Source organism: Durio zibethinus, chromosome 13 (genome assembly GCF_047325235.1).
Source record: "Durio zibethinus cultivar Kanyao isolate XHJ-2024 chromosome 13, ASM4732523v1, whole genome shotgun sequence".
NCBI lineage: Eukaryota > Viridiplantae > Streptophyta > Magnoliopsida > Malvales > Malvaceae > Durio > Durio zibethinus.
This window is the reverse complement of record NC_143174.1, coordinates 20,164,755-20,297,822: the sequence shown is the minus strand read 5'-3', so window position 1 is coordinate 20,297,822 and position 133,068 is coordinate 20,164,755. Positions and strand designations below refer to the sequence as shown.

Sequence of the window (133,068 nt, the reverse complement as noted above, 5' to 3'; positions counted from 1 at the left end):
ACGTGAAATTAATCTCCCTGGTCAAAAAGATTGTACACGTGGTTGGTGGCACAGTGAGTTGGTGGTGATAGGCTTTGTCATGTGACTGACACCCAACCTACCAGATGCGTACGCGTGGCGTCGGATATGGATTATTGCCTCGGCTTTTGATCTCTCGAGATATCCACGATCTCGACTTTGCTTATTTACTGTTCCATGTTTTTCATTTTTCCCATTTTTATTGAGTGGGTGCTCAGGTGCTGCGAATTAAAATTTTTTGTTTTATTATTTTTATTCATTAATTTTTTTAAAAAAAATTATTTAATTAAAAAATGATAAAAAAATTAAAAAATAAAATAAGAATAATACATGAATACATAAATTAATCCCTTATTCTTATAAAATATATTTTATAAAAATATTTTTTTATTTTATTTTTTGCAAGTGAAACTCATTTAATATCTAATTTTTAAAAAAATCAATATATATATATATGAGATTAACTTATAATAATATAAAAATTTTATAATTTTTTAATTTTTTAATCATTAATTTTATTCAATTCAAAAAATAAAAAATAAAAATAAAATTTTATTTTATTTCTTAAATTTATTAAAATTAATATTTAAAAATTTGTAAAAAAATATAAAATGTTTTTATAACTTAATTCCTCTCTTAAATATAAAATTAAATAAATAATAAAATAAATATTTTATATATACAATAAGGTGGCTCGGATTTGATTTAATATTTATTTTTTAATAAAAAATACTTATATAACATCAAAATGAATAAAAACTTATTAGACAATAATTATTTTGTTATCCGTATTAAAAATTTTTTAAAAAAATCAAATCAAACACGTGTAGCTTGGACTTAATTGGGTCTCACGTTAAAAAAAAATCTTTAAAATTTATGAATTAAAATTTTGAAAAAAAAGAAAGTGATAAAAAAGGCAAAAAAAACCTTATTATAAAATAGATCTCAATTTAAAAAACTTTGATATACTTTCAGTCTTTCATTAGCTTTCGAAAATCTGACAGTTTCATGAAAAAGAAATACTTAATATCATATTTCAATTTAACTGATATTTAATCAAAATCAAATTAAATTAAATTAAATTTATTTTTTGCTGGCTTGATTAATTCCAAAACTTAATTATTTTCGGGTGAATCGAGGATTGTTGAAAAAGGGTGAGAGTTTCGAGTTTAGGAAAATGGATTTAGTGTTTGAAATAGGGTAAGAAGGAAGTGTAAGAGGCGTTCGGGGAAAATGTGCTCTTTTAATTTATGGTTGTAACGAGTAAAAATTAAATTTTAAGTTTTAAAGGTGAGGTGTATTTAATAATGGATTATATAAAGTGTTTTTAGGTTTAAATAGAAATGCCTTAATTTTAAATTGAGTTAATATTATAAATGATTTATAAATTATAATAAAATATTTAATATGTTATATAAAATTTAAAAATTTTAATATTATATTTAAATTATAAATTTATTAATTAATATTGTTAGGAAAATGGGGTCCAGTCCCATGTAAGTGGTTTTGGACCAAGTAAAGGCCATGGGCCTTGATCTTTTATTTTACACAGAGCCCTAGCTACTTAATAAAAAAGAGGTGGGGTTGTTTAAGGTGTGTGTCGAAAACCAAGCAGAGAAAGAAGAAAAGCCAGGAAAAGCAGAGAGAGAAAAAGGAGAAGGGAGAGTTGGTTGAACGGAAGTCGATCCGTGGTCCGATTGAGTTGGAACCTTGTCAGGAGGTTTATGATTCAGAGTTTGACATTCTGAACGGTGAAGATCGGGTTTGAAGCTCTCTAGGAACAAATCCAGGGTGTATTTGTTGAGTCACTTATTTGGTGAGATTTCTCCAATTGTTTCTCTAGTTGTTGATTAGCTCTAGTTTTAGCTAGAGAAGAACTTTGTATAACTATTATTTGATAGTGAAGATTTTTCTGGCGGCCCGTGGTTTTTTCCCTCTACACTGGAGGGTTTTCCACGTAAATCTTGGTGTGCTTTATTTTTCTGCGCATTTGATTATTGATTGTTGTCTATTGCTTCTGTATTGTTGTGATTATTGCTTCAGGCGCAACAAGTGGTATCAGAGTCAGCCCTAAACCGTTCGATCCACGCCAAGCACCTCGAGGGAGGTAGGCAGGGTGGCCGGCCTCCGTGACGCGAGGTTGGGTGCGGGAGAATGTCACGGACCTAAGGGGGAGTCCTGAATCCCACATCGAACATAATAGGAGGGTCACTGGGGTATATAAGGGTTCACACCATCTCCGCCTTGTGAGGCGCCTTTTGTAGGACAAAACCGTGAGGCCAGGGGGGCCAGAGCGGACAATACCTCACAAGGGTGTGAACCGTGGCAGGAAGGCTGATCTGGGACGCCGGAAGGGTGAATGCCCGGGTCCTGGAGCCGCGCGGGTTCGGAGCTTGAGTCTCGACCCGTGACAAGTGGTATCAGAGCGAGGGTTATTTTGAGACATCGATACAGAAGCAACCCAGGATAGAAGTAAATTCTGTTTGAGATCATGGAGGGTGATACAGGTTCCATGATAAAATTGACAGCATCGAATTATTCAATTTGGAAGCCTATGATGGAGGATCATCTATACTGTAAAGATTTGTATGAGCCAGTATTGGGTGATTCGGCTAAACCAGCAGATATGAAAGATGAAAGCTGGAAGAAGCTAGGTAGAAAGACGCTGGCTACAATCAGAAAATGAGTTGATATCAGCGTGTTCCATCATGTAGCGCAAGAGTCAGATGCTCACATTATTTGGAAAAAATTGGCAGCATTGTATGAGAGAAAAACAGGTATGAATAAAGTTATGCTTGTTAAAAAGATTGCAACTTTACAGTACAGGGATGGACGATCTGTTACAGAGCACTTGAGTGATTTTCAAGATATATTTAATCGGATGACTACTATGGAACTTAAGATGGATGATGAAATGAAGGCATTATTTCTTTTGGGTTCATTGCCAGACAGCTGGAATACTCTAGTTGTGACTGTTCTTAATTCAGCTCCTGATTATAAGGTGACATTGGAGATGGTAAAGGACAGTATGCTTAATGAAGAAGCGAGGCGAAAAGATGTAGACCCTAGGAATCAAGCTCTGGTTACAGAGAACAGGGGTAGAAACATCGACAGAGGTCAGGACTAAAAAGGTCGTGGTAAGTCTAAACATAGATCCAAGTCTAGAGGTAAAGTGAAGTGTTTCCATTGTGGTAAGGCGGGTCATATAAAACGAAACTGTAGAATCTTAAAGCAAGAGCGAAAAGATGAAAAAGGCAAGAGTTCAGATGATGGCAATGTTGCAGCAGTGAATTCAGATAGTGATTCAGTTACTTTGATTTGTACACATGGTGATTGCAATCATGTTAGTGATCCCGGTATTGAGTGGATAGTTGACACAGGAGCGGCATATCATTGTGTTCCTAAGAGAGAGTTGTTTACAACTTACAAAGCAGGAGACTTTGGTTGTACCAAGATGGGAAACAAGAGTGTGTCGCAGATTGTTGGGATTGGTGATATTGTTGTACAAACTAGTACAGGCTGCATGTTGACTTTGAGGGATGTCAGACACATTCCAGATATGAGAATGAACTTGCTTGCTATTAATGTCCTTGATAAGGAGGGATATGAAAGCCGACAAAAGAATGGACAGTGGAAGCTTCTCAAAGGATCTATGGTAGTTGCAAGGGGAAAACTATGCTGCACAATGTATAAGACATGGATGCAATTGAACGGTAACCAGATAAATACCGTTGAAAATGATGCTTCAGCAAACTTGTGGCACAGGAGGCTGGCACACATGAGTGAAAAAGGGTTACAGGTTTTGGCAAGGCACTCTCTCATTCCCTTGACCAAAGGTATGTCTCTCGATTCATGTGATTATTGTTTGTTTGGTAAGCATCATAGAGTTTCTTTTCGTAAAAGTTCTCAGAGAAAAGAAAATAGATTGGAATTAATTTATTCTGACGTATGTGGTCCCATTGAGGTTGAGTCATTAGGTGGTAGCAGATATTTTGTTACTTTTATTGATGATGCTTCACGTAAGACTTGGGTGTATATGTTGAAATATAAAAGTCAGGTACTGCAGTATTTTTAAAAATTTCATGCCATGGTTGAAAGGATGACAGGGTTACCCTTGAAGTGTATTCAAACTGATAATGGTGGGGAATACACATCTAAAAGCTTTGAAGAGTATTGCTCAAAGCATGGGATCAGGCATGAGAGGACAGAACCTGGAACACCTCAGCATAATGGTATAGCTGAAAGAATGAATCGCACCATTGTGGAAAAAGTCAGATGTATGTTGAAGATGGTAAAATTACCAAAGCCATTCTGGGGTGAAGCAGTCAACACAGCTTGTTATTTACTTAACAGGTCACCATCAGTTCCTTTGGGCTTTGACATTCCGGAAAGAGTGTGGACAGGAAAAGATGCTTCATACTCTCACTTGAAAATTTTTGGGTGTAAAGCATTCATGCATGTGCCGAAAGAGCAGAGATCAAAGCTTGACAGTAAAGCTACACAGTGTGTGTTTGTAGGATATGGTGATGAAGAATTTGGCTACAGGGTATGGGATCCAGTAAAGAGAAAGACAGTCAGAAGCAGAGATGTGGTTTTTCATGAAAAAAAAAACCATAGCAGATCTTGAGAAAAATGAGAAGACTACACGAGTTACTGTTGAGTGTGATGTTTCAACACCGACAGGGATTTCACAGGAAAGAGCCACAGATGGTGAAAATGAGCCAGAAACAGAACTTGGGGATATGGATGAGCCAGCTACAGTTGGTGATGAGCCAGATGCTATTAGTTTTGAGCAGGGGGAGCAATCCTCTCTACCTGAGAGTGTTGAGCAGGGGGAGCTACCTTCGGCATCAAGTGATGTAGAGTTTCAGCCCAGGAGATCTACTAGAGAGCGCAGGCCATCTACCAGGTATTCAAGTTCAGATTTTATTTTAGTTACCAGTGAAGGGGAGCCAGAAAGTTTTCAAGATGTGCAGGCTACTTCGGATAGAGAGCACTGGTTAAAAGCAATGAAAGAAGAGATGGAGTCATTGCGAAAGAATGGTACTTATGATCTTGTTAAACTTCCAACAGGAAAGAGGCCATTAAAGAATAAATGGGTGTTCAAGTTGAAAAAGGATGGTGACAAACTAGTGAGGTACAAAGCTCGATTAGTAGTAAAAGGTTTTTCTCAGAAACCAGGCATCGATTTTGATGAGATTTTTGCTCCAGTTGTAAAAATGAGTTCTATTCGAGTGGTACTGGGATTGACAGCTAGTTTGAATCTTGAACTTGAGCAACTTGATGTTAAAACTGCATTTTTGCATGGTGATTTGCAGGAGGACATTTATATGAATCAGCCTGAGGGTTTTGAAGTGAAAGGGAAAGAGCACTTAGTTTGCAAATTGAAAAAAAGCTTGTATGGCTTGAAACAAGCTCCACGACAGTGGTACAAGAAGTTTGATTCTTTTATGGTGAGTCATAGCTATAAAAGAACAGCAGCGGATTCTTGTGTGTATGTTAAACAATTCCCTAATGGTAACTTCATTATCCTATTATTATATGTTGATGATATGTTGATTGTAGGACAAGATGCTAGTATGGTTTGCAGGTTGAAAGAACAATTGTTTAAGTCTTTTGATATGAAAGATTTAGGTCCAGCAAAGCAGATTCTTGGTATGGACATTATCCGGGATAGGAGAGCTGGAAAGCTGTGGTTGTCACAGGAAAAGTATGTTGAACGAGTGCTTGGTAGATTCAACATGCAACATGCTAAATCAGTTAGCAGTTCACTTGCCAACCATTTTCACCTAAGTAAGAAATCTTGTCCAGTGTCTAAGGAAGAGCAACTAGCTATGTCTAGTATTCCTTATTCTTCTGCAGTCGGTTCTTTAATGTATCTTATGGTTTGTACAAGGCCTGACATTGCTCATGCAGTTGGTGTAGTGAGCAGATTTCTTTCTAATCCAGGAAAGGTTCACTGGGAAGCAGTGAAATGGATTTTTAGATATTTGAGGGGTACCTCAAAAATGTGCTTGACTTATGGAGTTTCACAACCAGTTCTAGAAGGGTTTACTGATGCTGACATGGCAGTCGATCTTGATGGTAGGAAATCTACTTCAGGGTATTTGTTTACTTTTACAGGAGGAGCTGTATCTTGGCAGTCTAAGTTGCAGAAGTGTGTTGCTTTGTCAACTACAGAGGCTGAGTATATTGCAGCAACTGAAGCATGTAAAGAAATGCTTTGGATGAAACGTTTTCTTCTTGAATTAGGGTTGAATCAGAAAGAGTATGTGGTATTTTGTGATAGCCAGAGTGCTTTAGATTTGAGTAAGAATACCATGTACCATGCTAGAACAAAGCACATTGATGTTAGATATCATTGGTTACGTTCAGTGATTGAAGAACAGCAGATGCTATTGAAGAAAGTCCATACTGATAAAAATGTAGCAGATATGTTGACTAAGATACTTCCCAGGGAAAAGCTTGAGCTTTGCAGTAACTTGGCCGGAATGAGTTCCCTGGCCAAGGTAAGTTCCAAATGAAATTGCTATGGTGATGAATCTCCTTCTAATGGGACTGGAGGGGGAGATTGTTAGGAAAATGGGGTCCAGTCCCATGTAAGTGGTTTTGGACCAAGTAAAGGCCATGGGCCTTGATCTTTTATTTTACACAGAGCCCTAGCTACTTAATAAAAAAGAGGTGGGGTTGTTTAAGGTGTGTGTCGAAAACCAAGCAGAGAAAGAAGAAAAGCCAGGAAAAGCAGAGAGAGAAAAAGGAGAAGGGAGAGTTGGTTGAACGGAAGTCGATCCGTGGTCCGATTGAGTTGGAACCTTGTCAGGAGGTTTATGATTCAGAGTTTGACATTCTGAACGGTGAAGATCGGGTTTGAAGCTCTCTAGGAACAAATCCAGGGTGTATTTGTTGAGTCACTTATTTGGTGAGATTTCTCCAATTGTTTCTCTAGTTGTTGATTAGCTCTAGTTTTAGCTAGAGAAGAACTTTGTATAACTATTATTTGATAGTGAAGATTTTTCTGGCGGCCCGTGGTTTTTTCCCTCTACACTGGAGGGTTTTCCACGTAAATCTTGGTGTGCTTTATTTTTCTGCGCATTTGATTATTGATTGTTGTCTATTGCTTCTGTATTGTTGTGATTATTGCTTCAGGCGCAACAAATATAATATTTATTTATAATGTAAAAAATTTTAAATTATTATACATAACGTACAAATTTAAAATTTTTTACATTATAAATAAATATTATATTAATTAATAAATTTATAATTTAAATATTATAATAAAAAATTTTAAATTTAAATGATCGTATTAAACATTTTATTAATAGTTTATAATATTAATCCTTTCGAAATTGGTGAAATTGCTCTAAGAAAACTCGAAATTCATTGGTTTTGATTTAGGTTAAAGCCGTTGGGCTTGCTGTATGCAGAAGATGAAGGCTAATCATTCAACTGAAACGGGCCTGTGTATTCTCTTTGGGTGTATTTATAAAAGAAACTGCAATCATTGGTCCACTTATATGGATATGCTTGGATATAGTGAATGGTACAAAATGAACAATATGTGATTCCAAAGTTTGATCATCACTGGTGATCATGAAGTCTAATGGCATGTGGAGAAGGCAAAACTTTATCTTTAATTAACTTGCAGAACCAAGAGGTTAACAACAATGAGAAAAAGGAGCAAAGTTTTAAATCATATTGCAAATGTTTAGCCTTTTCAAACATCAAAATGCTATGAGCCTGCAAATAATTATCCGCGGGCCCTTCTAAATTTAGTCGCCATGGTCAGTTCGTTGAAACCGCTATTAGAATCGAGTTTCGACTTTAGCACTCGGGGCCTTCCGTTACTAATCCATGGTTGGATTAAGTTCAAATCGAAGAAAGAAAGCCGAGTTCTAACAGACCAGACCAGAGGTTGCTGTAGCAGACCCAAATCCAGCTTAAGGTTTTTTCTTTTTTAACTTCTCTGGTGGGAAAGACAATCTCGGGATTTCGGGGCACTTACGTCATCACACAAAAGGGTGAAACTATCCATGACACTAGTTTTCGTAGATGAAGAACAGGTGGTTCAGGTGTGACAATACACATTATAAAAATTCAATGATGTTTCGCCTGCTAAGTGCTAACATTCATTCTTTTTTTTTTTTTTTTTTTTTTGGGCTATCGACCTTTGTAACTCTAGCAACCTCATGAGGATTTAATGGATAGTCTGTCTCTGCTATACGGGGTCCAATGGGTTTCAGGCTGAATCTCAAGGGTGTTTTCCCAGTTCCCTCTCATTTTCTTGCCAATTCACCTTCCAGGCTCCCTCCTTCTGGTAAGTACAATGGGTTTCAAACCCACCTTTTGCTTCTTTCTCTTCCAAAAAGAAAGTTCAATTAGTTACTAGAATTTCTGACTCGGTTAGATTGTGGTGATAGTAAAAGTGTCAGTTAACCACCAGTTGAATTTGTATTGCTGTATTATTTTAATGTTAATTGAAGCTGAGATGGAGGTTATCATCCGTGTAGGAGTGCCAAAATGATGTCTTGTCCTAAAATTAACGTCAAATATGAAAGTTGGTTACTTTCTGTTAAATTATAAGACATTATGCAGTCCATGCAATGGATTTCCAAATCCACATCCCTGGTCTTATCTTATATTTAAGTTGCCTGTCTTTGATATGTTATCATTTTTTTATTTTTTTTGGTTTTATTCACTTACATTGATTTTACCTTAACACAGTTAGAGGGAGGGAGGCTTCTTTTAACTCAGCTAGGCTGTCTTTCCCGTCTGTAAATTCTGATGAAGGTGTGTTTCTATTAAAAGATCCTGTAAAAGCATCCGCTTCATCTGCAGCTTCGCAAACATTATAAACTGGTTGCTTAGAAATTGAAGAAATGAAGGTGTGATTATATCAAATTGCTGCTACTAAGCTGCATAATTCCTAATTGTGTATATCATAAATTTCCACTCTCAAGTGTCTTGTACTATTCTGGATTTTTTTCTTCCAGGTAAACATTGACAAAGGATCACAGTCACACAGTTGTTCACATAGTATGATTGGTAAAACTTATGAACCAATTGGAGGGAACAAATCTTAACAGGCATGTAAGGCATCACGTTATAGTTTGTTAATGGAAAATCTCAACATTTCAGAGGAGACATTTATTGATTTAGATATTTTAAGATTGGAGAGGGAAATTCTACTACAACTAGGAAGGCTTGGAGCTCTAAAATTATTCAATATCTGTCCGTCTAGGACTTGTAAAGCTCCGAATATTTCGGACGTATCTAATGTTCCTGATAATACTAGAGAGTGCAATATGAATGGTTTGGTGGATCGATAATTTGCTCTAGAAAAAAGAAACAATGGCAAAAGGGAAGAGAAAGGGCAGTAGAAAGCCCCGCTATAATTTCTACTCAATTGCTGCCTTCAAACACCCTGCATGGACGCTTTCAAAAATCCAAAGTTTCTTCGGCAAAAAGAATGTCGAACTCTAGAAGAAGAAGATTGATAATTGCTAGAAATGAAGCAGAAATGTTAAAGGGAGTTAAGGTTGTCTTAAAAGTTTAGTATATGGTATGCATATTCTTTTGTCACACGCATCTTAAGGCAATCTTTGACTGCTCTATACTTTCCTAAGCAGGTGATCTCAAACTTGGAGAGGATTATTAGAACAACTTTTGAAGAGGAAACTGGGGGAGTTGCGAGCTTGAGTTGCTGGGCAAAAACAGCCGGAGTTAATGAGAAGGTGCTGCAACAGCATTTGCGTTTTGGTTGGTACTGCAGAGATGAGCTACTAAGGAGTACACGCTCAGATTTGTCGATAAGATGATACCGGAATTTATCCCAGATTTGTCCATAAGGAGCCCCAAAAAAACCTGTGATGACACAGCACATGAAGGAAGACATTCGCGATCTTTTGAATGGTTTGGAAACAAGAGAGAGGCAAGTGATGGTTCTCCGTTATGGGCTCAAGGCCCCCCCCCCCCCCCCCCCCCCGAGTCTCTTGATGAGATTGGAAGGCTTTTTCATGTAAGCAAAGAGTAGATAAGAAGGATAGAGATGAAAGCAATGACAAAATTGAGGGAAAAAGAAATGTGCAGAAATTAAGCCATTATTTGGATTCGTGGTTGAAATAGCTCTCACGTTTGCTGGTTTTGCTGTCAGAGCCTGGGAATACAACTTTCATTTTCCAAAACTATGATAGATGAGTTGCTGGCGAAAGGAATCACCATCTTGAAGAGGTTGGCAACAGCAAAAGAAATAAAAATTGTAGATTCACCTCTACAAAAGTTTGAAACCAACATGATGCTTCTTTGAGGAAACTTGGTCATTGTCACGAGGTCATGGGTATTAAAATTAGATTGACAATTATATATTTCTATTGTTTCAAATATGTATAAAATATAAAAATTATTATATCATAATTTATATTCACAAGTTAAATATAAATTTTTTTTTATTTTTATTAAATTTATATATAATTTTTATCAATTTTAAATCATATTATTTTAAGATTGTTTCATATATTTTTTGGCAGCACGTTGTATATAAAATTATCATATCTATCTTAAACTAATAATTTTCACCTGCAAATGATTACTTTTGTCTTAATTTGATTGATTTTAGTATTTTTTTAATCATTCTTACGTCATCTTTTGTTATATCGCATAGCAACTCTGCCAGAACTGGGCATAAAAAAATTAATATTCGTGGTAACCATCAAACTCAGGCAAATTAAAAATGATATAAGGAATGAATATTTCTTGTGATCTTCTGTTTGTCTCAATTTTGGACAGTGTTTTTCCAAATGAACTATCAAACCCTACAATTTGACAAAACCTGTTGTCATTTTTCCGGTCGCTTGCAATTGTGTGGTTTATACTGTTTTCCGCTTCCCCCGGATCCTCCAATCCATGTTTGAAACATGGAATCTCTCAGCTCCCCGAATCCTTGTATTTGTCCAGAAGGATGAAGGGTAAATTCGTCATTTGGATTTCATCCAATGTCAATATTCCGAATTGAGTGGGCCCTAGTTCAATCTCCTCAGTCCCTTAAGAATATTTTCGTTTTCTTGCCTTCCTATTTTTCTACTTTTTTTTTTTTTTTTAAAGATTGTAAAATCTTTGTGTAATAAATTAAGGTCCAAAATACTATATATTATTTAGGGTGATAACTTTTTTGATTAGAACGAATTCAATTTAATTTTATTTAGATACTGTATAAAATTATAATTTTTTTAAATTTTGATTTAATTTAAATTTTTATATGATTTGATTTGATTTGAATTAAATTTTATTAGTTCAGTTTGATATAATTCATTAATTTTTTTATTTTATATTATTTTAATATAATTTTTAATATATTTAAATATAAAATAATTATTTTTATTTTATAAAAATTAATAAAATATATAATTCAATTTGATTTTTTTTTGTTTTTTTATTGTTTAATCTAAAATCTGATTTAAATTTAATTTATATATTTAATATCTAAATTTAATTTGAATTGAATCAAATCGAATATGATTTTAAATTAATTTTTAACTTTTTAAATTTCTTTCTCATTTTTAATATTATTATTTAAGAATTCTTGATTCAAGATTCATAATTTGTCAACAAATATTGCTTGTTTTTCCATATTCATTATAAATTCTATCCGAATAGATTTTGATCATCAATTTAGCTATATTAGAATAATTTGTAAATTATAGTGAATTATTAATATAATATTTAAATTTAAAAAATTTTAATGTGATATTAAAATTATAAATTTATTAATTAATATATTACTCACTTGGCTAATTTCATATAATAATACGTTAGATATAAATAATTTTTTAAATATCATATTAATTAATAAATTTATATTTTAAGTATAATATTAAAAATTATTAAAATTCATATATTGTATTAAAAATTTTATTATAATTTAAGGATCATTCAATATATTAACACAAAAAAATTTTCAAATGCTAAAATTTGAATTTTAAATTTATTAAATATTATATTTTAAAAATAATTATATAAATGAATTAAATTAAATCTTAAATTTAATCTGATATATAAATAAACAAACAATGGTTTTACACAAATAATCCAAAATAGGATTAAAATCCTAATCATACATAAACAGAAAAAATTTCTTCCTAAACAACAGTACCACTTTTAACAAATGGCAAATGATAAATACTTAATTTCTTTTAGTTTGCAGTTGCATAAATTTGGCAAAGCTAAATATTTAAAAAGATTAATATTATTAATGATTTTTAAATTATAATAAAATATTTAATATAATGAATTTTAAATTTTTTAATACAATATGATTGGTATAATATTTTAAAATTAATCATATTAAAAATAAATATTATATTAATTAATAAATTTATAATTTAAATTTAAATATATATTAAAAATTTTTAATATGATTTAAAAATCATCAATGAATCACCCTATGTCAACTACCAGAAGTCTTCTCGGTGGGCCAGCCCTTCGTGCGAAGCATTCACTTGGCTTGAATTTACTCCACGTGTCTTAGCCTTCTTGCTAAGAAAACTGCTTCGTAGTCCGCTTTGCATTCACAAAACCATCTTGTGGGAAAAAAACAAAGAAAAAAAGATCCAAAACCTTCCACAAGCCTCGGTTAAAATCAACGCCGTCGTTTTAAATAACCTTTGCCAGGAGGTTGCTGAAACGCTCTCTAACTAAGGTTTGAAGAGCATTAACTTCCACAAAAATCTACAACATTCAATCTTACCAAAATCCGATTACATGTCATGTTAGACTGGCTTTAAAACTGAAAAAATCCATCCAACCAATCAAGATTCGAAAAGCAACCAAGCTCAGATAAGCTTTACTATACTTTATCTTTTCCTAATCTTCTTCACCCAAATAAAGAGCTCTCTCTCTCTCCTTGTACTTCCCTTCTTCTTCTCCCCCTCTGTGAAAAGAGCACATTCTCTCTCTATAAAATACTTCTTTTTTTGGTTGCAGAGAATTGGAGAGAAAATCAATTTCTAAGGTTTTCAAAATTATAATAAATTTCTCAAAATTTCATACAAAATAATTGTAAAATTTGCTTCTATTATTGTTTGTTTTTTCATGGTGCTTTCAACAGTTGTTGTTTCCGTATGTTTCCGAATCAACAAATTTACTCCAAAGCCGAATCTTAACCCTCCATTCTAATGACTTTCACCAGCAGTGAATGGCTCTATTTCACTCTCGCGTTCTCCATTTCTTCACCTTCCTCCTCTACACCACTCTCATCTCTCTTTCCTCTTCGACCTTCGAATCGGATTTTTTTATAATTGATTCGGATTCGGAAGCTCTTTTGTTCCATCAAGACTACTCTCCTCCCGCACCTCCTCCTCCGCCTCCTCACGCCCCTTCAGTATCTTGCACTGACGATCTCGGAGGGGTAGGTTCTCTGGATTCCACGTGTAAGATTTTGGCCGATTTGAACCTCACTCGTGACGTGTACATAGAGGGAAAGGGTAATTTCTACATCCTGCCCGGAGTTAGATTCCATTGCCCCTCTTTGGGCTGTTCTGTAACCCTAAACATCAGCGGAAACTTTTCCTTAGGCGAAAATTCGACTATAGCTACTGGTACTTTCGAGCTCGCGGCTCATAACGCTAGTTTTCTAGATGGCTCGGCCGTCAACACTACGGGATGGGCTGGAGACCCACCGCCACAGACGAGTGGGACACCTCAGGGAGTAGAAGGAGCGGGCGGCGGTCATGGGGGCCGCGGCGCTTGTTGCTTGGTGGAGGATGGTAAGCTGCCGGAGGATGTCTGGGGCGGAGATGCTTATTCGTGGTCATCATTGCATGACCCGTGTAGTTATGGGAGTAAAGGAGGGACAACGAGTAAGGAGGTGGATTACGGAGGTGGAGGTGGTGGCCGGGTAAAATTGGAGATTAAAGGGTTGCTGGAGGTGAATGGGAGCTTGTTGGCTGATGGGGGTGATGGAGGGAGTAAAGGAGGTGGTGGATCCGGTGGTAGCATCTATATTAAAGCTCATAAAATGTAAAGTTTCTCTCTTGTTAACTTTGTTTCTTAGGGTTCTTTTATGTTGCTTTGGTTTATTTAGTTTCCAAAGTTGGATGGTTAGTTCGTGTTGTTTCTGTGATAAGTGAAAAACATAAATGTAGGGAATAAAAAGAAGAAATGGTTACCAAGTAGCAGAAAATTTGATACTTAAGTGGCTGTTTAGTGACCCTGCTAAGGATAATTTTGAGAGTAAATAATTGTTGATCCTAACAATTACTTGTTTGAAAGCATTGAATTTTCTTTCTGGTAGACTCTTAGTTGTAGAGAAGACTAGAAAAGAGCAGAATAGTTTGTAAATGAGAGATGTTCTAAGCATAAGACTATGGAATAGTAATGATGAAAGTTCAATTAGGCTGGCAATGGCATTGGCCGATAATGAATTGAACTCATTTGATGAAAACTCTATTATTTCCCCTATAACGCATAGTTACTAGAGTGCAGGATATTGATGAAATACACCCTCAAGTCCACTTTATTTGTTTTTCAACACAGTTTTGCGTTAGTGGACATACTACATGCTAGTTATGCAACTTAGGTTAAGTCAATGTGGAGAGCTTGAAGATTTCTCCATTTGTGGTTAGCATTTTTCTTATGCAATCATTAAGTTGATGCCTGGGGCATCCGTTGTTGAATGTCTGGGTGCTAGGTAATTTACTTAGTTTTAAACTCCATTTGTTAGTTGTAGGAATGGGATTTAGGTCTCGTTATTATTTATGCTCCATTTAGGGCATGCCTGATGTATTTTATCTTAGTTTTGTATAAAGAAAGACTTGGAACATGGTGATGTTAGGTGATGAATCCTATATTATGTATGCTTAGCACTGGTCTGTTCTTATGCTTTATTTGCCTGCAATTCTGGAAATAATTTTCTTTGTCTTTCATTTGAATTACCTGACTCTCATAGATTAAAACTATGGGTTAAATGTCATTATATTACCTGGGTATAATTAGGGAATGGGGTTTAGGTCTTGTTATTATTTATGCTCCATTTAAGGCATGCTTGATGTATTTTTATCTTATTTTGTTTTAAAAAAACCCGGTACATGGTGATGTTAGCTGATGAATCCCATATTATGTATGCTTTGCACTGATCTGTTCTCATATATAAATAAGGGTTTTAATGTCATAGTGTCTGTTCTGTGAAGAGCAGGACTGGAAGTGGCAGGATAAGTGCTTGTGGAGGTAATGGTTTTGCTGGTGGGGGTGGTGGAAGAGTTGCAGTTGATGTTTTCAGCAGGCATGTTGAACCAAAAATTTATGTGCATGGTATGGTGTTTCTCTATTTTTTTTGCCATTTTTCTATCATAGGAAGAACCTCAGTATTTATTAAGATTAAGAAATTAAAGCTTGCTTTTTATTTAACATTTTTAAATCAGTTTTTTATTATTAGAGCATTTTGAATTATAGTGATGCCTTTTGATGGTGAAATAAATGAATAACTTTCATAATGAATGAACTATTGATGGATGAAAAGCTTGGAAAATTACTAATCTTTGAGAGCTTTCTGATTTTATCATTTAATATTTTTTGTATTTGTTGTTTGTTTTCTTGTCCCATTTAGTACATTTATGGTGACTGCTTGGTAATCAATTGATAATTTTCTTGCAGGAGGAATTAGTCGTGGCTGCCAAGAAAATGCTGGTGCTGCTGGAACCCTTTATGATGCTGTGCCTCGAAGTCTTACCGTTAACAATCATAATTTGTCATCAGATACAGAAACCCTTCTTCTAGAGTTTCCTTACCCGCCACTTTGGACTAATGTCTATATTCAAAATTGTGCCAGGGCCACTGTTCCATTGCTTTGGAGTCGTGTCCAGGTTTGAGAATTTTGTCTTTATTAAAAAATGTTGATATCTTCCAAAACTCATGATTATTACCTGGTTTTAGTTCTTATTGGTTTGGGTGCTTCAAAATGGCTTTTCCAGTTTTTATTTTCCTTTTTATCCATCTAAGCTAATAGTAAGTTTACTTATCTTTAATATTTGGGGTTGTCTCTTTAAGGGTTTTTTTTTTTTTTTTTTTTTTTTTTTTTGGAGTTGCTACCCTCTTCTAGCTCCTCTTTCTGCGTTGCATATTTTATGGTTATGCTTGTAAAATTTCAGTAGAAAAATTTAGGTTTGACATGAGGAATCTAATTCTAGTTTTTTGTTCCTTATATAGGTGCAAGGACAGATAAGTCTTCTACGTGGGGTGGTGTTGAGCTTTGGGCTAGCACATTATGCATCTTCAGAGTTTGAACTATTGGCAGAAGAACTGTTAATGAGTGATTCTATAATCAAGGTGACTGATACATTTTCTTATGAACTTGAATGATGAAGTCTCATTTTTTTTTTTTTTTGGTATCATTATGTGAGGCAATATTCTCCATATTTGCTTATCAGTTTTGGTCTAAAGTCTTATTGTTGTCATATGGCTAAGTTGTTAAGTAGTTTACACGACAGAGTACCCTTCTTGAAGTAGTTTATTTTTTTAATTGAAGTTTTATCTATCTGTTGTATGATTTTACCCATGTATTTCCACTTCATTTGACACATTTTCATTTTGTTAACATGTCTTTGTAAGTTCTGAAATATCCTTTTTGAAGCTGCCTGATGATTTCTACTGAGGGTATTATATATCAGCGGTCTCAGCTGCTTTCTATTTATTTCTGCTTCAGTTGACCATGTCTATCCCATATTTCTTTTTGCCTATTTATAATATGCTTATAGCACTTTATGATCTCTCTGTTTGACACACACCAGGTCTACGGGGCTTTACGTATGACTGTGAAAATATTCTTGATGTGGAATTCCAAAATGCTAATAGATGGTGGTGAAGACGCAGCTGTTGCAACTTCATGGCTTGAGGCTAGTAATTTAGTTGTTCTCAAGGTGTTTAATCCACTGCAGCTTTGCCATTTTGGTTGCATTTTCTTAGAATGTAATTATTCTTGACAACTCCCTCCTCCTTCTCTCTTTTCCATACCCAGGAATCATCAGTCATACATTCGAATGCAAATCTGGGAGTACATGGACAAGGTTTATTGAATTTATCAGGACCAGGAGATAAGATTCAAGCGCAACGTCTGGTCTTATCACTATTTTACAGTATTCATGTAAGTGATCATTTTCTTGTGATAGTTGATTTGTTGTTCTCAGTTCAAAGTTTATAAATTTTGTTGGCTGGTGAATTTCTGATTTTATATGGTTAAAATAAAAGTAAATTAAGTTTTCTGAGAACATTTTTATTAGGAGGCTAAGGTGTATGACTGGTTGAACTTTAATGGTTGAGTGACAGTTTTGGATAATAAAGATGCTTCTTTAGTTCTCTAGTGGTTACTCATTAAGTTTTACTGCTCTTTCTAAACTTGCATTTTCATTTGTGATCCATACGCTTGTCTTCAGTTGTAGTAAGGACAATGATTTCTTTGTAGTTTCACTGTGATTTATAATGCTAAGCATAGTATAAATTTTTTTTATGGAAGCCATTTACTGGTGGACTGTTTTTCTTTTCGTTGGAGGATAAAGCAATGTAAATTTCTTGTAATTCATAGTTCTTTTATTGATTTTCTTTGCTGCCATATTCATGTACATGCTGGTGGATTAGACTTCTCTCGCCACCATCTAATGATTTAATCATCATAAAAGGTAAACAGAAGGGTGTCACTTATATGTACATGGCCACATGTATGGTATAAATACTCGTGCATGCCATTCACCAGTTGTCATGAATCCTTGCTGCAGGAATTGTATACTGTGTGCTGGAGATTTGTATTGGTTGTACTGTATGACTAATGAATTAAGTATATCTGTTTTGTGTGAAGATTGGACCTGGATCTGTTTTACGTGGTCCCCTAGAGAATGCATCATCTGATGCTGTGTAAGTTTTGATTTTCAGTTGTATCGCCCTTGTATTAAAATTCTATCACCCTTGTATTGAGGGTTTGTACTTTCTTATAATATATCTCACTGTTCCTCTTATTGTGTTTGGCAGGACACCAAAGCTTTATTGTAATCTCCAAGATTGTCCCATTGAACTACTTCATCCACCTGAAGATTGCAATGTGAATTCGTCTTTGTCTTTTACACTCCAGGTGTTTATTCAATATAGTTGTGCAGTAACAAACTTAGTAAGATGCTTGATTCTGCTTATTTAACTGTTTCATTAGTTTGGTTTGTAGATTTGCCGAGTTGAGGATGTCACTGTTGAAGGTCTTATTAAGGGATCTGTTGTTCATTTCCATCGAGCAAGAACGGTATCTGTACAGTCTTCTGGAATAATCAGTGCATGTGGGATGGGTATGTTTCTACATTGTGGTTTAGGTTCTATTTTCTTCAATTACTATCTATCTACACGTCCGTGCGTGCAACAGCACATGTACACAAACATATCTGTGCACACAAATCATCTCCACCATAAAGATAGTCTTGTATACCTTTTTATAATCTCTTGTAAACTCTTTAAAAGTCATATCTGGATGAACTTGTTTTTGTTCTTATACAGGATGCATAGGTGGTGTGGGTAGAGGAAATTTTTTAGACAATGGTATTGGCAGTGGTGGTGGCCATGGTGGTAAAGGGGGGCTTGGATGTTATAATGGTAGTTGTGTTGACGGTGGTATTTCATATGGGAATTCAGAGTTGCCCTGCGAACTTGGTAGTGGAAGTGGAAACGAGAGCTCAGCTGATTCAACTGCAGGTGGTGGTGTTATAGGTAAGGTTTTTGGGTCATTTTTTCCATGGGCATATATTTTACAGCTCTTTTTCACATTTTAGTTTCTGAAGATTGTGATAGGTAAGTCTTAGCAAGGGTAGTTTGAGTGCCATTTTATACTATGGTGTCTGTTTCCTCTGAAATGGCTATAGGATTAGGTGATATTTTATTGATCATGCTGGGCAGCTAGAACTTTAGTTCAATTGATTGGTTGATTTGCAGTTACTGAAATATATCTCTTTCATCTTGTCCTAGGATTGAAGTATCATGATTGTTTTAACTTATAATCTACCTTGGAAATGTTGAAAAGGTTTAATTTTGTTATATCTGAAAAAGGGGAAAGGAAGGAAAAAGTTTTAATTTAATGGTTGAGCTACAAAATAGTTTGCTGTTATGAATCTCAACCATAAGAATAAAAAAATTTTAATCCTTCCCCCTTTCTTTCTTCCCTACCAAACATAGCTTTAGGAACAGCAACTGCTTGTATTTAAGTTTGATCCTTAAATTTTCATGAGATGTTGTGTCTGAACAGTGATGGGTTCTGTGGAGCATCCGTTGTCAAGTTTGTCTGTTGAGGGTGCTGTGAGGGCTGATGGAGAAAGTTTTGAAGAAACTCTCTGGCAACAAGAGTATTCTGTTTCTAATGATTCAAGCATAGCTCCTGGGGGTGGCTCTGGTGGTACTGTACTTCTCTTTCTGCACACATTGACTCTTGGCGAATCTGCTGTTCTTTCTAGTGTTGGAGGATATGGTAGTCCCAAAGGGGGTGGTGGTGGAGGTGGAAGGATTCATTTTCATTGGTCAGACATTCCCACTGGAGATGTGTACCAGCCAATTGCTAGTGTGAATGGAAGCATCTGTGCTAGGTTTGTTTCCAATGTAATTTCTTTTTCTGAATGTTAGGTTTCTGATGATCCTAGACATTTGATAACATTGCTAGGTCCATGCTATGTTGGCAATCAATACTTGGGGTGGTGAATGTCCACCAAATGATATGATAACTGCTAACAAGCTTTTCAACCTACAATCTGTCACATTCTCTGACTACTATGAAGTTTCTTCCTTTTTGTTTGTTTGAGGGCATTAGTGAATTTAGAAATTAATCTCATAAGAAAAGAATATAGAAATTAATCAGAAGCATGCCCATTTTTAACTATGAAGTGTCCAGTCCCAAATATTATTACATGGGGAATGTTTTATGGATATGTTAGAAATACAATGGTTTTATTTGGAGTAACTGTTATGCTGCAAGTTTTATTATTTCATGAAGTGATTGGTATTCTTTGCTTTTTGTTATTTGAGAATATTCTAGATTGAAGCCTTAAACTGCAAATATGGTTTTCTAAGATTTGCTTTTGACTATATTTGGGTTATGGACTTAAATTGTTATGCTATAATGCTTAGATGTCATCTCAGTAATACGAATCAAATGGTGAAGCTTGTTAAGATTTTTAATTTACCTTGGCACTTTGGTTTCATTAATGATTAGTTGCTCCTTTATTATATTGTTGCTTTGAAGCACCTGCCTGGAACTATATCTTGATGAAATTAGTAAAAAAATGTATACAACAGGTTATCTGTTACAACCAGTACAGTCACTGCTTGCCAAAAGGGCTTCTTACTTTGCTGTTCTGTTTGACTAGGAACTGTGTCATTATGACTGGTAAAGCTTGTTTATGGAGTTTATTCTTGATATCATGGTGATGTTTTGATTATTTTTACAGGGGAGGATTAGGTAGAGATGAGAGTGGTGGTGGAGAAAATGGAACTGTGACTGGTAAAGCTTGTCCAAAGGGGCTGTATGGGACATTTTGTGTAGTAAGTTAGTAATTTTGTTGCATTTTGAAAATTTTCAGATTCTTTTTGTTTAATGTGGAATTTGGTAGTCGGGGCTGTTCTTTTTTATGAAGCACTTGGAACTTTAAAATTATTAAATAACCAATTAACATGAATTCTTCATTGAAATGCTTATTTAAGTTTAAGAGGAAAATTTTCTACCTAAGCCAATAATGTGGCTGAATTTACAGGGCAATTTAATATGAATGAATTTTCTGGAGGAAGTTTATTATGTTCTGATAGTTGTGTAATTAACATAATGTTATCCTCCAAATTGGTTGGAGCAAGTCTATCTTTTCATCTCATTCTACTAGTTTGTAAAAATCTTTTTTCTTCTTTTGAACTGATACAAATTGATTAATAGTTTCAGCTGTTCTAGTTTGTTAACTAATTTTGTGTCTCCAGGAATGTCCTCTTGGTACTTACAAGAATGTTAGTGGATCTGATAGTTCTCTCTGTCATCCTTGCCCTGCTTCAGAGCTTCCCCATCGTGCCATTTATATTGCTGTTCGAGGTACATTTGAATGTTGTCAGTGTTGAGTAGATTATATTTTATATGAGATTCAAATGGCATACTACTCTTATACTGCAGTTTTTGGATTTTTTGTCCTGAAGGGTATTTTTTTTTTCTGATTTCATGTCCTGTTTAACATAAATTAATTTCAAATGTTTTCTTCATTATGGTAAATTGATATTCAAAGCCTCCTTTCTTCACAGGTGGCATTGCTGAAACCCCTTGTCCTTATGAGTGCATTTCAGACAGATTTCACATGCCACACTGTTATACAGCCCTTGAGGAGTTAATTTACACATTTGGGGGACCGTGGTTATTTTGTCTTCTACTTATGGGTCTTCTCATCCTCTTAGCACTAGTGCTTAGTGTTGCGAGAATGAAATTCGTTGGGGTTGATGAATTACCGGGCCCAGCTCCCACTCGGCATGGCTCTCAGATAGACCATTCTTTCCCATTCCTGGAGTCATTAAATGAGGTTGTATACAATTTTTATATGTGGATTTTTTTTATAATTTCATAAAAGTCCTGGCCTTCTATGTTGATATTTGTATTCTTTATGATGTAATTTCTCCATGCTAGGCTATAAATTCCTTTCCTCTTTTGCTCATTATACCGCCCGGATGACTTCAATTGTGCCTTTTTGTCCTTTTCAGGTATTGGAAACAAACAGAGTTGAGGAGTCACAGAGTCATGTGCACAGAATGTATTTCACGGGTGCTAATACTTTCAGTGAACCTTGGCATCTGCGCCACACTCCTCCAGAAGAAATAAAAGAGATAGTGTGAGTACATTGCTTTCTTTTCTGTTGAAGTGCTTCTCATACAGCACTATGTAATCTCCAATTGTGCTGCAGACTGGATTTTATTAATATTTGATCATTATTGTTACATATGGATTTATGTCCTTGACCTGGCAGATACGAGGGTGCATACAACACATTTGTGGATGAGATTAATGCAATAGCTGCTTACCAATGGTGGGAAGGTGCAATTTACACCATTCTCTCTATTCTTGTGTATCCCCTTGCTTGGTCATGGCAGCAATGGCGCCGAAGAATGAGATTGCAACGATTACGTGAGTTTGTGCGATCAGAATATGACCATGCTTGCTTACGTTCTTGCCGTTCACGGGCTCTCTATGAGGGGCTTAAGGTTTCTATTTACTTCTATTCTTGGTTTAGTTGACTAGTATGGCTTCATTTTACTTGGTTTACATCTTGTAGCTGTTATTTTGGGGCCAATCTTGTAGATATTGTTCCTAACTAATCTTATGTACCATCTTGAAGTTCTCATCAACCCTGGAGATTTTTAACTTTTCTTTTCAGCTTGTTTTATACACATGTTCAAGAAATTACTAGGTTTTGTTTCTATTGAAAAAACTAAGAGTAAAACTGAATGAGAAAAAAAAAAAAAACTAAGAGCGAAACTGAGAGTATATTGAAAAACTTCTTTGTAGAATTATACAAGCACCGCCTTAGATTTATATACAGCTAACTAAAGGCTAAGCTAGGAAACTAAATCTTCCTAAAACTGATCCTTATAATTGAGGGATTGTCTATCCAAAATTTTGTCCTTAATTCTAGGGATACAAATACGTACTTCTAGGGATGCAAATATATACAGATTACAACAAACTGTAAATAAGTGTTTTCCCACACTCGCCCTCACGTTGGTGAATAGGTGTTTTCCATTCCTAGCTTGGAAATAATTTCCTGAAATGTTGCACTGTTGAGACTTTTAGTCACCACATTTGCAAGTTGACTCTTGGTTGATACATACGGTGCACAACCTACTGTCTAGTCTCTCTTTTATGAAGTGCCAATCTACTTTAATATGTTTTGTTCTATCATGTTGCATAGGTTTGTGCACAATGCTTATTGCAGACTTGTTATCACTATAGAGTCTCATTGGTTCATCCCACTTGATCTTCAAGTCTTTCAGGATAATCTTTAACCATAGTAGTTCACTAATTCCTTGAGCCATTGCTCTAAACTTTGCTTTAGCACTTGATCTTGTCAGCACCACCTAGGAAAGTGCAATAGCCTGAGGTGGATCTTCTATTAGTTGTTGTGCTTGCATAATCAGCACTTGTATTTGCCTTTAGAACCAGCACCGAATATCTTTTGAACAAGATACCTCTTTCAGGATTGGCTTTCAAATAGTGTAATACATGGTAGACAGCCTGTAGGTACACTTCTTAAGATTATGCATAAATTGACTTATCACACTCACAACATATGCTATAACTAGTCTAGTATGTAAGGCATAAACGAGTCTTTTAACTAATCTCTGGTACATCTTTTTATCTACGGAAGCCTCTTCATTAGCTTCTCCAAGTTTATGATTAGGATCAATAGGAGTATTTGCAGGTTTACATGCAAGCTTCTCGATTTCCTTCAATAGATCCATCACATATTTCTGTTGTGAGATGAAAATACCGTACCATGAGTGAGCTACTTCAACTCCTAGGAAGTACTACAATCTCCATAGCTCTTTTATCTCAAATTCTCTAGCCAAACACTATATTAGAGATTCTCTCTCTTTTTCATCGTCTCCGATTACAATTATATCATCAACATACACTAATAGAACTATGACTTTCTGTGAATTCGAGTGCCTGATAAATAGTATGTGATCCCCTTGACTTTGCTTATATCCCATTGCTAGCGTCACTTTGGCAAATCTCCCAAACCAAGCCTTAGGAGATTGTTTAAGGTCGTGTAAAGCCTTTTTCAACTTGCATATTTTGTTTGCTTCTAGATGATCTCTAAATCCTTGTGGAACCTTCATATATATTTCATTTTCCAAATCACCATGTAGAAAAGCATTCTTTATATCAAATAGTTGAAGTTGCTAATTGTAATTTGTTGCCTAGCATAACATAATACTAACTATATTCATCTTGGCAACTGGAGCAAAAGTTTCCTGATAATCCACTCCATAAGTTTGAGTGTAGTCCTTAGCCACCAACTTGGCCTTATAACTTTCAACATTTCCATCCGCCTTGTATTTTACAGTGAAAATCTATTGACGCCCAATTGGATTTTTTCTTTTAGGCAACTCTACTAGTTCTCATATCTTATTTTTCTCTAAGGCCTCCATTTCTATTTTCATGGTCTGCCTCCATTTCTCATTGGATAATGCCTTGAATAATGTAGTTGGAATAGAGATAGTGTTTAGGCTCACAAGGAAATTTTTGTGGGATGGTGATAATTTTTCAAATGACGCAAAATTAGAGATTGGGTATAGTGGATGTTTAGTACATTATCTGGTTCCTTTCCTAATTGCAATAGGTAGATCATAATTAGTAGTTTTGGTTTTAGGAGATTTATGCTCATTTTGAAAAATAAAGTCAGAGATTGTAGTCACCTCATTTCTAAAGTTAGGATCAAGTTCTTGGACTTGCACTGGTTCAGGAGTTGGAACTTTTCTTCTTGAGCACACCTGTAATTCCTTCATAGAATCAAGAACAGAATTATTCTGAGTTATAGCTTCTGTGTTTAGAATGTATTCAGACTCAAATTCAGTGTTTGACTTTGACTTAAAAGAAACAGGTTTAGACTTAGAAGAATTAATGAGTGCAAATGTTGAGGAGGAGGACAAGTCAAGCAAAAAGAAGTCTTTATCCTTATCTTTATGAATGAATTCTCCTCTTGAAGATAAGGTTGAGTAAAAAATGGTTTACTGTCTTCAAAAGTGACATCTACAGAGAGAGAATTTGTTGGTAGGAGGATGATAGCACTTATACTTTTTCTGAGTTGATGAATAGCGCACAAAAATACATTTAACTTCTCTTGGATCCAACTTTCGCCTATTATGATTGTGAACATGAACAAATGATATAAAAACAATTATCCTAGGGGTGAGGTTGTTTGTGGTATTAAAGTTGGGATAAAATTATGAGAATAGTTCCATAGGAGTTTAAAATCCCAAAACCCTTGAAGGTAACCTATTTATAATGTGTTGCAGTGAGAATAGCTTCCTCCAAGTAGGGTTTGGGTACATTTGCTTGAAAAAGTAAGGCTCGGGTTGTGGCTGGTAAATGGCTGTTTTTCTTCTCTGCCACTTTATTCTGCTGTGGAGTGTTAACATAAGATGATTCATGGATAATCCCCTCTTTTTGGAAATAGATAGATAGACTTTGGTTGAAATAGTCTCTTACATAATTAGACCTAAATCTCTTGATTTTTACTCCAAATTGATTTTGGATTATGTTTTGGAAGCTTAAAAACATACTATTCACATCTGATTTGGATTTAAGTAAAAAAATCCAAGAAACCTTGGTACAATTATCTATGAATGAAACAATCCACCTTACACCAAAACTAATAGGAATTGTAGAAGGACATCATATGTTACTATGAATCACGTTAAAAGGAGTAGAACTTATTTTGTTGCTAACTGGAAAAGATGCGTCTATGCTTTGCAAATTCACAAACTTCACAATAAAAATTTTTGACATTTAATCTTTTGAACAAAGAAGGAAACATGTTTTTCAAAGTTTCGAAAGAAGGATGTTCAAATGAAAATGATAAAGCCATATTTTGTCTTTATTGGGAGATTTTTCAAAAAGAAATGACAAAGGTAAACTATTCTTGATATTACTTTTGTTGTTTGATTCCTCAAGTTGGTATAATCTATCCTTTTCTTTAGCAAGTCCAATCCTCTTTCCCGAACTCTGGTTCTAAAATTCACAATAGGAGGGATAAAAGGTCATTTTGCATTTCATGTATCTAGTAAGTTTTTGTATAAATGTCATATTAGTAGACGATCGAGAAACATGAACATTTTTAATAACAAACAAGCGATTAATTTGAACATCTCTTAATCTTTCCTTTATAGTAAGTGAACCATCTACAATAACAATTTTTTTATTATTAGGATGCAGGGTACACGTACTAAACTTCTTTGACGAATGTGTTATGTGGTTTGTGTTACCTAAGTCAATGACTCAAGAATTTGTAATAGACTTAACCAAGACATTTAATCCCTAAGAACCAAGGACTTTACCTAAACTAGAGACCTTGCCCAAGGAACATACACTAGTAGGCTTTTCAAGGGGTTTCAATAAGCTTCTTAGTTTCTCAATCTTCTCTCTGTCTGGCTCTTTTTGTTCCCAAGACTTCTTAATACTTTGGTGGTTTTACTAGTTGACACTTTCTCAAATCGGGTGGTAGTGATAACAAATTTTGTTATCTTTGACATTGTTATCTTTCTTTGGACTGAAACAAGTCTGAACAATTAAGATGTAACTAGAAATGAGTCTTAGCAATGAAGGCTAAAGAATGGAAAAATAAAATGGCTGTGAAGGCCTTAATAGGGTTTGGCAATGAAGCCCTAAAATAGAAGTTGGCAATGAAGGCTGAAAATTTTGCTTTTCAAGAAGAGTAAAACTGAATTGGAAAAAAAAAAAAAAACAGTAAGAGTAAATTTGAGAGTATATTGAAAAACTTTTCTGGAGAATTATACAAGCACCGCTTTAGGTTTATATACAGCTAACTAGAGGGTAAACTAGGAAACTAAATCTTCCTAAAACTGATTTTTATAATTGAAGGATTGTCTATCCTAATTTTTTTTCCTTAATTCTAGGAATACAAATACTTATTTCTAGGGATGCAAATATATACAGATTCCAACCAATTGTAACTAAGTGTTTTCCCACAGTTTCTAAAGTAAAAAGAAACCAAATTAATGGACTGATTAAATGGCTCCTTTAAGACATGGTTAGATGGATGCTACATTTTTGGAGGAGAAAATGGTTACATCATGAGTTGAGCTAGTGCCATATCTGGCAATATAGTTGCTTTTCAGTCAAAAAGGCTAACACTGGAACACAGGAAAAAAGGTCCTACAGTTTAAAGTTAAACTTTTTTGAATTTACACATTAATCGATATTTATTGCTTTGAACAATTTTTTAATCTTGATACAATTGCTGTTAAAGCATAATTCTTGGACATAGCTTCAAACATTATATTCTGGTATTTGGTCACTGTAGGTATCTGCAACTTCTGATTTAATGCTTGCTTATGTGGACTTCTTCCTTGGTGGAGATGAAAAGAGAACAGACCTTCCTCCTTGCCTCCCTCAAAGGTTTCCTATGGCCATAATTTTTGGAGGTGATGGAAGTTATATGGCTCCATTTTCCCTTCAAAATGATAACATTCTTATCAGTCTTATGAGTCAGGTCAGTTCTCATGTTTTAACCATGTAATTGGTGAAAGCACAGGTTCATCTTTGAAATTTTTGTTATAACAAAGTTTTGTTAATTGTTATAACTCTTACAGTTAGTGCCCCCTACTACTTGGTATCGACTGGTGGCTGGTTTGAATGCACAATTACGCTTGGTTCGTCATGGACGGCTGAGAGTAACATTACGATCCGTCTTACGATGGTTTCAGACACATGCTAATCCTGCTTTGAGAATCCATGGTGTATGCATTGATCTTGCCTGGTTTCAGGCTGCACCTGGGGGTTATCGCCAGTATGGACTTTTGGTGTATTCTGTTCATGAGGAAAGTGAACCCATATCCTTGGGAAATACTGATGGAGGAGTCAGAACTGAGCTACTTTCACGGTAATGTGTGTTTTGTGCACTGTTATTTGTCTGAACTTGTACATTTAGTTCAATGTGGTTGGTACCAAGAGCATGTTGGCATATCTTGAGCAGGTATTGGGTGAATAAACAGAAATATATCCCTGCACAGGAATAGCACCTGAGGGGAATATTACACAGAAGCCCAAGGAACTAAAGTTAAAAGAGTAATTGTGCTTGCATTGTCTAATGGAAAGAAATTCAAATTGTTGAATTTGAGAAATCATATATATATGCATGTGTGTGTGTGTGTGTGTGTGTGTGTGTGCATATGATGGAATCATTTGATGCCTAATTATATGGAATTTAACTTGGTCATTTTCATGTTTGATTCAGTGTGAAGACAATGTATGTGCAAAATGAGTCTGCTTATCTAAGAGAAGATGCGCTTTTAACCCAAGGTCACCGAAGTGGTGAAGGTTTTGCAAGGCGGAAGAGGAGTTACAGAGGGCTTATAGATACTAACAGCTTACAAATGCTTGAAGAGAAGAGAGATATGTTTTGCCTTCTCTCTTTCATAGTCCACAATACCAAACCTGTTGGTCATCAGGTAACTTGCATGAATTTAAGGAGTTGAATATTTTTTTACTTGTAAATTATATACAAATTTAAATGTTTCACTTAACACATTGTATTTTATTGCAGGATCTTGTTGGCTTAGTCATGTCAATGCTACTTTTAGGAGATTTTAGCTTAGTTTTGCTTACATTCCTCCAGTTGTATTCAATATCATTGGTGGATGTCTTTCTGGTTTTGTTTATTTTACCTCTTGGCATTCTTCTTCCATTTCCTGCTGGCATAAATGCTTTATTCAGTCATGGACCAAGGCGCTCTGCAGGTCTTGCACGTTTCTATGCTCTGTGGAACATAACATCCTTAATTAATGTCGTAAGTTCCTGTAATTTTTAATCTCTATTTCACTTGATAAACATGCCTTTTGTTGTGGTCTTCTTTTTGTACAATTCCTATGACAAGGAACAGCTGGTAATGGATTTCTGTGTTCTCTGGTTTTGATAATTTCAGATCTCAACAGTTAAGACCTATTTTCATTTAAATTGTCCTTGGTAGGATAGAGAGTTAGGAGAGGAAGGAGCTTGTGAAAAGTAAAGATGTGAATGGAATTTTCCTAGTTAAAAACAAAATGTTTGTAGGCCAGAAAAAAGAGGGTGTGGTCAAGGGAGAAGTATCAGAAAGTATAGACCAAGATTAAATTGGGAAACCTTAACTAGTAAAACATTAAATTGTGAAGTAAACAACTTACAGAAGGGTTCATAATGGTGAATCTAAATAGGCATTATCCCCACTCCCCCTTAGGTGCTGGAATTTTTTTCCTCCTATCTGCATTTCTCACTCCCTCCTGTCTGGAGTATTTGATGGCAAAGCAAATTATTTGTTTTCTCTTTCAATTTCTTATCTTTTTACTCTAATATCATTTGTATTCTTAGTTGCTTCAAGTAGGACAAAGCAGTAGCCTATTTTTTCTTCAAGCATGGTAATCATCATCTCATCTTTCACCAGGGTGTTGCATTTCTTTGTGGGTATGTCCACTATAACAGTCAGTCGACATCAAGTCAAAGGATCCCAAACTTTCAGCCATGGAATATTAACATGTAAGTTGATGTTTTAGGGGCAAAGTAAATTTTACTGTGACACCATTCTCGTTTAACATGTGTGTTTATCTCCTTGGTGTGGTTTTGGATGCAGGGATGAAAGTGAATGGTGGATTTTTCCAGCTGGACTGGTTTTGTGTAAACTTTTCCAATCACAACTCATAAATTGGCATGTTGCGAATCTAGAGATCCAAGACCGCTCATTGTATAGTAATGATTTTGAGCTATTTTGGCAGTCATGACCATCATTTCAAAGGGATATACTTACACGTTAACAAGGTTCTTCTGTTCAGTTTTTTAATGCTCTATTTTTGTATGTAGTTTGAGAGTAACAAGTGAGTTCTTGACACAGAAGTAGAAATAGAAACAAAAGGAGAAAAAAAAATCAAAAGAACAATATTAGAGTGAGAAAGGCATTCGTTCTTGGTAAGTTCTCAAGTTTTTTCTTGTAATTTTGGTAGTACCAATGTAAATAAAGAATTGAGCATACTAATGTTTTAGTGAGTTCATTTGTATATTTATTTCGATCTAAAGGTGTATTGTAGGGATCCACCTTTTGAAGCTTCACAATTGACAAGCATCCATTTGGAGTTGACTGGCTAACATGTTTTAAAGATTTAAAATGGTTATTGAGGTTGAAGTCTCTCCTGATCTTAAATTTAATTTTCTTAGTGGAAGGACAGGCTTCAACTTTAAATGAGCTGTACTGTTCGGTTTGTCTCAGGAAGATACGTCTTACTGCAAATTTTCAACTAGGCAAACCGCTCCCTGGGAATTCCTGCCAAGGTTTAAATGTCTTGCCATCCAGTTTAACACTAACATTCCAGATGGTAGTCCTCTTCCCTTTGTTAAAATTACGCAATTACATCTAGTATTTTGTTTTTGTTGGAATGATACCAGAATCAAAACTATGTAAGCAAACTATTTAAAAATTAGTGGGATAGAGACAATAAGATAGCTCCTAACTTGAGTTGTAACAGATGACCATCGGTAGTATTGTTATCCACCTCAATATAAGCAATTACTTTCAAGAAAAATAAAAATTGAAGCAGTCGCAACTGAAATCTTCTTCATGGAACAGTACAGGTACTTTGATCATTTGAATTATAGGATCTTTTAGAGCAGATTCCAACAGTTCGCTACCCTTTTCGTACTCTTTAGCATGTAACTTGAGAAGTCCATCAAGATTACTTTTGTGTAAGATGGAATTCCTTACAATAAACTATAAAAGAAATTAATTTTATTCTCTGAAATAACAAACAAATAATATATTAATCAAATGCAGTTAATCTTGCAAAGCACAAAAAAAAAAAAGGTGTAACAGGCCCAACTACCCAACCCAAGACATCTAAACGGTTTGGTTTAAAAGCCCAGTCGCCAAAACAGAATGACTTCCCTATAATATTGAGGAAAACAGAGATTCAAACTGAGACCGATCAGATCGTCGAATTCTATAAGTCCTGTAATTGTTATAGATTCCGAATAAAAAGTCTACATATTTCAGAAGGCTGGTTTTACGGTGGAATTTGTTTCAATGGGAAATCAAAGCGAGCCCCTTTACTTAAAACACATTTTGACGAACATTTGGCGGGCTCGAAGGGCTTTGCTTCATCTAGTAAATTAAACTTTTTTTTTTTTTTTTTTTTACAAAAAAGCTTGTAATTCGTTAAAAAAAAAAAGAACTAGATAACCCAACCATCTGATTTTGGTGTACCTGATTCGAGAGCTTGAGGCGGCGAACTTTCATCTTACCTACAATGCTTCATTCGAACGAGTTCAATTTATTCATTCTAATCTATCTTTTAATCTTCATTGTTAGCAGCTCAATTTTCAGTTATGGCAAAATGTAAGTAACCTAAAAGAAGATGGATTTTTGTGTCAATTACTTCTTGTCATTGTTCCATTGCGAATCAAAGAAAGTTGCCACTTTGCAGTTTTGCAGGCTTGACGACAGCGTTTTGAAAGTTGGGAAGGAGCTAGAGGAAACTTTGCTGTTTCGAATGGGTTCTCGAGTTTACCAACTACAAGCGCTCAAATCGTTAACTTGGTACAAAGTGAAGATATCGTATCCAGCTTCTGTATGTAATTTCTTTTCCATGGTTTGCCTCTTTGTGGCATTTTTATTTTCAAAAACTGATTTTTGCTTTTTATTGGATGATTCCTGCAAGTTTTTCTTCGCAATTGAAGATGGGGAATTCAGATTCTGGGTTAAACAGGAATAGAAGAGTGTTGAATACAGAAAATTTGATATTCAAAACTGATAGTCTTGACACGATTAATGATCAGGTTTTGATTATGCTACTGAAATTTTTTTATTCAATAATTCCATGTGTGAAAATATATACAGTACTAAAGAAGCTCATTTTTGCTCAGGGTGGGCTGCACGTTTTGGTGACTGTGGAGCCTCAAGATTTTGTTGCAATGACCAACACAAATTATGGAGAGTTCATCATCTTTAATATTTGTAAACCAACTATTTCTTTGCTCATCCCTTTTGCTCCTTTTCCTTCTTCTAATGCAATCTGTTCTGATTTTTGCTTGTTTGCCAATCCTCTTTGTTTCCCATCTCTTTCGATACTCATTTCTGTACCCCTTTGATTTATCCTTTTCATGAGAATAGCATTTTCATACTATACCTAGTTTTCACAATAGCTCAGGTCTTTTAGGTTTTTTTTTTTTTTTTTCAGTATGACTGATAAAATTATTCATTTTTCAGTTTGCGATGAACTACTGTTGGGCATCCCTTACAAAGCTTGGTGGATTGTAGTCTTTGCCTTGTTTAGTGTTGGCATTGATTTATCCTCGCTATCTTCCATCATATCTGCTAGTTAGTCAGAATGTTGCCAAGCAGTCTTGAGACTTGTGTTTAAGATACGGAATAATTGTATCATTGTGGAGCATCTGTTGATTGTTATGTATGGAGAGGTGTTGGCGTAACAAAATTTTCAGAAATGTAACTGTAGCAAATTTTGGGAATGTCAAACATTTGCCTTAATTCTTGTTCATGTTTATGTTTTCACAAATGCGATACTCAAAATGCGGCAAATGCATCTACATGTTTTACTATGTTTTTGTTTGTTGTATGTTATAATTGTACATTTCTTTCTTCTCAGGCCATAATATCAAATGATATATTCAGATTGAACCTGATCCCTAGCTAATTGAAAACAAACGTGTACCCCAAACCAAATGAGAATATACGTGTAGAAGAAACAGGGAAAAGACTAAACTACAAAAGGCTTTAATTATTTTTTGTCCAATTTTTCTTTCGGTCCAAGAAGGTCTGGATTTCTGTCCCAAATATCATTGAAGAGGGCCTCTAATCTAATCCGAAAAAACCCTGACGCAGAAGCTGGCCCCAAGTCCCAGCCCAGATCAGATGATAGCCTGTTCCCCAATAAGAAAAGAACGAATCGCTGATCTACGTGCCTAACACCAGCAGTCCTTAGTTCTGCATTTTCACCGTTAGCAATTTTAACATGCACCAGTAGCCAAGCTCACTTTGGAGATTTTGGAGGATGGAAACTAAAAAACTAGAAACTAGCACCCTTGTTTTGCCTCAATACAACTCAACTTTGAACTACACCTGTTGCTTAAGACAAACAGAAACTTATTAACAAAGAAACGAAATTTTTAGCTACGAAGAGAACCCGCCAAAGCAACTTGTACAGATTACAAAGCCCAAAAACACAAGATCTACGATGCATGAATGCAAATTTGATAAAAAACAGCAAACCAAGATAACATCACCAACTTAAAAGAACCAAAAGACTTTAACCCAAACCAAGCCCATAGACTAAACACTTCAATTCAAGATCCTTAGCCTTGACCTTGAGCAACCTCCTGAGAGCCTTGTGCTGCACATATTGTCCATACTCCGTGGCCTTCTCCGTCATATCCCTAGCCGTGCTTGCAAGCTTAGGCATTGCATAATCCAGCTGATCCGCTTCTGGTGGATGCTTCCCTTGCACGTAATTATATATCCACGATAAAGCCGTGATCGCCGCCTCGCCACAGCTACCCGAAACAAGAACCCGGTAATCACCAGGAAGATGACTATCCCAGCTGGGACTAGAATTGGACTGAACAGAACCATAAGTGGCGTGGCCATGATTAGGGCAATTAATGTCCCTGTCGAGATTAACCCTGACAGGAAAAGCAGCGTTGCAGCCAGTGTGGTTGCAGTCAAAAACTTAGCCGCCTGGCGAGAAGATGGAGCTGACTCATATAACTTCTGAGTCATCAGTTTGTTTTGATCATTCGACATCATGAACGGCTCTGATCATACAACGAAAAAGATCAAACAAAAAATGGCAACAGAGAGTAAGAAAATAAAGAATGTTGGGGAGATGAAAAGAGGCCGGTGTGGGTGGCATTATAAGGAGGTGGGGAGAAGGGATACGTGGCGGGAGGTAAAGGTGTGATGTCCCCGTGATGTGTGTAGAGGCAGGTGAGGGTATCTACTAAACAGGGCGTAAGGTAGGCATGGTTGGGTCTGGCGCGTGTTTGGTTTGCATGGGTGCAATTTGATGAGGATGTGATGCGTGCTCCAGAATCGGTTGGGCCTGTTTAGTAACGGATCCTTCCTTTCAGTTCATAATTCATAAAGGCATTTCGAGGCATTCTGTAAACGGTGGTGACCGGAGCTACACGGTAGAAAGCATAGAGTGAATGGAATGAGTTGATGTGAATGGAATGAGTTGAGACTGAGTATGACTCCATACCATTCATTTTTTATCCAAAATCAATTATTCGGAATAAACTTTTATACGATTGTTTTTCTATAATTTCTTACGTTTGCGTTATTGATAAAACATTAATTTTTAATTTTAATACTCAGAATTTAAATAATTTTAAATATAAAAAAAATATTTTTTTTATAATTAGTCAGTGGGTTAAATTCTTTAACACTATTTAAACATAATCCTTTTAACGTTCAGGTTGGGCAAGATTCTTTATCATTAGGGATATTAATGGATAAAGTATGAGTGTAAAGCATTTTTTGTTGTTATCCTTAAAATTTTATATTATATTTATTCTTGTATTCACATTCAACAAGTATGTTAAATTTATCCCCATAAATATTTAATAAGTATGAGTAATTTTTATACTCATAATTTTTTAAAAAATAAAAATAAAAATTATTTTTTAACTTTCTATAAAATTTTTATCTTATATATTTAGATAATTTTTATAAATATATTTGATATATATTTTTAGTAAAAATTTATTAATTTTAATTAATTTAAAATAATAATTTATATTATTTAATAAAAAAATTATTTATTAAATATATAGAAATATATAAAATACGGGTACGAGAAGAATGTTACATTACCTGTCTCTATTTTTACATCTAATAAAAATTTAAATTTATATCCATCATTTTTTCTATATATATAATATAATATCTATCTCTAATTTTTCATTCTCATTTAAATAAAAAAAATCAAAATTTTCATTAAATATAGATAAAATTAACATTCTATTTGCCATGAATTTTAAAAGGAATGCTAGGGGCAGCAGGCATTTCAATATTCACCTTTCAGCTCTAGAAATAAAGGCACCCACTTCGTCTTATATTTTAAGTTTAAAAGCGGTTACATGCTTGAGATATTTCAAGTTTCAAATTTTTTTTACATCAACATTAATTTTAGAGGATTATTTTGATCCAAAAATTTTATAGGGACTACAATGTTTCAAGCTATGTTGATTTTTTTTTTTTTCGAAATATTCTATCATCAGTTTTTCAATAATGCTTTTTAATTTATTTTTTTTCATAATCAAACTTATTTCAAACATTTTTTAAAATCTTACTGATTACATACAAAATTGAGTATATTACTATCACTTCTTTTCCTTCAATTATTTTTAATTGATAATTTTTTTTTGTTCGATATAACATTTAATGTTAATCAATCACTAAGTAATTAAGCAAGAACTATCCAAGTCCAAATTTGAAAAGAAAAAAAAAAGTACCGACTAAGATGCACTTCAAAAAAAAATTAATTAATTAATCAAGTATAGAAAAGTAATCTTAAAAAAAAAAAAAATGAATCAAGTACAGAAAAGTAATCATGAAAATATATATAGAAAATAAATTTTCTTATGGCATATGAAAATGAAAATAAAAATTATCTTATGTGATCGCTTAGAGTGTTCAATGTAGATAATAAAATATTCAATAATATTAGAATTCTATTGAATTGTAGTGTAACAAATCATACAAAATATTCTTTTTACCAATAAGCAAAAATAAATAAATAAATAAAAATTTTAATGAATCCTCCAAATCTCTATTTTACTATAATATTACATTCAAAATATTTCCTAAATAGGCGCTATTAAATTTGGAGAATTATAAATAGAAATGCTAAATTTACCCTCAAAAAAATTCTTTGAAAGAGATAAAAAAAACTTTTTGAAGTTTTCTCCAATTTGAAAAATTAATCTTATTTCTAACAATTGTCATAAATATCTATATCTATATCTATGTATATATACATACATACATATATATATATAAAGGAGAATCGAGTTTAAATAAAATATATATAAATCATAATAAACATAAGTAAAAAATTGAAAAAACAATATTTCCTTATCTTGTGTCTAACTCAACAAAAAAGAATGAATAGAAAAAAAAATTACTGCTAATGGAAAAAAAATGAGACTTTTATTATTATTATTATTATTATTATTATTTTATTATTTTGTTTTTCACCATCAAGGGCTTTCCCTTTTTTGTTATTTGAATATTTGATTTTGAAGTTTTAAAAGCTTGCAAGAGAAGCTACCAAGTTTTGTCTTTCTTCATGGTCAATTATTTATTTTTTTACACCTAAAGTTCAGACAACTTTTAACAATGGGTAATTGATTTTGGACTTAAAAATGAAAGGTTAAATATAAAATTGGTCCTTGCATTTTATATTTTTTGTTATGTAGGCATTTAAAGAATTAGATTTATGACATTGGTATCGAATTTTAATTCTATAAATCATTTTACCGTAAAACTTAATTCTGTTAAAAAAAAGTTGATGCGTCTTAAACGGCCAATTAAAGAACATTGGTTGTCATTAAAATTTCACATCATGGAACTGAATTTTCACGTCAGATATTAATTTCAAAACAAAATAAAATTTTAACCCTTTTATTTTTTATAACTTAACAAAAAATAATAGTTTCGATGGAGAAATTGCTTTCTTTTCCTATAACTTTAAGAGGAAAAAATAGTCAATAGAAACAAAAAAAGATTATAATGGTGGTATTTAGGGTTTGAAATCGTATGAATTTTTTTTTTTTATATTTAGGGAAGTTGCTTCAATCTTTCTTCTTTTTTCTATGCATCATCTTCAAATGGCAAAGAGTAAATCCACCTCAAGTTCAAAATTAACAAACCATTCAAGAAATTTTCTTTGTTATTATGGATTAAGGCTGTAATTTGTATCTCCGCCACTCCATGGAATAAAGGGAAGAAATTTTGTGGTTGCCTAAAATATTAAGATGTATGCCACAATATTGGACATTGAATTGGGTTTTGAGTTTGAATTAAATAACAAAATTGAGGATTTAATTGAATTTTGATTTAGGGTAAACTTAGAAAAGTGGCTACTTAATTCATTTTTATTTTGATTTTTTAGTCTTAATTATTAACCTGATCAATAATTGTTGAACAAATGGGTATTGAATTATATGAAAATATAAGTTTTGAGTTCATGTTGAATAACAAAATTGAGGATTGATTCAAGGTTAAATTAGAAAGTTTGGTACTGTATTATTATTTGATTTCGATTTATTAATATTATCATAAGCTATAATATTACATTTGTTGAAATAATGGGTACTGAATTCGTTAGTAATATAGGGTTATATTAAATTGTGGTAAATAATTTTTGGTTTTATGTTTAACCATAATTAGAGATTTAATTTTGGCTACTGATTCATGATATTTATGGCTATTGATTTATGATCTTTTAGACTTGATCAGGTTTATAGATAGAAGACATATATACTATAGTGATTTGATATAAAAAGTACTAAATATATATAGTGTAAGCATAGAACATGAGTTATCATATTAATAAATGCATATATATTGCCAAAATGGTAAGAACAAAAGTTATCATATTGATATAAGGCATATATACTACTTAATTGTTGATTACATTCAAAATGGCAACAAAAGCTATCATATTCTTAATTTACATCCAAAATGTCAACAAAAAGCTATCATTTTCTTGATTATATCCAAAAGGCAAAAAGAAAACAAGTGATTAAACAATGTATCAAAATGTAATAGCCATAATGTTGATCACAACCACATTATAACAACAAAATGGAAGTTATGTATAATAAAAAATTATCAATTTCTAATTGCATTATGTTAGGGATTCAAAGCCTCCAAATTTGGGTTTTTCTTAACTTGTTTTCTATGATAGTTTGGACTAATTTTTTTTTTTTACAACTACTTTCATGAGTGATCAATATGTCATCAATATTCGATCTTCTCATTTTTTTACCTAACAAATTAGCTTTCAAATCCTATTATCTAATGTAAAATTTATTGCACCATTAGATATTTACATAATAGGTTTAAGATAAATAAAATATTATGATATCCATGTATAATTACATTCTTGAAAAATCCAATAGGTTCATAGTTATCTTCTTCCATGGTTGAGTTTGTATTTTTTGGTTCATGAATAGTAGTAGCAAAGACTGATTGTTTTACTTTACTGTTTTAAGGTTTGTCTTAGGGATGCTAATTAACTTTTGGCTTTTAAAACCAAGCTATAAATTCATTACATAATTAATTCAAGATCTTACAAATATTAATAAAATTAAAAACAAACTAATAACATTTTAAAACACATACATTTAATATTTACAATCCGATCTTTTTATAGTATAAATTCTTAATCCTTATATTTTTTTTTCCTTTTGTTTTAAGTACACCAGCCTTAGTAACAAATTTTCTTTGAGCTTATGCTGGTGTATGTTTAATTTTTGTTACTGGTTGTTTAGGAAGTTATGCTTCTATAGAGAATGTTACTTTTACAAGAATTGGTGTCTCTACAAGTGCTGGTGTTTTTATAAGGGCTATTGTTTCTACATGTATTGATTTTCTACCATTGAATCCTTTAAACCTCTACCCTTAGATCTTCTTAGTGTAGTTATGAATGTTATAAGAGCTGATATTTCTACAAGTGTTGGTGCTTGTGTAAAGGCTATTACTTATACAAAAATTGATGTTTCTACAAGTGTTTGTATAGGGATTGGCGTTTGTGATATTGATGTTGCTAGTTTTCTACCATTTGAACCCTTTAAACCTTTTAAACCTCTAACCCTTAATCCTCTTGATGTAGTTGTACAATTTTAATTAGAACTCAAAAAAAAAAAAGTGATAATGTTATCCTTATCAATTGTTTAATTTAGAAATACATTAGATACATATTTTTTACTTGAAACTTAAATCCAAAATCAACATTAACTTTTTCTTAAGTATCTCTTACAAATCAACATTTGTAAGGGATAAAGCTTCAGGAGGTGATTGTTGAGCAAATCCATGAAAATGAAAAGCTTGATTAGAACTCATCTAAAAAAGAAAACAAGTAATGATATTATAGCCATCAATATCAAGTTGAAAAATAAATAATTAATGTATTGTATGTTACTAACATTTTCATTGTTTTTGTTTAAACATTTTCTAGAATTGTATCCCAAGTGAAAACATTTTTGACACCTCATTTTCTTCTTTTTTTGATTTGATTCTATTTTTTTTAGGCCAACTAGGCATTTTTCAAGAAAGAAGAGGATCAACAGTACCTATTTTTATTTCAACCCAAAATTTATCACTTGGTACTGGTAACAATACATAACTATACAATTTTTCATTCGTCTTTTTCTTGTAGGCATTTATGATATAGTTTTTAATTTTCTCATTCCTAAATAATATCACATGTATTGCATGTGGGCATAAAATACCAGTAAGATCCTAAAACCTAAATGTACATTTTCATCTTTTGATATTAATAACAAATGTATCCCTATTACATAAAACTTTAAACCCTTCTTCACCATTCCATTTAACATGGTAGTATGCATTCAATTCTTTATTTTCTTGAATCTTTATACAAATTTTTGGACAAAACAAAGTATTCTATGAAGCAATTTTTTTTTTTTTTTTGTTATTGACTATTTTATTCATAACATAGTGCCTAATTTTCTTAAATATAGAAATGATGAGAATATAGTGCCCAATTTTCTTAAATATAGAAATGATGGGCATATGCCTAGCTCATATAATAGAAGCATTAAAGGGCTCAGTAAAATTATTATCTATCATATCATAATGATATCTAATAGAAAAAAAGCTCTAGATCAGTATATAAAGTTTTTGTTCAGCATGTTTATCGGAGCTAATATCTTTAAAACACCAAGTTTTGTTGCATGGTTCTTGAAATTTGCCTTAGTTTTTAACTTATAGCATGATCAAAACAGTAAATGCAAGTTATTGCCTCGATTTTTCATCTTTCAATTTACAAAGTAATGTTTGTCATAAAACCTATGCTCAATCTTTGATAACAATACACTTATCACATTAATCAAACCTGTATAAAAAGAAATATAAAATAAAAATTTAAAAATAGTAGAAGTTGACTTAATAAAACTCATTAAGTTTAGTTTATATACATTTTACATGTCACTTAAATAATGAATACATCCCCATCTTGAAACTCAAAATCAATTTAAAGATTTTCAAGAAATTATCTCCAGGTGTTCTTGTTTTTCACTTTAACCATAGCTTATGCAATATGATATATTTGGTCATTTATATCTCGATCAACTGTTGTAAGAAGCTCACGCTTGAAAGGTCATTTTATAAAATAACCATCCAAATGAATAATAGGCCTATAAAACTCCTTAAACTCATTCTTCATGACACTAAACCAAACAATAAATCTTTTAAATTTTAGCGTTTCAGTTAGAATAAGCCTTTCCATCATAAAATCCACATGACTTTTATAATTTGTCATTCTTAAAGCATGTACATAATTATACAACCTACTAAACTCATACTTTACTCTACCATTGATCTTTTCAAAGCTCAATTTTTAGGTCTACTACAAACAATCATATTGATATAAACTTTTAGTTCATCTTTAGCAAGCTTTTACACCTTAAGCAACTTAACTTTGGAATGATTCTCAACTTACTAAGAAAATGTTGCCTTACAAATTTATAATTAGCTTTTGAGTTTAAAAATGGAACATTCATGCTCACTTACCAATATTTTAACCTTGAACAAACCATCACTATTATTCTTTACAGTATATATTAAAAATGAGTAACCCTTTACCTTACACGCAACTCTGACCCTATCTTTCATTTCTAAGCAATTTAAAATCAAATCTTTTTACCATCACATACTTGTCTAAAGCTTTTTTAAACTACTTACTATTACTAAATATCATATCAAGTTCAAATCTAGGCACTTGATCTAAATAATTAAAGAAAACTTACTTTTTTTTTGCATGCTATATTGCCTTCCATATTATTGTCATAACTATCAATGTCGAATGATTTTAACTAATCAATCTTATTTCCACTACAATAACCTCATCTGTTTTTTTCTGTAACTTTAGCTTTTATTTTTTTCTCTTGTAGCCCTTTTCTTTTCTTTACTTCATTTACTAGATCTTTAAAATCTATCTCAACTGAGACATCATTAGCCCTAAAACTTTTTTTTCGTCTAAATTCATTATATTTTTGCCTTATTTCCCTTATCTCATCATCATCATTTTCAAACACCTATTTATCCTTCACAAACTCTTCATCATCATCATTATCTAATTCATCTTCACTGAACATATCATTTTTTAAGATACCTTCATTGGCCCTATCATTTTCTTTCACCTTTCTGAACCTTGTCATTTTTTAATTCATCCTCTTTAGACATATTGTCATCATTTCTTGCACCAATTGTTGGATCATAATCTATTAGTACATTATTTACAACACTACTAGGTGACCCATCTACATTTGATACACCAACTTTCTCATTCATTTCAACATTACTACTATCACCTATCCCAACATCTGACACATTTGGCACATTAGAACTTAATTTATAATTTCAGGTATGAAAATCTCAAACTCCACATAAATTTATAATTATCTTACATTGGTGATATGGTTTATCATAATAATAAATGATGTATTATCACAATGATAAATGATGTATTATCACAAACTACCCTAAGATTAGTCTCTAACTCATGCCCAAGTTTGAAAAATGAAAAGCATTTTACAGTAACATACCTAACTTCTTCAACCATATTAGTTAACATCTCATAAGATAAATAATTAGAATCAATAGATCATTCAAGCACATCTTTGCTCACATAGGCTACACTACTATTTTTTACAAAATTTCCATTCAAATGCATAAATAATGTATATTGCACCCAAGCAATTGTCCTATTCGAAAAAAAATAATAAAATGAGTATATTTTATTATCTTCATTAGTATTATTGTTGTATTAGTGCGAGCAAGTATACCGTAAATAGGTCTCAAAAGCAAACAAAAATAAAAGTAACATTAAACCCAAAGAAATAAAACAAAAGTAAGATAATGACTCTAAACATTGAAATCTATTTTTTAATCTAAAAAATAGTATCATAGAACCTACCTCAATACAAACAGTATTAAAATACAACATTCAACCAACCAAAGATCATAAAAAATTAATATCAAACCGAACCCAAATACATTTTATATTATATGGACAAACCCAAAATCTACCTTTTTTGAAATTTTAAGCCAAATGTCTCAATTTCTAGAACAATATCTCACTTTGTGAACCGATTCTAATGTCCCACTTTCAAACCTTAAACCTAAACTATCACTAATCTAAACCCTAAATCAATTAGCCTAATCTCAATTTTCAAATACAAAACCCTTAATCTAATCACACTTTCTAAATCGATTACCCTACACCTGTAATTTTAAACTCTAAATACCATACCTTAATCTTATAGTTTGGAACGATTACAAAGATTCAATTTCAAAACCTAATCCCTTTTTATTTTTCTCAAGTAATTTTTTGGTTTTTAAAACAACAATTTTTTTTTCTTTTTCAACGAAAAGTAACTTCTCAAAATTGTTGTTTTATGTCGGGTAAAAAAATAAAGGGTTAATTTTTTTTATTTGAAATTAATATTTGACGTAAAAATTCAATTACATGACATGAGGTTTTAATGACAACCGACAATTTTTAATTCGTTATTTAAGACATGTCAACTTTTTTTCCAATAGAGTTAAGCTTTAGTGTAAAATAATTTACTAAATTAAAATTTAGATACTAATATAATAGTTTTAGTTTTTTTAATTACTAATATGATAAAAAGTATAAACTTTAGAGATTAATTTTATATTCAAATAATGAGATGAGATCATATCTCGAGTGCTTAAGGTGAGGATTGGGTGAGTGCCTCTTGCATTTTCCCACTTCTAATAGATCATCGCCATGGGCCCAAGCATAAGCATCTATTCTATATGGCTAGATCCAGATCTCCAATTGACTTAGCCCATGACTTAAAACACAGAACAGAAGCCCGTATCCATGACATGAACTTTGAAGTAGCCTTACATGAAAAGTGTGTTACTCTAGCCTCTTCTCTCAGAAGAGAGACGCTCCCCACCCCAGATCTCAAAAAGGAAAATTTTGAAAAGCGTTCCACGTGGCAAACTCTACTAATTCGACCGTTGTCAGTGGGGTTCCTCTGTATGTCCCTCCATAACCCCTCTTTTCTTTTTGCCTTCTTTCGTGTTCTCCATCAAATAATAACACTTATCAGCCTATTCCTACCCCAAAAACCTTTGGTCTCTTTTTTTTTTCTACTCTCTCAAAACATGGCGATTGCTGAGACCCACCCCCAACAACAAGAGAAGGTAAAATTTTTTTCCATTTTGTTTTCACTGTTTTTCTTGGGAAAACAGTAGCATTTTTTTTTCTTTTTCATCCTTCAAGAACCAAACAAAGCCCAGTTTTCAGTTTATTTTTCTTTTATAGAGGGCAGAAAGTTTTTAGAAGGGTTTTCTCCATATACAAAGTTTCAATTCCCAAATAGGGTTGATTTCTAGGGTTCTAATGGCAGATTTGGGAATTTTGACAATTTTGTGTCTGGTTGCGTACTCTTTGATATCTAGGATTAGCGGATTTTGAAAAATTGGAACATTAATAATTTGGGTATTTTGTGTTGAGACAGTGTCGGGGATTTTGTTTTACGTATTTTGATTTTGTTGATATCCATTTTGACAGGTTTCTTCAGATGCTTCAGCAGCTGAGAAGAAAAGATGGACGCTTAGCCATTTTGACATTGGGAAGCCGCTTGGACGAGGAAAGTTTGGTCACGTTTATTTGGCTAGAGAGAAAAGGGTCCGTTTCTTTCATTCTTGTTTTATTGTTCATTTTGTTCGCTAAGAACTATGAGGAAAATTGAAGAAAATGAGATATTCTTATAACATCATTATCTGCAATTATAGTACTAGGCTGATCCTTATGATGTACTTTTGAAACAGAGCAATCATATCGTGGCACTCAAAGTGCTTTTTAAAAGCCAACTACAACAGTCTCAAGTTGAACATCAGCTACGCCGTGAAGTGGAAATACAAAGTCACTTGCGCCATCCCCATATATTGAGGCTTTATGGTTATTTCTATGATCAGGTATAGGCCTATATTTTATGCTTTGATTTATGTAGCTAATTGAAAATGTGCTGAATGAGTTAACATGTGTTTTTCTGAATACAACTTCTACAGAAACGTGTTTATCTGATTCTGGAGTATGCAGCCAAGGGTGAACTCTACAAGGAACTGCAAAAATCTAAATACTTCAGCGAAAGACGTGCAGCTACTGTGAGTTTTAATTTTCCCAATTGATTCTTGTGATAGTTTGTAGCAGGATTAAAGAATTTATATAACATGTAGCAATACAAAAGAAAAAAGAACTAATTGGATGTTTGGTTTGTATGCTTATGTTGTTTGTTGCAGTATGTTGCATCTTTAGCTCGGGCACTAATTTATTGTCATGGAAAGCACGTAATACATAGAGACATCAAACCTGAGAACCTGTTAATTGGTGCACTGGTAATTCCTAATCTATGGCTGTACTTGTTATTTGGTTTATTCTACGAACGTTTTATAGTGCTTATCTTGTCAATTGGGATTCCTTGTCAGGGTGAACTTAAGATTGCAGATTTTGGGTGGTCAGTGCACACATTTAATCGCAGGCGGACTATGTGTGGTACACTTGATTATCTCCCTCCTGAAATGGGTATGTAGTAAACCATTAGAACCAGGGGATTGCCTGTAGTGCTCATCAGTTGTTATTTTCTTACTGTTTTAGCTTGTTCTAGATTCAAACTATATCCATTTGTGCCAAAAGATGTAACTTTATATGTGTCGGAAACAGTGTATATCTATATAACAAGTAAGTTTCACCTTATTTTTTATGTTCTCTGCAGTTGAAAGTGTAGAGCATGATGCTAGTGTAGATATCTGGAGCCTTGGTGTCTTGTGCTATGAGTTTCTTTACGGGGTCCCTCCTTTTGAGGCCAAGGAACACTCTGACACTTATAGAAGGTAACTATTAGCACATTACCAAGAAAACATGATCAAAACTTTTGATACTATACAATTTTGAGTTATGACACTGCATTTTAGCAAGGTTCAAGTTCTGTTTTCAAATGATGCGCCATACTGCTGTTTGTTTGTCTTTTTAATGCCTGGTATCATAAGTTTTCCACTTTACCCCTTTCACAGGATTGTGCAAGTGGATCTGAAGTTCCCTCCTAAACCAATAGTTTCATCTGCAGCTAAGGACCTCATTAGTCAGGTATGTTTTGTTGCTTTTATAACTTTCAATATACATATAACAACAACATTCTATCACGCCATATCCTGAACATTATTTAATTTTACTTAACAGATGCTTGTCAAGGATTCTTCCCAGCGCCTACCGCTCCATAAGCTTCTTGAGCATCCATGGATTGTTCAGAATGCTGATCCATCTGGCATCTATAGAACTTAAGATACATCTGTTCCTTGATATTCTTTTTGTGAGGATGATTGTGCAAAGATGGTTTCCATGGATTGTTCAGAATGCTGATCCATCTGGCATCTATAGAACTTAAGATACATCTGTTCCTTGATATTCTTTTTGTGAGGATGATTGTGCAAAGATGGTTTCAAATTGAAAGTCCTGGTTCTTGACTCTGAATCCTTACTTTGCTATGTCTTCAAGCTTTGTAGGAATAACAACAATTTGTTCGTTAAAATCCATTGTAATTCATTTGTATGTTAAATTACTATGATTTGTTGTCTTGGCATGTGTAACATCCGCAACTGCATTTATTTGAAAAGATAATGCAAAGGATTTGCCCATCTTTTCAGGTTTGGCTATGAAGGTTAAGATCTGTCTTTGGTTGGTTAACTCACTCTGGGTTCTATTTTGGTTTGACTTGGTCTCCAAGATGGCATATGATTCTGGATCCCAAGGTTCACAATAAAGAATATGGCGATTAGGTGTTTGTTTAGGTAGTAGAAACCAGAAACCATCTTGTTGCTCCTCAGTAGTCTTGCGTTTGGAAAACGAGCGCGGACGTACAGCTGACAGGGATATCAGCAGTACAGCTGACAGGGATATCAGCAGTTTTCCTGTTTCTTGTGTTTCTTTTGGTCCCAATTACCGGATTCAGAAATACCAGAAATAGGTTGAATACATTTTCATAACACTTGGATCAATGATACCCGTTGTTATTTTCTCTCACAACCAGTGTTGGATCTACGTTTTATTTTATTTTATTTTATTTTATTTTTTAAATCTACACTTATAAAATGTAAGTACAGCTGATACATATATCCATTTTGTTGACCTAACAAAAAAATTTTGAAGATGTTCCAAAAAAATTTTTCCTCCAAAATTTTTTTTATTTTTGGATTTTTTAGTGTCCATAAACATTGATACTTCAAAGGGTGGATCCACCTCTGCTCATAGCATAGAAAACATACAAAGGAAGACGAGAGACAATGCAACCTGATCAGTACTTTCGACTTCCATGGCAATATGGATTAGTTGATCATACATTTCCAACTGAAAGACCCTTGTGAGCAACTAATAGTTTCTCAATGTTAAAGCACCACCACCAAAATTTCTAACTATAAGCAATTCATAAAACAGCAGAGTAAGTACTCGATTTCAACAGCTGAAACCCACATTCATGCTAACCGAATGATTAGAGATGGTAGAGTGCTAAATATGAATGGTGGTACATAGACTGTCTATGAAAGATGGTAGTGAACATGACACTATCTGATGCAGCTTTCATACCATACAAGGACTGTCGTCAGTCATTGACTTTCTGCCATTACAATTTTCGCCATCCTACAAGCCTGTTGCAGGTTTTTTCTCTTTCTTGGCTTCAGCAATATCTCTGGGGTTCAAGAAGCTTGGCTGGTTAGTTGAAGAGAGCAGCCTCGCCCACATCCTGTCAGTAATGACAACCTTGTTTTGTTTCTCAATGATACGCTGCATATTAAAATTCCAACAGAAAAATATCAACTGTAAGCCTTTCTGCAAAACCATGAGAAAAATATATTTTGCTGAAAGAAATTCAGTCAGGAGAAGTAATGCAGGGGCTAGAAACATACTGGAAGACGAAATACAGCTTTTTCTCTAATAATCACAGTTTTTGGGCTAAATTCAAACAACAAAAACCACATGACTAAACCTATTTATATATATATATATATATATATGCTATTTCAATACAACCTACCACAGTTGTTTCTTTCCCTTTCTTTTACTTAACTTTTGTTTGCTGGTTCCTGTCTCAAATATTGCCAGAATAACAAACATAAAGTGGAGTGACCACTGATTCATGATTTCTAATAGACATTTGGACAACAATCTATAACATTAAACAATGTTCACTAACAGAGAAGTTATTAAGGTGCAGACCAACATACCTTATATGGAATGTAAGCATGTCTGCCATTGACAGGACCAACAGTGAAGCCCGAATACCCTGCCATTGCTCCATGAACTGCACTATGTGCAAGTAGGGTGCAGTAGACATTATCAGAAGCAATGCTAGGAATAGCCCGGATCATGTATGTAGGATCTGCAAATCAAATATTTTGCACATTATTAAAAGGTTGAAGTCTGTAGGAATAAAGTAAAAATAAAGTGATGAGACATTAACCTATATATTTAAGATTAATAGGAATCTTCTTCTTTGCAAAATGTTCCTGCATAAAGTGACAAGAGACAGTCAAGATATTAGTCTAGATATCACACAAACATCCAATCATTAGCCACGTATCAAACAAAAGCAGAGATTAGTCAATTGAAGGTAGTACCTTTATCCTGTGAGAGATCCACAGCCCAACATCTTGAAGAAGCTTGTTTCCTGAAGCATCTTGCTGGTCCATGCACTGCAAGCTCTCTGAAAGAAGATCCTGTCCTGCACCTTCAGCTACCACAATAACCATATGTCCATTTTCTTTGAGTCGTTTTTCAATATATTCATAAAGTCCACCACTTCCTTCAAGATAGAATGGTGACTCTGGAATCAAGCAACAATCAACATCACGGCTGGCAAGAGTAGCATACATTGCAATGAAACCTGCATCAGCAGTTCAATATGATACATAAGGGAAGGATCAAAAACATCAATTCAACAAAATGGAACTAGGGACAGCTGGCAGTATTGACTATATAATTGTCTGGATTCCCATGTATTATGATTATACCAACTAAGCATACCACTATAGCGTCCCATTAGCTTTACAAGTCCAATGCCATTCTCAATACTTTCAGCCTCAACATGTGCCGCATTAATGGCACGTTGAGACTCTTCAACCGCAGTATCAAAACCAAATGATTTGTCAATAACCTGTACCAAAACCAGCAACCCCACACAATGCATATCACACATTAATATGACTTTCAAGTGGTGACAAGGAAAAAGTTTGTAGATAACTACAAATATGAAGATGAGAAGTACCGGAATGTCATTGTCAATGGTCTTGGGAATTCCAGCAACTGCTACTTTGAGGCCACGTTGTCTAATTTCCTGCCCAGAGCAAAATCAGTTAAGCTAAAAATAAGTACAATGATTAGTTGCACTGTTTAGTATTCAGATAAATGCTAAGAACGGTATTAAAAGATTTCTGACAATACATTATGGATGCATCTTTGACTAAAGCCTTGCTTAAATTGATTGACCTCTATGAAACATTTTTCTTATTTGACATTTATGGAGAATACCAAATGCTAATACCTCAAAAATCACAGCTGCTCCTCGATGTGTCCCATCACCTCCGATTATATAAACCTGAACCAATAAAGGAGAAATTAGAACTGACAGAAAGTAGTTATGTGAAATATTAGATGTATATAGTCAAATAAAACTGAGAGGAGGCTCACACAAAAACCTCTACCCTTGCACCTTAACACACCTGATTGATTCCATGATCCTGAATGCTGTCAACAATCTTTGAGGTATCATGACCCCCTCTTGATGTCCCAAGGATTGTACCACCACGTTTATGGATATCATTTACAACATTAGGTGTTAAGGTGACAGTGTTCTTGGCATAAAAACCCCTGTAGCCTCCCTAAAGATGTATCAAGAATAAGTTGCTGGCGAGATTACCAAATGATGACATTCCGCATACTGATTATAAACCAAGTTGTTATGCATTAAAATGCCTAATCATTGTAACAAAATTACTTACATCTATTCCAAGAATTTTTCTGACACCATACATGTGACATAGGCCACAAACAATTTCCCTGATCACTGTGTTGAGCCCGGGGCATAGACCACCACATGTTACAATGCATGCGTGCACTTCATCTGATTCAAAATACACCTGAGAAGCATAACATGTGCCAGTCAGCAAACTGTCAATAGCTAATCATTTTGCAACTTCAACCCTAAAGCATAGGGGCAATATGAGAATTGTACCCTTTGGCGAGGTCCTGCACGTCGAAAATGCACCCCTCTTGGACTGTCCTTATGAACAACAATCTACAATAAAACTAGCATATTATTTAACCATACCGATTAAGACATATAGGTAAGAACTAATAACTGTAGTAATTGCAACATATGAAACAAACAATTTTTCGTTCTACAGGTTTTAAAGCATTCTCTCGTGACAATATTCAGACTTCAGCTTCAAGGAAGTGCATGCTTTAAAAAAAACAGAGTATGAAATTGAAACAAAAAATTCTGTTTATATTATAGAAGGAAAGATCACCACATTGAACTTCAAATGAATATACAAAATTCAAGCAATAAAACAAGGATTCACCTTCTGAGTGACGGTATCATCCACATTAACAAAATATTGCCTGCGAATCAAAATGTCACGCAAATAAATCACCATATTCAAACAAGACCGAGATAGAGAAACCACAATCTAAAACCGATGAATTACCCGATGAAAATTTCAGGTTATAGTTTACTTACTTGACAACTGAATAAGCTGGATTATCTTGTAATGGATTGGGATAGCTCTGCCACATAAATAAACACCCATAAAACAAAATGCAAAATATGGAAAAAAAAAAAAAAAAAAAAAGAGAGAGTGAATACGAAGGTATAAAAGGAAGGAAATCAGAAACTTGAAAAAAAATTCAGAATCTTTAGCTAGTGTTTGGTTTTAAAAAGCAAATGCATTTTTCATTTTAATTTTCTTAGAAAATGAAAAACAGTAGCCAAAACATGTTTGATACTTAAAAATGAAAACAATTTTTGGACAATAAAAATAAAAATAGGTTAAAAAAAACAAAAAAAAAATTGTTTTTAATTATGAAAGCAAAAAATGTTCATTACTTTTTCTTTTTGCAAGTCAAGATGTTGATCCATATTTAAATATTTTTGAAAGTTATCAATTAATAAATATATATTATATTCATAATTAGATATAATTAATAATTTTTTATTTTTTATTTTGTATTTTTAAAAATCAAAATTTGTTTTCGTTCACAATATATTTTTTAGAAAAATAAAAAATAAAAAAAAAACTCGAACCAAAACAGAGAGCCTAAGTTCTCAAAACCAGAAAGAGCAATGAAATATAAAATTACTGTCACTAAACAAAAATCTCAGTAATGTTCATCTCATCGTTCTTGATCTAACGAAATTGGATCAGTTCCAAATACAAAAATGAATAAAAAATAAATAAAAAGAAAAGAAGCGAAGAGAGAGTACAGGGAGATCAGGGAGGTAATCAGTTAAGTGAGGAACATCTTCGAGAACGTAACCGGCAGTGCCGGGAACTAACTTCATCTGTGTATCATTTTCCATCGCTTGCTCTCTCTAGGAAAACGGGAATGTTCGACGTTCTATATTCGGTGAATAGCAAGAGGAAAAAAAAAAAAAACTATATGGGAAATGTTGTTTCTCTTTTTCAGAAGAAACAGGTGCAGATTTGGCGCGGGTGCCGATGCCAATGTATAGGAAGGTTGTCTTTGGAGAGAATTTTGGATTAATGAAACCCAAGAGGACTTAAGATCGACCACGTCAAAGTTGAAGCGGCGTCGTTTGAACTTTGATCCCTGGTTCTGTTGAGCAAAAACAGGTGGCGCCGCAAACATTGTATTTCCCGCAAACTATTACCCTTCCACGGTTTTTTTTTTTTTTAAATATTCATGTCCAGTATACATGAATTATTTGATATAAAGATATTAAATTTTTTAATTTTATAAGTGAGGTTAAAATAATGATATATATTTTTAATTTTTTAAATAAATATTAAAAAATATATGTCATCATTTTAATTTTATTTATAAAATTAAAAAGTTTTATTATGAGTATATTTAATATTTTTTATATTAATATACCATAAATTGTTTTATAAAGAAATCATAAATTGCTACATCATCAAGTAAAAAAATTAAAATCCAAAAAAATAAATATTCTTGAATTTTAATTATTTAATTATTTAAAATAAATTAATGAAATAGTATCATGTAATGTTAATGCATTTATAATATATAATATTTATTTATTAATAGTGTATTAAATATAATTTTTTTATTTTTTAAATATATCTTAAAAATATATATATAATCTTGTTAATTTCACTTGTAAAATTTAAAAATTTTATTAATAATAAATAAAATAATTTCTTTTTCTCCATAGGTCGGACTTAAGCTTATAAATTAGATCCTATATTTTTTACTGATTTCGATGGTATTGCGTACTTTTTTTTTTTTTGAAGGAAAGATAGTACTAATTCAATAATGATAGTTAGATGCAATCGACGGTGAATGATGGAGGAACAGACCCCTACCCATCTCTCCTCTGAAACCACGTTAAGTGCATGCTTAGCCAAATAATCAGTCACACTATTTGCTTCTCTCTTTACGTGCCCGATTGTGAAGGACTTGAATCTTCTTCCTGCACTTCTCACATCAGAAGGATTTTCCCAGTATAAGACAAGTCTTTCGCTCCCGCCTTGCATCCGTTAATCACTCGACGAGCATCCCATTCAAGGCAGACATTTTCCAATCCCAACGTCTCGCAAATTCCACTGCCTTATCTGCTGCTAGAGCTTAAAAAATGATAGGATCATAAACTCGGTCCACCTTGTTAGCAGTGGCCCCTAATACCACCCCCTTATCATCCCTAGCTACAACTCCAATACCACCTGTGTTTGTTTCTTTTTTTAGCGCGCCATCAAAGTTGAGCTTGGCCTGACCCAATGGAGATGGCTTCCACTTTATAGTTGGTACGGTTATCATCAACCCTGCTTTTTGGTTTGCTAGTCTATACTTCTGTAAATACCTCCTGGCAAAATGTCCCACTGGAGCTGGTGTTCCGTGGCACTCATCTTTAACTACTTAGTTCCTGTGCTCCCATAATGCCCAACATAATACCAAACCTCGTTCGAGATTGTCTGTGTCTAGTTGTGCAACTGCATCTGTCAACCAATCCTTCTCAGATGTGTGATCCATCCATCTGGTGCCACGTCATGTGAGGACCAAACATCCTTAATGCTTTCACAATCCCACAAAGCGTGAACGATGGTCTCTTCGTGCTGTCCACACCTTGGACAAACCCCATTGATATCGATTCCTCTTTTCCTCAACTGGGCATACACAGGCAGAAAGCCCTTATTTGATCTCCATCAAAACACCTTGATTTTGTTTGGGATTTTAATCCAAAAGCTCCTATCTCGGTTCATTTGAGCCATATCCCTGTCATCCCCGCTTGTTCTCCTTTGCTCATTGACTAACCAGTGATATGTACTCCTCACTGAGAAAATGCCATTTGATTCAAGGCTCCAGTAAATAGTGTCCGCATGGCTTTGATGGCTAAGCGGCAACCCCATAATTTCATCTTGTATCTCCTCTGTGAACAGGGTCATTAATTTCTTTGTATCCCATTCCCGTGGTTGAGTTCGCATGAGCTCTGCCATCTTTGCATATTCATTGATGTCAACTTGTGTGTTCTCTCGAAGTGGAGCATTCTATTGTGCGGTAGCCAGTAGTCCTTCCATACCCGTATGCTGTCCCCGTTTCCCACCCTTCAGCATCATCCTGCACGAAGCACTTCTTGTTCCGACCACAGGCTTCTCCAAGTCAACGATAGGTTTCGGCACAATGGGACTTCCATGGGATTTCCGTTCAAGAAATATTTTCTACTCAGTACTCTATATACAAGAGAGTTTGTGTTCTTTAATAGCCTCCAACATTGTTAAGCTAGGAGGGCCTTATTAAACATATTGAAGTTCCTGAAGCCTAGTCCCCCTGCCCTCTTACTCACGCACATTCCTTCCTATTTTAGCCAATGTAAGCCCTTACTGTCCTACTTTGAATTCCATCAAAAATTACTTATCATTCTGTTTGAATCCTGGCATACAACCTTTGGCAGAAAAAAGACACTTACGGCATATGCGGGTATCATTTGGAAGACTGCTTTAATGAATATTTCCTTACCTCCCAATGATAAGATACGGCTACTCCATTGTCCAATTTTTCCACAAACTCAATTATGTTCCTAAACTCTTTTCTTTTATTTCTGCCCATCATAGTAGGCAGACCAAGGTATTTATCCGGGTCTAAAGTTTCTTGGACCTCGAGCATCTGTATTACTCCATCTTTGCATTCCTCCCGAATATTTTTGCTGAGGAAAAAGAGCGACTTCTCCAGATTCACCTGTTGACCCGAACCATGTTCATATCTCTATAGCAAGTGGCTCACTGTTCCACATTCAATCTGGTTTGCTTTTAAGAATAGCAGACTGTCATATGCAAAAAAGAAGTGAGTGATCTAGATCCATTCCTGCTTGCACTTATCCCACTTACCAGTCCCTCTCTCTGGAACTTTGTAAGAAGAGCTGAGAAGCCCTCAGTACACAACAAGAACAGGTGACAATGGGTCTCCTTGTCGTAACCCTCGTTCAGGATAAAATCTGTCTGTTACATCACCATTAAGCACCATGGAGTAAGAAACAAAAGAAATACATTTCATTAAGATGGACACCCACTTATAGTGGAACCCCAATTTAATCATCATTGCCTCCAGGAACGGTCATTCAATCCAATCGTAAGCCTTGCTCATATCTAATTTTAGTGCTACGTATCCATCCTTTCTACTCTGCCATCTCTTAAGAGTATGAATCATGTCATAAGCAATCAAGACATTATCAGTTATCAGCCTACCAGGCACAAAGACGCTCTGGTTTTCACGAGCATAGTAAGGTAACACGAGTTTGAAGTGGTTCACTAGGACTTTAGCTATGAGCTTATACACCACGTTGCAAAGGCTTATGGGCCCAAAATTGGTTATTTTCCTAGGTTGCCTAATTTTCGGGATAAAGACTATATTAGTATCATTTACATCCTCAAGAAACGAGCTGCCATTTAAAACAGATAAACAGAAAATTTTAACATTATCCCCAACTACATTCTAGTATTTTTAAAAGAAAAGTGAAGGCATACAGTCGGATCTCGGCGCTTTAGTGGGATGTACGCAAGCAAATGCCTCGTGAATTTCCTCTTTCTTAAATTTTGTCAAAAGCTGGTTATTCATTTCGAGTGTAACCTTAGTCTCCACCCCCTCCAATATCTCGTCAAAAGAACCTGGTCTTGAAGTGGAGAATAAATTGGAAGTATTGGACTGTACCCTAACCCTGTTGATTGCATTAAAATTTTAATTTTTTATGCTTATTTTTAGTATAATTTAATTCATATTTTAGCTTATTCTTTAAGATTTTTGACAAAATAGCTCATAAATACGTACTTTTCTTATGTGTAGGTAAAAATAGAGAAGATGAGAAATTTTGATTAATTTAAAAACATTTTTGAGAATTTTTTGTATAAATTATAAAAACAACCTTAAACTAGTGTCATTAAATTAAATTGCTTTTGAGGGAGTTTTATTGAACCTTTCTTTCATGAATTTTTTTAGCATTATTTCTAACATTTTTTTAATGATTTTATTGTTAAATTTGCTCATGAAATTCTTGAATTTTTAGTAGTAAAAAAATGAAAACATACATGCATGCAAGAGGCTTAACAAGTAAATGATGGTGCATTAGTGGCCTAGAATGCAATCTTTATTTGCATGAGAATTGGGCATCACATTTTGGCATTTAAAGGAAAACTTCAAGAGGTAATGACATGGCACATTAGAGAGCTTTCATTGATCATAACTTGAACTTTTTGAAAGTGGCAAAACGCATGAAGAAGGCTTGCAATTAAGGAAGAGCAAAGAAGCCTACAGACAACCATGCACCAAGTGCAGAAGCAAGGAGGAAAGAATTCTTTAGAAGCTCACCTCATTGTAGATATTTTAGAGATTTTTTTTTTGGCTCCATTCATCATTTATCTACCTATAAATAAGAGTAAAGCTAGTCATTTTAGAGAGATTTTTTAGCTTAGGATTTTATTTTTTTCTTTTTGTACTTTTCTTTATTACATTTTATTTTCTTAGGGACCAAATACCCCTTGATCTTCATATTTTTCTATTAATTTTGATTGCACTTTTACATTTTCTCAAGTATTTTTAGTGTTCTTTACGATTTTAACAATGAGATTTGCAAATTTTATTGATTTCTAGCTTAAATCTACTAATTTTTTATTTATCTCAAATCTATTTTTGAATCTGCTAGTTTTGATCTACTTGTAATTTTTTTATGATATCTCATTCAAACCTTACTTTTTTTTATTTAATTTTTTTCGTTGTTTTCTAATTCAATTAGCTACAACATATTAAAAATTTAACCTCAAACTCGCACCATAACATTCCAAATCAAGCCTAGAAGATTCATACGAATGCAGATCAGATGTGATCAATTAAGTTTAGCATGAAATTGCTCTCTCCTTGACAAATTGTTTGCCTTCTTTTTACTATAAATCCTTAGTTTTACTTTTTAATTCAATTTATTTCTTTACATTTCATTACTCTTTATTTAATTTTCTTATATGATGTTCTATTTTTCCAGAATTGTGTGTTGTTTAAATTTTTAGTTCAATAAGCTAGAATTTCTTGTTTTTGATGTAATTTCTTTATTGAATCATACAGTAAACTTGTTAATTTAGCTTACATTAGCTCAGTTTTAATTGATTCTCTCTAAAAAATTTTAGGTCTAAATTTTTTTTTTCATTTGAATCGGTAAATACTACTATAAACTTAGTTTCAATTCTGACTTTTTCTTATTAATTCTTGCACTTTCTTTTCAATATTGTTCTTCAAATTAGTTTCTCACATTGTTCTTTTAATGTTTTCTTAATTTTCAGTTCAAATTCCATTGGATTTATGCAATTTAAGTCCAGATTTTTAGTTTAAAGTTTGGTTTTCATATTTACAACTACTTTCAATTTTTCAACCTTTAACTTGCATTTTATAATTTTCTTCTATTACTTGCATTTAATTTTTATTGTTATTTCAAAGCATTAATTGTTTTTCTCTTTTATTTCAAGTTTGATTTCATGAAAATTGTTAACATTTAGAATTATATTTCATTCTTGAAGTCATAATTTTTTTATTGTAACCTCATATTTTCGATTTTACAAAATTTGTAAGTTTAATTACATTTTTCATTTTCATCGCTTTATTTTTACTTCAAATTTGATTTTAATTTGATGTAGTTACTGTATTTTTATTTTTATTTTTTATTTTTAAGGAAACAGAGTACAAAGGGAAGAGGGGAGGCTAGGGTCGAACTCCAATATCTTCTTAACGCTTTCTTGGCCTATAGGCCAAGAAGCTGAAAACTACTGTATTTCACATTTTATAGCTCTGTCCACTCCCTTCCCACATTTTAAATTCCAACGCTTGGATGTAATTATTTCTTCTTCCGCTGGAAGCTTTTGCATGAAAGAAAGATGTGTTTTTGTCGGCCATGCGCAGCCAGTCACCTTGGATCTTTGAGCCCAGTACATCTCATCTTTTTCTATAGCCTTATTCAACTCTGCCCCATTCATATCCATCCTCTTTAGTACACAATAGGTGAGGTCCATGGTGTCTAGCCTCTCATATTCACGTTCCAAGCCGTCCATCCATTGTTTTGAATTGCCACATGTTGACAGACCCACTTCCTCAATGCTTTGCTCACATGTTGGATTCTCATCACAAGTCCCGCATGATTCTATTCATGCCATGCATTGCCAACCACGTCCCCTGTCTCCCTTTCCTTAGCCCATACGGTTTCAAAATAAACTTTTGGCCTTTTCTTTCTGCATCTTTGCAAGCTTTTACACCCGTTTGTGTCCACACAAATTTGATTGTGATCTGAGATAACCGAGACCATATTGGTCACCGCGTATCTGGGAAATAACTCCAATCATTTTGAGTTTCCAACTGCCCTATCGAGCCTCTCTCTGGTCAGTGAATCAGCATCTGTCCCTCGTTCCCATGTATACCAAATCCTCTAATCCTGCTCCTTCTAAAGCCTACCAAAATGTCTCCATCCGCATTTTCGATCTCGTATTGCCTCCCTTCTTTTCATTCTCGTTAAAATCCCCCAAGCAAAGCCAAGGTCTATCCGACTGGTTAGCGGTGCTTTCTAACATCCTCTATGAATCGTGTCTTTCATTTGTCCTTTGTTCTCCATAAAAACCAGTCACTCTCTAATCACCTCCTCCCTATTCTGAAACTTTCATATCAATGTGATATTTGAAGAAACTTATCAGCTTAAGATCAACCCTGTCCTTCCACATCATTCCTAAACCTCCACTATGACCAGTAGCATCCATTCCAAAAACAGCTTTCATGCTTCGTCTGATTCTATCTGACTTCTGTGTCTTTACTAGAGCTTCGCTAAGAAAGTAACTTTGGGATCTTCTTTCTTCACGAAAGTGTGAAGAGCTCGAACTATCCGTGGGTTCCCAAGCCCACGGCAGTTCCAAGCCAAGAGTTTCATTGATCTTGGTGGGGCTGGACACCAACCTCCATCATTTGATATTCATTTTAGTAGCTCTCGACCTCCATCAACCTATATTTCTTCCTTTGTGAATCCACCTCCATCAGATCATCAACTTTCGCTTCGCCATGTCCCCTCTTCACACCTATTTTAAAGCCAAAGTTTGGTCCTTCCCGCGTTGATCGTTGGCCAACTTTTTGCGTTTTGTCTTCGAGCCATGAATTCTAATATCTTCGATACCAGCCTCTATTGCCTTCATCCCTCCTTCATTTTGCGTTGTTTCAGACTAGTTTCCTTCATGAGAGTTTAATATTCCTCTTCCCTGGTCAACAGTCCCCAGTCCCCACTTCTTTAGTTTTCATTTGTATCTCATCCAACTGTAATGTGCCTTTGTCAATACTACCCTTAGATTCCACATGTATGGGCCTATGTATCCCTGTGTCTTTTGACTGTAGGCTGTTGGACGTTTGCAGCTCATTTTGGCCCTCTTCGAGATTTTGGTTCACGTTTGAGCCTTCACCCGTAAAAGCCACTTGATTTTGCTTTGCATGGCTTCCGTGTCTAATATCCCTAATATCCCATTCTCAGATTCATATTCAAACAAAGAAAACAGTCCCATAATATCCTCTTGATTTTCAACGACCCCATCCGTTACGGAGCTTACCAATTTTGCACCACCATCCCCACCAAACGAAAACTTTCCCTACTTATTTTCCATCTCTATTCTGGTTTGGCTCGTCGCCGAAAAAGATGTGCCTCTTCCACTGTTCAACCTTCTCTTTAATGGTGATATGTGTAACCAGTCGCCATACTGCATATTTGTTTTACCATCCTTGTCCGTTTTGTACTCTTTCTCACATTCTGTGTTAAGGTGGCCAATTATGCCACAGTTGTAGCAGAAGTTGGGTAGCCGTTCATACCCCATTCTACCAATAATGTCTTGTCCTTCTTTCCCCTTAACTATTATTGCCCTCCGTAATGGCTTCTGGATATCTATGAAGACTCGAAATCTCACAAATCTAGACCAGCCCCTTCCCTCTAAACTTTCATCTACTTCATGAAGTTTACCTATTTTTCCACCCAGACAAACTACCATTTCTTGGTTTTGCATGCCTAGAGGAAGACCATAGATTCGTGCCTAAAAAGTTGCTGTGTGGAACTTGTACTTGCCTGGGCGTAAGTTCACATTATACTCCTCCATCAATAAAAGATTTTTATCTAACGACCAAGGGGCCCTGCCCAACACCTTTTTTTTTATCAGCTTCGAAGGCAAACTTGAAGAGAAAGATGTTATCCTCCAGGGCCATGATCTCAACCTCCTTCGTAGTCTTCCATATGACTTTCAGTGTGCTCATCATGGCTTCTTTGTTCAATGTTCTTGTTGTTAGTACCTTTCCGATCATCCATCTTTTTCCTTCCTCCCTTGCACCGTCCAAGGTCCTCTCCTCTGGCTGAACAAAATCTAATTCTTCTTCTATAAAGGAAAGATGCTTCCATAGATTGTCCAAGTCATCCGCTATTCAACAATTCTTCTCTTTGTTACTACTCTGGAGAAAGACCCAACACAACTTCTACGACCCCAAAACGAAAAGACTGCCCTAACTACAAACTGCCCAGAAGATTTTGTGGAGAAACAAAACCCTGGGAAGAACTACTAGAATACACCTAAGACTTCAACTTCTCCCATGCCGTGGAGACTTTTTTTTTTATTAATTTATTAATTTTTATTAATTTCTAATATACTTTTAATTTTAAATCTGGACATTATGAGTTTAAATTTCTTTGAATTTGTAATCTTTTAAAATTGTTATTAATTTACATATCATTTGAGTTAATAATCAATTGCATTAGTTTATTTATTTTTAATTGACCATTCCTACAATGTCATATTACAATTATGTTAAATTTAAATTTTATTTACAGAAAAAGTTAGTTGATGTCTAATGACGTTGATTAAAGTGATTTAATAAGAAGAATATATATTGAATATATGTTTTTTGAATTTAGTGAAAATAAAACATAAGATGCAAAATTTTTAAATAGTTTTTTAACTATCTTTACACAGTATTTACAATCATCCTTTAATCAAATTTAGACTTAATACTTTTAAATATGATATAATAAATAAAACGAAAATAATACTAAAAATGATATGAAAGTAATATAGTATAAAATTTTGGCAGAATTATATATGCATTTGATAAAAATTAAAAAATATATTTTCTACGTGTTCATATAAATTTGATATGAAATTTTTTATATTTTATATGTATTTAATACGAAACAGATATAATATAAAAACATGAATTATTGATTTAATTGGATATTTATTTATTTATTTCTTGCATATACTAATGATGTTGCCATATATGATTTGCTAAAAGGATTAGCATTTATTATTTAATAATTGAATTAGTATGCGACACATTGCAAATATAAAATTTTAATTTTATAAATATAATTAATATAATAATACATACGTCAAAGTATATTATATATGTGTATTGTAATTAGTAAAAATTAAATTGTTACTAACATTAAAATGCGCATTACTGAATAATTTCATCCAATTTAACAGTTCATCAACAGACACAATAGTATACGCTTCATGAACGACTCTGATGACAAGTTGAAAATAGAAAGCTATCCTTATACCACATGTTAGAAGCAGATGTACGTGGCGCCGACGAGACGTCTCACGACCGATTAAAAGAAGTTAGGACTCGGCAGCCTGGCAATCAAATCACGCCTCTCCCTCCCGTTGCTTTAATCGTCTTCCACCATTAGTCTATCCTCCTTCATCAAAGCTATGAAAAATAAAAGAAAAGAAAGGAAAAAAACCCTCTCTTTTGTTCCTGGAAGCTACAGAGCTGAGAATGGGAATTCCATCAGAAATGAGGGATGTTTGGGTACAGAGAAGAAGAAATTCTTTCCTAATCCCTTCTCCTGCTGAAAACGAGAAAAAATTGAGGGCTGAGCGATTCTTTCAAGGTTTTTTATTTTTTTTAATCTTTCAGTTCCCTAATTTTGCAGCTGGAAAAAAATGGGGGATTTCAGATATATCAAATTTGAAAAATTTTGATAATTTTAAGCTAATTTTCTTTCAGTGATCAAGCTGACATCCCATAAAATTTTGTTGTATTTTTTTTCCTAGTTGTCAAAGTTTCCTTCTACTAGACAGAGTTTTCTGTGTTATTGTATGATTTAATTTTTCGTCAAACGCAATTATTAATATCTAATACAAAGCTTTAGTTTTTGTTTAATCCGCAGAAGGAGTTCGTGCTGGTCTCAAGGCTGCTGCCATTGCCGCTGTAGTTAGTGCTGTGCCTACAGTACGTTAGCATTGACCTTACTCATCGATTTTATTCTTTGAATAAATGAAACTTAGTGATCCAAATTTATAAGTCATTTTGAATCCGCAGAAGGAATTTCTGTTTTCCTCCAAAAATATAAGTAATGGAATTGTCCTGAATTCAAGTGTCTATTTGGTCGATGCTTCTTTTTTCCTATAATTCCTACAATTGAATTATGGGGTCTAGAGTTATTTGCTTGAACAAATTTTATTTATAATCTCTGCGATTGAATAACGGATTTTTTTCTTTGGTTCCTGATGTAGACAATTGGAAGGAGCCATATTGAACATTGTCTTAAATATTGTCTTGTGTATGTGATTTATTTTGTGATGATCTCGTTGTTGAATATGTTTATGTTTAATGTCCAACAGTCGAGTTATATGCTTAAACAAATTTTATTGTATACTGAGGTAATAGTTACAAATTGCAAAGTTTAGGACCATATAGTTGATGCTGCTTCATCATTTTCCCTTTACTGAATAAGCAATCCAACTGTTGTTTAAAATTTTGAATTCTTTGACATTTTATTGTTTGAATTATATAGATTGCAGGTTATTTGGTGTTACAAATAGTTATGGCATAAGTACTCATTTACATAGATTAAATTGTACTACTATTACTTTTTAGTATCTGGTTTCAGTGCATTTCTTATTAAAAGATCAAAACACAATTAACTGAGTACCTTCAAAGTGGTGGAGAATATATTGGTGTTATGAAAACTATTGTTACAGTTTCATGATCTCCATTAGTAGAGGTCTGTGCTCAGTTCTTTTCCAAGGATGGATAACTTGATAATTGCTTTCTAATTGTATTCTAAATTGCCCCCACCCTTCCTTTTTCAATTGATTGCAGTTCGTAAGATCCCTTGGGCAAGGGCAAACCTCAACCATACTGCTCAAGCTCTTATCATCAGTGGAGGTATTCTCAAATCTTTGTTGTATGATTTATTAGTCTTAACCATCATATTCTCACAAGTTCTAACTTGTGAATTCATGATTTCTGTATGGCATCATATTAGTGGGTGGATCCAGTAACAACACAGAAATAGGAAGGAAATGAGAGTGACTTTATTATATAATAGATCGTACTAGTTTTGTCACGTCATAATATGGTTATCTTATTGGTTAACATCATCAATTGCCGCTTACTTCATTATTGTTGATAAAACTGTGTTGGAAAGTGCTAGGAGAAATTCTTGAGCCTAGTTCGATAAAACTATTTGAATGCCAGACCTGAAACTAGTTTAATGTTGTTTGACAAAGCTATGATATATGTTATAGTTTAATGCTATTGTATGGCACATAATGCAACTTTTTCTGAGTTTTATCTTCAATTGGCTGATTTCTCTTCTAGAATTTAAGCAGTTTAAATGTCTTTAGATGATATTTTCTCCTTCTATTTATTGGCATAGGTTATATCTCACTCATGTGTCTTTTATCATGGAATTGTGTGACTTCCATCATGTAGTTTTGGTTTGATTTACATTGTTTAAATACATGTTTTTATAGATCGGATATAGTGGAATGTATTAATATAGCAACCATGGGCAAGACGTACAGCCATATATATATATATATATATCTTATATCACTCAAGAAAAATAGCAATTTCCTTGTACAAAAGAACCACAAAGTTCAAATGATCGGGTCTTTATCCAAAACTTTAAAAAGACAGTCAAAATGTGCCATAGGTTCTGTCATAACGGTTTTGTGTTCGTCCGACGAATTTGGAAACAAAATAAAAAATAATGGAGTTGCCACCAATCTTTTTTTAGTTAGGTGCGATCGGTCACCTATTAAAATATATCTTTTTAATGAAATCTTAAAATTTATTAAAAGGATAATTTTAGGGTTTACGTAATAATCTGGGTTTGGAAGACGGTTAATGTGGGGAAGAATTAGCACATTTACAATGTCCATTTAAAATGGTACCAATTAATTATGTGTTATCCATTGATTTCAATAAAAACAGTCTTATTTTCGGTGTTTGAAAAATAATTTTTTAAATAATTTCTTTGATTTTTCATTTATTAGAAATTATTTTTATAATGTATTTTTTAATGCTTAAATTTTATTCAAGAAAAATAAATTAGAACGCCTTTTATCAAAATAATTTTTAAAATATTATAGTACGTTGGTAACATTAAAAGAACATCTTCTCACATAGAGATTTTTTAGACATTGCTTCTTGAATTACTTTAGAATCTCATCATTGGAGGCTCAAATTTACTTTTTGTAAAAAAGCTATGTCGTGCATGTAATGTAAAATGTTATCATATTGATGCACATATTTTATTCTCTTTTTAAAAATTTTATTAATTTTTATTTTTAATTTAAATTTTTGAAGAAAAAAGAAAATTTTATTATATTGAAGTTTTTCTATAAATATTTCAATACATTGGTAATATTTTAAAAAAAATTTTTTATCTAGAGATTCGTAAAGCATCACTATTCGAAATACTTTTAGAATTTTATCATTGGATAAATTTTTTTTTCCTTATTTATATTACTATTTTTTAATAATAAATTTTTAAATTTTTTTATTTTTATAAAAAAATTTTTTTTATTGTATTGGAAATCTTTTTATAAATACTCCAATGCACTGGTAGTATTTAAAAAAAATATTTTTACCTAGAGATTTCGTAAGCATCACTACTCGGAGTACTTTCGAATTTCAATGTTAGATAATTTTTTTTCTTACATTTTTATTATTTTTATTTAATTAAATTTTTTTACCAATTATTTTATAAAGTTTATTCAAAATTATCAAAAAATTTTCTTATATATTTTATTATTTATTTTTATAAAACAACACAAATTTATTTTGGTAAATGTAAACATTTTAACATGTATAAATATTAAGAATAATAATTAACATGCATAAATATTAAGAATAATAATTAAAATAACAAAAATAATATATAAAAAATTTAAAAAAAAAATTAAAAAAATTTTTTTTTTACTTGAACCAAACTAGTCAATGGTTCAGTCAACAAACAGTGCAGTCCAACGTCAATGGTTCGGTCTGGTTAGGGCTATTTGGTTCAACGGTTCGGGATAGTTTGGTTCGATCTGGGTTAGTTCATCTGGACCTGTCAGAGGGTGAAAGAGAAGCGAGTTTTTGGATTGGGTGCGTAGATCTCGGGTCGAGTCACTGGTTGATGCGCGGATCTTCAAGGCTTAAAACGACATCGTTTTGGGCGTTTATTGAAACAACGTCGTTTTAGCTATTGACAACTTATATAAAAGCTCAAAAAAAAAAATTTTCAGCCATTTTATCCTTTCTCATAAAAAAAATCATTTTTTTTCTTCAACCAAAACGCAGGTGGTTGACTGGTTGCCGTTGTCACTGGTTGCCGTTGTCACTGGTTGTCAACCCTTGTCATCGGTGATCGAAAAAGTCAAAATCACTTAAAATGTTCTTCTCAACCCTTTAAATACAGATCCAGCTTTCGTTTCACCTGAAAGTATCCCAAATGGCGCAGATCTAGCCTAGAAGTTTTGATCAAAATTTTTTTTATGTTTGTGTTCTTTTTTTTTTAATTTTTTTTTGTATTGGTGCTGGGTTCCCCTACCATGGGGGTTGTGTTTTTAGATTTTTTACTTTTATTTATTTTTATGTATGGTATCTTTTTTGACAGAAAGCTTTTTTTTAAAAAAAATTTTTTGGTAGTTTTTTTTTCAATCCTTATTTTCTTTTCTTGCAGGTAACAAGCTTTATTTATAGAGTTTTTTGAAATTCAAATCTCATATTTTTTGAGATTTAAATATCATATTTTCAACCTAAAATTCATGTTGTTAAGTTAGGCAGTGTGTCAGACGGCTGCCGATGGTGGCGACGGTTGGCATTTTTAGACTTTGGTGATTGTGCATTTAATGCACTAGATCTTATCAAACTGAATCGGATAAACAAAGAAGAAGAAGAAAAAAAATAAAAATAAAATAATGATAATAAAAAAAATAATGTTTACAATTGTCTTCTTTTTGTTTTTTTCTGAGAATCAGGAATAAGACAAAGACAAACAAGCAATCATTTTGTTCTGAAAGAAGAAACATTGAGCACACAATTTTTTTTAAGGTTCTAGAAGTTTAACAACATTTTTGAAAATTTAAAAGGCTCATTTGAGTAGAGGCTTAACAAATTTAAAAATTTTTTTAAAAAAAATTCATCTAAATAGAGGCTCAATAACTTTTGAAAATTTTTAAAAAAACTCTTCTAAGCAGAGGTTCAACAACTTTAAAAATCTTATCTTGGAAAAGCTTCTCTCAGCAGAAGTTCAACAATTTAAAAAATCTCATCTTGAAAAAGCTCTTTTAAATAAAGGCTCAACAACTTAAAAAATCTCATTTTAGAAAAGTTCCTCTAAGCAGAGGCTTGATAACTTTAAAATTTATCATTCTAAAAAAGCTCATCTCAGTAGATGTTCAACAACTTTAAAATTCATCATATTAGAAAAGCTCCTCTAAGCAGAGATTCAACAATTTTAAAAATCATCATCTTCGAAAAGCTCCTTTAAGTAGAAGTTCAACAACTTTAAAGAAATTTTCATCTTGAAAAAGCTTTTCTCAGTAGAGGGTCAACAACTTTAAAATTTTTTTTATAAAAAGCTCCTTTAAACAGAGGTTCAACAACTTTAAAAATCTCATCTTGAAAAAGTTCCTCTCAACAGAGACTAAACAACTTTAAAATCTCATCTTGAAAAAATTTCTCTCAGCAAAAGCTCAATAACTTTAAAAATATTATATTGAAAAAGTTTCTCTAAGCAGAGGCTCAATAATTTTAAAAATCTCATTTTGAAAAAGCTTTTTTCAACAGAGGTTCAATAACTTTAAAAATTTCATCTTAAAAAAATTTCTTTGAGCAGAGATTTAACAACTTTAAAATTTATCTTGAAAAAAGCTCCTCTCAACAGATGTTCAACAACTTTAAAATTTATCTATTCTTGAAACCAAGTCCTCATCTGTGAACAAGTAAATTTTTCTCTTTTGAAATTTTTTGTTTGATTATTATCTTTATCCAAATATCAAAATTTTGTTTTTCATTAGGAAATAGAAAGTCTCTGTCTTTATTATAACTGCTCATGGATGCTTATACTGAATGATCTAAATACAATGCATGTAATGCAATCAAAATTATTCATTATAGTAAAAAAGTTTTCAAAATCTCTCGCTTTTTGCTTTTTTTATCAGAATTCTCAACAATTATCATATGACCAATCTGTTCTTAACATTTGACCATTGTGTTCTTTCTTAACAATATTTTTCTTCTTCAAAAGTCTGCAACATCAATGTTTTATCATGCTTTTCTCATTTTTTTTCATCTGTCTTTGTCAACTTTTTAAAAAAGTAATGTTGAGATCTTTCGTGTTTGTTTTTCTTTTCATCATTTTAAGTTCAAGACAAATAAAATGTAATGATACATTTCTTCTATTTGTACGGTAAACAAAAATATCAAATGTGAATAAAGGAATGGATAGGGTTATTTTCAAAGGAAAGATAACATATTTCATTAGACTGATAATAAGTGTATGGCAAAGTGTTTGAGTTGAAACAAAAATGCCCCAAATAATGCTCATAAGATAATCACGAACAAAAATTATCATATTTTTTTTTAAAAACTAAATCAGATGATTTTTTTTATCCTTCAGAGTTTGTCAAATTACGCTTGTTCCAATGTTGTAAGTACATCTAAGCCACATTTTTAGGTTTTCAGCTTAAATGAGTCATTATTTTTTATTATTTTGATTATTTTTTTAAGTAAAATATTTCTTTACAGTATCTGACTTTATTGGAGTAGGTAAATCATTTTCATTCATTTCTACCAAAATTAATGTCCCACTGAAAAAGGCCTTTTTCACCACATACGGGCTCTTCTAATTTGGTGTTCATTTTTCTCGATTGTCATATTGATTTGGAAAGATCTTTTTTAACACTAAGTCTCCTTCCTTAAAGTGATATGACAGATTTTCTTGTCATGTGCTCTCATCATCCTCTTTTGATATAATTGACAATGACAAAGTGTTGTAAGTCTTTTTTCTTCAATGAGATTCAATTGCTCGTAGCGATTTCGAACTAATTCTGCTTCCTCTAACTCTACCTTCATTAGGACTCTCAGCGAGAGAATTTTCATTTCGATTGGTAGCACAATTTTCATTTCATATACCAAAGAGAATGGGGTAGCCTTAGTAGATGTTTGGACTGATGTTCTATAAGCATGCAAAGCAAAAGATAATTTTTCATGTCAATCTTTATAAGTATTAGTCATTTTTTTCAAGATTCTTTTGATATTTTTATTTGCAACCTCCACTGTCCTATTCATCTTTAGACGATATGGTGCTGAATTACGATGATGAATCTTGAATTGAATGCACACTTCATTCATCATTTTGCTGTTCAAGTTTTTGGCATTATCGAAAATAATTATCTCTGAAAGCTCATATCTGCATATTATATTTTTTGTATGAACTTGCATACCACAAATCGGATCACACTAGCATATGATGCAGTTTCTACCCATTTCGTAAAGTAATCAATCATCACAAATATGAATCTATACCCATTTGAAGCTTTTAGAGTGATGAAACTGATGATATCCACTCCCCACAAAGAGAATGGCCATAGAGGAGCCAGAACGTGTAATGTTGATGGTGGAACGTGAATCTTGTCAGCATAGATTGACACTTATGACATTTTCTGACATGATTAATATAGTTACTCTCCATTGTCAACCAATAATAGTTAGCTCTCATGATTTGTCTAGCCATTAAATGATCATTTGTATGTCCCACAAATTCCATCATGCACTTCTTCAATAATCCTCTTTGCTTCAGTTGCACTTACACATCTTAAGAGCACTTAATCTTAACCCCTTTTATAAAGGATATCTTCATCCATGAAGAAACTTATAGCCAATCTTTTGATAGTCTTTTTATCATTTTCTGTTGCATGTTCTGGGTATTGCTGGCTTTTAATGTATTGCATAATGTCATGATACCATAGCTTTCCATCAACTTCTTCTTCAACGTTTAAGCAATGTGCTGGTACATTTTTTACATCCAGCTTTATGGGTTGGATCTCAATATTCGTATTTATTTTAATCATTGCAGCTAGAGTAAGCAATTTGGTTCTCCTCTCTAGGCAAATGCTTAAACTGAACTTCTTCGAATTGTTTAATAAACTCAGAGATGTATTTATGATACCGTATCAACTTGGAACCTTTCATTTTCCATTCTCCTCGCAATTGATAAATGACTAAAGCTGAATCTCCAAACACATCCAACATTTTGATCTTCTTTTCAATTGCTGCTTGTAGACCCATAACACAAGCCTCATATTCAGTCACATTATTTGTGCAATTGAAATTCAACCTAGCTGTGATTGGATAATAATGTTCATTGGGAGATATTAAAATTGCCTCAATACTATAACCCAAAGCATTAACAGTTTCATCAAAATACATCTTTAAAGACTTTTCAACAGGCTTATTTTCCTTAATGGCCATCACATCTTCATAAAAAAATTTAATTTCATTGGCTTATAATCTTCGACTGCACGATCAGTAAGGAATTCGGTTATTGTACTCTTTTTAATAGCCTTTTGAGTTACATAAACAATTTTATATTCTGAAAGCATACTTGTCACTATGCTATCCTTCCTGTCAATGAGGGCTTCTCAAAGATGTACTTAATGGGATCCAATTTTGTTATGAGCCAAGTAGTGTGATAAAGCATGTATTGTCTAAGCTTTCGAGCTGTCAGGTCAATGCACAACATATCTTCTCTAATGGTGAATACTTTGACTCCTAATCAGTAAATTTTTTGCTTAAGTAGTAAATTGCTCGTTTTTTTTTTGTCAGCTTCATTTCTTTGCCTTAACACACATCTCATTGAATTTTTATGCATTATTAAGTACAAAATCAAAGGTTTCTCTAGGATTAACGGCACCAATAGGTGGATTTGACAAGTATTTTTTAATCTTATCAAAAGTTTCTTGGCATTCATCATTTCATTCTTTTGAATCATGTTTTCTACGAAGTTTGAAAATAAAATCGCACTTGTAAGTGAATTGAGAGATAAAATAAGCAATATAGTTCAATCTCTCTATGAAACTTTGTACTTTTTTTGGGGTACGAGAAGGATATAAGTTCTGAATGGCTTGTATCTTATTTAGATCCACTTCGATTCCTTTTTCACTGACCACAAAGCCTAATAGTTTTTCTAATTTGGCACCGAATGTACATTTAACAGGATTCAACTTCAGTTGAAATGTTTTCAACCTGTTAAACACTTTTTGAGATTGATTACATGATCTTCTCATTCACGAGATTTTGTGATCATATCATTCATATATACTTTTATTTTTTTTGTATCATATCATGAAAAATAGTCACAATTGCTTTTTGATAAGTGGCACCAACATTTTTTAACCCAAAAGGTATGATTTTGTAACAGAATGCCTCTCACATGGTCACAAATATAGTTTTTTTCATGTCATCTCGAGCTATCTTGATCTGATTATAGCTTGAAAAATCATCCATAAAAAAAATATGGAATTCCTAGTTGTATTATCCATTAGGGTATCGATATAGGACAAAGAAAAATTATCCTTAGGATTTGCTCTATTCAGATTTCGATAGTCGACACATATTCTCACTTTTTTATTTTTTTTGAAAATTGGCATTATGTTGGCTATATATTCAAGATATTTTACCACCTCTAAAAATCCTGCATCAAATTATTTTTTCACTTTTTTCTTAATTTTCAGTAGCATCTTCGGCTTCATGCGCCTTAACTTTTGTTATACTGACTTGCATTCTGGTTTTAAAAGTAACTTGTGTTTTATAATATTAGTGCTGAGTCCTGACATATCCTGGTAAGATCATGCGAATACATCCACATATTCTCGGAGCCACTCTTCTAACTTTTGTCTTTCAGTTGGTAAAAGGGATGTACCAACTTTGACTTTTTTCTATTTTCATCATCCTTTAAATTCACTAATTCGATAATTTTTTGGTAGAGCTTTATTAGCTTATCTTCATATTTTATTAATTTTAGCAAATCAAGAGGCAATGTGTAATTATCCAAATCTTTTTTATTATCAAGTTCATCAACATGAATAAAGTTTTCGAAATTAAATTCGAGATTATTGCCATGATTATCTTTGTGTTTATTATTTGGGACCCTGCAAAGGGTAAAATGAAGAGAATATTGGTATACAAAAATGGAATGGCAAGAAAATGATGGAAAGAGAAAATGAAAAGCAAAATGAAGATGATAACAATAGAAGAAATACAGATACATCTTTTAAGTCTTTTATTAAAATGATGAAGATAAAAACACCACAAAAGATCACCCAATACTCATAAAAGCAATTAGGGATTTAAAGTTTCATAATACATTACTTTTCAGAAGTTTTAAAGACAACGGGCAGTTCTATGACTCTCTAGTTATTTATTTGAAGGATAAGGGAGCACAAACAGCTTTTCATATCAACTTTTATTTTTTTCATCATCCACAATTTGAATGGCCAGTTTTGAAAATTTTTTCACGAATCATACACTTAGGGCTTCATGCAAATCTGGGTAAATATATTCTCCCGAACAAAAAGAATCATAGAGGTATGGAATGACCATAAGCTCTAACTCCAGCTCGTATCCCTCAAGATTAGTTATTTGCTTATCTTTTTTCTCATTCATCATTTTCATTCTATCCCCTTTTGTTGGCTTATATCCCAAGCCAAATTTGTCTTTTTTGTCGTATACTGTTGGTGGCTCTATGATTCTTTGCAAGTTCTTTCCTAGTCCAGTTTCAAGTTGTCATCCCATCTTGGTAAGTTGTTTGACAATAATTTTAGTTATCGTAGACAAGTGTGATGAATACAATTTAGATATTTCAGTCACATATGTTGCATTGGTAATCTCGAAAGACTTATAAAAGTATTCTAGTACTTCATCTATTGATTTCACATAAGGAGTATTTATCGGTTGAGTTACCAATAAATCTTCTTTTCGTGCCACACATATTAGCTTTCCTTCAACAATGAATTTGACTTTCTGATGTAATGAGGATGGAATAGCACCTGCCATATGGATTCATGGCATACCCAATAAACAACTGTATGAAGGAGAGATGTCCATAACTTGAAATTTCAAATTAAAAGTGCATTGGCTAATTTGCAATGGGATTTTTATGTCTCCCAACATCTTTCTTTGGATTCCATCAAAGGCTCTCACTATCATATGACTAGACTTTATATAAGATCCATCAACAAGGAGTTTCGTCATAGTAGTCACATGTATAATATTGATGGATGAGTCATTATCAATCAAAACTTTAGTCATTATATGATTTTTACATTTAACAGAAATGTGGAGGTCTTTGGTACTTCTTTGACCTTCAGGAGGAATTTTTCATCACTAAAAGAAATATAGTTTGAAATTGTTAGATTGCCAACAAGTTTCACATATTCAACAGAAACATTGTGAGACATATGCTTGATTTAGCACCTTCAGCAGAGCATTACGGTGCGACTCTGAACTGAGCAATAATGACAATAGCAAAATTCTAGCTGGCATCTTGTTCAAATTGTTTTACCATATTATACTCGTTATGTTTTATTAGTTTTAAAAATTTACATGTTTTGCTTTTAGAGATCGGCTTCTGACATTCTTTATCTGAGACTGCAACAGGATTATTCTGACTTTTTTTTCTCTCATCTTTGCTTTCTTTTTCCTGGCTTTCTCTAAAGCTTCTGGAGTATAACCTCTTCTACTTCGAGTCATACCTCTTACGTCCATTATGTTTGCAGTATCTGGATTGACTACGACATCAAAATCATGCTTTCACGGTACTATTTTATCATCTGATATGGAAAATGATCAGGAACTTTAATTGTCACTATTGGTCGAGAGATGGATTTTTCTAGCTTTGATGTTAGGTTTTCATCATAATAGATAGTTATCGATTTACGCATAAATCTATCAATGGTAGACACTTCAGCTTTCATCAACTATTCTCTCTCTTCGTGAAACTCTATTCGACCTATATCCATTAACTTTTACACCTCTTGACGAAATTAGTGACAACTCTCGATAAAATGCTCCAAAGCACCTCTGTGATAATTGCAGCTCTCAGTTGAATTAATCGCTTCAAAGTAATTCTGAGGTTCTATTGACTTCAACATGTCGATTTTGACTAATGTTTCAAACACTTTAGTCATAGAGTTTTAACCTTTTCTATCCCTATTTTCACATAGCTTGCTTATCCATCAATCAAAGCATTTATCGATAGCCTAATGTGATTTGGTAGAGGGTTTTCATTAACATTTGGAGCTTCTCATTGGTTGGTTTCAAAATTTAACACCATTTTATTGATTAATGCTTGCACTTTACGCTTTAGGGCAATATAGTTTTCAGTAAAATGGCCTGAATTTTCATAATAATAATCACAATGTGCATTAGGGTCATACCATTTGGGATACGGAGGTTTCAAAGGCTCAACAATAATAGGGGCTAGTAAATGTTTCTCAATAAGTTGAGGGTACAAATTCGTATGTCATGAGAATAGGGTCAAAATTAATTTTTTCTTGAGGTGTTCTTGGGGCTCTTGGATCACTATTTGGACTAAGCCTCTATTCTAATTTGGCAGGTGTAGTAGGACGGTTGTAAAAATAGGTGGGTGTTCGACAAGATGACTGAAACTGAGGTGGATAAGCTGGTTGTGGTAATGGTTGGTATGACTGATACGGATGAGGAGTGAATGTAATATTATTTATGGGAGGGCAATGGGTTTGGTAGACTGGTGTATGGTAGGGCGTGAAACCTCTGAACTACTGCCCTATATAGTTCATCGCTTGAGTTTCATTTTTTTTTAAAGAATTCTACCTCTCGTTGCGCTGTTTTTTTCTCCTGCGTCAAGCTTGCCATTCTTTATAGCATTTTCAATAATCTCACCCGATATCACCATATCTGTAAAGTTCTTGGTTGCATTGTCTATCAGTCTTTCATAATATGATGCTTTTAGGGTATTCACAAATAAGACAGTTGTCTCTTTCTCGATAAGAGGAGATTGGACTTGTGCAGTCATATTTCTCCATCTTTGTGCATACTCTTTGAAGTCTTCAGTTGTTTTTTTTTTCATACTCTATAAAGATAGACTATCTGAAGCTAGATCCCTGACATGCTGATATTGTGTAAAATATTTTTGTGATTTCTTGTTAGGAATGAATACGAGTCCTATCTAGTTGAATATACCATCTGGCTGTAGATCTTATAAAATTATCTTGAAATACGTGCATTAACTTTTCATCACGAGCATGTGTTGTCATCTTACGACAATACATAGTGATATGAGTCATTAGGCATTTTGTGCCATCATATTTTTTAAATTTAAAGACCTTAAATTTAGGTGAAATGATCACATCTGGGATCAAGCAAAGGTTGCTACATCCGTGGAGTCATAAAAATTCATTCTTTCTACGGCCCTAAGCCTTTCTTTTAATAACTTCATCTTCTCTTGGGCATTAGTGTCTTCTACTTTCTTGAGTGTCTTTATCCCTGACTTTCTCTTTCTGTAGGATAATCCAAATCAGGAACCAGGATTGGTTCGAGTGGTTTTTCTATTATAACAGGATTAGAAAAATTTTAGAACTGTTCTGGAACAAGTGCTGATGTCATTCTTGGATAAAGATTGGAATATCCACCAGGAGTAAGAATTTGCATTTTGGTTCCTTGAGAAGGTTAGGTTGGCTGTAGCTCAAATCTTGAGGGTTATATAGGATCCGTCATGTCTGGCGATTATTCTTGGAGATTAGGATTTCCTTTCACTATTTTTTTTTGTCAAGTTTTTTGAGCATATCCATTATTGTACTAAGATCTCCCCTTAGTTCTTCTTGAACTTTTTTGATTCTTTCAAATTAACTGACCTGTGCTTGTTCCATATTTCTTGTTTGAGTCCTAGTGTTGTAGGAATGACGAGTGGGTTGAGTCAAAATTTTTGAAGGGTGAGTTATTCTTCAACCTTTATTACCACAAAAGTTTTTTAGAAAAATTAGAATGTCATGTGTCAAAAAATTTATTTTTTGTTATTTTTTTGACAGAAAACAAAATGGTGTAGGTGATGCATGAATCCAAGTATGAAATATTTACTCTTTGACAAATTTCAACACTAAAAAGTTTTATTGATTCCATAAAACTTTGATTAAATAAGATTTATCATCTTAAAATTATATCCATAGAAGCGTTTGACTTGTTCATAATGGTATTTTACCTTGTCTAAAAAGTTTACTAGGCACTGTCCATATTCTTTTATGGGATTAACTTCTTGTCTTAATGCTTTTACTTTTTTAACCATCTCCCATGCTTTTTTTACTGCCTTACAAACTTGATTGGTTACATGCTCTATGTACTGTTGCCTCCTTAAATTTTTTGTTTTTCATATCATGCATCTCCTTTTGAATCATATGTGAAGATCCAATCTTTTTCTTTTTTCTGTCACTCATCTATTATTGCTGAAATATGGTTCTTATGGTCTTGCAGTTGTAGCTCCAACCCTTGAATCATCCGGTGAAGTGATTTTTTTTCATTTAGTACTTCTAGGTATTTTTTTCTTTCTTTTGCAAGCATGGCTTTCAACCTTTCTTTTTTTTTTTTTGGCATTCCACCAATCTTGCTGAGGTTGTATAATATAATCCCTTCAAATTTTGACTTTCTTGAGAAATTTTGGTAGTTTTCTCTTGCTTTTCTTGAGTTTTATCCTTCCATTGGTTCATTTCCTTTCGGAGCTTATCCATTTCATGTTGCCAATTAAGGTAAGACTTGGTGATTTTTTCGATTTTGAATTAAATTTGTAATCTCTTATTTTCTTGGTGCAGATATTTCAAATCATTGTTGGTCACATATCGTTCTTTTATGATCTTTGTCAATCTGCTCCCTTGTATTTTTGCTTCATATTTCAATTGTCCCACCTTTTCGTGAAGTCTTAAATTTTTTTTTATTTTTTTTTTCAGCTTCTAATTCTTTTTTGATAAATTTAACTTCTGATAATTGCACTTTTGTTGAAAGATTTACTGATTGGTGTGAGTTATCATCAAGTGGAAGTATTATCTTTAGCTTGTTTTGCTTTCCAAATATGATAATCAATGGTAACTTTGTTAATAAGAGGCCCTAATCTCATTCTTCGTGTTTTCTTTCATACTTGTATCAATTGTTTCGAGGTTATTGATAGATTTGGCTCATCGTAAAGGAATTCTACTTGGACAGGCCATGAGTAGCAGGAACAAATTGCTTTGCACCAAATTGCCTAAGCCCAATCAACGGAGCGTAACTCATAATACCTTATAACCCTAACAACGGTATCCACGGCTCGTTTCCTTCATGAGACATCCAAGGCGTCATCTATTCAATTTCATCCTTGGTAAGCCTTCGTAAGAAAAGGACCTACTCTTATTTAATCTTCAATGTTGGCTTTCGACTTTTGCAGAACTCTTTAATTGGTGTTTTATTTTAAAGATACGGCTTTGAGAAAGTACTCTTCTCGCACTTGAAATGACTTATAACCCACACATATAATAGCAATGTACATCTTATGAACTGTGATTTTTCATTTTGTCGATAAAAATTCAATGACATGATGGTTTCAACTAGGACTACTGGAGTGGGATTAATTGTTTGGGTTTCAATTTGCTAAAAAAAGTCTATCACAGTTATTTCAATGTACCCTAAAGTCTTCAAAAATATTATCATACCATACAATGCTAAAACAAACGCATCCATACCTTGATCATCATTTAAATGTCCCTGAATGAAGTTTTAAAGAAAGTTCCAACGGATGCCGAAATGTTCACCTTTAAGCTTGCGAATGGATCAATGGTTTCCATTTTAACTCCCATAAGTTTGATCAACTTTTTGCGATAACCTGATTTCGACTTTTGAGTAAACACTTTATCTGGACACTGTAGTTCTGTTCCAAGCAAAATCGAATACTCTTTAATAGTTGGCACCAAATCTTCTTGATTAAAAGTGAAGCATTTATAGGATGGATCTCAAAACTGTATAACTGTCCTGATCGGTTATTCATCGATCACTACTGGAATAAGGGATGCAATCTGTCTATACTTCTTACAAAAGCTTTTTTTTCTTTTTTCATTTAACTGATCTTAGATGATGGTTAAGTCTTCTAAATCATTTTATGTGAGATCCAAATGCACCTTCTCGGGTAACTCAAACACATGATCGGTAGGCAAACAATCTTCACTCTTTTGGTGGGTTTCTTTTGACCAAACATGTACATTATGCGGTTTACATGAGACACTGACTGAAGATGAGCAAATTTATAGTTCTATGGGATCCATGAAAACTTCTTGGGAGAAATATGTCCTCGAGCAAATATCTCGATACAGAATTGTATGATATGATTAATGCAAAAAAAAAAAAATGAAACAAAATTGAGTTAGTGTGAGGATGTGGTTTGAGAAAAAAAAAATATTTTTAGTTTTGAGATTATTTTTGTTTTGTTTTATATTACAAAACTTTTATTCTTAGATATTTCTTACAAAAAGGTGGACGAGGCTTTACCTAAAGCTGATTTTTTAAGTTTATTACATGCTGGATTTGGATTGACACGTGTCTAAAAGTTTTCAAATTATTCTCAACTGTCATCCACGCTGGACTAGTGAGGGACATCGATCCTTACTCATTACAAGCTACTAACGGAAAGGGTTTAATTTGAGTGAAAGTATTTCGCTTATTATTATGGAGATTATCACCTTACGAGGGCATAGGTATTTTACTTCCTCCTATAAGAGACAGAGCTCGAGTATAGAACTCATGCATAAGATGCATTGTGTCATTGTGTGTGCAAATATATCCTAATTTATTGAAAGTAAAATATACAAAAAAATAAAGCATAAGAGGCATAGTAAAATAAATGTGAGGGAAATTTTTTTCTTTTTGCTTTTTATTTGTTTTTTCTTTTACTTTTTTTTGTTAAAAGTGAAATAAAAATCTAAAAAACTGATTAAGGCTGTTTAAATCAAAATTTGAGAATAACACATAGTTAATTTTGACCTGACTCTTGAAAACAAATGGCTTCCCTAGTGGAGTCGTCAAACTGTCGTAACGATTTTGTGTCCACCCGACGAATTTAAAAATAAAATAAAAAATAACAGAGTCGTCACCAATCTTTTTTTGGTTAGATGCGATTGATCACCTATTAAAATATATCATTTTAATGAAATCTTAAAATTAATTAAAATTCTTTAAATGGATAATTTTAGGGTCTACGTAACAATCTGGGTTCAGGAGATGATTACGTGTGGGGAAGGATTAGCACAATACAACGCTCGTTTAAAACGGTACCAATTAACTATGTGTTATCCATTGATTCAATAAAAATAATCTTATTTTCGGTATTTAAAAAATAATTTTTTAAATAATTTCTCTGATTTTTCATTTATTAGAAATTATTTTTTTAATGTATTTTTTAGTGCTCAAATTTTATTCGAGAAAAATAAATTAGAACCTTTTTATCAAAATAACTCTTAAAATATTTTATTACGTTGATAACATTAGAAGAATTTTTTTTTCACCTAGAGATTTTTTAAATATCGTTTCTCAGAATATCTTAAAATCTCATCATTGGAGGCTTAAATTTACTTTTTGTAAAAAAGTTATGTCGTGCATGCAATGCAAATTGTTACCATATTGATGCACATATTTTATTCTCTTTTTTAAAAAAATTATTGATTATTTTATTAATTTTTATTTTTAATTTAAATTTTTGAAGAAAAAAAGAATTTTCATTATATTAAAATTTTTTTATAAATATTTCAACACACTGGTAATATTTAAAAAAAGATTTTTTACCTAGAGATTTCATAGGCATCATTACTCGGAGTATCTTTAAATCTCATTGTCGGATAAAATTTTTCTTTTCTTACATTTTTATTATTTTTGTATTATTTTTATTTAATTAAATTTTTTTACCAATTATTTTATAAAATTTATTCAAAATTATCAAAAATTTTTATTATTTATTTTTATAAAATAACAAAATTTTATTCTAGTAAATGTAAATATTTTAATATGCATAAATATTAATAATTAACATGCATAAATATTAAGAATAATAATTAAAATAACAAAAATAATACATAAAAAATTCTAAAAAATTTTTTTTTTACCTAAATTGGATAGGTCAACGGTCCGATCAATGAACAGTTCGGTCCGGTGTCAGCGATTCGATCTGGTTAGGGTAATTTGGTTAAGCGGTTTGGGATAGTTCGATTTGGCCTGGGTCAGTTCATATGGATCGATCGGAGGGTGAAGGAGAAGTAGGTCTTCAAGTCGGGTGTGCGGACCTCGAGTCGGGTCACAGGTTGAAGCTCGGATCCTCAGGGCTCAAAACGATGTCATTTTGGACGTTTATTGAAACGCGATCGTTTTGGCTATTGGCAGCTTATATAAAAGCCCAAAATTTTTTTTCAGCCATTCTCTCATCTCTCACATAAAAAACTTTTTTTTTTCTTCAGCCAAAACGTAAGTGGCCAATCGGTTGTCGCCATCGCTGTCGTCACCGATCATTGGTCGTCGTTGTCGGTGACTGAGAAAAGCCAAAATCACCTATAATGTTCTCTGTAACCCCCTAAACATAGATCCAACCTCTGTTTCATCTAAAAGTATCCCAAACGACGCAGATCTAGCCTGAAAGTTTAGGTTAATTTTTTTTTTGTGTTTGTGTTGTTTTTGTTTTTTATTTTTTTTTTTGTATTGGCGCTGAGTTCTCTTACCTTAGGGATCGTGTTTCTGGATTTTTTTCTTTTTTTTTTTAATTTTTTTGCAGGGTATCTTTTTTTATAGAAAGTTTTTTTTTTGAAATTTTTTTTTTGTAAATTTTTCTACCCCTCTTCCCTTTTCTTGCAGATAACAAGCTTTATTTATAGAGCTTTTTGGGATTCAAATCTTATATTTTCTGGGATTTGAATCCCATATTTTCAACCCAAAATTCAAATTGTCAAGTTAGGTAATGTGCCAGGCGACTGCCGGTAGTGGTGGCGGCTGGCATTTTGGACTTTGGTGATTATGCATTTAATGCACTAGATCTTGTCAAACTGAACCAGATAAGGAAAGAAGAAGAAGGAAAAAGAAAGAAAGAAAGAAAGAAAGAAAAATAAAAAAATAATAATGATAATAAAAAAATGGTGTTTACAGGTCCCTATACTCATCGAATTTTAGGAATTTAGTCCTTGTAGTATTTTTTTTTTTAAGGATTTTAATCTAATTGTTAACAGTGTTAAATTTTATCCATTAAATGGTTGATATGGCTACTGATGTGGCATTTTCTTTGGTTTTTAACATTGTTAATGCTAACGTATATTACAAATTCTAGTCACGTGGACTATAAAAAATCTATGTCTACCATTTCTTGAACTAAACAATATCTCATCATCATTAAAAAAACTATAAAAAAAATGAAAAACTATAAAAAAAAGATTGAAAACTTGAGTTGAAGAAATTCTTTATGCTAATAAGAATCCTAACCCTAATCAGAATTCCACTTTGACGATTCAGAATCCAAATCTTTAACCCTAATATGAATCCCACATAGATGATTCAACATTCCTTACTTGCTGCTTGTTGGTTTCTCTATTACTTTCCGGCACTTATTCGCACTTCTTCATGTTTTCAAACAAGAACAGGTTAGACGATTCAACATTTCTCACTTGATTTCCTCATATTCTTCACTTCATTGCATTTTAAGTACACTTTCGTTTATTTTTTTCTTCTTGAAATTTTTACAAAACTGAAAAGGGATTTTTTTGAAAATCCTAAACCTTTATTTGTACATTGAATGCACTGGGTTGACAAGTTAGGGGTATACTCTTAATAAATGTGTTTGCTAAATATTTAAACTTTTAGTTAGCAATAGTGGATTGTAGTGGTGTGGTCTTGTTGTTGTCTGTTATGTTTTGTCTGGTTCTATGGCCTATTTGTCTGTTGTATGGGCCATTGAATATAATTATTGCATAGTTAAATTAATATTAGGGCATAATTATGGAATTTGCTTGCAATGTACCAGCAACATTGGTTTCTATATAATTTCATTATGTATGTGTACCATTTGTTGCACACTAGTTGTTTGGTTAACTATAGACATTTATTTATTTTATTTTGATGTTAGGGTTTAAGGTTAGAATGACTTGGGAACCATGTTAAGCATGGTACCACCATAGGGGACAATTCAAAAGAAGCGTAATTCAATTAGATATGTGAATGGGTCAATGATTGAATTTAATGAGGATTCTGATCATATTTGTTATTGGACAATATTAGGAGCTGTGAAGAGTTTAGGTTATGATTTAGGGCATAAGGTGAAAATTTACTTTATGGAGTCTAGTAAAATATTAAAAACAGGCTTGAAGTTATTAGCAGAAAATGATCACAATATGGTAGATTTGGCTGCTCAATTAAAGATGGGTAGGCTTATAGATATTTTTGTAGAACACTTGGATTTCAAACTTGATAATGACATAACAAATGCTCTGATTTGAAACCAATTCCAAATGATGATGATGATGAGGTTGTTGTGATTGGCAGTAATGAACCTAATATACAAGTAAGGCCTCCTACACTTATATTAGTTGATTTTCATAGAGGTTTAAGAAGGGAGAAGTCAGATAAGGAAGGGGATGAAGTTAATGATGCTAATGATGATAATGAAGTTACTATTGAAGGTGTAGGGTCTGTTGAGGGATGTAATGCAAGGGAAGTCAATGTGAATCAAGTTAATGACGTTAATTAAGTTACTGTTGAGGGTTTAGTGTCTGTTAAGGGATTTAATGCAAGTGAAGTGAATGTGAATGAAGTTAATGATGCTAATAATGTTAATGTTGAAGGTTTAGGGTCTATTGAGGGATTTAATATAGGTGAAATCAATGAGAATTATGGCAATGTTAATGATGATTTTGTAGCTGATGATGAAAACTAGGCAGAATGTTAAAGTTTACGTTGAAAAGAAAATTGGTTTTTGTGATAGCAAATCAGATGGTGAATTAAATGTTGAATCAAATGAATCAAATGGTGGTAAAGTTGTTAGAGGTAAAGTTGAATCTGTAATGCCAAACATTGATGTTGATGGGTACATGAGTGATTACTTTGATTAATCAAACTTTGGCAGTTACAGTAACACCAGTGATGGGTCTGATAAAGACAATTCCCTGAGAATGTATTTTAGTAACACTTATTATAATCCCAAGGTGCATTTTGAAGATTTTGTGCTTGGGTTTAGATTTGAGAATTTAAATTTATTTAAGAAAGTACTTTGTGATTTTTCTATAAGAAAAGAGTTTGAATTCAAGTACAAAAAAAATGATAAAATCATAGTTAGAGTTGCATGTAATGCCTAAGGCTGTAATTGGACTGTGCTTTACTCATGATGCAATATTAATAGGACATATATTGTGAAAACATATATGTCTGAGCATTCATGCCTACCCACTTCAAAGAATAAAAGGGTGATAGTCTCAATTATTGCTAGAAGGTTTGGTGAACAAATTAATATAATGCCTTTGATGAAGCCTAGGCATTTGAGGGCACTGGTTAGGAAGGAATTAGGGTTTATTGTGTCGTATGATATCTGTAAAGTAGCTAAGGGAGTTGTTCTTAAAAAAATGGAGGAAAAGTACAAAGAAGAATTTATGTCTTTAAATGATTATACTGAGGAACTGAATTCAATCAACCCAGAGAACATCATTTTTTTAACATTTAAGAATTCAACTCTTGATTCTATGCCTTTATTTGACAAAATATATGTATATTTTGGGGCTTTGAAGAAAGGATTTATTGAGAGATGCAGGTACATGATTGATCTTGATGGTTATTTCTTTAAAAAATTAGTTAAGGGTTAGCTACTTATGGCTATAGGGAGGGATGAGAATAATCAAATGTTCCCAATTGCATGGGCAATGGTGAAAAAAGAGAATATTGAGACTTGGACATGGTTTATATAAAAACTTTGTGATGATTTAGGTATCAAAGATGGACTTAGATAGTCTGTGATCAGTGATATGTAAAGGGTAATTTTTCTAATTGCCTTTTTATTTACTTTTTCATACTTGTTTATTTAATTGGTATAATTGTTCTGTTCTAATACATTACCTTTTTTTTTCAATATTTAGGTTGATAAGATCTATTAGGAATATATTGCCAGAGCAAAGAATGTGTTCTAGGTATATTTATGCTAAGTGAGGGAACAGTCATAGAGGAAAAGACTTGAAATTATAGTTTTGGATATTTGTCAGGTCTCCCAACGAACTTGAGTTGAAAAAACAATTAGAAATCATGGCAGGTATTGAGGGAGGGTTTAGGGCAAAGGAAGAGTCACTGGAAAAATGGCCAATACATGATTGGTGCCAAGCTTTTTTTAATGACATCATTAAATGTGATGTCATTGATAACAATATGTGTGAAACTTTTAATGGTGTCTTTTTAAAAGCAAGGTGCAAGCCTATCATTAGCATGCTAGAGGATATTAGGGTTTATGTAATGAAGAGACTGGTGCCAAAAAAGGAATGCTGCTAATGAATGGAAGACTAACTATGGCCCTATAATTGTAGAAAATGTTGAGCAGTTTAGGCAACTATCTAGAAAATGGAAGATTAAATGGAATGGCATTGGTGGGCCTGAAGTATATTGTGAGAATGTTGAAACACAAGAGAGAGAGAGTTTCATTATTTTGTTACAATACCATTCATGTTCTTGTAAGAGATGGGACATAAGTGGAGTTTCATGTTAGCATGTAATGAGTGCAATAATGTATAAGGGATTAGATCCACTTAAAGTTCATGGTTGAACAAGGAAAAATATTTATGTGCTTACAAGCACATGTTGAATCTGTTATAGGTAAGCAATATTAGCCCAAAAGTGTTCATGGACCAAATTTATCTTTTTTAGTAAAAAAAATGCCAAGTAGACCAGCAAAGAAAAGAAGAAAAGAACCCATTGAAAGTAAGAATGGGACCAAACTATTAAGGCAAGAAAGGAAGATGACGTGAATATTGTTATGGAGAAGCCTACAAGCTAGGATATCAAAGGACATCATAATTTATAAGAAAATTTTTTCATACTTGTTTTGTTCTTAAATGAATGAAAATCATATTATACTAATTGTTTTAAGTATGTGTAGGCTACTGATAATAAAAATGTAAGATCAAAGTCAACCATTACAAGTGACAACATATCCTTCACTGTTTTTGTTGAAGAAAATGTAAGTGTATGCATTTTCTAATTTTGTTGCTATTGTTTGAGTTCTGATATTGATGTTCTGAGTTTTGATGTCGCTATTGTTTGAGAACAATTTTTTTTTTAAAGTTCTGATATCATTGACTGTCTTGTTAACCATATAAGCCATTTGTGAGAGTTCACAAGTAAGGAAAAGGAAAAGAAAATCCTACTTACCTAGCATAGGGATTTGTTTATACCAAAACCCAAATAATAGGATTTCGATATTCAATGTAAGTTATTACTTATTTTATTTACTTTATACAGTTTAAGGTGTTGAGACTAATACTATGGATTTCATAAACATAACTTGGAAGACTTGATGCACTGATTATATAAAGGGGTGGCATTGTGTCTAGTCAATACATCATTCGAAAAAAATTACTGGTAAATAGCCATTGATTGATCCTTACATAACCATTTTTTGTGCTATATATTGAGTCTCACTTTTTATTTTAAATTTTTTGTTATATGGCACAAAGGAGCAAGAAGGTCTTGCAAAAACATATGTCAACAAGAGGGAAAGAACAAGAAAGTCTGCACCAACTTCAAAGAAAGATTGACCATAAGGACTCTTTGCAACCAAATTTAGGACTTTTTAGGTTATAGGTCCTATAGTTTTAGTATTTGAAATGCAACAAAGGTTTAGCAATTTTTTGTACCAGGCTTGATACTAATGTAGTTATCTGGTTTTATAGCTATAAGTTTTATAGTAGCCAAACATTCTGGTCATTTTGTACTACCAGATTGATGATTTTTTGGGTTACAGTTCCTATAATTACATATTGAGTTTTGAAAAAATGTTTAGCAATATTTTGTAGCAGGCTTGATACCAATATACTTGTTCGATTTTATAGCTACATGTTTGCTGTAAATGCAAACACCAATGTAAATGTCTAGTCATTTTTTGTTATAAATGCGAATAACTAAACTTAATAATTCATGTCATCGTGTTGTGCTTTGTGTTTGACACAATTTCAGATATAATACAAATAATCTTGACACTAACATGAGATGAATATTTAAATGACTTGAATAACGTAAATACGAATATAATACGTTTATTATATGTGTTACACGCGACATAACATGATTAGTATATTTAAAATTAATTTATACTTAAATAACATTATACGACACAATACGATTAACATGATTGTATACGAATAACATGATTAGACATGATTAATCCATTTATTTAAATAAAAAAATCATTTAAATTAGTATTTAAATAAAAAATTATTTAAAAATTAAATATTTATAATATATTTAAACATTAAAATGAACGATAAATACAATTATTAATTTATTTTTAAGTAAATTAAAATAATTTAAAAAAATTTTATGTTATGAATAATATTGTGTTTTAAGTATGTCATTACTGTTTGACACGAACACAACATAAATAATGTCATCTCTTAACCGTGTCTACATAATTAAGATATGAAACATAATTACACTGAACTCATATATGATTTTTTTTCATGTCGTTTTCATGTTGTGTTTAAAATTACTAAATCTATAAATAACAATGTCTTGTTGAAAACATTGTGGTTCATGATTTTAAATGGAAATAAAAATATATACATTCATGGTTGCAATCATTTTCTGTTTGGTGGTATCAATTAGTCATATCTTTTTTTGTGTTATTCTTAATAGGTATTTTATGAAAGAAACTGAAATGCAAGTATGTGTACTATAATAACTAAACATAATTTTATATTATATATACACTTTAATGACAGGAAAATTTTACATATCATCAAACAATATATATCATTCATACATGCATAATTACTCATGGCAGAGCCAACATATTATTCCTAAGCATGTCATCCTTACCCACTTCAAATACAAAACATAATAATATTAACAAACTAGACATCAAACCCATTTTGTAGAACCTTTTTTACTTTGTTTTCATTTTTGCATCTAACATTACATTCAATCTTACTTGTAACATATCATTATCAGTTTTTAGTATAGCAACTTCATCAAATAAATTATCACTATTAAACATTATTATTTTGCATTCATCATCACTTTTTAACTTAGCATTTATTCTTCCTAATGCTCTATTTTTTGATTGCATTAAAATTTTAGTTTTTTAATGCTCATTTTTAGTATAATTTTATATTTATTTTGGCTTGTTCCTTAGGATTTTTAGCAAAATTACTCATAAATGCACATTTATCTTATGTGTAAGTACAAATAGAGAAAATGAGAAAGTTTGGACAATCCGGACACATTTTGGAGGATTTATGATGGTAAATGCTAGTAAAGGTCACAACGAGTGTAATTATGCTTCATTGCCTATTAAGGGAGTTCTTTTTACCCTTTTCTTTTATAACTTCTTGAGCTTAAATGAACTTTATGGAACCATATTTCAAGTCCTAATTCTTATAATTTTCATTTAGAATTATCTTTCTTATCTCAATTATGCATTAGTAGCTTTTTAAGATTTAATACATGCTTGAAAGGTAATGTGTGCATTAGTAAGTTGGATGTTAATTTTTATATGGTAAATTTCTAAAAAATTTTTCAAGCATTATAATACATAAATTTTTCTTTTTATGACTTGAATTTTGGCAGAAAAATTAAAGAACAAATCGATGCATTTAACACCAAAAGGAGGGAACATGGATGCAAGCTTACATTTTGGAAGTTGACCATGTAACCAATGCATTTTGGTGCCATCTTTTGAAAACTTAAAAGAGGTTTTAAGAAGCACATGAGCTGGCACTTTGGAGAGTTGCTATTGGCTATAAAAAAGACTTTTTGCCATGGCAAAAATGTATGAAGAGAAGCTAGCAAACTAGTAAAGAGTTTTAAAGTCAAACAACCATGCATCAAGTGTAGAAGCAAAGAGGAAATAAGTCCTTAGAAGCTTTCCTCATTGTTGATATTTTGAAGAGTTTTCTTGGGGCTTCATTCAAAATTCACATGACTATAATTAGGAGTAGAGCCAACCATTTTAGAGAAAACTTTAGCTTAAGATTTTATTTTTCTTATTCTTTAATTTTTGCACTTTTTTTTACTGTATTTTTATTTTTTTAGCAACCAAATAGCCTTTGATCTTCATGTTTTTCTATTGATTTTGAATGCACTTTTACATTTTCTTAAGTATTTTTTAATGATCTTTATAATTTTAGCAATAATACTTACAAATTTTATTGATTTCTAGCTCAAATCTACTAATTTTTCATTGATACTCAAATTTGTTTTTAAATCTACTAGTTTTAACTTGTGATTTTTTTATGATATCTCATTCAAATCTTTTTTTTTTTTTTTGCTCAAATTTTTTCCATAGTTTCCTAATTCAATTAGCTATAACATATTTAAAATTTAGCCTCAAACTTGCACCATAATGTTCGAATCAAGCTTGGAAATTAGTCTAGATGACAGTGACAAGTGCAGATCATATGTAATCAATCAAGATTGGCGTGGAACTGCTCTCTCCTTTCCTAGTTGTTTGTCTTCTTTTCACTTTAAATCTTTCGTTTTACGTGTTTACTTGTTAATTCTTACTTGATTCCGTTTATTTCTTTACATTTCATTACTGTTTGGATCATTTTCTTAGATGATATGATTTTTCAAATTTTGCACCTGTTTTGAAGTTAAGTTTGTTGAGTTTATTTCTTTGTTGAATCAGACTATTTTCTTGTTGATTTAGGTAGTTAACCAATAGATCTAAGTTGCTCTATCTTAAATGAAGTTCATTTACAGTATATAATTGTAGATTGAATTTTTCTTTTACTATTTCATTCAGTTTTCAGTACATATCAGCAGATGTTTTAGTTTTTTTATACTATTTATGTATTTTTCTACATATTTTCTTTTGCCATTTTATTTTTCATTTAGTCATTTACTCTTCCATATAAATTCCAGATTAGGTGTAGATTCAATTGTGCCATGCATGAGTCCAAATTGTGAAGTGTAAAAGTTAGTTTTTAGCTTGTTCACTTTTCTTTTCCATTATAGTTTAAACCTTCAATGTTGTATTTCCTCTTTTCCTCTATTTAGTTTTTGCTCTTCAAGTCAACATTTCATCTAGTTTGCTCAGTGTTTAGATAATGTCTAGGTTGTTTTTAAGAGATTTTGTATGTTTAGAATAGCTTACACTTGTAACAACCAACTTTCTTTTCATGAGTCATGCATAGGCATTAAATTTAGTTTTTGAATAGTGGGTTAGGCTCTTTCATTTGTACGTCATCTTTGTAAATTCATTTCAAGTTTGGCTTTCAATTATTCATTTTCTTGTAGTTATCATTTGTTCTTGCATTTTAGGTTTAGCTATAATTTCTCATTTGCATTTTATTCATTGTTTTCGATGTTTAGATTTTTTTAATTTGGTTACTTGATTTTTTTTAGTAGAATTTTAATTTTTGCATATTAGGTTTATTTTTACTTGTTAATTTTGTTTAGTTAATTTTTCATGCTTTTTTTTTATTAAATAAACTTTAGTAAGAGTAAGGTGATAACCGGTAATTAGCTTAGGAAGTTTTACCTAATCCTTGTGGAATCAACATTCTGATCGAAAAATAACTTTTACTATTTGTCTGACCTGTATACTTGCAAATTTTTCATATCAAGTTTTTTACGTCATTACCGAGGATTAGGTGTAAAAAGTCTTAAGTTAATATCAACTTTTACCATACTCTTCTATAGATTGGTTCCCTTTAGTGCACATACCTTAGGCTTGAGCTTAGGCTTGTTTTGGTTTTAGGTGTATATATCATAGGTTCCTTTTGTTGATAATTTTTCTTCTATATTTGTACATACTTAGGTTTCCATTTTCAAAGTGGTTCATTAGGTATAGTGTTCTTGTGGCCCATGTATGCACTCAATTAGGAATCATGAGTTGATCCCTTTAGATTTTGAGCTTGAGGCTACTTGTAGTAGGATTAGAAGGGAAAACAAATTGATACTACCATCACCATGGTCGAGCAAAACACTAGAGCCCTTAAGGATTATGTTGTGCTTAATCTTCATGGTTTTCAGCCAGCATTAGGAGGCCAGTGATTCAAGCCAATAATTTTGAAATTAAACCTGCAATTAGCCAAATGATACAATAGTTGGTGCAATTTAGTGGTCATTCGAGTAAGGATCCAAATACTCATTTTTGAGATTTTTTAGAGATTTATCATACATTTAAATAGAATGGTGTTATTGATGATGCCATTAAGCTTAAATTATTTTCATTTCCTCTTAGAGATAGAGCCAAGAGTTGGTTAGCCTTGATGCAATCAAATTTCATCACCACTTGGGATGATTTAGTACAGAAGTTCATGACTAAATTTTTTCCTCCGACCAAGACAGCTAAGCTTCGAAATGAGATCACTATATTTGTCCAACATGACTCAAAGACCTTATATAAGGCATGAGAGAGATACAAGGAGCTCTTAAGGCGGTGTTCACACCGCGAACTATTGAAATGGCTAAAGATTCAAAATTTTTATAATGGGTTAATACTTAACACTAGGACACTTTTAGATGCAGCATTGCGAGGTGCTTTAATGAGTAAGCCTTCTGACATAACTTATGAGCTTATTAAGAATATGAGGACTAATAATTATTAGTGGTCTAATGAGAGACAGTATCCTAGAAGAGCTTTAAGGGTGTACAAGGTTAGTAAGCTTACAACGTTTAGTGTTAAGGTAAATTTCCCACCTATATTTGTAAAGTCTTTATATTATAAGGTTCCATCCTTAGAACCGAGTCATAGTCATTCTAGGTTTACTCATACACATAGTTCCTTAGCAATGTGTGACGGATATAGGGTAGGACACTTAAAGGAGTCATGTTCGAGCACCCATTCAGAGAGTATCCATTATTTAGGACAAACCCCTAAGCAACCTAAAAACCCCCATGTTCCCACATATGGACTAGGTTAGAGGAATAACCCAGTTAAGTCTATCCAATTTATAGAAGTACCAAACAATCTTAATGCACTTGACCACCTTAACCACCAATTTTCAATAGCCACTTTTTCAACAACAGCAACCTTCACAGCATTACATACCTTCATTTCCATTTATGCCACCCCAACATAAGAAAACCCCAATCAATGATTTTTTAAGTTCTTTTATTACAGCTCAGACCTTGTTTATACATACCTAAAATACCATGTTTCAGAATCATTCTACATCCATAAGAAACTTAGAGACCTAAATTGGTCAATTAGCAACCTTTTTTAGTACCTGACCCCAAGGCATCTTACCCAATAACATAGAGGTCAACTTTAAGAGGGAGGGAAATGAGCATTGTAAGGCAATCACATTTAAAAGTGAGAGGCAGTTAGCTGGTGACCAAGGCTTGATAGGTTATCAAGATGTGCCAATTGAGAAGTCTGATGATGATAAGCTTGATAGATGTTAGGAAAATGGGGTTTAGCCCCATGTAATTGGTTTTGGATTAATCAAAGGCCATGGGCCTTAGTCTTTTTTTTTACACAGTGCCCTAACTACTTAAAAAAAAAGAGATAGGGTTATTTTAAGATAATGTCGTAAATCAAGAAGAAAAAAAAAGCTAGAAAAAGCAGAGAGAAAAAAGAGAAAGGAAAGTTGGTTGAACAAAAGTTGATCCGTGATCCGATTAAACTGAAACTTTATCAATAGGTTTATGATTTAGAGTTTTACATTCTGAATGGTGAAGATTGGATTTGAAGCTCTCTATGAACAAATCCAGGGTGTATTTGTTGAGTCACTTATTTGGTGAGATTTCTCCAATTATCTCTCTAGTTATTGATTAGCTTTACTTTTAGTTAGAAAAAAACTTTGTATATTCATTATTTGATAGTGAAGATTTTTTTGATGGTCCGTGATTTTTCTCTCTACACTAGAAGGTTTTTCATGTAAATCTTGGTGTGCTTTACTTTTTCTATGTTTTTTTATTATTGATTGTTGTCTATTATTATGGGTTTATTGCAATTTATTGTTTCTATATTATTGTGATTATTGCTTCAGGTGCAACAAGTGGTATCAGAGTCAGGTTATTTTGAGACAATGATACAGAAGCAGCTCAAAATAGAAGTAGATTCTGTTTGAGATCATAAAAGGTGATACAAGTTTCATGATAAAATTGACAGCATCAAATTATTCAATTTGAAAGCCTATGATGAAAGTCATTTATACTGTAAAAATTTATAAAAGCCAGTATAAGTGATTCGGTAAACCAACAGATATGAAAGATGAAAACTAAAAGAAATTAGGTAGAAAGACGTTGGCTACAATCAGAAAATGGATTAATATTAGCATATTTCATCATGTAGCACAGAAGGTAGACACCCACATTGTTTAAGAAAAAATGGTTACATTGTATAAAAAAAAAAGTATGAATAAAGTTATGTTTGTTAAAAAGCTTACAACTTTATAGTACAGAGATGGACGATCTATTATAGAGCACTTGAGTGATTTTTAAGATATATTTAATCGGATGACTAATATGAAGCTTAAGATGGATGATGAAATAAAAGCATTATTTTTTTTAAGTTCATTGTCATATAGCTAAAATACTCTAGTTGTGACTATTCTTAATTCAGCTCCTGATTATAAGATAACATTGAAGATGGTAAAGGACAATATGCTTAATGAAGAAGCAAGATAAAAAGATGTAGACCCTGGTAATTAAGCTCTGGTCACGGAGAACAGGAGTAGAAATATCGATAGAGGTCAGGACTCAAAAAGTTGTACTAAGTCTAAACATAGATCCAAGTCTAGAGATAAAGTGAAGTATTTTCATTGTGGTAAAATAGATCATATAAAATGAAACTGTAAAATCTTAAAGCAAAAATAAAAAGATGAGAAAGGCAAGAGTTCAGATGATGATAATGTTATAGCAGTAAATTCAGATAGTGATTCAGTTACTTTGATTTGTACACATGGTGATTGTAATCATGTTAGTGATCCTAGCATTAAGTGGATAACTGACACAGGAGTGGCATATCATTGTGTTCCGAAGAGAGAGTTGTTTACAACTTCAAAGTAAAAGATTTTGGTTGCACTAAGATGAAAAATAAAAGTGTATCGTAGATTGTTGGGATTTGTGATATTATTATACAAACTAGTACAGGTTACATGTTAACTTTGAGGGATGTCAGATACATTTCGGATATGAAATTGAACTTACTTGTTATTGATGTCCTTGATAAAAAAAATATGAAGGTCGATAAAAGAATGGGTAGTGGAGCTTCTCAAAGGATCTATGGTAGTTACAAGGGAAAAACTATGCTACACAATGTATAAAACATGGATGTAATTGAATGGTAACCATGTAAATGTTGTTGAGGATGATGCTTCAGTAAACTTATGGCATAAAAGGCTGACACACATGAGTGAGAAGGGGTTACAGGTTTTGGCAAAACAGTCTCTTATTCCCTTAACCAAAGGTATGTCTCTTGATTCATTTGATTATTATTTGTTCGGTAAGCATTGTAGGGTTTCTTTTCATAAGAGTTCTCAAAGAAAAGAAAATAGATTGGAATTGATTTATTCTAACGTATGTGGTCCCATTGAGGTTGAGTCATTAGGTGGTGGTAGTAGATATTTTGTTACTTTTATTGATGATACTTCATGTAAGACTTGAGTGTATATGTTAAAATACAAAAGTCATGTACTATAGTATTTTTAAAAATTTCATGTCATAGTTGAAAGGATGATAGAGTTACTTTTAAAGTGTAATCGGACTGATAATAATGGAGAATACACATCCAAAAAATTTGAAGAGTATGTTCAGAGTATGGGATCAAGCATGAGATGACAAAACCTGTAACATCGCAGCATAATGGTGTAGTTGAAAGGATGAATTGCACCATTGTAGAAAAAGTTATATGTATGTTAAGGATAGCAAAATTATTAAAGCCATTCTGGGGTAAAGCAGTCAACACAGCTTGTTATTTGCTTAATAGGTCATCATCAGTTCTTTTAGGCTTTGACATTCTAAAAAACGTGTAGACAAGAAAAGATGTTTCATACTCTCACTTAAAAGTTTTTAGATGTAAAACATTCATACATATGCCAAAAGAACAGAGGTCAAAGTTTGATAGTAAAGTCACATAGTATTTTTTGTAGGATATGGTGATGAGAAATTTAGTTATAAGGTATGGGATCCAGTGAAGAGAAATACAGTCAAAAGTAGAGACGTGATCTTTCATGAAAAAAAAATTATAGCAGATCTTAAAAAAAATAAAAAGACTACACGAGTTATTATTGAGTGTAATATTTCAATATCGATAGAGGTTTCATAAGAAAAAGCCACAGATGATAGAAATGAGCAAGAAATAGAACTTAAGGATATGAATGAGTAGCCATAGTTAGTGATGAGTCAAATACAATCAATTTTGAGCAAAGAAAGCAATCCTCTCTACCTGCGAGTGTTGAGTAGGGGAAGTTACCTTCGGTATTAGGTGATGTACAGTCTCAGCCTAAAAGATATACTAGAGAGCGCAGGCCATCTACCAGGTATCCAATTTTAAATTTTATTTTGGTTATCAGTGAAAAGGAACCAGAGAGCTTTCAAGATGTGCAGGTTACTTTGGATAGAGAGTACTAGTTAAAAGCAATGAAAGAATAGATGGAATCATTACGAAAAAATGGTACTTATGATCTTGTTAAACTTTCAAAAGAGAAGAGGCCATTGAAAAATAAATAGGTGTTCAAGTTAAAAAAAAATGGTGATAAACTAGTGAGGTATAAAGCTCGATTGATGGTAAAAGATTTTTCTTAAAAATCAGGCATCAATTTTGATGAGATCTTTACTCCAATTGTGAAGATGAGTTTCATTCGAGTAGTATTAAGATTAGCAGTTAGTTTGAATCTTAAGCTTGAGCAACTTGATGTTAAAACTATATTTTTGCATAGTGACTTGCAGGAAGACATTTATATGAATTAGCCTGAGGGTTTTGAAATGAAAGGGAAAGAGCACTTAGTTTACAAATTGAAAAAAAGCTTGTATGGCTTGAAACAAGCTTCGTAACAGTGGTACAATAAGTTTGATTCTTTTATGGTGAGTCATAGTTATAAAAGAATGGCACCAGATTCTTGTATGTATGTCAAAAAATTCCCTGATGGTAACTTCGTTATTCTTTTATTATATGTTACTGATATGTTGATTGTGGGATAAGATATTGGTATGGTTCACAGGTTAAAAGAACAATTATCCAAGTTCTTTGACAGAAAAGATTTAAGTTCAGCAAAGTAGATTCTAGATATGGACATTATTCGGGATAAGAGAGTTAGAAAACCATGGTTATTACAGAAAAAGTATGTTGAATGAGTGCTTAGTAAATTCAACATGCAACATGCTAAATCAGTTAGCAGTCCATTTACCAACCATTTTCATCTGAGAAGAAATCTTGTCTAGTGTCTAAAGAAGACCAATTAGCTATATCTAGTATTCTTTATTCTTTTGCAGTTGATTCTTTAATGTATCTTATGATTTGTACACAACCTAACATTGCTCATATAGTTGGTGTAGTAAATAGATTTTTTTTTTAATCCGAGAAAGGTTCACTAAGAAGCAGTGAAATGAATTTTTAGATATTTGAGGGGTACCTCAAAATTGTACTTGAGTTATGGAGTTTCACAATCAGTTCCAGAATGGTTTACTGATGCTGACATGACAGATGATATTGATGGTAGAAAATCTACTTCAGGATATTTGTTCATTTTTACAGGAGAAGCTGTGTCTTAGCAATCTAAGTTGTAAAAGTGTGTTGCTTTGTCAATTACAGAGGTAGAGTATATTGCAACAATCGAAGTAGGTAAAGAAATGATTTGGATGAAATGTTTTCTTCTTGAATTGAGGTTAAATAAAAAAGAGTATGTAGTATTTTGTGATAGCCATAGGGCTTTATATTTGAGTAAGAATGCCATGTACTATGCAAAAACAAAGCATACTGATGTTAGATATCATTGGTTACATTCAGTGATTGAAGAACAACAAATGTTATTGAAAATAGTCCATACTGATGAAAATGTAACAATATGTTAACTAAAATACTTCTCAAAAAGAAGCTTGAGCTATGTAGTAACTTGACCAGAATGAGTTCCTTAGCCCAGATAAGTTTTAAATGAAACTGCTATGGTGATAAATCTTCTCCTAATAGGGTTAGAGGGGAAGATTGTTAGGAAAATGGGGTCCAACCCCATATAATTGATTTTGGATCAATCAAAGGCCATGGGCCTTGGTCTTTCTTTTTACACAGTGTCCTAGCTACTTAATTAAAAAGAAATTGAGCTATTTTAAGATAGTGTCACAAACCAAGAAGAAAAAGAAAAAAAGTCAAAAAAAGCAGAGAGAAAAATAGAAGGGAGAGTTGGTTGAATGGAAGTCAATCCGTGGTTCGATTGAGCTGAACTTTATCGGTAGGTTTATGATTTAGAGTTCTACATTCTAAACGGTGAAGATCGGGTTTGAAGCTCTCTATAAACAAATCCATTGTATATTTGTTGAGTCACCTATTTGGTGAGATCTCTTCAATTATCTCTCTAGTTATTGATTAGCTCTAGTTTTAGCTAAAGAAGAACTTTATATATCCATTATTTGATAGTGAAAATTTTTCTAGTGGTCCATAATTTTTTTCTCTACACTAGAAGGTTTTTCATGTAAATCTTGGTGTACTTTACTTTTCTTGTATTTTTTATTATTGATTGTTGTCTATTGCTGTGAATTTATTACGATTTATTACTTCTGTATTATTATGATTATTGCTTTAAGTGTAACAATAGAGACCTAGTTAACTATGAGGAGAAGGGTAAAAAGAAGGATGGGGGTATAGTCCCTATTCATACCCAGTTACCATAGACACCATCACATAGTGCTTTACCAAGTTCATCTAGACCTATTTCTCTAAAAGTTGAGCTACCTAAACCTTATATTCCTTTCCCTCAGAGATTTGAAAAGTAGAAGGAAAAGAAGTAATTTTCTAAATTTCTTAAAGTGTTTAAGAAGCTACACATTAATATCCTATTTGCAGATGCACTTGAGTAGATGCCTATCTATGCAAAATTCATGAAAGATATTATCTGTCGAAAAGGGAGATTGGAGGATTATGAGACAATTACGCTCACCAGTGAGTGCACATCATGTTTGGCTTTCAAGTATGCATTTTCTTATAGCTATCATTTGTCCTTGCATTTTAGGTTTAGCTATAATTTTCATTTGCCTTTTATTCATTGTTTTCGATGTTTAGATTTCTTTTATTTTTATTTTTATTTGGTTACTTGATTTTTTTAGTACAATTTTAATTTTTGCATATTAGTTTTTTTTCTTTTACTTGTTAATTTTGTTTAGTTAATTTTTCATGCTTATTTTTTTATTGAATCAACTTTAGTAAGAATAAAGTGATAATCAGTAATTAGTTTAGAAAGTTATACCTAATCCATGTGGGATCAACATTCTTACCAAAAGGTAGCTTTTACTATTTATGCGGCCTATATACTTGTAAATTTTTTGTATTATTTTCATCTTCAAAATTGAATTTTCTCTTTTTAAACCTGTATTGGCATCCCTTAAATCAATAATCCATAGTTTCAAATGTTTTCCTCGATCGGCTTATGATGCCAAGTAAAAAATTGATATTGATTTCCTTGTGTACATCATACATTTCAATTATAGATTTTATTATCATGCCAAGCACAATCTTAGGGATAATCAAACTTCAAAACCATGCTTTAGACTTAATAATCAAACTTTAAACTTCAAATATAACTGATAATTATTGTAGCCAAAGAAATGCCTTCCAGGATTATCATCACTTGTTGAAGTGACTTGATAAGGCTTTAATCCATAATAGCATAACACAAACTCATCTCCATAATCATAGGTTACTAAAACAAATTTGAATCTATTGTCAATTCAACATTCAGTCGTAATAATAAAATTATAAAAACAAATGTCAATTTGTTGTCAATTTAGGGGTTAACAATCTTTGGACTCCTTACTTTTTTGGTAAACAATAAACTCAATAATGTTAAATATACATTCAAAGTAAAAAAAAAAAAAAAAATTATCATTCTTGGATTTATTATAGTTTTCCATCAATTTTTCTATTTTTTTCTTTAGCTTCAAATAAGCTCAACCCAATCAAAATGCTAATAAGAAATCACTATATCTAATGGGAAATCATTGCATATGACCACAATCAATGTAACATTGCAAACCTAATCTTTAAAAAACAATTCTAATAAAGAATATAAACCTGTCAACCCAATCTTTTCAATGTAGCAATTAGGGTTTAGGGTTTTCAAATAATCCATTTTTTCAATTCTATAAAAATATCAATAAGAAAAAACTAACAGATTGCAATCAAAGTGCAACAAAGTTTTACTAATAAACCAATGAGAAAAACGATTCATCGCTCACACTTGTTCTTGTTTCCAATCCGAATTAGAGAAATTGAACATTTCTTCTTATAAAGTTTATTGATTCATCAAAATTGAACCCCTTTTCACTTTTAATCAATTCCTTCAACTTTTCTATTCCAAGATTTCAATTTGAGTTCATGATCTTTTAGAACAAACGAGAAACAAAGGATTTGAGAATTAAGGATTTTAAGTTCTTTTCAGTTTTATGGTTTCACAATTTTCTGTTTCTCTTTTTTTTTGTCACAATTTATTTTTTTTTGTTAATGATATTAATATATTATTAAGTTTAAATAATGGTCGACATGAATTTTTGGTAGTCCACATGGCCAGAATTTATAATACACGTCAACATTAACAAAGTTAAGAACAGAAAAGAAAATCACGTTAATAGCTACGTCAGCCATTTAACGAATAAAATTTAACACTATTAACTATTGAACTAAAATCCTTAAAAATAATACTACAATGATTAATTCCTTTAAATAGTATTAAAGAGATTAAATTCCTAAAAATCGATTAGTACATGGACCTTTGGCATATTTTGACCTAAAATGAATAAATGGGCAAAGAGGACAAATTCATCACTAGTTATGTCACGTCGACCTAACTTTTCCATATGAAGAGCAGAAATAAGTGTCAAAAATTTGCAGGCTGCATCCCATCAGAGCTATTGTGCTGTGTCTTAAGCGTGAAGTTGGTCTTCAGAATGCATATCGGAAGATAGCATCAGCTACACCATCTTCATCATTGCTAGCACCAATTACATCAGCCACAGCTTTTGTTTTCTCCGATCCATTACTGAGAGCAATTCCTAGAGATGCTAACTGAAGCATTTCAACGTCATTTTCCCCATCACCAATGGCCATTATCTAGGGAAACAGAAAAGAAAAATATTAGAATTATTAATGTCAATATAGGCATATCTCTATATTTAGGCTCACAAAAGCATATTTCAGTCGGTTAGCATCATGATAGTTCTACTTCTATCCTTGTAAAAAAGGTAATTAAACATCGTAGCAGCTAGTTTTCCAGTCATCTAAGCCCGCATGCTGCATTTGCTGTGTGAATATCCAAAATGAACTATTGGAAGGCTAGTTTCACTATATCCAAGCAAATTAGGCGAATGCGAAAGAGAAATAGAGAAAAGAATTAGGTGGATGGGAAAGAAAAATGGAGAAAAGAAGATAGAAGATAGGAGAAAATGTTGTCTGTACCTCATTTGCATTGACACCCCAATGATCAAGTAGCATTTTTACTCCTCTCCCCTTTGAAGTCCCCAAGGGAATGATTTCAAGCATGTCTGGTACAGCTTGGATAACATTAGCACGATCTCTTGTTGCTTCTGACCAGTATGGACGCAAATTAGTTGCTATTCCCTCAGCAGTGTCAAAAAAGATCAGCTTCTGCAAATCCAGAAGATGTGCATTAAATGATAAGGACCATATTCAACAAAATCCACGATATCTATTGGATTGGATTCTGTGATGGCATTTAAACAAAAAATCTTTAATCACCTTACGCTTTTCTTTCTTGAAAAGTAGTTTTATGTCAACAGCAATATCATAGACATGCATCTATATTAGAATCGCAGAAGCCATGGGCAATGAGTGCCACTGTTTCTGATAGCATTTTGGGATTTAATTTAGAATTAAAAGTGAAAGACCAGAAATGCATTTAGGTAGGAAGAACGCAAGCATTAGTTACTCATGCCAGGACTTCTCAAACCATATTAAAGATTGCAGTTGTTGAACAAATAACCAGATTCACTCGAACTCAATAATAAATGAAACAACCACCATAGCTCCTTTTTATCTATTTCACAGACAAAAATGTTGAGTCCTTGCAGACAAAGATATACTCCTATTACTTTCTATCTATGCTTTAAGCAAGAACTAAATCTCTGCCTGTACCTGTGTGTCAGCAGCAGCCACCAGATGCTCAATTGAAGGCATGATCTCTGCCTGTAAAAGTTGTTGTGTATCATACACATCATAAAAATTTTATTGATCAACAAATAAAATGTATTAATACAAGGAAAAAGTACACGGCACCTTTGGCTCATGATATACAGTATGCAGTGTGTCAACAAGAGGGTGATCAAATAGGGTTAAACAGCGATCCTCGCAAAATGCAATAAGAGGAACCTCATGCTCCAAAGAGTAACGGCCTGCCTGAAAATTTTAAGAACAGTTGAATTATGATAAAAACAATAGATTTATTTTTAAAGGATCTAACATGGCTATTGCCAATCAGGGAATTAAGTGATTAGTTTGTTTGATTCCCTTTCTTTTGGGCAGGGGTAGTTAAAAATCATTCACCCAGTCCACTTCATGTCTGACACAAAACAGACCACCCAAATTGTCTCTGATCATTCCTAGGAAGACTAGCACTTAGAGATCACTAGATGAATAATGGCTAATGGAACCTATCCTTTTCTTCCTCTTGATAATCTTGGGACAGGAGAGAGGAGTGAGAATATCCTCATATAAATTTGGCAATGAATACTATTAAATGAAGTCCTATCTAAAGAGTAATGAGAATAAATTGCAGCCTCTGGCAAAAAAACTGCTCAAATTAAAATGAAATAAAGACAGAATTCAGATGAGAATTTAAGAATATGAATTTTTCCTGATAAAGAACTTGGCAGAATCAGCAATTTCAGTAAAGTAAAGAAATTGCAGCTAATACTTTGCTCCTCCAGAGAAGTTTTCGGTAACTAGCATCAGTGCAGTTACTAGTAACTAGCACAATTAACTTAAATAAACTACTATCTGTTCAAACAAAATACAGTTCATATAACATTATAATGTGAGAGAATTTCTCTCAATAAATGTTAGGACACACAGACCGAGCAACATCCTACTACTCACAAAAGACAATGAAAACTTAACATGCAGATTGTAAAAAAATATTCAATGTTAGCAAGTAACCTTTTACCAGGAAAAGAAACCACAATCCCAAGTCCGTAAATCAATAGCATAAAGAAAATTGAAACTCCAAAGTCTTGCGACAAGAATCATTTGATGTTTAAGCAAAAGAGGTATTACCTCTCTGCAAACATTTGGATCTAAATTCCCTTTAAAAACTTCTCGTCCATTTATACCATAAACAAGTAATCCCTGAGGGCAAGAAGAAGAAAGCAATTGAGTTAACATCATGGTACTAATGTAAACTGTCACAGGTTTTCAAGCATAAGAAAGTGTGCAGAATTAAATTTTGCATTGTGTTCTAATTAGGTTCATTGAGAATGTGCCAGATAGACTCTAGTCATGGGTTAAATATGTGAACTAGTAGAAGTTGACCACAAAAGCTTTGTTATTAATTCTTCAAAAGTCATTTCATAGATTGTCTGAGATTCTGTGTAATAGCAATATTCCTCTATGAAAGGAAAATATGTTCATGGAGAGAAGTCAAAGGAAAACATAAAAAGAAACCCAAGAAAAACATCAGAAAGGGCTAGAGGACTGTGTTCCTCCAACAATATCCTTCAACAAGTGGTTTCCCTTCAACTTTTAAGCTTGGCATCTCTACTCATAGAAATAGATATAATAAGAGTTTCGTGGTACATTCTTCAAAAGTCATTCCATAGATTGTCTGAGATCTGAGATTGTATTTAATAGCAATATTCCTCTATGAAAGGAAAATATATTCATGGAGAGCAGTCAAAGGAAAACATAAGAAGAAACAAAGAAAAACATCAGAAAGGGCTAGAGGACCATGTTCCTCCAACAATGTCTTTAACAAGTGGTTCCCTTCAACTTTTCAGCTGGGCATCTCTAATTATAGAAACAGATCTAATAAGAGTTTTCATGTCATTATTCAGTTGAAAGAGATGCAAGATCTCATTGCCAACAAGGATAAAGGAAAAAGAAGAACCTGTAAGAAAACCCCAGGAGAGTGCTCTGAGATGATGCCTTCTTTGCCAGCTAAATCAACCATCTGCAGAACACTTATTGCAGCAGGACGTGCCTGACATGTATCAAACCAGGAATTGGTAATCAAAATCTTAACTAGCAAGCAAAATACCAAATGGAAACATGATACATACATCAAATAAAGACATGATACAATGGTAAACTTCTTGAACAACATCCCAATAGTCAATGAATTTGAATGAGAACAAAAAGTTCCCTCTGTTCTTACTTTTCCTGTGGCTATCACAATTTTTACACCTCTTGATGATGCCTCTTTCAAAGCTCTTGCATTAGTCAATGAAACTTGGCTTTTGCTGTTCAGCAGTGTACCTAGCATTAAAGTTACAAAAACATTAGATATGGTACTGGAATTAATAAGCACTAGAATTGCAGTGGGAATAATCTCACCATCCATATCACAGAAGATGTACTTGAACTTTGGTTTGTAGAATCGAAGACTACCTTCTTTCTTCCTATCTTTTGACATATTATCTGTAAGATGATCTCACTCAAAATTATATATTATGATTTATTGTTTAGCTTCAAAATCACTAAAGAACATGCACATACAAGAAGAATATAAGCCTTGCTGGGTAAGAAATAAGACTTAAAAAGGTTCAACTAACAATAAACAGATAAAATAGGATAGTACCATTTGAATTTTCCATAGGAAGATTTGCATTAGTTTCAGCATCGTATGCACTCTGTATTAGTCCTTTTCCCTTCCATCCAAGACTCTTCAAAAGAAATTCCTCCTCCTTCTCCATTTCTTCTTCAGCATCTTCACTGATCTCATGGTCAAAACCCAATAGATGCAGCAACCCATGAAACTTCAAAGTGGATAAAAAAATAAGTTGGAGTCAATATAACATTATGATTTGGGTATCAATACCAAATGGAGTAACCATTTAAGTTGGAGTCACTCTCAAGGCTCAAGCAAATAAATGGAGAAAGTTCAAATTACTGAACCAACCATAAGGATGCGTATTTCATCAATAAGTGTGTGCCCTCGTTCTTTGGCTTGCCTTGCAGCAGTCTCAACAGAAATAACAATATCACCCAACATAAGCTGCAAAGAAAGAAAGAAATGTCAATTGCTTTAAACTTACCAGTTAAGGCAAACATTTCAGTCAACAAATATACTACTTACAATAGGAAGCTTAAGTTCAGGAACATGTTCTGACATGGACAGGACATCGGTAGCATGGTCTTCGTCCCTCCATTCCTTGTTTAGTTTCCGAATGAAGTCATCGTTACAAAGGAGTACAGACAACTCTACGCTTTCGAAACCACCAACATCTTGAATAACAGTATCTCTTGTTTTATAATTTGAGCCCTTTAAACGGTCAAAAGCTAACTTCATCGCTATTGGCACATTAAGACGAAGTAACTCCGCAATGCTCTGCAATATGTACGCAGTTCAAAAACAAAGAGGATAATTGAAATTGTCTATGCACTTTATTTTCTTTCATATTCTCGAGAAACTAACAGAAAATCCGTTAATACTAGCATTTTCAGGAGACCTAAAAATGAAATAAAGTAGAAAACGGCTAAGGAATTATCCTTTCTTTCATTTTCTCGAAAATCAAACTGAAAATTAGTTAACACTAGCATTGTTTGAAAGGTAATGTAAGATTCAAATATTTTACCAAAATTTCATGATCATCAGGTAACTCTTCTTCAATGCAAATACTGACACTGAGCTCCAACTGCTTCTCTTTACTCTTCGCTGGCCGTCTTCTCACCTTCCGATACTCTCTATTCGAGGCCGAAATGATTCGCGTTAGCCTCGATAGTCTCCTACCTTCCCGGCACAAAGCGTGAAATCTCCTACCAAAGAGGGAAGATTTCGATGAGGAAGGGACATCGAAAGGAGCCGTGTAGCGAATGAGAGATAGATTGGAAGAAGAGCGGCAGATGGAGAAGGTGATTGGAGAGCTTTCGAGAGAGAAAGTGATGGAGGCGCGTGAAATAGCAGACGCCATTGCGATGGAGGAAGGAGGGTGGAGAGAACGGAGGAGAAAAGAGAGGCGAGGGAGCATATAGATTCTTCTTTCTCGTGTTAGCGAACAGTGTGAGGCCGTTGAGACGTTAACCGCAATGGTTAAAACCCGAAACGAAATATCGAAAGGTGATTAGGATCTGCTCTTGTTTAGGTTTGTTTAATGGTTTAATCCCAGAGAATTGACCGTCGACAGTTGAGTTCTCTCAATGCTTAAAAAAAAAAGAAGGGTGGGGGGGGTGAAGATATTGGGCAACTTGACGTCTAGCTTAAAGTTTGAGACACAAAGTTACCTATCGATGGCAGCGAATTTTCATGTAATTTATTAATAGGATATTAGTATTACATATTTACATGAAAACATAATTTCTATTAATTTTTTTCAAATTTCAATTTATTTTGCCTACCATTTTAAATATAGAAGCGGAAAATTTAGATTTTTTTTTTCGAAAGTGTCAATTTGTAATATATAAAAAATTGTAAACAAAAATTTAAAATAATATATTAATATATAACTAGTTTTTTTTACTTATGTCACGCATGAAATTTTTTATTATATATTTTATAATTTAAAATTTTAATTTATACTAATTTATACATTTTATTTAGATAAATAAAAATATTCATAATTACTTATAATTTGTAATAAAAAATTACAAAAGCTATCTACGTATAAATTATTATGAAAAAATCCGAAAAAATATTATGCAAGTTTTGAAAAAAATAAATTTTAATAAACTTTTTTTTTGTATTACAAAAGTAAAATTACATATAAAAACTCAATGAAAAAGTTAATCTTTTATTCAAAATTTACATATACTCTAAAAACGAAACATTATTTTAGTGTGAAAACTAAAATTTACACGTCACATATTATTTGTAGGTTGAAAACCTAAATTTTGCTTTTTTTAAAAAAAATTTTTGGACAGTAAATTTATAAATTTTAACTTGAAATTTCAATGAAAATAAAAAGAAATTTAGCCTACTAATTAGGATTTACCATCCAATTAACGAAGGTAAAGATTATTATTTATATGATTTTGAATTGATGAAAATAAAATAAATTCACAATATTAATAATTAAATTTAATATTTCAATACCAATATAAATACTATTCAAAGTCCGAAATTACCAAAAGAAAAATGAGTATAAATCGTGATTACATGGTTATATATTGAATTATTACGTGATAAATGTTTATCTTCTATTTATTCTAAGAAAATGGTACTATATTGTAATATAATTCTAGGCTTAAATCAAGATTTATGATTTTAACTATTAGATAAAATTGTGAATAATTTGGTCAAAATTTAGTAGCAAATTAAAAATAATCAAACATGTAATATGAATTTTAAAAAACATATATTTTTATCAATTTAGTTTAATTAGGTTAATTGAAATAAATTTATTTAGCCAACTTTTTAAGGTTTAATTGGTATAAAATTATCTATATTCCATATAATAAACAATATTATCATATAAAATTTAGAAATGATTTGGTAAGAGAACATTTGAAATTAAAAATATAATTTGTTATTTTTTAATTTTGAATTAACAAAGAAAGATTTGATTTTTTTTCTATTATATTTTCCTATTAATTTCAAATATAAGAGATTTGTTAATAAATTATAAGCAATAAGATAAAAAAATTTGTTTAACATATCAAAAGTAAAAATTAAATCAAAATAGTAAACATCAAAAGATAAATGTAAATACAATTCAAAAAAAAGATAAAACAATAATAATTAATTTATGTTTAGCCATGCCTGGAATATAACTTTGTAAGTATATAATAAAGAAACTGAACAAATTGGATTAGAGTGAGAATACACCAAAAGTAGCCTACTAGCCTATGAAACTAATTAATAAAGGATATGTTAAATTATATGCAGCTTATCTTGAGGAAAAAATTATTGAATATGAGAGGATCAGAGCATTGAAACTATTTAATCTACTTGAATAGTTAAAAAGTTAGAAATTCAAAATGGTGAGATAACAAAAGCTATTATAATTACTAACAACTAAATGGATGAGCTTACTTATTATACCTTTAATCTTAATAATCTTGAAATCTTCTTTAAGAACAAATTGTAGAATACAAATAGTAGTATACACAATAATAAAGTCAATAAGTATCAATTAAAAGATTAGCACTAATAATTTTAAGGTTATGAAAGATGATAATTCTTTTCATGGTCGGTAACACTTAAGTCTTGATTTTCTCAAGTCTACAAATAAAAAAAAATTAAATCAAATGCATAAACCAATTAAGATTTCAAGAAACAAACATCACAATTGAAATTCATAAAATAATAGTGTCAATCACTAAAATATATTAAAAAATGCGGTAAAAAAACATAAATAAGGGATTTAAGAATCCAAACTCATCACAAAATGAGAATTTTCTATTCAACTATTATGAAAAACTTTTCCATGTTTGATTTTGAAATTTGATTATGCCAAACTTTCATGATGAAAATTTAATTGCTCTATGTTTTATAAAAAAATAAAATATTGATTGTGAAAAGAAATTATATATATTATAATTATTTAATTTTAAATTTTAAATTTTTTTTAAAAAATGTAGTTTATCCAAGTTTAATTTTAAATTAAAATAAAAAGAGGTTAACATAATTTTAAATTTAGATGTGTGTAATTTTAAATTAAAATAAAATATTTTTCTCTTTTATTTTAAATCATAGGAAAATAAAGGTAAAAAAATTTATAAACAATAGTGTTTCAATAGCAAATTTTATTTATTTAAAATTATGTGAATATTGATTAAAATGGTGTATGATTTTTTATGGTTTTTAAGATTTAAGGATTTAATCTTTAAAAACTATTTGAATTTTGTATTATATATATATATAGGGGTAAGAGTGAGGTATGAGATTTTTTTTTTTTGGATTTAAATTAGGATAAAAATTAGGTATTTTGAAAGATTTAGATAAATCTACATTTTAAAATTTTTAAAAATTAAATAATTAATTAATAAAGTTATTTAGAACTATTTTAAGTGTCAATAATAGAGGTTGTTCATCTAAGTATCCATGTAATTAAACTTTATCAGATTTTTATATATATTGTAACATTATATTATATATTATTATGATTACAATTATTCATAACGAGTTTTCATACATTAAAAAAGATATAATTACTTCGTTGCTAATATTATCAAATATATTATTTTTAATATATTTAATTAAACAATCATTTAAATTATTGACATGTTTAATAATTTTATTGATAAAAATAATATTAGAGAAAATTTTTGAAGATGTTAAAGAAAACTTTTTGTTTAAATTTTTTTATTTTTTTATTTTTGAAACATCCATAAATATTCTATCTAAAACCATAGTTCCGCCTCTCAGCATAAACCAGTTCCTATTATCAAAGTGTTATTTTATTAAAAGGTAAAATGATGTTTTTATGGTATAAATTTTGAGAAAATTTTATCAAGCAAACGTTTTAATCATATTCATCTTTTATTTCATTGTGAAAATCAAACTATGTAATTTTTATCTTTTTTTTACCAACTCCTATAAAAATTTATTTCATTTTTTAAATTGGTTCAACGAATCAAACATTACCGTTAGTGATCGAGAAAAACAAAAATAAAAGAAGATTCGCATGAAAGGTTTTTGGAGGTCAAACTATAAGATCCACATGTTCCTATCTGTGGACATCAGATATTTTTGTTATTTACTTTTTACTTTTTCTTTATAACCGGATTAGCTGAATTCAAGAAGCAAAGAATATATGCCAATCCCAAATTTGCCTCGTTTGGGTCGGCTCATTGAAGTTTCGCCTTTGAAACTGCACGGAAACAAAAGCGCCAGCCACACTGTACTTTCTACTGTAATTATATTCCGTTCATATCCACTTCTGCGTCTGCCACTTAAAATAATCAAAATAAATATAATAAAAATAAAGTAATTAATTATTTTTAGGCAGGCATCTAAACCAAAGAGAAATTTTTTTTTTAAAAAAAAAAACCTACCAGACCCTTAGCACACCGAGAAGGCGACACACCTTCTTCTATTTCCTCCCGATTTCCATAGCATTATCGAACTTTCTTCAATCCCTCTGTCTCTCTCGACCTTTCGCGTCTTTGTGCGTTGTTATTCAAAATCGAGTTTAGATCTGTTTATTAGTTCCATGAAATTCCGTGTTTGACGTTCTTCGTTGAATCTCCGAAACAGTTTTCCTACCCGTCAACGAATTAGGGTTCTGATTGGTTCTCCGTTTTGTCCGTCTTTTTGTTTTTCTCAAAATCGCATCTGCAAAAAAAAAAAAAAAAGAAGAAAAATCTTCTTAAACTTTTCATTTTTCAAATTTCCCTGATTTCGCTTGCGATTTATGTTCTAATCTAAATTTCATTACCTTATAATTTGCTAAATTGGTTTGATCCCCATTTCGGTGGCTTGAATTTGTATCGATTTTTGGGTTGAATCCAAGCTTGCGTGTTTCTGGTGTCGTTTTTGGGGTTTGTTAATTGCTAAAACCGATGGATACTCGGAGCCCTAACGGATCTTTGCCGCAGCAATCACAGCGTCCGAAGAATTATGGAATCACGAAACCAATATCCCTCGCCGGGCCTAGTGAGGCTGATATTCAACGGAATACGGAATTAGAGAAGGCAATACTAGTCTTTTCTTTTTTAAGGATTTTATATTTTAATGATATTTAATTCACATTTTTTTATTTATTTCTGTAGTTTTTAATAGAGTTGGGGCTTTACGAGAGCAAAGAAGAAGCCGCGAAAAGAGAGGAGGTTCTTGGCCATATCGCAGAGGTAATTAACAAACAATTGAGTTTGCTTTGCTTATTGTCTTCCCATTTTCATGAAATGAAGAAAAATGAGAATAGGTGGTTGTACATTGCGTTTTTGGGACTATTGGTTCATGTGAAGTTTATGTTTGACTTATGAATTGACTAAGCACCTAGTTGGCTAGCATGTTATGGTGATTGCTTGGTGATATCTTGAATTTTTATTACCTATTTGGTATAATTCTTATTAGAAAATTTCTGAAAGAATAAACTAATTATGGAAGACTTATGCGCTTCAGAACGCTTTAGCATGTTCGTATGTCAGTAAAATGTTTGATCAAACCTAATTTTTTGGTGTGGTTCTAAAAAGTGAATTATTGTCCTTACAGATTGTAAAAAGTTGGGTAAAGCAATTAACTCGTAAAAGGGGCTACACCGATCAGATGGTGGAGGAAGCAAATGCTGTCATTTTCACTTTTGGATCTTACCGTTTAGGGGTAAGTATGAATTCCTAATTCCTTCAGCATAACTGCTATTCCTTTATCTTACATTTATTTGCAATCATAGAAATTTGGTTTGAAATCTTGCATATCCATTTGTCCTGGTATGGCAGGATTCATGAATTTCATAAGAAAAAAGCCCGAGAATGTTAAATTCCCTAGGTTTACAATAGAAAAAGTAACCTTTATAAAATATCATCTGATACTTGGTTATTGAAGAAAATCTAGCAATGATACTTTGGATTGTTTGTGCTTTTTATTTTTGGTAAAAATTATTAATTCTCTTGGTGGGCATGTGCTCTGTCTGCTACTCTGCCAATTGCTATTGATGTTCATTCTGTTTAGTTTTTCATTTTTTTTGTCTGTCTTGCTAGTAAATTAAATCTTTGATATTTGGATGATAAACAACAAGTCACTATTTTGACAGGTGCACGGACCTGCAGCTGACATAGACACTTTGTGTGTTGGGCCATCCTATGTGAACCGAGAGGTGTCTTTAATCTGGCTAATCCCTTTGTTTACCTTCAATGAAGTGGGTGGTCATTTAGTTTGGGTTTTAGTAATGTTTAATTTGAATTTCGCCAGGAAGATTTCTTCATCATTTTGCATGATATTTTGGCTGAAATGAAAGAAGTCACTGAACTTCAACCAGTTCCAGATGCGCACGTCCCAGTAATGAAATTTAAGTTCCAAGGAATATCAATTGATCTTCTTTATGCAAGTATATCTCTTTTGGTTGTTCCTGATGTAAGTTTGTAACCCCTTTGATGATTTTTTGGATCTAACACTCTTGTCGACTCTACTGCATCACTTAAGTGAAGGCCAAGAATGATTTCCTTTACATAGTGCAGGATGTTGCAAGCTATCCTACGATAAAGATATCTTTCTGCCTCTCCTTCTTTCTTTTCTTGTTTTTCTAGACCTTATAGCATTTTTGTTTTGTAATAACTAATTACCACTTTTAAGCATAGGGTGGTTTGCAAATCTGGTAGTCTTTTGTTTAAAATATCTCATTATCCTTATTAAGTAATAGTCAAAATCATCTTCAGCTCTGAGTTGTTGCAACTAATAGATACATCCTAATATATGAGTTTTTTCAGCAGTCCCTTAAATTAGGTTTTTCGTCAATAGTTTCAATAAGCAAAAGCAACTTCCGGCATTTTACAAAAAACAAATTAACAAAAAGGCATATTTAGATGATATTGTAAGTTGGGGGTTCAAAATGAATTTTACCGTGTGTTGGAGGGGTCTGGGAATATTTTAACTGAATTTCTGGTTGAGACTTGGGATATCACCTTTGCTGAAGGGACTTACCAATATAGAACTTTCATAATGTTCCATTACATAGTTTGTTGCAAAGAGTTCCTATGGTGTAATATGTATATTATAAAACCGTAAAATTTGCACTGTGCTATCTGGTTCCTATTTTATATATATATATATATATATATATATGTATATATATATGTATGTTGTTATGTTCCTATGCTGCTATGTTGGTATCTAGTTTGATATCTATGTTCTTTTTGAACTAATCAACAGGACCTTGACATCTCACATGGTTCTGTGCTGCATGATGTTGATGAGCAAACTGTTCGAAGTCTTAATGGGTGCAGGGTTGCTGATCAAATCCTTAAACTTGTTCCAAATGTTGAGGTGAATATTTTGTATGCCTACCCACCACTTGTTTTATTTATTTTTTTCTCATTTTGGAGTCTTCTAATCCATTACATAATTGTAGAACTTCCGCATGACGCTTAGATGTTTGAAATTCTGGGCTAAAAGACGTGGCATTTATTCCAATGTAAGATTATTATCTACTGGTTTCTTTTTCATCAGCTTCTTTGCTTTCATATTATGTTCTTAATTTTCTGTTTTTACTTGTTTATAGGTTACTGGATTCCTAGGAGGTGTAAATTGGGCTCTTCTAGTTGCACGTGTGTGTCAGCTTTATCCCAATGCAATACCTAGTATGCTGGTTTCTCGATTTTTTAGAGTATATACTCAGTGGAGGTGGCCAAATCCTGTTATGTTGTGTTCAATAGAAGAGGATGAACTTGGCTTTCCTGTCTGGGATCCTCGAAAGAATCCTCGGGACCGGTTTCATCATATGCCAATAATAACTCCTGCATACCCTTGCATGAATTCCAGTTACAATGTCTCTATAAGCACTCTTTGTGTTATGATGGAACAATTCCAATGTGGTAATAAAATATGTGAGGTGAGATAAAATAAGGTTATTTTTATTAAGATCTAGGCCTACTTTGAGTTTGAAGTATTGATGACTTATCTTAGTAATTTTGTCTTCATGTAGGAGATTGAGCTAAACAAAGCTCAATGGAATGCTTTGTTTGATTCTTATTTTTTCTTTGAGGCATACAAAAACTACCTACAAGTTGACATAGTTTCAGCAGATGCAGATGATTTGCTGGCATGGAAAGGCTGGGTGGAGTCACGTCTTAGACAGCTTACCTTGAAGGTAAACTTTAACTTCTCCATTGAAGGTGTATCTATTAAGCTTTGAGCCACTTTTGCTTATTTTATCATTATGATGACTTTTAAGATGATAGTTCTGTACATTGAATATTTTCCTCTTTCTCATGGTTTCCATGTCACTCTGCAGATAGAGCGGGACACAAATGGAATGTTGCAGTGTCATCCTTATCCTAATGAGTATGTAGATGCATCCAAGCAATTCCCACATTGTGCTTTCTTCATGGGCTTGCGGAGGAAAGAGGGAGTGAGTGGTCAAGAAAGTCAACAATTTGACATACGGGGAACAGTTGATGAGTTCAGACAAGAGATAAGCATATACATGTATTGGAAACCAGGAATGGATATTTATGTTTCTCATGTTCGTAGGAGGCAGCTCCCTGCCTTTATTTTCCCTGATGGGTATAGACGACCTCGATCATCAAGGCATCCAAGCCAGCCTACTGGAAAAACTTGTGAAGGTGTCACAAGGTCCCACTCAGGGTCTGCAGAAAGACCAATCAAGAGAAATCATGATGAGACAGTGGATGAAAAACCGGACAAACCTGAGAAACGGGCCTTTATTAGCCCCCAGAGGCTAGAGTCTGGTTCTCCAGAAAGTAGTACAAGTAGGTCTGGTGGAACATCTTATATCAGCAATGGTCAAGCAGTTAAACTAGAGCGTCTGAGAACTGGGGATGTTGATAACAATTCTATTGATAGGCTGTCTAGTTGGCCGTTAGACGGTGAAAAAAGGAATGTGGAGATTAATTTTCAGCAGGCTAGAACTGTTGATCGAGGGTCCCTCTCCACATGTGGGCAGACTTCTTTAGATATAGATAATTTGTCAGTAGTTAGAAATGTAGAGTCAGCTGAACAGATAGGCGAACCTGCTCTTAGGCAGGAGTTGCTTTCTCCATGTGAAGTTCCTGATTCCGAAATAAGGGAAACATGCAAGACTGGCTTGAATCAAGAGAAAACTGGCGATTTGGCTTCAGCTTACATTAATGAGGCAGATACTGGATCTTCTAGGAGAATTTTAAACTGGAAAGGTGGTGTGGTGTCGATCAAGAGGTGGTCAAACCATGTAATCAAACAGCAGTAGTAGAAATTGCTGAAAGTGTATTTGGGTCAAGTTCCAATGTGCAGAACCTCAATTGCGAGTTGAATTTCTTTGTTTGAGGTATTTGGGTTAAAGATTGTAGCGGATGACAGTGAGAATACTGGAAGTTCTGGAGATAGTGAGAGCCAGAGATCTTTGCAGGGTGGTGTCTGCAGAGCAAATTTCGATTCAGTTCTGGAAAATGGACATCTGAATGCAAGTGGTGTTTTCCAAAACAGCTTGCCTGAAGAATTAAAGGTTTTGAATCCAACTTTTCGACATAAATTACTTAATTTATTTTTTATCTTCTACTTTGTATTAGCTGGTTCTCTTACTGTTTTGTTCTCTATTTAGGTTACCTTTTTCTTTTTTTTTTTTTGTTCCTTTTATTTTTTTATATATTTGGGTCATTGTAGATGCCAATCCTGGTTTTTGCTTTTTTTTTTCTCTTGAGAAATGAGGTTTTGAGCACAAAAATGGTAATGTTCTAATTTTTACGGTGCGGGGACAAAATTTGTGTCAGATGACTTTGAGAATCTTATGACTTTCTTATGTTATTTTTTTAGGAACTCTTTCAGCATTTTTTATGTAACCATTGCATTTTTGTCTAGTGGTGTCTTACCTAATTCTTTTATCATTTTAGTTCTTTGCCCAGCCAATCTCCTAACCGGTGCGAATGTGGTGGCAGGTCCTGCACCACCATCATACTTGCTATGTTTCTAGTAACTGTGCTTAAGACCCTGACTTTGTTTTCTGTCTAAGGCTCAGATACATGACCCTCCCTTAGATTTCTTATGTTTTTCGACAAATTTTGGGGACCTAACTTGCGTTTTTACCCCTATTTTGTTGTATAGCCAAAGATCGCAGTTGGTAAGGTTGTAAATTCTCAAGATGGAGCTAGGTCAGAAACTTTCAGAAGCCAGTGATGAGGCATGTGTTTTTGGAACTTCTGTTCTGTTTATGCAAATTATGATCTCTTTATGCCCTTTTTTTTTATTATTTTAGCAGGTCAAGTCTGAACCCAACATCATAATGTGTTGTAGATGATACATTTGGAGAATCTTTGTACCAAAGGAGTAAGGCCAGCTCCTCGGTAAGTATCCCATTAAATGCTGGCTTACAGTATGGTTTTACAGGTATACTGAGTGCGACTGGAGTAGCTACATATTTGGCGACGAAAGGGAGAGCTGGGTTGTTTGGCTTATACTTTTGGGTGTGATTTGCTGTGTGGCTTTAGCTTGGAGGATCCAAGAAGCTATAACAGTGCTGGTGCTTTGAAGACTTCTATCTCATTTTTTGCCACTAGAGTGTTGTGGTGTGCTTCTTGACTCGATTTATGAATGAATCATTCTTCATCGAAAATTGTAAATCAAACGGGGGTGTTGCTGTTTCATCTAGATTTTTTGTTACCTCGTGTAATCCTTTATACACTTGTAATACATTTCATCAATGCTTTCTAGTTGGTCAACTCATCTCTCTCTCTCTTGTAGGAACGCTCGGGCACACATGCCGATATATGTGTGCTGACTTTTCACTTTCTAGATACCTTTTGTTCCTGTCCTTGTCGTTGATATGGTAACCTAATGTCACGTGTTTTAACGTTTGAGTTTGAACTAGGATTTTGGCAGAATAATTTGAGCTAATACTGAGAATGTAGCCATGTAGGTAATCTTTATCACTAGTGCTAGTGGAGTTGGGGATACTGGAAACTCTAAGTTTGGAAAAAGAGATTGATTGGAAACGAGAGAATCTAATGCCAAAGTATGTGCAATTAGGCTACAAGGTATGCTTTGTCTGTTGATCCCTTGTTAATTTCAAAAGTGTAGAAATAGCCAGCCTAGATGGCTTGTCAGTCGCAACTGGGAATCCCGTCGACATGCAGATGGTTGTGCATGCAGAACTGGTCTTTTGCTCCCCGGAGACACCACAGCTATGTTAAATCATACATTTTGTAAATTATGCTGTCATATTCCTCTTAATCGTTTCCTACTGCGCTTGTAATTGGATAGATAAGTGGCAATGGCACTGCAAACAAGTGGAGTTATGTCAAAGTCGCTTCCCACTTTGTAGGCTTCATGACCTTTCTGAGGGCAACAGCAGCGAAGGACGCGCAAAACTTCCTTCGCTGAAGGCGTGGCATAGGGCGAAGCAGATTCACTTGTACGGACGACTACTACCTTGTAAAACCTTTATCCTGGTAAAAGAGGAGCGCTAGTTTTCAAGTTTCTTTTTTTTTTTTTTTTTTTTTAACACTTCAAGTTTTAATCATTAAGAACAACCGTATTTTTAAGGAAAATGAAATCTTATTTAATCAGAATTATTTTAATATCTTTTAGAATTTATTTTATCATTTTATTTATTATCTTAGAATATTCATTTATTTATAATTTAAAATTATTTATTAAATAATAATTATTATTTATATTTATTATATTGCTTAGAGTTTAACTAGCATTTATAAGATCAACTCTAGGTGGGGGGTTACATAAGCCAATACCTTCTTCTCCAAGCTGTTTACAATCTTAAAATCTTCAAATTTTCAAACTTTGAGATTGTAAAGATTACATATAAGGATTATATAACTTGTTTGTTGTTATTGTAGACCTGGCATGCAATTCCAAATATTTGTTTGCTATTGTTGATAGATAATATTTGAAAATTTTAATTTTAAACATATGTTACGGATTGTGAACATTATTATTATTATATTTGTGAATTATGAAGTTATGATTTTATTTTTATTTATGTTAAGGTTATATTATTAATAAAAATATTTTTTAATTTAAAAAGATACAAATAAGTTAATAGTCACATTAATTATGTATAATCGTATTGTGTTGTGTTAAATAGATTAATTATAAATGTATTAATCTTGGTGTATCACATAAAATATATAATAAACATGTTATATTTAAGATTTTAACACATTTAATAATTCATTTCGTGTTTATGTTTCGATTATTCATTTTGAGTTTAACATAAGATGTGAATACAAAAATTACTAGGTTTAGTTTACAGTTGCAATGACGATGGAACAGTATACTGGCTTGAACATCTAGGTATTAACAAAAAAGAGAAGGACTTGACAACTATGTGACCGTAATCACATCTTTTTCAAGTTTTGGGCTAATATTTAAACTTGAAGGGCTTAGATGTTTGGAAGGCATGACTCAACCCTTGAATGGCGCCAGCTGCAGCAGCCAGTGAGACAAGCAAGCATACCAAGTTCAAAAGCTGGAGGCTGAGCCACCTAATTGTTCCTTGTTTGATCTTCTTTTGGGCAATGTGCATTTCTACAGGGAAATAGACTGTCATTGGCCAGTAACCGATGGCTCCAAGGAGTGCAATTATGTCATTAAAGAAAGGCAATGCCATGGCAACGAGTGTTGCCACCACCACAAATAATGTTCTCCAAGTTAGCCTTAATAAGTTGACACCCAACCTTTTGCTCGAAATGCTGATTGGGTACTCTTCTGTTACAAAAGATGATTCAGGCCAACGCGAGCTAATCCATGATTCAACCACCTTAAATACTGGTTGAGCTACTACCTGTCCAAATTCCATGCTAAGACGTATTAATATTAGTATCCATGCAAATGAAAAATCCTCAACTGGGATTTTTATACGCATGGAACGAAAATAAACCTGATATGCTCCCACAAGGTGTACCACAATGAAGACATTGGCTAAATCAACCACCCAAAACGGCTCGTAAAATACAAACCCTGTCAACATGTTACCTGGTGCATGGTTCCCAAACGCAGCATAGCCAAGGCAACAACATAACAAGTATAAAGTGGTTGATGTAAACATCCCTATCATGTTAGCTTTCTTCATTTCCTTATTTTCAGGCGGTGGTGACTTCAAAGTATCCTGAAAGTTCACAGAAAGATAAAATAATATGCTGGTCAGATACATTAACTTGTTTACTCATATATAAAGCCATAGTCAAAGATTTTGATCATATTTCTTACTTGGATTTCAATCAAAATGCTAGAATATGCACAAGCAAATGCCATATTACCAGCTGCTGTAAACATTCTCGAAACCCTGTCTGCTACGGTTGAGTCTATCCGAACTCCTACTCCAGGTAGAGTGGTTCTTGCTCCGTTTCCTGTACTTATTGTAGCCTTTTTTTCAGTAATTGAAAATGCTATTTCTGCATTGATTAATTACTTAAACTAGAATTGAATAAGATCATGATTGTCATTTTGGACTTATACACGATATAAAATGCATAAAAACTACTACCAGAAAGTTTAGCAAGTATGGGACATAAAAATATAAATATTTACCGACGGATGGTCAGACTCAAATGATAAAAGAGAGTATCTTCCTTTTATTGTTATCTTACCTGAGTTTAAATCTGTTAAGAGTTTGTAAAAAAGTAATTTTTCATGAATTCACTAGGTACCATGTAGATAAGCTTGCTTGAACCGGATCGGAGAAGGATTTATTGGACAAATTTCAAAAATCCCTTACTACTAAATAAAAAATAAATATTTGACATAATTGTATTACCTGAAATAATCTTTGCAAAAGCGAGTCCCATTCCGGTAAACGCATACCCAAAGGACATAATTGCTGCAATGATGGAAAGCCATGACAACTTGTGGAAGTTTGGAATTTGAGACACGAAAATTTCAACAATTCCTAGAGCAATCATGTATGGATTATTGGAGAACTCGCATGGATCCTCATGACCATTCTTGCGAAAACAATTTGATTTGCGTATTGCTCTGGAAATCAGGCATTGTTATCGGCATAAATTTGTAGTGTAAAATGTTATATACAACTAACTTATAAACTTTATTGATTTGTAATATATTAAACCATAGCTTACACCATGCTAATTGATGCTGTAATGGTATAACCAACTAACATGCCACTGAGGAAGGTGTATTGGAGAAAGCCACAGGCATTGTACTTGATTCCACCTAGCGTAATTGATGATAAAAACAAAGTTAAATTTTTGTGACACGAGTTCTTTAATTAAAGGTTTAAGATTCTGAAATTAAATGTACAATGTCTAAAAATTACCGAGGTTGGTTTTGACAGCCTCCATGTAGGAGTAATTTCTCTTTCCATAGTTTGAGTTTGAAGACCTGTAACAATCTGCTAAGAGACTGGAGGTGTAATATGCGATGCATGAGAATAGTAAGAGAGTGCCAACCCCAGCGATCCATCCTAGCTGCGCCATAGCCCAGCTCAGGGAGAGAACACCCGAACCTATGACCGCTGTTATTATATGTGCACTTGCGGTCCATACTGTCCCTGCACATCATATTTTACATGAATGGTCAAGTAGCAATCATTTCTGGTACGGAAAACATATATGTGCCCGAGCCAAGAAAATTTCAGGCTCTGTTTGCTGGTTTTCCAAATTGCTTGCATATATCTTCACAATTGTTCTGCTGTTCTTGTCAAGATTTTCTCTTGTGAGTATCTCCAATGCTTTCCGATTAGATGGGTAGATTTAATTAATTACTATTTTGATACTTGAATTTAAAAAAATATATATAAATTGATACTTAAAAAAATAAAATGTATAATTTGCATCTCATATATGTATTATATTAATTCAAACTTTAATCTTATTAACCATATCAATTTATATATATAACATTTCACATATATTATTAAGTTATGTGTTCATCACACTTATTGTCAATATTTTTTTTAATATAAATTAAAAATATATATTTTACTTGAACCGTAAAAAATTATCCCGAATTGATCAATAATTTTTTGTCATGTGATGTCAACACAAAGATTTTTACAAAATATCTAAGACTTTCATATAACAAATAATATATATGTATATAACAAAATTATATTAATTAAAAATCATATAATCGAGTTAAGTTAATAATATTAAAAATTAAATTAAAATGATATATTATTTAAAAGTGTAAGATAAAAATTATATATTTTATTTTTTAAGATATCAATTTATACATATTTTTTAAAGTTTAAATATAAAAATGTAATTAACTCTAATTCATTATGGTTCGTCTCAGCCTCTTAGGGGATTGGTCTTGAGAGAATAACCACGGCAATTATGACAAACACAGCTTTATTCCCTCCGATCGATTCAATGGGATCATTTCTCATGGATGGAAAGAGGATATATGCGCACAAGAATCGAAATACTGCAGTGCACTTAGGAAGCTAGTGAAAAAAGGCTGTTGGAAATGTGGTTGCAACTAGTAGTCTAGTGCTTCCTTCCAGCAAACGACAGAGGACAAATAAGAACCCATCGAATCGATTATGAACGGTAAAATCTTTAATGAAATAATAATGATGCCTAAAAAATTTACATTCACATCTACTTGTTCTGCTTTTAACAGTCGTCAGATGGGTTATGAAATTATTGAAATGTACGTGGGTATTCATGAGATTCAGGAAGGAGTTGAAGTTTATGTGCGTGAGAGAGAGAAAGAGCACCTGTTCTTCTTGGTTTTCCATCATCATCAAACTCACCATCTCCAGCTTTGTCACCATCCAAACCAGTTTCACATATCTCATGCTGAATTTCTTGATCTAGAACACTGATCTGCATCTTCTTAATTTCTCTCTACGACTCTACTTTAACATTGCTTTTTCAACTTGTGTAAGAGAATTTTGGACTATTCAAGAAAAACATGAAGCCAAGATAGTTACTACAAGATACTTACTGTACAAGTTGGTTTAATTCCAATCGTGAGAGCCTAATAAAATGGCGTTTCTTTGTTTGATAGGTGGATGCAGAGGTATTTGCCACTGAGATCAAGGGAGCAAAGGCTAACATACAAAGAGAAAGCAAAACAAAACACTCCTAAATAGAAAAGATCACCTAATCTCCTATTTATGCTCATCTTACTCTTTGAGAAGCAATGGCCTCGAACATGCTAACAATGTCGTGCTGTTAATGTCTTAACATAAGGCAGAAAGTTAGTATACCAAATGGTTACTTCACTTTAGTCTATATTATTTTTATTCAAATTATGTCTTATAATTATATTATTAAAAAATATTAATTATTTATTACATATTACATGTGATAACTAAATAATAAATATTTATTTTAATAAATTATTAATTATTTTAGCAATAAATGAATAATTTTTAATAATATAATTATGTGACTTGATTTAAATAAAAAAAAAAAGGTTTATGTTAAAAAACGATTTCATATAATCTTGGGATAACAGGACAAAACCGTTTCCTTTGGAAACTCGTATTTGCCTATCATCTTTATTTAGAACAAATCCTAAAAGAGTGTTCATATATACCTTAGAATATATCCTGTTAGCTTTTTACATTTTCAATCAACGTCAAATCTCAAAGGACTTCTTTTTGTTGCATATGCCCCGAAGCTGCTTTAATTTTGCCCAAGTGGAGAATTACAGTTGCCGATGCGATGCTTTGTTTGTAGTCAAGGGAAACCGGATAAAACTTATTGCCTCCATTTTGAGGGGTTTTTCTTCTCATTGTTCCCCTACTCCTTGCTGTATACTTCAAGGCATATTGAATCATATGTTCTGCTGGGTCATGTCGCACATGTAAACGTTGCTTTAGCTAAAAATTAAGGTGGCATTTTTCATATTTGCAAGGTTGTCTCTCTACTTTCTCGTTGCTCATTTTCTGCAAGCAAGAAGCATTAGAATTTTTTATTTTCTTGTACAATTAAGAAAAGCCAAGTAAAAAGAAAAAAAAGAAAACCAGCTAACCAAGAAAATGCAAAGCAGCATACGCAGCACCTCATAGGCCCACGGGCTCATAGCCAACCGGATGACCCAAAGATATGTTTCATATTAGAAATTGGGCCCAGGGAGGCCCAATACCCACAGAAGATTCGGCTTGGGAACCCGCCACGGGTGGCCCGCCGTTACAGTGTTACTCCAAGACATCGCACGATTATACAAACGCGTCTGAGACCTTATCCTGAGTAACTAACTCAATGATTTCATTTTGCATAAGAATAGGAAGGAGAAGGAAATCTTTTATTTTGTATAAGAATAGGAAGGGGAAGGAAATCTTATTTCGAAAACAAAATCTGTATGTTCTCTTAAAAGCTCTTTCATCATTAGGTCAAGGAGTTAAGGACATAATAAAACATCTTTGGCTTCTCACAAGTGCCGATTCATATCCACAATTGTGAATGTACATTCAATGACATAAAACATATTCTCAAAAACACTCCATACCAGGCACCTAACTAAATGCTTTTAAGACTGCGTTAAACAATAGAAAGAAAAATGACTAGAACAATAACAACATGCCAATATAAAACCGAGTATATTATATTTCTGTATGAAATGCAATGATACTGCCTAATGTTTAAACAAGCACCTTGCATAAAGAAGTAAAATTCTAGCATAACCTCTGAAAAGCTAGAGATCCAATTGATTGAAGAGAAACAGCTATACATACATGAAGGTTTAAATGGGGAAAGAAGAATAAATCAGAAAATAACTACTATTGCTTCAATGTAATTATAAAGTGCACGCTGAATAAGTTCAAACACTTCAAAGTGCTCCCCCCCCCAAAAAAAAAAGAAAGAAGTTTGGGCTCTGCTGCTAACGGTGACAAAATGGCTAGCGACCACTTCATTTGTATTCAAATGATGGCACGGGAGGAGCATCAAAGCCCTCCAAAACCTCTGTCTTACTTCCACTGCCTGTTGCTGATTCCTGCTTCTTTCCACCACCAAAAAGGCCTCCAAACCATGAAGAGGAAGAATTAGATGAGGAAGCAGATGATGAGGTTGATGAAGGTGAGCCCTGTCTCGAACCGTCAACTGATACAGGGGCTTGGTTTGGCAATTGCCCCATTGGAAATCCAGGCACACCAGCTACATTCGGTGCTGGCTCTTCAATCATCATAGGCATCTGTGGCTGACTGAGAAATTTATTCAACATGATCCCAGCTCCTTCAATCAAAGCAAGCAAAACCCCACCAAACAATGCTGATCTGGAAGCAGCACCAAGTCCTTGACGCATTGAAAGAAACCCTCCAGTGGCAGCACCAGCTATAATCGAGTTCCACGGATCTTCTTTCTGTCGGACGTACACCATAGTGCAATCAAAAGTGGAAAAAAGGCCACCCCAAACAGCAAAACTACCACCAACACGAGGGGCATTCATACGCATTGCTTGAGTTCCTCCATTCAACCTAGCACCACTAGGGGAGTTATACGTGCCTTTCAAGAAGTGGAACAATGCACCTCCAACAGCGCCCATACCAAAAGCACCACCAATATCATCAAGAATTCGATCGGGGCATGGCTCTCGAGAAGTTTCTGGGGTACCCATGGTTCACAAAGATAGTGTCTTTTCTATTAAAAACACCCCCAAGTTTCAAAATTCCCTGCAAAAATTCACCCGTAAAATAAAAAAAAAAAACTCAAAATTCCACAAACAACAAGAATTATTCCAAAAAACAAATTAAAAGCATTAGAGCAAAAATTTCAACGAACTGTTAATCAGTTTGATTGCAACAAACTTACGTTATTTACCAACTTCAATGACCCAAAAAACCACGTAAAACCAACATAGGAAGACATAAAAACTTAATAAATGCAAAAATTTGTGAGAGACAGATATACATGCATGTTTTTGGGACACTCTTCTTTTTCTTTTCTAAGAACACCACTCACCAGCTAATTTCAAGTTATATAAATTTTTTTTCAAAGAAAACAATCACAACAGCGATCCAAGCTAAAAGCCCATGAAAAAAAAAAAAAGAACAGAATAAAACGCCAGAAAAACGTCATTTTTCAGATGGATAACAATCAGTCCATACGTAACCCGGAAATATTTGGGAAAAAGAAAAGAAGTAACTTTAATGTTTTGCAAAAATGAAATTATCGAATTTTCTTTTACCTTGGTGGCGATCTGCGAGAAAACTTGAGGTCTCGAGCGAAAAGAGGGATCTTTTGCACAAATTTTAATTATTTATGAAACAAGTAGAGAGGAAAAGAAAATATCAGTAAACCCTAGAAGGCCGGAAGCTTTGGGAAGGCAAACGCATTTTTTCCTTTCGGAATTGGGTTCTCTCTGTCCATGTTGTAGAAATAGGCTGCGCCAATTGAAGGCCTTTGTTTTTGGGCTTTTATGTCGGTCCTCTTTATAGGCTTATCGTAATTTTATTAAAAGAAAAAATGCATTTCACCTTTTCTCAAAATATAATATTATTATATATAGATTACTTACATACATTATTATATAACATAAATTTAGTTCATTAAATTGATGGCTTTTTCTTATTTATTCATCCATTCAACAATTACTATAATACTTGTAATTGGGGCATCAAAAGATTGTGAAAATAAACCCATATTTTTCAAAAATTATTCGACTTATTGATAAAGTATTGAATTTTTAATTTTAATAATTATGATTGAGATAATTTTAAGTTAAAAAATAAGCTCATATATTTTACACCTTTCAATCTGAGAGAAATTGATGGTGTCAACTACTTATTTCCCTTTGCTTCTTTTACTGATGCAAGTGATCATCAGTGAATTCCATCCAAATCTTTTACTCTTAAATTTCAGAAATGGTTTTATCATAAACATTTACAGCAACAATATTTATAAGAAATGAAAAAGAATTTGGATTATTTTCCCTTATTTTTTTCTTTAGCATTCTTTACTTTGTTCTCTTTAGGGTTGGACTTTGGTTAGTTTGAATGAATTCCTTTCTCAATCATCAGGAAACATTGATACTCTTTTCATTTCAGAAAAGAAAAAAAAAAATTATAAACATCGTAAGACCAAATCTAAGTCAAACAACAAGCATTTAAAGAGATCATCAAGTCCTATCAAGTTTCATTTCCAAAAATACCTAGTTGACCTCTAAAAGAGCAAAAAGAACGAGGAACATAAAGTGGAAATACAAGTACATCTCAGGCAATCCAGCACAAACTTATTCTATGAATATCATCGCTCAGAACTCAGAAGAACCGTCCAAATGATATACCAATTTTTCATGAAACGATTGCAAATGATAGATTTGAAGTTTTGAACCCAAATTTGAACTTTGTGCCACCACAACTTCTCCACTTGAAGATTAGAAAACTCCCCACTCAAAAGTCCTCTTCATATATGGAATGCAGGATCAGGTGGTGTCCTTTCTTTCTCATTGCTACCAACTGAAAGCAGCAAATTCCCCAAAGTTCTTAGAAAGTCGGCTAACAGAAATAGATAATTGTCACTTTTGTAACTATTAATGAAAAAAAGGTACAACTTACTTCGTAGAGTTGAAAGTGCAGAACTCTTTAATACATGCAGCCTCTTTGCAGTAGAAACAAACATGCTGCCAAAAGGTGAACTCCAGGATCAAGATTATTGCGACAAAAAACAAGATCAATTGTCATAAAAGGAAATCAAGAATTTATAATTTGATTCAACGAGTATGGCAAGTTTAAGTAAAGGTAGCTTCAACAATCATTGATAGCATATCATACTTAAAGCTGTTTTTTTTTTTTTAAATACTGAATTACAGATTGTATGCCAGCAAGTTTTCATCCTGAAAAAAAGTTGTTTTTACACTTGGAAGGCAGTTGAAAATTTCATTTGTAAGAATTTAATTTGTGTAAGCTGATGCTATAATCTAAAGAGTAATAAAGAGAAAAATGCTTACTGCCATGGGACATCCCCAACAAGCATCCTGTCTCCTTCATCATCTTCATAAATTAAAGTATATTCCCCACTTCCAGCAAATGAATCTGCATCCGCTTTTGTTAATTCCTCAATCTTGTTTTCGTTTTGGGTGGCAGAAGAATCTTTTTGAGCTAGATATGATTGTAACAAGCCGGTCAGCTTAAACTAACATAATGTAAGATATTAAGAAAAAGTGAGCAAATAATGAAGTGGAACATTTAGTATATATTATCAGGTTTGTAGACAACCTGCAAGCAGACCACTGAATAGCTCATCTATAGCAAGTGAGAGTTCCTCATAGCTATTATAGGCGCTAAGATTCACTTTCCTTCCAATAGGGATTCCTTCCATGTTGATCTTTATGAACAACTGAGTATTGGAATTTTCTGGTTTTCCTCCATTGTCCGTTTCATTTGGTGAGTCAGAAGCTGGTTTGGACAAGCTGTTGCTTGCAAGATTTTTCCTGAATGACCGAATTGGAGGCCACCCAACAACTGGGGAATATCTGCTACATTTTAAGGCAGTAAGAGGAGCAGATAAGAAAAATGATCTAGCTTCTGTGGCAAGGGGCTTAGCAATACAATTTTATAACAAAAAAAGTTTGACTGCATCTATTACCATTCAAAACAAACCACAGAAACAACTTTCCCTTCCCAGGCATGCTTCAATCAAAACATGCTCATCCACTTGAACAAATCGTTGGTGCCATTTTGTGGAAAGTTATTGACATTTAAATAGGTTCTCATTTTCACTAAGAAAATACAGTTTTCTTTTATCCTTATTTAAAGATCAGAATAATATTCTCTAGCTTTTTGTTATGAACTAAATTTTAAAATGACCCTTCTTAAATGTTAACAAATGAAAGCATATTTTCACTAATGCAAGCAAAGTATCAAAAGTTAAAGCATAACGACCTTTTATTTGAGGTATTGTTTGTAGTGGTATCTGCATCAGCAGTAGCAAGACTAGAACATGCCTTCCTACCAGGAAACTGAAGCTCAGCCATCCTAGAGCTACATGGCTGTGAAAAGTCCTCGGTCACGACAGCAAGCATCTTGGAGATTGGTGAGTTTTGGAAAAATGAAGCCTTTGAATGTTGTGACTCATTCTTGGTGTCTGTCTGAAAGGCAAAATATGGTGTAGAGCCAGAGGACCATGGAGTTTTAGTACAATTCACTGTATCACCTGTTTTCTCAATACATGAAATCTTTTGGCATTGATTTTCACTAGTATCTCTCGATCGGTCTTTCCCTCCTCTTTTTGTTTCTGCTGTGTGTTGGAAAGATCTCTTTGTTCCATGAGTTGTCTTCTTGTTGTAGCCAAGGAATTCTCCTGGAGGACCAAGCCTCAACTCCAACTTTCTGTCCGGTGAGACTTTATGAATTACAAGCCATTCATTGCTCATAGGATTTAGATTCAGCAACTGAGGATATTCCTCCATCTTATTCAGCCACCGTACGAAGGGAAAATGAAAGAGATCCTGGCTGGTTGCACAAAGAAACTATATTTTGGTTCTTAGAAAACAAGCTTAGTTCACTGGAGGCAAAGGGTACAGAACTTCAATCAACATGCTTACTGGAATCAAGTGGATAAGTGAACTGCAGGAAAACAAAATGATTGCAAAAAGGAAATAGGATTAGTAAAAGCAGAAGCCCCATAGAATGTTTTTAGTTATGCCTACTTGTGTCTACCTAAAGGCTAGAGCAATCTACAAAACAACAGCCACCTAAAAAATCTAGTTACTTCCATCCTACATATGAATTTTGCTGCTTTCCAAGTTAAAGGACAACAAGACAAATCTAGCAACCACAACTAAACCAAATACTCTGAAAAAACTTGGTGATATATGGCAAGCTTTTGGGGAAAATATAGCTAACTGGCTCTTTGACTTCTTTCAAGTTTTCTCTTCAAGTTTCCTCTTGAGACTGAGCATAGACAGGCAATAAGAAACTGCAGCAGAGAGATTTCTTTCCCTCCACAAAACTAGAAATGGAAAATAGAAAATGAGACACGCAACAGCTTGCACATAATAGAATTGGTGGTAATGAACTTTGATGCATAAGCTAGACAAGACAACGCTGTTGTTCTTCTTTTGTCAAGAAGCAAATGCTAGCCTTGACACTTATGATGTTTATCCTAGGCTTTGGCACATGATAAGGACAGCATTGTTGTTCTTTTCCATTGATAATGCAAACTTGATACATACATTTATACGTTCGAGTATATACATAAAAATTAAACAGAATATCCTCTAACATTTTTCAATTTTCATCTGCTGTATTAAGCTGATTGCTTGTTTTTTTCTTTTTTGTATAAAACTATGGATATACTTCTCTTTTCTGGGTATAAAAGAGGCAATAAACCTTGTTAAAAACAGGGAAAAGCCCTGTCTCCTTATTTATATTCTCCACATTAATACCTCTTATCCTAATACTATACTGATTTATGAATTTTGGAAAGGTGTCTGTCTAGTTAGCTGGTCTATAATCATTGGCAATCGCAAACGAGAAAGAGTTAAGTGTGATAATCAAATGCTTTCCACGGCATAGGACTAGGATTCATCCGAATGAAGAAAGGAAAAAACCATGTGCTGTATCCATATCTCTTGTCAACCTTTCACTACAATTTGTCCACTAGGAAGTAAACTGAGTCAACTTCTCCCACATTGTTGAACTGAAAACTAAAATCTCCCGATTATAGGTGCTGATTTTAAAAGAGAACTCAAAGTGAGAATTATATTTTTACAATGCCTTGGTTGCACTCATTATTAAATTGTGGACTCAAACTCTTTCAGGCATGCTTTCTGCAATCGGCGTATCATGGATGGGTGGAGAAGCCTAGCTACCTTTGCTTTGATGGGTTTAGCATTTCGGACAATTAGGTTATTTTGAAGTTGGTATATATTTTTTCTTCTTTTCAAAGTAGGCAATGGAAATGTTCAATGAATATTGGGAAAAAGGAAAAACTAAAGTCTTGGTCATCATTATTAGCAGAACAACTAACCCTTTTGTGCTCATCATCTGTAATGGTGGTGGAGCCATAACATCCCACTTACTAAGATATGATCGGTCACTGCCTGCCCTGATAATTCCCAACTTCACTTTAGAGGAGCCTTTTTGGACCTTTTTTGCTTTATTCCTCCCTTTTCTTCTCTTTACTTCTTGATCGTTATTATCATTACAAGTTTGCCTGCTGCTAATTAGCAGCCAATATCTTAAAATCTTTCAAGTATCACTTCATTTTGGCACCTGTAAAATTAATTGTATCTGCTATATTAATCATCATGTACTATGATTTTTAGGAAGAAAATTCTTTGATGTTTTATATATTTACATCAATAACTGAAAGAAAATAGATGTGGCTGTGATTTAAAAGAAAGCATGTGATTTTTTTCACTGGTAAATGATTGCTCAATCGGTCTTCTCAACACTCTGATGATTCACCAAACCAGGTACAAGACAAACACTGTGTGAGATTCTTCTTTCTATAGCTTGTAAGTGTTGATTGGATTTGTATTATATATTATTCTATTTTCTTTCGTCATTTTCCCTCTGCTCTCCAGTCATTATTCAAATTTGGGCCCAGAAAATAATTCCGCAATACTATAATCATGTAAGCAGATTCAAATGGGGAAATCTGAGGGCTGTCTTTCCAGCAATCAAAGCCCAAGGCTTCCAAATCCAAATCCTTTAAGTATAGATCGAATTTCAATAGTTGAATTTGACAAACCACCACTCCAACCTGAACCCTTCATTTCCTTTCGACTTCAAAGTGCGGGGAAGACCATGAACTTTCACCCATTTGGAACTTGAGATCAGGCCACTAAGACCGGCGACTTTCAATAAAGTGTGTGATGCACTTCCTGCCAACCCACCAAAGAAAGGAAAGAGTTCGGGCTGGTGGAGGGGAAACAACTAGATCAAAAGCGGTAGGAAATATAAAGTGACATATCATTGTTACTATTTTTGGTAATATTTAGATATTCATGATATAATTACTCATACATCATTTACAACATATCATTGTTTCCGCAGTAATGTACTAATTTTAGTGATAGCAGTATATCTCCATTTCAGCACCTAACAGGGAACCTCATGCTGTGTGTGCAACTGAAGCCTGTCTCACCATCTGAATAAAAACCAAGCAATTACTCGCTTAATCAGAAATTTCAAACATGCTGGTATTGATACAAATAATAGAAGAGATCAAAATGTAAGACCTGAAAGTAAACTTCGAGCTTCCTCCTCAGGATGGCATACTCTTGCTTGACTTGTTGAAAAGTCCTAATGCATCTACAAAATCAAGATTGTGAATTCACATCAGAAAGCGTTTGCCAATTTAATTTCGGCTACCAGAAGTATTTACCAATATATATGTAAGTAAGTTTTGAAGAAAAGAAAAATACCCATCAGCATTTTCTGCACTGCAGAATTCTGTGAACACTGTGCAATCATCAATCACCCTTTTAGCTCCTATGCTTCAAGAAAATTACAGACAACATAACCAAGTAACTCAGAGAAACAATTAACATTTTCTTTTTTAATTTTGGTATTTTAAGAGTTTGCCTGGAGCTGCTACCTTTGAATTGGTGCATGTAATCATCCAGTTTTCTATAGTCGATAGTCTTACTGTTCCTGCATGCATGGATTAATATATTTCCGATAAGAAGGAAACTAGTTTGCAGCTGCAAATTATGTGTCACAGTAATCATAATCATATTGATGGTTAGTGTGGTAATATAATACTGTTCCCCTTACAGTGCCTGTTCGATATTCTGAATCAATCTTGCAGAGTCAGTGTAAAATAGTGTAACAATTTCTTGTACAAAATTAGGGTTGGAATCATCTTGTAACTCCTCAAGCTGGATGAATTGCTCGTCAAGGTACCCCTACAACTACGCTTCAATATGCACATTTTACTTTATTTGGCAATAAAATTATGGATAGGAAAGAAGAAAAGAGAAGTAGAAAATTTTTCCGAAAGAAAAGATTATGAAATATATTGAGTTGGAATTTGGAAACGTTGCCACACTTTTTTGCGTCAAGATGTTTTTTTTTCATACCATTGGATTGTTTATTTTTGAAAAAGCTTGAAGTGTCTCAAATTTAATTTAGTTAATTCATGTAAATTTGTTTTGTAATGTTTTCTATCATCGACTCATGTCGTCTCTTTTGTTAAAAAAAAAAAAATTCAAGATATATAGTTATGCCCATTGACTAATTTCCAAGAAAATGAAAAAGAGAAATAGAGGAACAAACCTAAAAAAAGTGTTTTTTTTTTACATGTTGACGATCTAAAGGCTAAAGTAAAGAAAAAGCAACGATGTTTTGGTAAACTAGTAAATGAAAAATGAAAATGAGAGAGATAGGACCTGATCAAAGAAGGACCTTCTTATGCAGGCAACTTGGTGTTGCAAGCGCTTCATGTCCTTCCTTGCTTTCCTTTTCTTTCCTTCGTAAAAAAAAAAAAAAAAAAAAGTGGTAAAATCTGATATGTCAATGATTGGTAGCATTGCTTTATAAGGAATTTGATACATTGTGGAGCTGTGTTCAATTTCAAGGGTATGCCTTTGTATTTATAATATACGGCTAAACCCTGTGGTAAGGAAGGGAGAAAGAAGCATGGCCAAATATGACAAGAGGGAGAATCATAGGCCCACAAAAAAAATAAGGAGCTTACGTGTCAAACGATTATCAAATTGGTAATCCGTTTAGATTTTGATGTTCTGATTAAAAAAATATTTTTCTGTTGCAATAAAGATTTCACAAAAAATTCATGTTTACTAATGCTTTATTTAAATGTATGGTGAGGAATTTAAAGGTGTTAAAAACAATTGAATTTTTTAAAATTCAATTAATGATATTCACGTCGTGATGAAAAATTTTCCTATCATATATTTAAAAAATTATAAATATATGTATATTTATTAAAGATGTATTTTTTATTTTGTAGTATTTATATAAAAATATTGTAATTTTCATTTGTGATAATTAAAAGTTTTAGTAACAAAAAAAAAAAGAGAATTTCACACATTTTAAAGCCCTCCAAAGTTCAAAAATGAGATGTAGAAAAGGATTATTCCATATATTTCTTAGGGTTGATAATTTAATTCATCCTCGAAGGATTTCGACTCGACCCAACTCGATCTGATCCTACGGGTTTGTTTTTTTTTTTTTTTGAAATTTGGGTTTTAGGTTGGGTCGAATAAGATTATGAAACAATCGAACTCGATTCAGGTTCAGATTTTAGATAAATTCGATCCAACCCAATATTATATAAAAAATTATTTTTTATTAATTATTTAATTTTTTATATATATTTATATAATGATATTTTTAAAGAATTTCACACATTTTAAAGCCCTCCAAAGTTCAAAAATGGGATGTAGAAAAAGATTATTCCATATATTTCTTAGGGTTGACAATTTAATTCATCCTTGATGGATTTTGACTCGATCCAACCCGATCTGATCCTACGGGTTTGTTTTTTTTTTTTTTTTGAAATTTAGGTTTTAGGTTAGGTCAAATAAGATTATGAAACAATCGAAGTCGATTCAGGTTCAGATTTTAGACAAATTCGATCCAACCCGATATTATATCAAAAATTATTTTTTATTAATTATTTAATTTTTTATATATATTTATATAATTATATTTTTAAATATTTATATTAAAAAAATAATATTTTATATTTTAAAAATTAATATTTTATTAATTTCGATTCGGATCGGGTCGGATACGATTTATATAATATTGGGTTGGATTCGGGTTCAGATATGAAAAAAACAAAAAAAAAATTCAGATAAAATCACATTCGAATTTGATAATACATAAAGTTAGATTAAGTTTGAGACGAGTAAAACTCGCTCTGAATCCGCTTCGATGTCAATTCTAATAGTTCTTTCACATGTTTATGGACAAAGATTCACTAATTTTTTAGTAATGAAGTTCAAATTATCATAATTACCTGCATTTTCAGTGGAACAAAATGCTCCACTTATCATAAGTTGAATACGACTTCAAATTTAGCATGCTAAGGAAATCCATACTCTTACTCTCCAAACAAATCTACTTTCTATTTCAACGATCTCATCATGATTTTTGGGCTTATTATCGTCCTAAAGGTTAGAACTTAATCTAAACATTTTGAAATATGAATCTTAAAAAAATTATGATTTGAAAAAGTAAGAGGGCTCATGATTTATGTGTGTATATATTCTATCTTCCCGCAATTACACGATCACCTGTGAAACAAATATGAACAAGATTATGTTTTTATATTCTCAACAATAGTGTAATTTATGAGTAAAGTATTGACTTTTAATATTTTTAATTATAAAAAAATATTTTGCACTTTTTTGCTTTATTTCTTCATAAATTTGGAGAATATATCACTTATAATTTTTTTTATTAAGTATTATAATTATTCAATTATAATAAAAAAATTACATAAAAAATCAACACTTATAAATATAACTTTTATATAAAATTTTAATAATCTCATATAATTTTAAATTATAATTAATTAATTATACTATGCTAACTTAAAAGCTCCCATGAATTCGACCACCCCTAAAGCTGAAGATCACCTTTTGTTTTTGGGGACGTGGCTAACAAACGTTAGCCAGATGTCAGTCCCCGTTGCTATGTCAATCCCAGCTGTCTACCAATACTGGAAACCTTCCCCAAAGGTTACATTAGAAGTCCACTGTCAAACAAAGCAAGCCAGGCAACAAATTTCTACATGAAAAACGGATAGCTGCTCTGTTCATCCTTAAGACTAGAGAGAAATCGGCTAAAGCTAAAAAGTAAAAAATATGGAATGATATTAGTTATATTCAATCCTAGTTATAAACCAATACCAGATTCAGTAAGCCAGTACATTTGTTATGAGTCCTTGGTTAGAACTTAGAAGCATCGATTATCCTCCAAGCAATCAGTCAAATTATATGAACCAACTGCTTATTGCTCCTTCAGATATCTGCAGACCAGAAGGAGAAAAACCGGTGATGAAGACTTTTCAATAAAGAATTTGCTTTTGTTCAGTTAGTAAGAACGGGGCGTCTCCCCCTTCAAAAATTATTATTAATATTATATTTTATCCAAATATTATTTATAAAATTTATAAATATAACAATTTAATTTAAATATAATAATTATTAATTTAATAGTTTATAATTTTATTTTTTATTATGATAGTTGTTTTTTTATTTTCTTTTTATTCATTATTCAGATTCTGTTTGTCTTATTCATATACAAATCTATCAATTATAAATTAGAAGTATCCCAAAAGCCTTAGAGTTGACAGTTATGCTCTCTAGTCAAATAACCATATTAATATTTATTTTTACGTTAATAACTAACATTTTCTCATAACATGAAATGACTATTTTACTTTTAATAGTAAAAACGCAATAAATTTTTTTACAGTGTTAGGGTTTCGTTTGTCATACATTTTTGGGTGATTTGATGTTTCAGAGCTTGAAAATTAAGGAAAAAGAAAGCCAAAGAGAAGGGAAATATACACAGGAAGTTAAGAGTTATTTAAGCGACGCAGATAAGATTTTATTTAGGTTTTGAACTACGGCTTAGAGTTTGGATCCAGGATTAATTAAGATTTTTTTAGAGAAAATCGAAGCTGGAAAAGAAAAGACAACATCGTCAGGGTTCAAAAGCTACTTTTTCTGAAATTTCTAGCACCAGTGACACCATCAAAGGCAAACGACGGCATCAATGACAAATGTTTGCTGAAATATGAAAAATGTCATCGGATTTGAAAATATTTGATTTTTTCAACTCAAAGATCATCCTATTCTAGAGAGAAAGAAGAGAAGTGAAAGAAGAAAGCGTAAATCATAGTTTTAAAGGGAAATGATAATTATTTAAATGATGAAATTTTTAAAAATCATAAATAATTGTTTTTTTTTTTTGTTTTTAAGAAAATATTTATGTGAAATATTTTTAAAATTTGGCTTAAATGAAAACAAAGTTTAGATAAAATTTTAATAATAATAATAATAATAATTAATATTTATTTTTAAGCCAATTAATTTATATTATATAATTTGTAAGAAATTATTTTTTATATATTTAATTTTTTAATTAATCAAATATACTTATATTTATATTAATACATATATTCAAATATAAAAAAATTTATGTATTTAAATAAATAATTATTATTTAATATAATTTAATTTAAAATTATATTTGACAATTAATTCAATATAAATATTTATAAAAATAAAATTCAGACGGGCATCAACTAGTCACGCTTTGATTTAAACCACCTTAATTCTTTTGGGTTTTTTTTTTTTTTTTTTAAATTTTGGCAACTTGTACTTTTATATTATTGAATTCAAATGCTTCACATCGTTAGAATTTTTAAAAAGCATTTAATTTAAATTGATAATAAAAACTTGTTTAAATAGCAATTTAAAGGTTCAAAAAGAATATTATTAATTGTATCATTTTATTTAATTATTTTTTATTTAATATTTTTTAGTTTGTGCTTTCCTAAAAAGAACTCTTTTATTGTAATTAAACTAATTAGTTGTAACTTTAATTCATAAATAAAATTCAAAAGAAAAATGTTTTTTAACATTTTAATTTTAATTATTCATTTCTCATTCTTTTGTATAATTTTATGAATCTAAAAAAAAAAAAAAGCCTTATCAATTTAACGAATAAATGAATGAAATATATTTGATTATTCAAACAATTCAATCATTCATAAGACGTCAAGAAACTCAGCATCTACGTGTGCAGTTATAGACTACTTGGACTCTTTGGAATTAGTCAAGAGGATCCGATAATCCCAAGATTCCTATATAAGTTGAAAACTGGAAACATGAACTCATCCTTAAGCTCTAGTCATGCTTAAAGGAAGGCAGTTCCTAACTATTAAGTAGGTGCTATATT

General features: G+C 32.6%; 11 protein-coding genes, 1 long non-coding RNA gene, 1 other non-coding gene and 3 pseudogenes across 33 annotated transcripts; 7 read left to right on the top strand and 9 right to left on the bottom strand.

Annotated features, from left to right (window-relative positions):
* The first annotated feature begins 8,160 nt into the window (after positions 1–8,160).
* Positions 8,161–10,347, top strand: LOC111302541 (RNA polymerase sigma factor sigC-like; annotated as a pseudogene). The gene is made up of 4 exons (XR_016326831.1): positions 8,161–8,335; positions 8,743–8,870; positions 8,979–9,834; positions 9,871–10,347. The product of XR_016326831.1 is annotated as an RNA polymerase sigma factor sigC-like (transcript).
* A 2,254-nt stretch (positions 10,348–12,601) lies between these two features.
* LOC111302962 (uncharacterized) lies at positions 12,602–30,372 on the top strand. Of its 4 annotated transcripts, none has more exons than XR_016326553.1 (23): positions 12,711–14,031; positions 15,206–15,321; positions 15,664–15,872; positions 16,216–16,335; positions 16,797–16,925; positions 17,024–17,149; positions 17,858–17,913; positions 18,028–18,127; positions 18,215–18,332; positions 18,538–18,747; positions 19,280–19,613; positions 20,472–20,565; positions 20,989–21,097; positions 21,301–21,572; positions 21,751–21,878; positions 22,014–22,248; positions 27,093–27,281; positions 27,382–27,671; positions 28,026–28,239; positions 28,335–28,577; positions 29,208–29,299; positions 29,394–29,725; positions 29,972–30,372. XR_016326553.1 is itself a non-coding variant. In XM_022898896.2 (23 exons), the coding sequence occupies exons 1-23, from the start codon at positions 13,208–13,210 to the stop codon at positions 29,539–29,541; spliced, it is 4,266 nt and encodes a 1,421-aa protein (XP_022754631.2). In that variant the 5' UTR covers positions 12,741–13,207; the 3' UTR covers positions 29,542–29,826. The 4 variants fall into 4 exon arrangements, 3 of the variants coding, with proteins under 3 accessions (XP_022754626.2, XP_089598121.1, XP_022754631.2); XM_022898896.2 differs by lacking the exon at positions 29,972–30,372 and having other exon boundaries at positions 12,741–13,496; positions 13,587–14,031; positions 29,394–29,826; XM_022898891.2 differs by lacking the exon at positions 29,972–30,372 and having other exon boundaries at positions 12,602–14,031; positions 29,394–29,826.
* Positions 29,908–32,303, top strand: LOC149515404 (uncharacterized). Its single transcript, XM_089741996.1, has 7 exons — positions 29,908–29,933; positions 30,024–30,129; positions 31,122–31,145; positions 31,234–31,346; positions 31,468–31,585; positions 31,673–31,763; positions 32,016–32,303. Exons 2-7 carry the CDS (start codon positions 30,127–30,129, stop codon positions 32,129–32,131), a joined length of 465 nt encoding a protein of 154 aa, XP_089598122.1. The 5' UTR covers positions 29,908–29,933; positions 30,024–30,126; the 3' UTR covers positions 32,132–32,303.
* A 175-nt stretch (positions 32,304–32,478) lies between these two features.
* On the bottom strand, positions 32,479–33,971 carry LOC111304104 (oleosin G-like; annotated as a pseudogene).
* A 9,124-nt stretch (positions 33,972–43,095) lies between these two features.
* Positions 43,096–45,654, top strand: LOC111302960 (serine/threonine-protein kinase Aurora-2-like). Its single transcript, XM_022898885.2, has 9 exons — positions 43,096–43,253; positions 43,624–43,740; positions 43,884–44,030; positions 44,124–44,219; positions 44,355–44,450; positions 44,541–44,637; positions 44,828–44,945; positions 45,126–45,198; positions 45,292–45,654. Exons 1-9 carry the CDS (start codon positions 43,215–43,217, stop codon positions 45,391–45,393), a joined length of 885 nt encoding a protein of 294 aa, XP_022754620.2. The 5' UTR covers positions 43,096–43,214; the 3' UTR covers positions 45,394–45,654.
* A 672-nt stretch (positions 45,655–46,326) lies between these two features.
* On the bottom strand, positions 46,327–50,849 carry LOC111302959 (ATP-dependent 6-phosphofructokinase 3-like). Its single transcript, XM_022898884.2, has 13 exons — positions 50,588–50,849; positions 49,844–49,890; positions 49,686–49,725; positions 49,337–49,399; positions 49,104–49,241; positions 48,825–48,983; positions 48,647–48,700; positions 48,371–48,439; positions 48,130–48,259; positions 47,724–47,989; positions 47,567–47,612; positions 47,331–47,485; positions 46,327–46,890 (listed from the first exon to the last, which is right to left on the bottom strand). Exons 1-13 carry the CDS (start codon positions 50,681–50,683, stop codon positions 46,747–46,749), a joined length of 1,407 nt encoding a protein of 468 aa, XP_022754619.1. The 5' UTR covers positions 50,684–50,849; the 3' UTR covers positions 46,327–46,746.
* Positions 50,850–51,933: 1,084 nt separating this feature from the next.
* LOC149515403 (uncharacterized) lies at positions 51,934–52,799 on the bottom strand. The gene is made up of 3 exons (XM_089742431.1): positions 52,518–52,799; positions 52,310–52,469; positions 51,934–52,217 (listed from the first exon to the last, which is right to left on the bottom strand). Exons 1-3 carry the CDS (start codon positions 52,797–52,799, stop codon positions 51,934–51,936), a joined length of 726 nt encoding a protein of 241 aa, XP_089598557.1.
* A 7,571-nt stretch (positions 52,800–60,370) lies between these two features.
* Positions 60,371–102,362, top strand: LOC111302958 (uncharacterized). Of its 10 annotated transcripts, none has more exons than XM_022898883.2 (5): positions 60,371–60,739; positions 61,019–61,080; positions 61,954–62,019; positions 90,339–90,430; positions 95,348–95,444. In XM_022898883.2, exons 1-4 carry the CDS (start codon positions 60,625–60,627, stop codon positions 90,417–90,419), a joined length of 324 nt encoding a protein of 107 aa, XP_022754618.2. In that variant the 5' UTR covers positions 60,371–60,624; the 3' UTR covers positions 90,420–90,430; positions 95,348–95,444. The 10 variants fall into 10 exon arrangements, 8 of the variants coding, with proteins under 8 accessions (XP_022754618.2, XP_022754617.2, XP_089598115.1 ...); XR_016326551.1 differs by lacking the exons at positions 90,339–90,430; positions 95,348–95,444 and adding exons at positions 75,358–75,511; positions 85,966–86,550 and having other exon boundaries at positions 60,373–60,739; XR_002691694.2 differs by lacking the exons at positions 90,339–90,430; positions 95,348–95,444 and adding exons at positions 74,635–74,694; positions 75,358–75,511 and having other exon boundaries at positions 60,379–60,739.
* On the bottom strand, positions 88,696–88,801 carry LOC149515402 (small nucleolar RNA R71). Its single transcript, XR_016327179.1, has one exon. It is a non-coding gene; the product is annotated as a small nucleolar RNA R71 (small nucleolar RNA).
* Positions 97,107–102,877, bottom strand: LOC111302957 (endoribonuclease YBEY, chloroplastic-like). Its single transcript, XM_022898879.2, has 12 exons — positions 102,301–102,877; positions 101,802–102,053; positions 101,625–101,720; positions 101,304–101,481; positions 101,060–101,143; positions 100,881–100,981; positions 100,614–100,706; positions 99,785–99,856; positions 98,789–98,908; positions 98,648–98,698; positions 97,952–98,140; positions 97,107–97,606 (listed from the first exon to the last, which is right to left on the bottom strand). The coding sequence occupies exons 1-12, from the start codon at positions 102,691–102,693 to the stop codon at positions 97,439–97,441; spliced, it is 1,797 nt and encodes a 598-aa protein (XP_022754614.1). The 5' UTR covers positions 102,694–102,877; the 3' UTR covers positions 97,107–97,438.
* A 3,732-nt stretch (positions 102,878–106,609) lies between these two features.
* LOC111302540 (nuclear poly(A) polymerase 4-like) lies at positions 106,610–112,969 on the top strand. The gene is given in 14 exon segments (XM_089741994.1): positions 106,610–107,296; positions 107,375–107,452; positions 107,817–107,924; positions 108,355–108,417; positions 108,513–108,674; positions 109,470–109,583; positions 109,669–109,731; positions 109,819–110,148; positions 110,242–110,406; positions 110,551–111,451; positions 111,454–111,562; positions 111,654–111,759; positions 112,356–112,431; positions 112,545–112,969. Coding segments are annotated over 13 exon segments (2,403 nt in total). The 5' UTR covers positions 106,610–107,164; the 3' UTR covers positions 112,428–112,431; positions 112,545–112,969.
* A 595-nt stretch (positions 112,970–113,564) lies between these two features.
* On the bottom strand, positions 113,565–118,316 carry LOC111302955 (amino acid permease 8-like). 5 transcript variants are annotated; one of them, XM_022898878.2, is made up of 8 exons: positions 117,949–118,316; positions 116,542–116,775; positions 116,345–116,438; positions 116,023–116,240; positions 115,476–115,615; positions 115,147–115,374; positions 114,944–115,050; positions 114,508–114,794 (listed from the first exon to the last, which is right to left on the bottom strand). In XM_022898878.2, the coding sequence occupies exons 1-8, from the start codon at positions 118,061–118,063 to the stop codon at positions 114,752–114,754; spliced, it is 1,179 nt and encodes a 392-aa protein (XP_022754613.2). In that variant the 5' UTR covers positions 118,064–118,316; the 3' UTR covers positions 114,508–114,751. The 5 variants fall into 5 exon arrangements, with proteins under 5 accessions (XP_022754612.2, XP_022754613.2, XP_089598112.1 ...); XM_022898877.2 differs by having other exon boundaries at positions 113,565–115,050; positions 117,949–118,242; XM_089741986.1 differs by having other exon boundaries at positions 114,944–115,374; positions 117,949–118,314.
* Positions 115,200–116,038, top strand: LOC149515401 (uncharacterized). The gene is made up of 3 exons (XR_016326552.1): positions 115,200–115,306; positions 115,499–115,591; positions 115,912–116,038. It is a non-coding gene; the product is annotated as an uncharacterized LOC149515401 (long non-coding RNA).
* Positions 118,317–119,862: 1,546 nt separating the features above from the next.
* On the bottom strand, positions 119,863–121,565 carry LOC111302954 (mitochondrial import inner membrane translocase subunit TIM17-2 pseudogene; annotated as a pseudogene). The gene is made up of 2 exons (XR_016326550.1): positions 121,368–121,565; positions 119,863–120,852 (listed from the first exon to the last, which is right to left on the bottom strand). The product of XR_016326550.1 is annotated as a mitochondrial import inner membrane translocase subunit TIM17-2 pseudogene (transcript).
* Positions 121,566–122,192: 627 nt separating this feature from the next.
* On the bottom strand, positions 122,193–125,316 carry LOC111302952 (uncharacterized). Of its 3 annotated transcripts, none has more exons than XM_089741984.1 (6): positions 124,840–125,316; positions 124,063–124,746; positions 123,397–123,653; positions 123,129–123,279; positions 122,737–122,801; positions 122,193–122,637 (listed from the first exon to the last, which is right to left on the bottom strand). In XM_089741984.1, the coding sequence occupies exons 2-6, from the start codon at positions 124,587–124,589 to the stop codon at positions 122,585–122,587; spliced, it is 1,053 nt and encodes a 350-aa protein (XP_089598110.1). In that variant the 5' UTR covers positions 124,590–124,746; positions 124,840–125,316; the 3' UTR covers positions 122,193–122,584. The 3 variants fall into 3 exon arrangements, with proteins under 3 accessions (XP_089598110.1, XP_022754608.2, XP_022754609.2); XM_022898873.2 differs by having other exon boundaries at positions 124,974–125,316; XM_022898874.2 differs by having other exon boundaries at positions 125,026–125,316.
* A 1,194-nt stretch (positions 125,317–126,510) lies between these two features.
* On the bottom strand, positions 126,511–128,843 carry LOC111302953 (histidine-containing phosphotransfer protein 4-like). The gene is made up of 6 exons (XM_089742475.1): positions 128,520–128,843; positions 127,906–128,036; positions 127,714–127,782; positions 127,554–127,625; positions 127,368–127,440; positions 126,511–127,276 (listed from the first exon to the last, which is right to left on the bottom strand). The coding sequence occupies exons 1-6, from the start codon at positions 128,682–128,684 to the stop codon at positions 127,241–127,243; spliced, it is 546 nt and encodes a 181-aa protein (XP_089598601.1). The 5' UTR covers positions 128,685–128,843; the 3' UTR covers positions 126,511–127,240.
* Between the last annotated feature and the right edge of the window lie 4,225 nt (positions 128,844–133,068).

Coding starts and splice junctions, on each gene's coding strand:
- LOC111302962 (XM_022898891.2), top strand. CDS start 13,208: ATGGCTCTATTTCACTCTCGCGTTCTCCATTTCTTCACCTTCCTCCTC. Junction 15,322..15,663: donor ACCAAAAATTTATGTGCATG/GTATGGTGTTTC, acceptor ATTTTCTTGCAG/GAGGAATTAGTCGTGGCTGC. Junction 29,300..29,393: donor CAGCCATGGAATATTAACAT/GTAAGTTGATGT, acceptor TTTTGGATGCAG/GGATGAAAGTGAATGGTGGA.
- LOC149515404 (XM_089741996.1), top strand. Junction 31,146..31,233: donor ATTTTCAGTTATGGCAAAAT/GTAAGTAACCTA, acceptor GCCACTTTGCAG/TTTTGCAGGCTTGACGACAG. Junction 31,586..31,672: donor TTGACACGATTAATGATCAG/GTTTTGATTATG, acceptor ATTTTTGCTCAG/GGTGGGCTGCACGTTTTGGT.
- LOC111302960 (XM_022898885.2), top strand. CDS start 43,215: ATGGCGATTGCTGAGACCCACCCCCAACAACAAGAGAAG. Junction 43,741..43,883: donor ATTTGGCTAGAGAGAAAAGG/GTCCGTTTCTTT, acceptor CTTTTGAAACAG/AGCAATCATATCGTGGCACT. Junction 44,451..44,540: donor ACCTGTTAATTGGTGCACTG/GTAATTCCTAAT, acceptor ATTCCTTGTCAG/GGTGAACTTAAGATTGCAGA.
- LOC111302959 (XM_022898884.2), bottom strand. CDS start 50,683: ATGGAAAATGATACACAGATGAAGTTAGTTCCCGGCACTGCCGGTTAC. Junction 48,701..48,824: donor AGGATCATGGAATCAATCAG/GTGTGTTAAGGT, acceptor TTATTGGTTCAG/GTTTATATAATCGGAGGTGA. Junction 47,990..48,129: donor GCTAATGGGACGCTATAGTG/GTATGCTTAGTT, acceptor CTGCTGATGCAG/GTTTCATTGCAATGTATGCT.
- LOC149515403 (XM_089742431.1), bottom strand. CDS start 52,799: ATGGCAGAGCTCATGCGAACTCAACCACGGGAATGGGATACAAAGAAA. Junction 52,470..52,517: donor AAATCCCAAACAAAATCAAG/GTGTTTTGATGG, acceptor GTGTATGCCCAG/TTGAGGAAAAGAGGAATCGA. Junction 52,218..52,309: donor CACACATCTGAGAAGGATTG/GTTGACAGATGC, acceptor GGAACTAAGTAG/TTAAAGATGAGTGCCACGGA.
- LOC111302958 (XM_022898883.2), top strand. CDS start 60,625: ATGGGAATTCCATCAGAAATGAGGGATGTTTGGGTACAGAGAAGAAGA. Junction 61,081..61,953: donor TAGTTAGTGCTGTGCCTACA/GTACGTTAGCAT, acceptor AATTGATTGCAG/TTCGTAAGATCCCTTGGGCA. Junction 62,020..90,338: donor AGCTCTTATCATCAGTGGAG/GTATTCTCAAAT, acceptor TTATTGCTTCAG/GTGCAACAAGTGGTATCAGA.
- LOC111302957 (XM_022898879.2), bottom strand. CDS start 102,693: ATGCTCCCTCGCCTCTCTTTTCTCCTCCGTTCTCTCCACCCTCCTTCC. Junction 101,721..101,801: donor CTGAACTTAAGCTTCCTATT/GTAAGTAGTATA, acceptor CTTTCTTTGCAG/CTTATGTTGGGTGATATTGT. Junction 98,141..98,647: donor TGGCTGCTGCTGACACACAG/GTACAGGCAGAG, acceptor CTGGATTTGCAG/AAGCTGATCTTTTTTGACAC.
- LOC111302955 (XM_089741985.1), bottom strand. CDS start 118,063: ATGCAGATCAGTGTTCTAGATCAAGAAATTCAGCATGAGATATGTGAA. Junction 116,776..117,948: donor TGGAAAACCAAGAAGAACAG/GTGCTCTTTCTC, acceptor TATGATGTGCAG/GGACAGTATGGACCGCAAGT. Junction 115,375..115,475: donor GCATTTTGATTGAAATCCAA/GTAAGAAATATG, acceptor GTGAACTTTCAG/GATACTTTGAAGTCACCACC.
- LOC111302952 (XM_089741984.1), bottom strand. CDS start 124,589: ATGGAGGAATATCCTCAGTTGCTGAATCTAAATCCTATGAGCAATGAA. Junction 123,654..124,062: donor AACAATACCTCAAATAAAAG/GTCGTTATGCTT, acceptor AAAATGTAGCAG/ATATTCCCCAGTTGTTGGGT. Junction 122,802..123,128: donor GTTGGGGATGTCCCATGGCA/GTAAGCATTTTT, acceptor ACCTTTTGGCAG/CATGTTTGTTTCTACTGCAA.
- LOC111302953 (XM_089742475.1), bottom strand. CDS start 128,684: ATGTATCAAATTCCTTATAAAGCAATGCTACCAATCATTGACATATCA. Junction 128,037..128,519: donor GAAGGTCCTTCTTTGATCAG/GTCCTATCTCTC, acceptor GCGTAGTTGTAG/GGGTACCTTGACGAGCAATT. Junction 127,626..127,713: donor TTCAAAGGTAGCAGCTCCAG/GCAAACTCTTAA, acceptor ATTTTCTTGAAG/CATAGGAGCTAAAAGGGTGA.